General features: G+C 42.2%; 2 protein-coding genes and 4 long non-coding RNA genes across 11 annotated transcripts; 1 reads left to right on the forward strand and 5 right to left on the reverse strand.

The window, feature by feature from the left end:
• Positions 1-3,727: 3,727 nt before the first annotated feature.
• On the reverse strand, positions 3,728-27,211 carry ZNF326 (zinc finger protein 326). Of its 2 annotated transcripts, XM_068199868.1 has the most exons (13): positions 27,055-27,211; positions 26,473-26,547; positions 20,779-20,905; positions 18,311-18,716; positions 15,443-15,641; positions 13,660-13,694; positions 12,694-12,781; positions 10,395-10,509; positions 9,201-9,348; positions 8,773-8,872; positions 7,424-7,554; positions 6,423-6,518; positions 3,728-4,444 (listed from the first exon to the last, which is right to left on the reverse strand). In XM_068199868.1, exons 1-13 carry the CDS (start codon positions 27,068-27,070, stop codon positions 4,283-4,285), a joined length of 1,698 nt encoding a protein of 565 aa, XP_068055969.1. In that variant the 5' UTR covers positions 27,071-27,211; the 3' UTR covers positions 3,728-4,282. The 2 variants fall into 2 exon arrangements, with proteins under 2 accessions (XP_068055969.1, XP_068055970.1); XM_068199869.1 differs by lacking the exon at positions 26,473-26,547 and having other exon boundaries at positions 27,055-27,206.
• A 2,550-nt stretch (positions 27,212-29,761) lies between these two features.
• Positions 29,762-33,593, forward strand: LOC137479418 (uncharacterized). The gene is made up of 2 exons (XR_011002225.1): positions 29,762-30,607; positions 33,270-33,593. It is a non-coding gene; the product is annotated as an uncharacterized lncRNA (long non-coding RNA).
• Positions 33,594-36,455: 2,862 nt separating this feature from the next.
• On the reverse strand, positions 36,456-41,892 carry LOC137479417 (uncharacterized). Its single transcript, XR_011002224.1, has 2 exons — positions 39,630-41,892; positions 36,456-38,315 (listed from the first exon to the last, which is right to left on the reverse strand). It is a non-coding gene; the product is annotated as an uncharacterized lncRNA (long non-coding RNA).
• Positions 41,893-46,650: 4,758 nt separating this feature from the next.
• Positions 46,651-98,720, reverse strand: LRRC8D (leucine rich repeat containing 8 VRAC subunit D). Of its 3 annotated transcripts, XM_068199870.1 has the most exons (3): positions 98,488-98,720; positions 86,953-87,092; positions 46,651-52,305 (listed from the first exon to the last, which is right to left on the reverse strand). In XM_068199870.1, the coding sequence occupies exon 3, from the start codon at positions 52,301-52,303 to the stop codon at positions 49,742-49,744; it is 2,562 nt and encodes an 853-aa protein (XP_068055971.1). In that variant the 5' UTR covers positions 52,304-52,305; positions 86,953-87,092; positions 98,488-98,720; the 3' UTR covers positions 46,651-49,741. The 3 variants fall into 3 exon arrangements, with proteins under 3 accessions (XP_068055971.1, XP_068055972.1, XP_068055973.1); XM_068199871.1 differs by lacking the exon at positions 86,953-87,092; XM_068199872.1 differs by lacking the exons at positions 86,953-87,092; positions 98,488-98,720 and adding an exon at positions 54,052-54,196.
• A 670-nt stretch (positions 98,721-99,390) lies between these two features.
• Positions 99,391-103,567, reverse strand: LOC137479421 (uncharacterized). The gene is made up of 2 exons (XR_011002231.1): positions 101,112-103,567; positions 99,391-100,517 (listed from the first exon to the last, which is right to left on the reverse strand). It is a non-coding gene; the product is annotated as an uncharacterized lncRNA (long non-coding RNA).
• A 5,158-nt stretch (positions 103,568-108,725) lies between these two features.
• Positions 108,726-112,822, reverse strand: LOC137479420 (uncharacterized). 3 transcript variants are annotated; one of them, XR_011002228.1, is made up of 4 exons: positions 112,506-112,822; positions 111,345-112,072; positions 109,028-109,097; positions 108,726-108,913 (listed from the first exon to the last, which is right to left on the reverse strand). It is a non-coding gene; the product is annotated as an uncharacterized lncRNA (long non-coding RNA). The 3 variants fall into 3 exon arrangements; XR_011002227.1 differs by having other exon boundaries at positions 108,726-109,097; XR_011002229.1 differs by lacking the exon at positions 109,028-109,097 and having other exon boundaries at positions 108,727-108,913.
• Positions 112,823-121,935: the final 9,113 nt, after the last annotated feature.

Below are 121,935 nucleotides of genomic sequence, written 5' to 3' on the forward strand. Positions count from 1 at the left end.
AGCAGATTTTGATACTCAAATTTACCCTCTGGGTATTTACTCCTTTCCCTCTTGGCATCAGCTTTGAAGTACCAAAGAATGGGATGAGGAAAGCTTAGATTTGGAGAGTAAGATCAGAAGCTCTTTTGTATTAGATGTTGGACTTCAGTTTATACTCCTTTTTATTTCTATAGAAAGGCTTATTATTAATCAGCTAACTGTACTTTAAACCAGACAAATCTCTTTGAATTGAGGTGCAGGACTTAACTTTAAAGAGAAGTCGCTATTGTAAACCTAAAAATGTGACACAGTTTTAGAAATTAACTTTAAGAAATTAAGCAGATGGTATGTTACTCAATTTTACACTTAACTCAGAACAGACTTCACTGCTAACAAACTCAATGTAACATTCTAATCCCCTCACATGATTTGAGGGACTTCACTGCAGGCTTTTGACTCAAGGATGTGGGATTTAGCAAGGCTAGGAGAGATCCAACTCCCTGCTTGCTAGGGGCATTCCTTACAATAAAGTTTCTCCCTACAATCTTAAATCTGAATGGGTGAGGACTTCAGTTAGTAGGACAATCAATTGAAGAAAAGCTCTGGATCCTCTATTTTAGGGCTACTTAGAGCAGAAGACATTCTAGAAGCTGAAAAATACATTTAAAGAAAGGTTTCATTTTTTTGTAAAAGTTTGATAAACAGCAAGAAAATGTAAAGCTTCTATTCAGCAAACTGAAAACTGATTTCACTCTACAAACACAGCAACAGTTTGGAACACATGTTCTTGAGTCCACAAGGAAGATGTCCAGGGTAAACAGGAACGAAGATAGTAAGTCTCCACATCTTTCACTCTAAGAAAAACAGGAAAAATCAAAGGAAGAGAATCTACAGGCTTGTTTCAAGATTTCAATCCTTCACACAGCATGAAATCAAGCCAAGTATTACACAAGTAGGGTACTAATCATCCTACAGTTATACTGTGTAGCAATAAATAATTGTAGGTAAAAAGCCTAGTGCATTTTGGCTGCAATACACCCAAGAGCTTACATATATGGCAATTATTCCCTGTGTGTAAATTGCAAGGATTAGAGCCAGTATTTCTTACAACTCTACTGGCCACCTTGCAAGTTCAGCCCTAAACAAAACAAAAACACAAACAAAACTCCACATAGTATTTATCGACATTTCTCAGAGCAAAAAGATTGAAGTTCTAGCTCCTGAGGTAGGTAGAATGTGAGATAAGTTGTATTTCTTCTTCAGCACAACTATAAACCAAGAACACCCTTCAGTCCCATGAAAGATAAAAAATGCATCAGGATGTTTCCAGCAGAAATAAAAATAGCATTAGTATCATTGTGCAAGTCAAAAACTTGCCACTCTTGTAATGTACATCACTACTTGAAATATTCCATACCATTCTGACTACTCAGATAAGAAGCACCAAACCTTCTCTATTGATTCCACTCAAGACCCTAAAAAGTTATACAGCTCATGCACTGAAAGAGGATTAGAGAAAGATCTTGCCTATCATGTAGGACAGCCTTTATTCCCAAGAGATGTTTTTAAGCACTCTGAAATACTTGTCACCTGATGTCGCTTTACCATCTCCAAAGCTTTTTTGAACTTCTCAATATTAGTTTCAGAACAGAACCTATCTGCCTAAACTCCGCCTGCTTTCCCTTAATCAACTGACTCTCCAAGAAACACCGTAAGTAACCAGTTATCACGTGTAATTGCAAAACATCAACTGCATTTCAAGTCCAGTCCTTCACTGATCTTTCATCTGAAGTGATTTTTAGGGATGGAGGATACAAAAACGCACCCAAATTTTTGTCTTTTTATAAATTTTATCAATCACTATAGTCAACATTTCAAGGTTCTTAGAAATAGGGAAAGGCATACCCTACTGCAATCAAATACTTCTGACCACTATGCATTGCTGGTGAATGTAAAGGAAATATAAAGGTCTCTGAGCAGAGCTGTGTAAATCAGGAGGCATTTTTCTCCACAACTGCCTAAAGCCATGGTCTTCGTTTCTGAGATTCTGAAACAACGAAATGCAATCTCCACTCCATTTGGAATGAGGCTGTGTGTGTGTATGTATGTCTTACCAATGGTGTCGCCTGGCATAGGCAGCCATCAGTCCCTCTGAAGTTATTTCCATACTTCACGACCTAGGAAGATTAATTTGATAAACATTAGCTACAAAAGAGACCTAAAGACTCCATCTGAAGTTCCTCCTAAGCCTAAGGAATAGACTAATTTTGTCCATTATAATCAGCTGTTGTGCCCCCACTCCCTCAAATCTGTCATCTAAGTTTACAGTATCACTTAACACACTTTACAGTTGAGAACTGTTAGCATAAGTAGCAAATTATGTATTTTAGGTATCAGTCAAATCATGAATGCTTTGAATTCAAAGATCCTGAACTCATCATGGATGAAATCAGTGCAGCAATGGAAATAAAAGTATTGAGATCCTAAGTGGAAGGGCTTCTTAGCTGACTAGAAGCAACTTAATTCTCTTCACTAAAGGAGCCATAGACAAAAAGAAAAAAACTCACCACTTGCTGAAATTTGGGCAGCATCTCAATTATTTTAACTGTTCAAATTCTCATGCTAAAACTCTCACCTGTCCTAGAACACTGGTACATTTCCTGTTACATTGTCTGGGAAGAGATAAGATGCATCTTTCCCTTGCAAGGCAAGAGACCTTCAAGTAGAACAGAAATAGCCGAATGACCAGCTTGTAAGGGGAGATTACACCTTAAAAGCAATGCAAATTTGAATCTTGAATCTAGCCTTCACATGAAGAATAGGAGTATTTAGAGATCTAGAACAGCTGCAAGCTTAACACATCTTCCAACCAAACCATGCTAACTTCTGGCTCCAAGCTGATACTTACAGGTTTAACAATCTAGTTTACATCATGCTGATTTTTAAAATATAAAATAAAAATTGTAAAGCCATGAACAAGAGGTCAAGACACCAAGCTCAGTTTCCTCTTTCTGTCATATTTTCTACTCTCCAAGCTACACAACAGCACTACACAGTGCTCTTCAAAGTTGACTGCTATTAGGATTTCAGATGGCCTGATACCTGAATCAAGTATTCCTCCACAACACTTGCACACCTTCCCCAGTTCAAAAATGTATCACTGAAAAAGCAAACTGGCTTGAAGGTAAGGTTTTAAGTATTTATATATATATAAGTATTATAAATATTTGCCACCTCTACACAGCAATGACTACTTGTTATCACAACGGCTCTCCAAAATAAATGTACATCACATTACAAGATTTTGGAAACAAAAAAATCCTGTAACCACCACAGATTGTAGTTACTTGTGTCAAGTAACCTTATTTAGGGAAAAAAGGTGCAAGTTGCTTCACTTCACTTAGAAACAGTCAAATCAGACATTTTCAGTTCTTATTAGTCAAAAGGTACATCAGCAGGAACCATAGAAAAACACAGGTGTACTTGTAAGTCCTAAGATAGACAAGAGTACACCACATGTAAACACACACAAAGCACACTTCCCCCAGGCACACTATGAGGGCCCAAGTACTTACCTGTCCTGGCAAGTAGAGTCTGAATACATAAAAACTCAGCAATAAATGAGTCATTTAAGATGCAACTACAAACTTCAATGATAGTATCAATCAAGATTTAATTTGAAACCAGTTTAGTAGTCAGCATGGGGAAATTTTTGAAATACTTAAACTACAGACATTTAAAACAGTAATATTTCTTACGTATTTTATTGCTACAAACTGGTACATCTTATCACAAAAAGCTACAAGGCATATTATAAACACATACTCTATTATACAGAGTGCAATGCAGTCCCCCAAACAGCCACACTCAACAGCATAATTTTTGAAGTTACTCATCCTGTACTATGAGGTAAATATTTATAAGCTTACACCATAAAGCTTTTAAAATATTTACCGCAAAGACACAACTTCCTTTTCAACTGATTAGACCAGAAGTTATTATATCCAACTTTCAGTACACACACCAAAAAAATAGGATGCTTAAAAAAATATACAACACAATGTTTTGATCAGCTTTAACAGTCAGTTTTCTATAAAAAGCTCAACTAAAATAGTCTTAATTTCATTTTAAACAAAATCAGAAACACAGAGGAATTATATAAACAAGTTCTCCATGGAATGGAATGCATGCATATGGTGGGGAACCTTCAGATCCACTTGAGACTATTAAAAAGTCCGAACCACTTGAGAGCAGAAATAAAAAGCTGGTTTGTCCCCACTAATTTATTTTCATTTTCTTGCACTTAGTTATCTTCAGTGTGGTCTAAAGTGAAGTCAGTTTGTTCTTCAGTTTCTTCCTCCTCTTCTTCTTCCTCTTCCTCACCCTCAGCTGGCTCATCAGCTTTGTCTTCTTCCTCCGTTTGCTGCTCCTGAGCCTGATCATTAATTTCAAAAGGATTTTCACCCTGAATGAGAAGATTGAAAACAAACACCTTTATATTTATTTAAAATATAAAATCATACTCCTCATTTCAGTGAATGAAAGGGGCAGCCACTAAGAAATGCTACATTATTTTATACAGCTTTTTAGTTGTGGGTTTTTTTGCAAGAAAATTAAAACACATTGGATTTAAAACTAGCAACACCACATCTTTAGGCACATGGGAAACTGAGATCCCAATAAACTTGATCAAGGAAAGTGGAAATGGCACTGAGAAAAAGCCAAGTATGCTAAACACAGATTTCACTTCAACATTCAGAAATCAAAATTACATGCTTAAGTTTCAACGTGTTTTAATTAAGACCTACATCTGCTTCCTTTTTCTCCCCAATTAAAACCAAATTGGAACAGAACAGTTGTGTTCTGCTTTTCCTTATTTACCGTCTTCATGCACTCTGAATATTTCTATGAAAAAAGCATACACATCAAAAAATGAAAAAAAAATCTAGAATTTATTACACTGACTAGCCTGAAATTAATTCCATTGTCAACCTAGAAAAATTATCAGTTTTCTCAGTACTTTAAACACACTGGCATTCTGGTTTCATATTTTCTCCATTTCATACAATTGTTTAGCATGACAAATGTCAGCTTTCCCCTGTTCATATACTTTTTAGATTTAACCCAAAGAAAGCAGTCTTGAGACCATGTTATAACAAAGATTTCCCACTCTCCTGGAAGACTGCAGGTCCTGAATGCATGAGTGCTCTGCTCCATCACATGCTGTATAAGAAAACTGAACTACTTCAGTCTCAGTTAATTATACACTTGAATAAGGATGAAAGGGATTTGCATAACCAGGAGCCAGATACATCTTATTGAGCAGGTCCTGGTGAAACTGTATTAAGGTCAGTCCACCACAGAAAACATCAGTGCTAGTCATTGTGAAAACGTCAGTGGTCTCCTTGTGAAGACAATCTTGCAAGTTTTTCTCTCCTCAGTTTTTGAACTGATGAATGGCAAATTTCCATTCTCCCTTTTACCAGTCTCCCGCTAGGGGGCTGTACTGGACAACACATACCAGGCATAAGGAGCTGGGAAGAGGTGGCTGGGAACACCAGTAGATATTCCAGGCTCTGCTACCTGGCCATTTGCAACCTTTCCTTAACAGATACACAACAGTTGTCTGAAACTGATTCCCATACCCGTCTATACATAATTTTTCAGGACAAGACTAATTTGACATTTTAAATCACAATTAACTTGGCTACTGGCTCATACCTTGCCATATTTCCAAAAGACAGCATTGTTTTGTCTGAAAGAGTCTTATTTTTATGGCACAGGCAGAATCATAAATCAATTAAAGGTAATCCAGAAATAGCTAACAGTATTACAGAGTCACTTAGCAAAGTAAGTGGCCCAGCAGGAAAAAACTCTCCACTTTGCTAAAATAAATTCACCACATATCTACAACACAGGCCATATCAGGCCACCTATCTACAACACAGGTTTCCATGTCTTTTAAATGCTCTGATCCCATCAACTACTCTTGTAAGCTTTTGTATTTGTCATGAACCCTAAAAACTGTACAGAATAAAAAGCAGCTGAGTAGTGTGCACACTATACTTCAGTACAAACCCACACGCTGGAGCTTTTGCTTCTAAATGTAAATATGGGAGTATTTTGTGTTTTGTGCTCTGCAGTTAACATTACATATAAAGACACTGCTGATGTATGCATGAAGTTTGTTTTAGGTTTTTTTTATTAGAGAATCCAATTAAAAATTGCCTAAATACAAGTTTTAAATGATGACCAAAAGCTGCTGAATCTGAAGGTGGTAATTTTTGCTGCAAAACAATTTATCTGAGACAATGATTTTTGAATGGCAAAATACATTAAAAGTATATTCAATCTGTGAGATATCTAAAAGAGAAGACTGAGGTTAAACTCTATCAACATGGAGAAAAGGGCAAACAATTATTTTCTTTCCATTTGCATCTTACCTTCACATACAGCTCATATCGTGCCTTGACTATAGGATTATTCAATATGCTGGTGGCAGTAAGAACACTCTCCCTTTTTATTTGTTCTCTGTAGGCCTAGGAAACAAATTTGACAGTGTTAATTATCATGTTCCTATAACAACTATCACATGAATTTGAATTCAACGTCAGTTTCTGTAAATAAAATAATGAATATACTACAGTGTGAACTGCTTGTTCTCAGTACCTAAGTCCAAACCACATAAACCTAACCAATTAGGTTTAGTAGTGTTTATAGCTCATTGCTTTAGCTTGATCAAAAGATGTGTCTTGCTTATATAATGGACTATAACCAGTTACTGTTCTCATCTACAGACAACATCCAGGCTTCTCCACCACAGTCTAACATATTGTTGAAGGTGATCCTGCTCATTTTCAGGGTCCTTTCCAACTCAAAACATAATAAAACATTCCACAATCACAGAAGCTCATATGAAAAAAACCGTTAACTGTGGCAATCTTGCTTACTATCACGCTCATGATACTCTTTCAACCCTTCTACCAGCCATAAAGTTTGTCCCTGTTACAATTTATAATGATAAATACAACATGACTGCTAATTCTAACCTGCTCTCAGTTGTCTTCAAATTAAAAAGATAATCACCAAGAAAGGAGACAGTATGTTTACCTTGCTAGAAACACATGTGTTTTGCTTTTCAATCTGAATAACAAAATGTTTCCAATACTTAAACTCTGTAAAGCAAATCCTCATCAAATGAAGAAGTGATTTCTAGTAACTTTGTCATGATTTTCTACTAGCAGCTATTAAGCACAGCAATATTTCATTAGCTGGGGTGCTTAAGTGCTGGCTACTTCCTGAGGTGTTAAACTTACAAAGTGCAAGTAAGGACATTACAGCTTTCTAGAGAACAAGCCACATCAACAAGAACTTAGAAATTACTTACACCAAGAACTGTAACACTTTTCATCTACCTATTTTTTAATAATAGGTCATATCTTACTTGTTTTCCTTTTGTGTGATCAGGAGATTTTAAGTGTTGCTGAACAGAACTGTGCAATGCAGGAACATAGACACTGCAAGCACTGCAGTGAACAGTCTCAACTTTCATCATATGGTCATCAGCCGTAACCCCTGCCAAAGAAGATGCAATAAATCATTAGCACAAAATGTGTTACTTTAGGCAACTGGAAAAGTAGCTTGTTTGTTTCTTACCCAAAAATTAAGAGCTCTCACTCGTTAACATGTCAAACTGAATCACTGAGGAATAGTCACCTAAATTCAGGCATCAAAATTAGGCTCTCTGAGGGCAATATTGAAAGAGGAAGTTTTTCACTTCAATACTCCAACTTCACCTCTTCACAGACTACACGAGACCCAGGCAAAGTAAAAAAATGCATCTATTTTCAATCAACAATAATCAATATCCTTAAAAATACACACTTTGAAACAGCAAACAAAGCTTGACTGAAGTAATTGCACTTACTTTACCCCTTATAAAACCTAATTTACTTCCTTGCCCTCCCTCACCGTCAGGAAGAAGCACATGAATCCAATTCCTCTTGCAGTTTTAAATATTAGCTTGGTAACAGAACATTCTCATCACAAAGGAAAACAGGCCCTCCAGTACTTAAGTAAAGTACAAAAGAATTTGTGGGATTGTTAAGATGTTGCCTGTATCAATTTTTAAGTAGCTTTTAGTATTTAAATTCAAATTAGGTAATACTGAATAGTTATAGCCTAAAATATAGTCAAAGATGTCTTGTCTGGTTGTAGCCCATATTCTGAAATCCCTCAAGCAAAGAAGGGGAGGATATGGCACAGCAAGGCAGGGACACATGAACTGCTCCAGAAAACTGCCTGTAGGGCAAGCCAAGGGGAAAAACATTCCAGACAGAGATGCATCTTGGGTAACCAAAAAATGCTCCAACTCTTCCTTTTGACACTGTCCCTCCAAACCACAGCAAATCTCATATTTACACTTTTCCAAATCCTTGCCATTGTATTTGACCACTATCACCTTACTGCTTTATTACACTCTCTCTCAATCTACTGCATCCACCTGTTACCACTCCTCATGCTTTATACTGAATGGGACTGTGACAAAGCCCACAGAATTGTTTGTCAGGTACCTAGCATGATGTTCTCACCTTCTGACAAGGCTACTTGGATACCCAACAAACAAGGTTTGCCATTTCCTGCTGCACTTCCATTCCACATTGTATCAGAAATGAAGCAAGGAACCTCAACCAGGCCCAGAAAAGATGTGAAAACTAACTGGTTTTATGCATTTTATCAAATCCAAAGAAGAATGAAAGGCGAAAAGGACCAGGAGAGCTCCAGATTACTCACCTTCCATGATATCTTTTTCAGCAGCTTGGGAATTCTCCGTTTGGTTACTTGTCTGCTGCTTACGCATTGCTGTCTTCTTGAATTTATTCACCATACATTCCTACAAAGGGAAAAAAATTGTAAATACCTATGATGTACAATTATTTACATTCAAATATTATCCCAGATTTTAAAAATTCAATATAGTTTATAATAAACAGTAAATACTTGCTATTACTTCTTAAGGCACTACTTTCAACTGTAAAAGTAACAGTACTTTACAGACTTTTAATTTGCTTCATTTGTTTGAACTTCTAGTAGTATGTGCTGCACCAAAAGTCATCTACAAAATGATTAATGGTAAATAAAGCATATTTTGGAAATAAATGGTAAACTGTAACTATAGTCTCATGTAAAAGTATTACACAGATCAAAAACAGCTGTCTTACATGAAGAAATTCCATCACTACTTTGTCAAATTTTGTTTGCTTCTGGATATGATCCAATGTCTCCTGGTGAGCTGCACTCTCCAGATGTGACTCAATTTCTTTTTCTTCAAATGTTCGAAACTTGCAAAATGAGCAAGTAAATGCCATTCTATCAAGAGAAACACATTAAATATTGCTATTAAAATTCCTCAAAATGATGGCACTTGACAAACCCAATCAGAAAGGGAACAGGAAAACCATTCTTTGAAGAATCCTAAGTGAAAAAGAAATGAAAAAAAACCTAGAGATTTTCCATTACAAAGGGTAAGTGCTACATGAATCAAATATAATCCAGGCCAGTATCAGAGTAACAAATCTATTCTGGAGACAAAAACTGCTGAAATCAGAAGCCAGGCATTTAAAAGCCACATTATTGTGTGACTTCATCTACTGCAGCTCTCTACTTCCTGTCACATTTTGTAGCATGTCTCGTAGGCACAGAATCATAATCCAGCCAGGCCATGAATTCCTAATTACAAGTAATTAGAAGAAATCATTTAAAGCTCATTTTCCATACAAAAGCTATATAATCTTTATAAGTAAATGTAAACTCCTCAGTACGATGAGGAAAAGTCACTAATCACTAGCTAGGATCATATACTGCACTGACATTGAACAGTTTTGGACAGTGCAGCCACTGGGCAAGACTAACAAAGTTACAAACCTATTTTTGTACCTATTTTTACTATGAAACAGTTGACCACAGATATGTACGTATATACACACACATATACAAACCGGAATAAAATCAATTTCTAACAGCTTTTTAAGTCAACATGAACACAGACTTCAAAAGCAGTACAATTATAATCTGCTTCACAAGTATGCACTGATGCACTTGTGGGGCAAAAGGAGTTAGTAAATTGTGTATTTGCTGATACAATTGTGGCCCAGTGAAACACCCAGTCTTCTAAGACATTGAATTTGGGTGTCAGGATTTGGCTTGAGGTTTTTTTTCTTTATTTGGGTTAGCTTTTTGCTTTTGCTGGGGAGCAGGGGAAGTTGAGGGGTGTGGAAGGAGATGGGTTTTTTCCACCATTTCTTTCTTGCATTTTATTTTCCTAAAATCAGTCCAAAGGAAAAAAACATGTGTTCTTAGAGAAGCATTAAGGACAAAAAAACCACTGTACATAACACAGAAGTTACAGCACAAACCTGTATCCATCACCGTATTTTTCACTGTTTTTTTCTCTTCTACGCCTTTGCTTCTCTCTTCTGGCCTCAATCCGCCGCTTTTCTTCTTCCTCACTTTTAGCTTCTCCTTTGCCATCTTAACATACAATTGAAGGATTAAAAACCAAATTCAAAACAAACAGCAGCAGAAGTACCTGTCTTCCCTGTCTCCTCCACAAACACTTCAAAGTGCAGAGGAAGTCCCTGTAACAACATGGTTCCATGGCTTTCTTAAATGTTCTGAAAGTTTTGCTCTGTTTTCCTCCTCTAGAGACAACCAATTTAAACACTTGCTTTCAACTTTGCAGCTAAGGTTTTACACTCTAGTTTACAGTCATAAAAAAAAAATCTGAGTTAAAGCAACTCCTTCCCTGTTGTGCTTAGCTATTAAAGGCCTCTTCAAGTAAGTGACCAGAAAAAGGTAACTGGAAACGCATAGAGAAAAACACATTGTTTAAAATTCTCCCATGTTTTTAGAACACCACTGCTACAGTCCCCTTACAAAAAGCGAAACCATCTAAAGGCTGTCTCTTCTACTGAGAAGGCAGGTCCCAGAAGTGAAATCAAAGGTTCTCATAAATGAGACAAGACAGTGTTGCTTCAAGGTATGGTACACGAATTGAAATTCAACAACTTTATTATTTTTACCCACTAGATTTCACTTGGTTTCACAGAAAAATATTCCAAAGATTTTCAGCCAAAGAAATAAACCAGTTAATGGGGGCGGGGGAGGGAAAGACAATGATGGACAGATTCACCACACAACAAGGTAGCCAAGCAGACCTTCAGAGAAGATCTTGATTAAATTACCACCTGGCATACAAGTAAAAGTGTCAATAAGTAAATGTATATAATTTAGTTCTACAACATTTAAGACTTCCAAGGACACTAACTTTTTGCATAAGTGCACTTATGTTTGTCCTTCCTATGTCTGCTTTAGCAGTCTGTGGACAAAGGGAAACCATTAGATTATTATTCAGTGGGTAGTTTTAGACCAGAAAAAGAGTATCACTTCGTTCTCTTTTACAGTTCAACCTTAGAAGAGAAGTCAGCCTCCAGGAAATCTACCTCCATCCAAACAGCAACAGAATGGAACATAAAACAGCATCATGCACAAAGACCAAGACTGTGAAACACCCTGTGGATCGAGAAGTTGTCACTGAATACCGAAAACATCTTCATTACTAACAGCTCCTGATTATCCCAAGGTTTATCATTTTTTAGCAAAGAGTTTCAAAATTTACTGTGATCCACAGAGGAGAAAAACTCCTGTCCATGAGACTATTTAAAAAAAAAATCAAATTGAAAACAAAAAACCACCTACCTACCCACAGAGACAATTCCCATACTGATCCCAGGATTTAAATTTCATTCAGTGCATTTCTGCTAACTCTGGAAATATTCAAAGGATCACTTGTTTTACTGCCATAAAAACTATCTGGTATGATATTCTGCGGCATGAAATGGCCTCTATTTTGACCCTCAAGCTCATAAATTGAAGTGCCTATCCTGTGAGAAGCTGGGGAATGGAGACCTGAATCTATATATAAATTAAAAACTCCCTCTTTCCCCTTCAGTGCACTTATGCAAACTTTTAAAACAAAAAGAAACTCACGCCATTTAAAAATAAACTCAAAATATTTACTATTACTTCAAGAAAAGAAACACTCATTTGGCTGCAAATTTCCAGCCCGCCTTGCCATCAAATGAGAATGCCATATGCAAATAGGGCAGCATACAAGGAAAGGGGGACTAAAATTTCAGCCTTATCACTGCATTTCTTTTTCTATGTGTCTGGAATCACTACAGTTAATACACACTTGAACTGATTTTATGAAAACTAAAAATAAACCTGTTTCATTAAGACTATACATGAAACAGACCCCGCATTCCTGACAGCAGTTCTCCAAGGTAACTGAATCCGCTTCATTAAAAGTGACTCATCTAGGGTTTAAGGGTAAGGTTGATCAGCTAGTGGGATAAATAATAGGATATGGGTGAGGAACCAGTGGGATGAGCAACATTCAAGCAATGGAATGGTAGCAGGTATAGAAGACCACAGAGAGCAGAGACACAGTAAGCATGAAATAACCAACCAAGTAATGGATGGATGTTACAAACAACCGTATTTCCACAGCTCAAATTTTTAACCTCTTTAAACAAAAAACAGGCAGCCATGCTACCAAATAACAACTAGAGGTCAAAAATACAGGCTTACAAAATGTATTCTTATAAAGTCTCACAAATAGAACACCTTACCTGACAAAGCAAACTGACTTACCTCCAAAAGTCTGATATCCAAGATCATAAGCATCTCTTGTGAAGTCTTCATATATAACAACTGCACCACTTGTATCAACTTCAATTTCCTAATAAAGTCAAATCCATAAATTAAAAAAGCCATTCTACATCCAGAAAGGCAGCGTAATTTACATTATTTCCAATGATCTGTTACTTGCTATTTTTTAAATATGACAATGAAAGAAAGTGAATTATGTTGTGGAACTCCATGTACAAACACTTCTAGCTCTGCATTTCTCTGTAATGCCTTACTAAATTATTTTCACAATCAAAATTGTTTTCTATATAAACATTTTGACTTCCAATCCAGACTTTTACTTAGTTGAGGTGTTAATATCCTCACTCAAAAAGAAGGGTATTGTCTTGTATTGTTACCGTCTTGTAACATTAAATCAGGATATATATATACACACGCTCAGCTTACTAGTAACATTCTCACATCGTGTTGCAACTGATCTGTCTGAAGGAAGGGACTAATCTTCCTACCCTATCAGACACCACCTTTTAACACTGACCCTTTTTATTTACCCTCTCTCCTTGATGTGTCTTACGCCTTAGCCATTCCTCCTCACTTCTGTTTAGTGATCTCCTTTGTACCCACCCAAGCAGGTCATAGATGCATGAGCTCAAGCTGTCTACCTGCGGCAACAGGAGAAGTGTTCATATGAGAGCTCTCTTGTGCATTACATGAACAGGTAGGGTCTACAAATACACCTTAAAATTCACTTTCCAGGCTATCTGCACAAGCTACATCTTTCACTCAAAATCAACTGTCACCAAAATAAGATTGTTTTAGATAAAGTGAAAATAAAAACAAAATCACGTTCAGAAAAACTTATCTAGTTTAATGTTCAATTTGGTAACTAGCTTAAGAATTATGTGTCTTCAGGTATACTATGTGAACTTCTCAAGAATCAAAACATTTTCCAGTTCTGGGAATCTTTACCTCTATAGTAGAATCCTGGTAAGATGTCTTCGTGTCTATTAACATAAAATGAGAAACAATGCAAAAACGCTGTCACTAACAATTCGATTTAAGACAATAAGATATTTAGGAAAAAATCAGCTTGTTATGCAGGGAAAACTGTCTACATTTACAATTTATCATAGTTTAGTAATACTGTTAAATGTAAAATCAGTTACTCTTAGAAATACAAACTAAACACTTTTAGAAGCAATCACTTATATCTAAATCCAAAACAAGAATTTCATGATTGAAAAGGACAATACAATTTTGATATATATTTTCAGTCATACAACAGATACCAAATGCATTGAAGTTTCTCTTAGCTGTTACCCACTTTTTAGTTGTCAACTACATGATACTGCTTAGGTCTTTCAGTTCAGGTTTCAGAAACTGTGTTAAACTACTCAGCATTTTCTTCCCCCTAATCTCAGAGGCACAGGACAGGCTGCATTCTTGCAGGCACTATCTATTCCACTTCCTAAAGTAACACCAATGTTATGTATTGGTCTTTGGATTGTGGAAATCAGTGAAGTGGATGCAGTAGTAAATTAGAAGCATTCTGCCTGAACATAGCTTAGAAAGGAGAATGTGCAAGAGTACTGAAAGAACTTGGGTGTGCATTTTAGAGACCCTTTTCATAACAACAAAGCTGATGAGACCACCATTAAAGTTCCCTATACAAAAGACACAGGAGCATGTTCTGCACAGCCAGTTCCTGGAATCTGTACAGTACTCTTGACATTACAGTTAAGGAAACAGTTATGTAATACATAATAATGTAAAATATAGAATAACAAAATCAAAACGAGAATTTATGCCTCAAAGTCTCTGCCAAGTCTGTGCATTTACCTTGCAAGCTATGAGCTACAGCAACTTTAAACTATTTTTATGGGTGATTTAAAACCAAACTACATAAAACACTGCAGATCAAAATTACTAGGAAATCACAAGCATAAAAACTAAAATTTGATTGCTGTACACACTGTTCACAATATGTAATACTCGAGTTTACATTCCCTCAAAGCGAGTACTTTATTCAAACCTCACTAGTGACTTTTTTCTCCAACTTTGATTGCAATATAAAAATTTAATATTAGAGTTGTAAAATATCTTTATGGAAGTTAAAGGAACCAAGCATCACTAATACAATTTGCAGTTTGTATTTAGTTTAATCTATCTCATTTATAGTTCTTCTTGTCATTAGAGCATTTTATTTACAAGTGGGAGAAATTTTTTTCTGCCTCTCATAAATTATTATGTAACAGTTTTTGCCATTTTTGCAGTTTCCTTCCTTTTCCCTCTCCTCTTCACCCACGCCTTATATCTTTATTTTAACTGCATCGTAGCTGATGCACTACTTTTTATAGCCAAAGAATTTTGAAAGCAGGGCCCAGGCTCATGCAAGAGCACGTTTTAGTATGTGTCAGGCATTGTCTCTTCAGACAACCTGAGCTCTGACATTATTTTTAGTGGTGAAAATTTGACTTCAGGAAGTATCATCATGAAGTCTCAAGGAGATAGTCTTCAATGGTACATATCTGAACACATCAAAATATTCAGGATCATTTAGCAAATTATCTTTGCAGTAGAAAAGTTAGACATGTAAATTCCCAAAATCCACTGTGGACTATTTGAAAGGGAGAAAATGAAGAATTACAAAACAGCATATGCAACCCTCTTTTTGAATATTAAAACTAAGTCATTACTAATTAATAAAAAAATCTGTAATTTTAACTTAAAAACTTTGACACTTGCTACTTACTAGGTGATTTTTTCTGGCTCAGCTTCAAAATAGGCTTTGTCATTTTGGGTTTCTTGATAAATGTCCCACCAGGTTTGTTATATGGCTGTGGTATCATTTTTCTTTTTATTCCTCTTGCAGCAACTGCTGCAGGGCTGGGTTTGTTATGATAGTCAACGACAATTCCAGGTCTGTGCATTCCGCCAAAGTCTCCCATGTGCTGAAAATGTGTGAAATCAAGAGGAAGGCATTAGTATATGAAAGCAATGTTAATAAAACAACTACTTGGTCCAGTATGACTGTGACCTTAACTAAAATCTGTGTTCTAGAGCAAAATCCAGGATGAAACTTAAGCTCCTGGTCTGATGTCCATTTGTGCAATGGCTTTGTGGGTGTTTGTCCAGTAGAACTAATACTTATGCATAAACTCTGTTTCTGCTTATTCAGAACCATTGTCCAGGCAATGAACATATCTGTCATATCTCAGCCTAACATCTTGGATCCTCTCTTCAGATTCTCTAGATAATGAATTTCATCTGCCTCTGGGAAAAAAAAAAAAGAGCCTAACAACTCAGTTTCCAACGCTAATTAAAAGAAAGAAGCTTTAAAAAAAGCTTCCTTGCTTTGCGTCTTATGCAAAATTATATAGTAGTGATCTGAAAACTGAGTAAAGAATGTTGCCCAGTATGAAATACTGATTAACTGAAGGAAGCCCATTCTTTATCTATCTTTCTACTCAATTCAATAAAATCAGAATTTTTAAGTTGGGCCTGGAGAAAGTGATATAAAAACAGTGCAGCAATAGGAATGAAAATTCCATTGAAAGACTACACCTTTACACTATTTCTAAAATTATGTAAGTCATGTAAATCAAACTGTAAGTCGTTTGAGGATACTTGTGTATGAAAGTTACCTCTCTGAAGACACGGAATAAACAAGTAACCTGAAGAGGGGAATTTAGGTAGCTGGAATATTCTCAGAAGTGCTAACATACTTCTTAATATTAACTCAATTAGTTGATTAATAAGGGGCAGAAGAGAGCCCACAGACTGGATGAGTAACTTGGATAAGCAGAAATATATCTCTTTCCATGAGAAGAGAATTAATATTACACTGTCAAAAGAATATAAAAATAACTTCAAAATCCTTAAGAAAAGTATGACTTTTTAAAAGCAGATTTTAAATGACAGACAGAATGTACCAAAACAGGCACTTTCCATAATCAGAAGTCCATGCACAAGATCTCCATGTTAATTGATTTAGCTGAAATAGCTATAGACTCCCTAGCACGTACATTTACATCAGACAAATTTGACACGAAGTACGCACTCGGTAATTTCAAATTCGGATTTTTTAAACAGACAATCTACCTATTAAAGGTGCAATGCATTTTACATATGTTAAGTAGTCTAGCCTTTACATTCTCCTTCATTACATAAGAGACTAAAAGGATAAATTTCAAAAGCAAATTAAAAAAAACTCAATTGTAACTCTGCACAAAGCTTTCAGATCTAAATGAGTTCTGAAAGAACAGCATAAAGGCTTAAGAATGTAACATTTTCAGCTTCACAAGCAGAGAAATGAAGATTAGAATCTTTTTCTCATACCATGCTACATGCTAGCTAACAGCCATGTGCAAATCTGAGCTAAAATCTGAATATGGCAACTACAATACTCAAGAATGCAGCAAAGTAGACTTTCTGGAACAAAACCACCACGCATGTTAAGCATATAAAAGACCCATTAAAAAATAATTTGCCTCTACACTTCAAGCTGTATAGTTTAAAGAATCACTTCCCAAAGAAATACAGCATGCTCAGGAATTTTAAAAGGTAGGTTACACCTAGAGGCACGGGCAGAAAGGTGTTCACTGAATATTTTGTGCTTAAAAAAAAATAATCAAAATTGGGATTATAAAACCAAGACAAAGGGACACCATCAACCTAAAGTTAGTATTTCTGTCAGGTTTGGGGTTTTTTAATTCTCTTCTGCTGTATTTTTTTCCCCTAGCTCTTTTAACATCAAGCATTAACTTCCTCAAACCAATCCACTATTTTGCATACAGTTAAATAATGCTGGTTCTAGGACATACAATTTTACATCCCATACTGGAAAGGAATCCACTGAGAAGCACTTAGAACTTAAGTCTTCAAAACAAATTCAAGTAAGAGGACTAGGCACACTGTGTGGAAATTAATTTCAGTTCTGAGAAAGGACCTGATTTCAAGTTGATGATGCCCCTTTAACCATCCTTTAATTCTGAGAAAGAATCACTGTAACTGCTAACCATTCCCCTTTGCAATTTCCTCCCCATCACCCTTCCAGTAAACAAGTCAGAGTAAGAATTAAGTTTAAAAGAAGACTTGATGTTTGATAAAACGTGTATTCAACATATTAAAGAATTAGCTCAACTTTTCCCTTTACCTGAACCAAAAACTGCTCTAGCATTCACAACCTGGGTTTTATTTTTTGCTTATACATTGCACCTTTAACCTACTCAAAACTTCAGAAGACTTTGAATTCAACTTTCATAATATTCAAAAATTTCCCCAGCAGCAGCAGAGATGCTAGTGTTTACAAGGAAAAATGAAAGTCCTTTTAATCCCTTTTAGACCAAACCTAGTACTTTTATCTTCACCTTTCAAACAAAAGGAGAGATTGTTAACAAACCTTATCATCTAGTCTATTACTCATTACTTTCAGGAGAAAAAGGGACTGGGTTCTACTTGAAGAGAGCTTCAAAGGGATAAACAACATTGCCAACCATGATCGTTTGCTTGGACAAAACCCCCACACTGTACTGAACAGTGCATTCATTTTAAAGCAGTGGTCTTGAAAGGGTTTAAAAGAGTGTCTAGTGAAAAGAATCTGAAAAGATTCTGTACTTACTCCTCGGCCTCGGCCTCTGCCTGTTGATGGTCCTCCAAAAGCATCATAGTTTCTGCTTCCAAATCCACTTTCAGGATAAGCAGGCGTTCCTCTCCCCCGAGAGCCTACAGGTGCAGGCTTCATATGGGGTGAAGAAAAACTGCTGTAGGAAGAGTAACTCTCTCTTCCTCTGTCCTCCATAAACCCAGGCCTCAATTTTGAACGGGAGTAAGGTGCTTCCCAGCTAGACCCGCCCTGGTTTCTACCTCCGAAAGAGTCAAGGCTATTCCGGTAGGAGTTGTCAAATCGACCACCATAACTACCTCCGAAGCGGCTTTGTTCGGGTTCATTATAACCATAGCCAGATCTGTACAGATCTCGCCCACCCAGAGAAGACCCGGAGTCGTAAGACTCATAAGGTCCAAACCTGGAAAAGTTGCACAGTGAGGAGAAAAAAAAGTAAGCTTACTAATGTTATACATTTCAAAAGACAAGTTATCAGTTGACATTTATCAACTAAAATAAATTTATTACTATACTGATCTGTACAGTTGTGTTATTGTTTAATCTTGATTAGGGCTGGGCAATTCACACTATGACCAGACAGAAAGCTATCTGAGCCATTTTTGCTACAAACAATTCTAAAGTTCAGTATACCTGAACTTTGTTTACTTAAATTTTCAGCAACATTTATTTACTAAAACATTATTGGAGCCCAGCCCTAGTCTCACAAAAATAATGACCTGCAGACATTCAAAGCCTAGTCAAACTCCCCTTTCTTCAAAATCATACCCTCACAGTCTAACAGTTAAACAGAGGTTAAGAGGCAGTTTAGTTCTGAACTGAGCACAAAAAAAAAAAAAAAAAAAAAAAAAAAATTGGCTTTTTTAGTGATACAGTTGTGAGTTCAAGTACTCCACAGTTCTCATTTTAAAGGAAAAATACATATGCTCTTCTGTTCACATTTGTTCTTTCTGGATTTTTTTCCCTGTAAAATTCAGTCTCACAATCAAAAAAGTTCACGGTCTTCAGTGTATCCAGCTTTCACTTGCAGACCATTAGGTCTAGCAACTCAAGATTTTGAAAGTCTCCCCAACACATGCACAGTGGACACAAAAAGAGTCCTTGGAATTTCAGAGTAAAGCAACAAGGAGCTACAATCTTCAGCTATTTATCAAGACTTTGCTTTGCCAGGACATGGGCAGTGTCAGGCTAGAAATCAATTATCTGTAACTGCTTGGAAGGGAAACACATTAGTGTCCCTGCAGGGTTATAACAGGGTGATTAAGCAGCTGGGAAAGACAATCCCTTCCTTAACTGGTACAATACAACCTACAAGAGACTCAACTTACTAACTGCACTACAGTAAACTGAATGCCTTAATTTTAAAATCTGTTCATCTCAGAAGACTCAAAGATACACAGAAAATGACACTAGAAAAGGTCCATGCATAACATTAGGTTACAAGGCAAGCGACATTTTGGTGTTCAAATAGTCATTCAACCTCCATCATATGCAGATTACTATATGGTAGGTACAGCTCATTCCTGATCTCTGCTCAGACTTGTAAATCAATATTAATGTTCATTATTAAACAAGTTATACTTAACTAAAATGCTTAATAGAACCGAGCAGCAAGACACAACACTTCTCCAGCCTCCCTCTTTAGTATTGTCCTTCCCCAGTGGCACCACAGTGACTACAGACAGGAACCACACAGTAATCTGGCAACAGCCAGACAAAACTTCAAGGACGCACACAAGAAAACCGTCAGATTATGTTTTCTTCACAATTTATGTCCTCCAAGATAGAATCACTACTTTGAAAAGCATGCTTCTTTGAATGCAATTTTAAGACCTAAATCAAATCAGCTGCTCCCTATTGTTTTCATCTGAAAGAGCAAATAGTACCCTAGCATTAAATACACAATTTTCAGACCACTGCATCAGAATTTTTAGTTTTAGACTATTCCATCTTACAAATCAGCCCAGAACATGCACACAGTTTCAAGTGTAATCAGTACCTTCCAATGAAATAATCTGGACATGACTTTCAGATTCAATACCAAGATCACTTGACCACTGCACATTTAAACCAAAGAACACATACCCTAAATGTTCCTTGAAAACGGAATGTTGATAGATTCAGTCTAAGACACTAAACCATTTAGGTCTAGTCTGCTATGTCAGATATGGTGTGTCAGGCCAATCAGCTACAAATTGCTAGACAATACTGAAAAAACAAAACTTTTGCTATTTTCATTCAGACGCACTGTTCCGCTGTGAAACTTTTCCACAAAAATGCTGATTATTACAAGAATCTAGCACTTACAGTTTAGTATTTGCCAGTATTTATCAACATGAAGACTCAGAATGAAAACGTTCATACAAAATCCTAACAACATGCCTCAGGAACACTTAAGTTAGAAGAATGATTTAAACTTAAATTGGATTTGTTCGATTCTTGGGACAACTGAAGGATTATTTTACCTGTTACCACCACCACCACCTCCTCCGCCTCCACCTCCATGACTCTCCATCCCATAGGATTGGTTAAGGTAAGAGTCCATGGATCGTGGGCCACCATAGCCTCCATGCCCATAATCCCGGTCCATGTCTAAAAAAAGAGCAGAAAAATGTTTATAAAGAAAGCAAGTAAGAATTCTTATTAAGTAATCTAGTTTAAATTCTTAATTTCCATCTTAATTTCCATCAGCTGGAATCATCATAAATTAAATTAAGATAATTAAATGAAGATACCTGATGTAGAATGTGTCTGAAGTTGCAGAGAATTAAGACCACTTCCAACCCTTTAAGAATACAAAGAGCTCTCTCTATCCAATGCCCCAAGAAACCTTCATTCATATTGAGAGACCCTAGGTCAAGGTTACAAGCTGTCATGCTGCAGTGCAGGCTCTGTATATAGGCTACAGTCAAACAAAAGCATTTTCTGCCATCTAGCACAAACAAAAATCCACCCAAATCAGCACTGAGCTGCAGCTCACTAACTGTGCTACGGAGCCGGTATTTCACAGTCGAACTGATGTCACTTCATGACATCTCAGCATCTTGTAGTGAAGCATGGCAAAAGAACCAACTTCCCCCTCAGCACTGGAAGGTCTATGTAAAAATTCTGGGCAAACAATCAGTCAAATTTAAAGCACTAGAACAAAGCTGCATATCTGCATAAGGAGTATGATCCACTATTTTCCTGTAATGTACACAATCTGCACTTCACTGGCATTCTGGAGACCAAAACTGCTTCCCAGTACCAACCAACACCGAGGTTTGGGTAATACCAAGAAAACCTGGCAAGTCAAGATTCACAGAAAAAGTAAGACAGAGAAGGAATACACAATGAACACAGGAAGGATAAAAATAAAACCAAGCAGCTGTTTACTCTGACAAGAGAGAGTATTTTATACATTTCAGTATCTCCATATGTAAACCACTGACTTTTCCAGGACAATTAGCTCTCTTGAAGTCATAACAAGTTGTCCTATTTAAATAAATACAGTAACTCTCTGCACATATCATTTAATGAAAATAACTGCAGTGCTGAAAATACGTATATAAATTATATCCCATTTGTACCTAGTTCTTGTCAGCACCAAGGCATTGTAATTTACTTTTTTGTATCTGTCAACAATGAGAATCCCACAAATAATATTAATTTAAGTATATGACTGTATCACTTTTACATAGATATTCTTAGCATGCCTGAACAGAGACCCCCAACACATAATGACCTACTGCTAATTTTTATTCTAATGATCATAGGTACTTTCCAAAAAATTAGAGATTATACTTCTGGGAAAAGAAAAAACTTCTAACATAGAAGTCACACTGAACATTACAATATTATTCTGAACATACAATTATTATTATTCTGAACATACAATAAAGATTCAAAAACCAAAGTACAAAAAAACCTTTTCAAAATACTAATTATGTAGCACCACCCATCACCAACTTAAATTGCAAAGAGTTACTGCAAAAAGAAATGGATGAGGCTTCTAATAAAAACATCTAATGTTCCTCTCTGGTGTTTCTGAATGATCTGCCACTTAATCCAGCACATCACCCTCAAGACTGTATACATAAAGATGCAGACCAGCAAAAGAGAAGACAGCCAAGAAAAGAAACTCAGTTTCACAGAAATTAAGACTGACCATAGGATCATCTAACCTCAGATCCAGGTTGTTAGGTTTTTTAATACAGGACAACTAAAACTGACATACCTGACAGCACCTAATAATTTATCTTAGTTTCACCTGTTCCCTATTCTCTACAGGCTCTAAGATGCCACGAAATCAGTGAGGTTAAGAGTTGAGAACTGAATCAACCATCCACAGATGGCAGAACACAACATACTGTCAAGATCCCTGCCACTGCAATGCAATTCTAATACAGCACATGAAGTAGGGACCACTGTTATACATATGCCAGCAGTTCAGCATTGGAAAAACACAAAAACATTCATGTGCAAAGAAGTCTTCCAAAAAATGGTTTAAAAAGCATCATTTTGAAAAATATTTTTAGTCCAAAATTTTTAGCATGAAAGCAAACACTAAAATACTATTTACAATCACAGGATAACTCAACATCCACACTTGCTCAACACTCCTTAGTTCATGTTACATAACATCAGCAGTCTTGCTATAGAGCTATGCCAGTCCCTGAATCCTCAAACCCCTGCTTTCAGGACATCACCACCATCTCCTCCCTAACAGTGAGCAATTTATTCATCCCTTTCCAGACTCACTGCCCTGCATTTACCTACATTATAATACAGTCACATTTGAAAATGGTTAACACGGGATACAAAAAGTACAAAGACATGAAGAGGGATGATGAATGATTTACTGCAAGGAACTGGAGGGAGCAAATGAAATTTACAAATAACAAGCTAAAGAAGGATCCAAGTCACTTTTCACAAAACAGACATACAAGTCCCAAAACTGTGTTACAAGTACTAAGTTACTAATGAATAACAGGGGTTTAAGACAGAAACTGAATAAATTAACTGACAAGAAATTCAAAGCGTGTCAAACCCAGACTATGACTGCGAAAGCCCTCAAGCTGCAAACCAGTGAAGGCATACAAATACACCAAAGAAGTACTTGTACTACTTGTTCCATGCCTCCAAACAGAGTGACATACAGGATATTGGTGAGGTAGGATAGACACTTTTGAGCTGATCTACTGAAGGTGACCTTATAATCTCCTTCCAACTATTTCATTAACTGTTCCACACTGCTGATCAGTTAACCTATCATTCCAACCACTGCCCTCCTGGTTCAACCATCAGCTGCAAACTTTACCAAAGATTTCTACATTTTAAACTTCATGCCCAGAGCATGACCAAAAAACTGCATTCAACTTAACAAGTACAGTATTTCTTCAGGTATTAAATTTTACTCTGAAAGTACATTCTTCAGAAAAGCTTTATCCTAAAAAGGGGGAAACATACAAGACAACAGTAAAAATTCATTTAGATAAATGAAAATAGAAAGGACTTTAGTGTAGTAAATTATTAATAATCAATGTCACCACCAGTAGAGATATAGAAAAGTTCCCTGTCTGTGCAGACTAAATGTGAAATTGTTTCACATGCTGAGAGAACATTTAAGCACTAGAGAAAAAACACCAGGAATGTATTCCAGCGTCTCAAACTGAAAATTCAAAACAGTAGTAGTTCATTTAAGTTTAAATACTGACTGCTTATCAAAGAAACTTTTGAAGAAATATTGTATCTGTGTATCTATGAAAACAACAGAACTAAAAAAATTAAAAACAGTGGTCTATATTTGCTCTTTAAGCTTAAAAATTAAGAGAGTGAACCTCTGAGATGAAGGCATTATCAAAGCATCTGAAACAAAGATTTTATTAACAGAATAAATCAGGTTTTGGCATCTGCAGCTTCTTGCATAAATACCCTGTGGATGAATGAGCCGTTGAACTTAAGTATGGAAATACAAGAACCTGCAAAGAACTGTCTGGTTTTTAATTTCTAGATTGTATTGAACTTGTATTGAAAAGAGGGCAGAAGAGCTACATCAAAGGTGAAAATAATATATTACCTCTAAAATAAAAAAGAATGGGATACTAAAACATAAGTTTAATTTAAAAACTAAAATACTAATATATATGTATTTCTTCAAATTAAAAAGAAGTCATATTTGAGGGAGAGACTGTTTAAAATAGCTGCAAAATAAATCTTAATAGCCAGTAAAGAAAAATCAAATTTTCCAAAGGAAAAGAACTACAAAGTAAACAAACAGTAGGTAAGACTCAGAATCTCCTGGTACAAAGAACTCCAATCAAAAGAAAAAGCTTTAGTGCAGAGAACATTGAAATCATATTCACAGCACAAAGACAAGAAATCATTTTAAGCAGTGTGCTCCATGTGAAGCAGATGAAAAGGCTAAGAAAATGGGAAATGAGAAAGATCTTGCAAAATAAATTATAAATAAAAAAGCTAAATTTTGATTACCAGAACTTAAGGGTTCGTTGTGCAATAGGAAGCAGTATTTTTTCCAGGCACATTACATTTTCATAAAACCATGCCTAGGTTGTTCGGATCACAACCTTGTCATTAAGCCCCTCCTAGATTAAAAGGACAATAGTTCCAGTAACTAAAATATTAGCATTAATATTTCTACTAACCATGCTAACAATTCATTCCAAAGAGAATATCAACTCTGGGCTCAAACTGAGCCGTCAGGAAGGGACAATGGTGCAATTACAGGAGTCAGACATACAACTGACAGTGCTTCCCACTGGCTGAAAGTTTCCAATAGGAAGAACCTTGCCAAGAGCTCAAATGGAAACTAGGCAAAGATGGGAATTCCCAACATCTACCCTCTGTTGCCCGTCTTCTGAACCTCACAAAAGAGCCTTCAGTTCCCTGTACAGAATCTGGGTAAAACAATTATTATGCATGCCTTGCTCATGCACATACAATGTATAAAGTGTCATGGTAAAAGTTTCAAGCTGCATACATCGTAATTAAACTTTTGTAATAACTACAAATAACAGAAAGTTTAATTAACACAATGAAAACTATTATTACAGAGGTACATGAAAGGAACACTTTAATTGTACAACACACATTTGATTAGTTACTTCCCCTACAATGAGCCTGGATTCACTTCGTGTCATCAGACCTCAGACAAGCAAGTTCTAGTTAACAGTTAAAGTGAATATTACAATAAGATACTTAAACTGGCACTTCAAAACAACCTTTCATTCTAAAAATCAAGTGGACATTTAATTAGGACTCAACGCAGAAGATGAAAACACAGGGCAATATTTTTATTTATTTACTACTGATTAATTTTACTATGCAAAAATAAATGCAAAATAATATCATTTGGAAAAAAAAGCTAAGACTCGAGAAATGCATCACAAAAATTATTATAATGCAATCAAAGATGCATCTGTAATACAACGTGTTATTTCCATATAACAGCCAGCAAGAGTGCCAAGAGATCCAACAGCAAGCACTTATTTGACAAGATCTGTAAGCGCAGCTTGGATACAGTATCAGTAAAGCTTTTATATTAAGATCCTTTTAACACTTGCTCACATGCTGGCAAGAGATGTCAAAACATTTCTTGAGTCTTTTCTAAACTCATAACCTTAATCATCTTACCAAAGTATGTGCATTCCTTTTTGTTTTATCTACACAGCATTTTTGATAGTGCAAAAAAAGAGGCAGCTTTTGGTCTTGGCTTTATATTTTTTTTCTGTACTCCTTTCCAAACTGTTAGTTAAAGTAAACTACAGGGGGGAAAAAAGTAAATAAAACCCAAGCAGTTACAGGTTCTGGTTTTTATAAAAAAGGAAAATATCCTTTCTTTTCAACAGAAACAGTACTCTGTAAGAATATACTGGTTTATGCAAAAAAAACCATAATCTTAAGAAAAGTCTTTCTACCCCACCCCCCCATCCCCACTCCATTTTCTCACAGTTTTTCATTTGGAACGTGCAGTTCACGTTGACATGCCCAAGATGAAAACCAAGTCTCACTCCCAGACAGTTACAACTCCTCCAGAAAACAACACGAGCACTCAAACCATGTTACGCACTTTCAAAAACCCGTTTCCTTTTTCGTTTTTGTTAACACTGATCGTTCAGCCCCAACTCTTTTTACAGGTTAGACGTATTTATAGCTCATACCTGAGACTGACCCACTGGGCATGTTCACACCACAATGCATGGGGGTATCTGGGAATCTCCAATCTCTGTCTTCAGCTGGAGAGGATGGGTCAGTGAGAATGACTTAGTGCTTAGCAAGAGCTGGAGGGGAGAGACAGGGAGCCGCAACAAGAGGCGGCTCTCTCTCCTGTCGGATCTCCAGGCTCCTGACACGACCCCCTCAAAGAGCTCGCCCCGAGCTCCCCCCGGCTCTGCCCGCGCCCCCCACCCGCCGCCGCCCCCTCGCCCCCCGCTCGCCCCGCGCCCCCAGGGCGCCTCGCCCCGCGGAGCGCCACCCCCGCCCGCGCTGCCCGCCCGCCCGCCCGCGCCACCCCCGGGGAGGGCCCTCCTCCCGCGCAGCCCTCCCGCCGCCGGCCGCCGCCGCGGCTCCCCCAGCCCGGCAGTGGCGGCAGGGTTGGAGAACGAGGACGTGGGTGAGGGGGGGGCTCCGTCCTGCGCGTAACAAAGCGGCCGCTGCCATTTTGAGTCACAGCCGGGCCCCACGGCGGCAGCGGTGGCGGCGGCCGGGCCCTGCCCTTGCGGGGGGGGGGGGAGCGCCCTCACCTTCCCCGTAGTCCATGGCGGCGGCGGCGGGCGCTGCTGGCGGGAAGGCGGCGGCGGCTCCGGCGGCTCCCAATGGCGCCTTCCACCACAACGAGGCGAGGCGGGACCCGCGCGCTGCACGCACTGCCACGGCGCGCGGCGATTGGCTCGGCCGGCGCGTCACGTGACCGGGCCGGCCTGCAGGGAGCGCGAGCCCGGGCCCTCCGCGCACAGCGCCGCGCGCGGGGCCCGGCTCGGCTGGGTCACGAGGGAGGCTGCGCGGCGGCCATTTTGAGCCCTGGCAGCCGCCATTTTGTGTTCTGGCGTCGGGCCCTGTCATGCTTGAAGTCGCTGCAGGACGAGGAGTGGCGAGATATCCACGCCATCACCCTGCCACACACGCCCAGCGGGCCCTGGTGAAGTGGCTCAGAATACGCTCCGCTGAAGTCAGGCAGTGCCTGGCGGGACTGAGCCTTCACTGGCATCCCTGCAGCTGCACAACCGTGGGCGTGAGGTGCCCCGTCCATGGACCTGCCAGTTCCCAGTGAGGGCTGCTGCTGCGTTAAGCAAACCAAGCGGCTTTGCGAAATAAACAGTTTGTTTAAGAAATGCCCTCTGTGATGCCCCCCTTTGAGGAACCTAACACCACTAGTTCACCTGTGGAAGAGATTCTTTACTGCATGGGTTATGAGACACTGTCTAGAGGGAGGTGTTCCTGCCCTTGGCGAGGTGGGGGAGGGTTTCGGATTGGGACTAGATGATCTTTTAAGATCCTCTCCAACCCCTTAACATTCTATGATTCAGTGATTCTGTGATGCATCAGTCCCCAGGCGAAGTATTTGGTGTCGGTAACAGGCTGCATTGAAACTTAAAATGGCTGATGTTAAACACAGACTTCATTTGATGTTAGTTGTAACACTGTGCTCCTCTATGCAGCCAAAAGATTTGAAGAAACAGACTTCGCCCAGACACATGATCATGTAAAAAATCCTCAACGGACCTATGTGAAGTTCACATGAGGAGTATGCCACTTCCTTAGAGTTTCTTAATGTTTTATACAACCCTGAAAGAAACAAAAAGAAAGGGGGTCAAACCAAAAAAAGAAGAAGAAAAAATATATGAGAGGGTAATGAACAGATCTGGCACAGAAAACCTGGGAAAATGTCTCTGAGGACAGGCTGTGGGTGAACTTCCAGGCTGTAAAAGCGAGCAAAGCCACTCTCTCATGGGCTTTGATTTTGCCGGGGAATCAGGGCTTCCTTCCGCCTCGGGTGGCTGTAACAGTTTCTCGCCATGCACTGCAGGCAAGGATGATTTGAGTCACCGAGGTGAAGAGTCAAGATCAGGTTAATGCCGAGCCTGCACAGTTCCGCCCGGCGGGCTCTGGAGGGCAGCAGAGGCGAGCGCATGTGCCCCGCGCCGGGGAGCGCCATGGTCCAAGGGGATCCCTGCCGTCGGCTTTACCTCCGGCTTCTCCAAACACACCGTGTGCTTGGGCACAGCGGTGACTCCAAGGGGCAAATACCCCTCACACAGCCCTCTCTGTGCCCCCGTCCCTCTACACGTGCAGACCAGACAGAGTTTCTTCCACTGAACGTGAGGTTCATATAGTAGACGTTTTCCTAAATGTCCGGGGCTGTACATCTCGCGTTTGCCACACAGCAGCCTCTTTTCTGCAGCCTTTTGTGATGGTCCAGCCTGATCCTTAGACTCGTGTTTGTGAACAGACACATGGACCAGCATCCTGCTGCCCTAAAGCTCCGAAGGGAAGAAATCAGGCAGAATAGATAGATTTGTGATCAGTGTAGATAATTGTTATTCAAAATAAACACAAAAAAATCAGGAAACCTGATTTATCTGAATCAATTGCCTACAAGTCTGTCATAGGTGAATGTTTTAGCTGTTTCCCTGGCACAAAACCTATTGAGAGACTCAAAAATTGAAAGTCTCTGATTGGCTATTCAACTGTATGGAAAATCACGCTATGAAAAGCCAGTGTCCATAAAGGAGACAGAGGAGTCTTGCTTTATTTGAATAAAGGGAGAGAGTCCACTGGAGCACATGCCCACAGGTTTTCTCTCTTGAGACTTCAGAGGGTGCAGCCTCCTTTTATCCTGAAGTCCCAGACGCACGTTGCCCTCTTCCTTTCCACATTGCTGAGGTACCAGAAAGGTACAGCCTTCCCAAACTGCCTTCCACATATCCCCCCTTGAACCTGTTATTTTATACCAAACTTCAGGAAATCAAGCTTGTGCAGACCCACTTGTCTGCTTCAGAAGCCAAGCCCTCTGGGCTCTGTAGCAAACCTGCTGCTTGAAGTTAATAGAGACATTAAGACCTATTTCAAAGATGTAAACACCCATACCTTCACCCATCAAATTGTTTATAAAGACATTAGCACACATCTTCCCTATCACAATCTAAGGGGACTACTGTTTAAAGGAGAGGAGAATTTATACTGAAGTTTCTGAGAGGGAAACTCAGAACAGGAGACTGTTAAAATGATAAACATTATTACGAGCTGTTTAGGCAAAAGGCCACGGACAAAGAAGGGACAACCAATGGTAGGCCAGGGAAAACTAAAAAGAATGAGATGCATTGGAAAAGGGAAATAAAAAGGACTATTTGGAGGGAAGCAGGCTGCTGGTCAGTATGTTTGTGTGACTGAGCCCCATGGCTAATTGCCACTGTCTGTCCGATCTTTTCAAATTCTCTTTTTATTTATTTTTCATGTGATTGATTGTGTCCTCTGTTCTGGGTCCATGCATATGAGCTGATAATGAACTCTGAGTCAGTCAACTTGCTGAGTCACATGAGCAGTCTGGGAGAGAATTGCTGGGAGACATTTGAAGGATTTTCCCCTGTGCACACATCCTTAGAAGCAGGATCAGACTATGCATGCTGTCTGCCTGCATGTTGGGAGTCTCTAAAGACCAAGACTGAGAATGGGCAGAAACAGGTCCATGGCACCTAACACTCCTCATTCGTAGGAAATTATGCCAAAATTTGGCATAATTTTGTGAATCTCACATATTTTTGTGAATCTCTCCACTATTCTCCTAAAGCACATCTATTCTGTGATAATCATCAGCAAATTTACTCATTAGAGTATACTAGACTACCAAGAGTCATGGAGTTAAGCCTCTATAGTTTGTCATGTTAAAAATCTGAATTCGAAAGGTCAGAAGCAGCCCCTGAAGACATGAGTGATCATTGAAATCAGCAGTTTCATATGGACTTCAGGAGGCTCTGAATTGGGTCCATCCACATCATGTCAAGATTACTTAAAATTCGTATGCAATTCTCCAGTGTTCCTGTGAAAACTACTGCTGTCCTGTGTGTCCTTTCATGGTCTGAAGAAGTTATTGACAACAGAGGTGGTTGTTACGAGGACAGGCATCTGTCAAAGAAATGAAGTTATGTGCCAGAGAACACCTGATTATGAAAAATTCGGTTTCATACAGAAGAGGAAGTATAGCCCTGAAAACACAGAGGTTTACTTGGGCTTACTGTCCCACAACCAGAAGCTCAAGGAGAAGAAACTGAATCTAGGGGCAGATCAAGACTACAGCAGGTATAACATACAATTTTTTGGATTCAATACAAACAGGTCAGCAAAAGCGTATTATTTTAGACTTAATTATGATCAATGGGCCACTGTTGGTTTCAGACTTTTTAAAACAAAGACTCCTTCTTTCCTCCCTGCAGGCCTCCAAAAAGGAAAAAAAAATCTAAGCTAAGCAAAGTAAAACAAAATGGAGACATAAGAAGAGAAGGGGAACAGACCAGCATTGTACTTAATTTGTTCTCAATGATCAAAACATGAATGTTTCAGTTCAGTGTAGAATCTCCCTGTGCAGTCACATTCTGCTCTTGAATTCATGTTCTACTGCTTCATTTGGTTTGTTTTCTCAGGTTTTTTGGGGTTTTTTTGTAGATTCTTCAGAGCAGTAGAGGGATAAGAGAACAATGAGTGATTTTTTCCAAGAACAAACAGCAGCACGGTTACTGTGAAATACAGTTCTTCTGCAGTTCAGTACTGTGACTACCCACACCCTCTCCTCCTCTTCCCAAGCACTGTGTTTTCCTCTGCCCTTCCGTTTAAAGCATTGTCTAAAACCTGAAGAAATTCTGTCAAATAACTATCAATTGCTGCTAACAGTGGTTAGCAACCAGGTACCAACAATTGTGGAGACCTAACACAAACACAGTTTAATTGCAGCAGAGTTGATTTACATCTCACTGAAAATAAGAGAGAGGGTTCTTCCGGCAGTTTAATTGCACTGGAGTTGATTTACATCTCACTGAAAATAAGAGAGAGGGTTCTTCTGGCCTTTGATGGAATCTGTCCATTAACCCTGTTCAGAGCAGGTGTGACAGACATAATATTTAAACCTAGAGGAGTACATCTCTCCAACAGCACCTCTCTCCAGTACCATTAAAGCAGTGTTCACAGCAGGGCTATATGTGTGTGTGTGTGTGTGTGTATAGATATAGATATTTAACATGGATGTCTACTGACACTTGACATTATCAGGAAGTAACCTTCTTTGCATTTCAGGATGATGTGGAGTAGGGCAGAAATATGAAAATTACATTGATTCTTTCTAGAACATGAAATCTAATCCCCTTTGTTTCTTTTTAGATATTAACATAAAAGCAGATCCTTCCATCCCAGCTTCACAGAAGAACCATGGTAACCATCCAGAGCCACACTTATTTCAGGGCTCCTATGTCTGTCATCACAGCATAAATCAGAGCCATAATATGGATTTCCAAAGCTCAAATATGCTATCTGAATGCATATATTGAGAATACAAGCATAAAAGATGCCCTAAAATTCAACAGGCGGGAGTGGAAACATCCTAATACAGAAACTAATCATGTTCTCCTTTCCTCTAAGGAAAAAAACCCACTTAGAATATAGATTAAAAATCAACCAAACTTAACAAACTTCTTTATGTAACTCCTTTAGAGGAAAGACTAGAAGCCTTCAAATGTGCTGGACACAGACCTGCTGGAGCTTGCTCGCTGGGTGGCCCTGCTGGAGCCTCATCAGCATCCCACCAGCAGCACTGGGTATTTGCCAGAGATAGTCATTCCTGTGACTCTTGGGCCACAGTAGAACACTTAAGTTAGGGTAACAAAACCCATCTCAGGTTTTGGGTTGGTTTTTGGCATGCTTGCCAACAGCTGGTTATTTGGGAATAGAGACAGGCTATCAGCTTCATTATGGCACAGCCCGAGAGGAGAAAGGATCTTTCTAGTAATTGTCAAATTATTAGTGAACTGCATTACTTTTCTTAAATGCAAATACAAAAAAACAAAAAAAAAAAAAAAAAAAAAGCGCAATTATGCTTATTGCTTTTTATATTTACAACTTGCTTTTACTTTGCACTCCTTGCCGTCCAGCTCTAGTTATTATCTAAGCATGCAGAAAAGTGCTGCAAGAGGTGCGTGTGACTCTGGTCGGGCTCTTTGCCCTAGAGCCCCCACACTGGGAGGCAGAGCTGCGTAGGTGCCCTGAGTGGGACAGAACTGGAATTGTCATTGCTCTTTCTCTCTCAGTCAGCCACTTATGCCCTGCAGCATTTCTTTCAGTTGCTTATTACATGCCCATTTGCTCCCATGTTAGAGATGCCTGTGCCATACCCCTTCCTAACTTTCTGTTTCCTTAAAAAGAAAAAAAGCCAAACAAGACAATAAACTAACACAAACATACATATTCATTGCCAGGATTTTTCAAACCTTCTGTATAGGTAATTCTATGTCAGAAAGAGCACAAACCCAATTCCTTTTCTTTCCTGCTGCAGTAGGCTTGGATGTGGGTTTCCTACAGGAACTGTTCACAGAGGTACAAGACTGCCCATGCGCCTGTGTTTCCTTCCTCAAAACTGCCTTGAAGTCACAGAGACTTTAAAAATACATTAAAAAATAGGGGGGTGGGAACAAAAAAAGGTTGAGTGTGTATATATATTTACACTTGCAGGCCAATTCTGAGCCTTTGCTCTTGAGTTTTATTCTTGGACTTTTCAGTGTGACTGAGCAGTCACATTTTTTCTCATTTTAAATTTATAGTTTTTATTGTTACTTAAAGCTCAAGTTTTCATGCTCTCTTGAGTCAGACTGCAGAGGTGTACAGCAAACACTGTTACAAGACTTGTGATAGAATCACCAGAATGTCAGCATATGATTTGACATAACATTTCACATATTTTTTTTCTGTGTTTCCAAAGTAGTTCATGCCAGGAACAATTTCCACATGGCCCAATACATCCTGCTATGAGAGTGCTCAGCATTTTTTCCCTTAACTTGTGTTATGTTGGTGAGTATTATTGAAGGACTAGAAGAATTTTTTCATATAGTGCAGGAAGGGAAAATTGTCCTGTGTTTTTGCTGGGTCTATGATACAGTGTGTACCTCACAGAACACAGTCAAACTTTCATGTAACAGTTTATTTCCAGGTTAGTGACACTTTATAGGGAACTGCTGCATAGTTTTATGAAAACAAGGTACATTTGCAAAACCCTTTAAAAAATGTAAGAGAAGAAAATAGCTACCGCTTCTTTCTCACACTGCATTCATGCTTACTTCCCATGCACTTCAAGGATGACAGAAGTTTCAGCAAACCCTTTACTGCTCAACGCTCATAAAACTTACATATGCTGCACATGTTTCTGAATCAGATTTTTGTATGTAGTGCAACATGAAAATTTAATGCTGAAAATAATGATTCTCTGTGCTTCCCTTTTGTTTTGCTTTGACTTAATCTACAGTGAAGAGCCTCGCATAAAAATATTGCAGTTTCTGTGAAATGTCTGATGATTACACACTCTGTTAGCTCAATAATTGTGCTGGTAAACTCACTTTGAAGTCTTGGTCTGGAGACAGGATAGGTTTATTCACTGCAAATGTGGCTGCTGTGCCACCCTCCACGTGTCAGCAGCCAGGGCAGCAGCTCTCAGGGTGTCTTGGGTATTAATGCCTTGGCACCAATGGAGGTTTCGCATCCCCTCAGCTCATCCCTGGGAAAGAAACTTCTCTTTATGGTCTGAAAATGACTTGTGCCCTGGTAACTCTGCCTGCTCCGCTCTGCAGTGCAGCTCTCTCTGCCAGGAGACAGCTGCTTCTGCTGAGGCCAAAGCAGCTCATCCAGAAAATGATAGAAAGCATCTGCTCATTAGCAGCTTTTCCTTCCTCCTCCTCTTGCACTGCACTTGCTACTCTGGGTCTCGAGTCCTGGCATGAATGTAGAGATACTCTACAGAGCCTGAGCATATTCATCAGTATGAGTATTGCAGGATCTGTCAACATTACCTCCACAATATTTGAGAGCACTTTGAAAACAGTGCTGGCTGTTGCTCAAAAATCATTGTGCAACATGGATTTCACTCAGCTTTGTGCTCTAGGGTCATATATTTGTTGGGCACGTGGTTCCAGCAAGATTCATCATCTGTGGTCCCAATCCAGAAACACTTTAAGAGCAGATAACCACAACTATATCATAATGTGGGTGCACAACATGGTTTTTCTGCACAGGTGTGCAACTTCCCCTTTTTGAGGGCTTTTGAAAATCTCATTCTTTCATCCAGTTTATGTGCAGTCATGCAAATAGCTGAATCAGCACTCCTGAAGGGAATTTCTGAGGGAGGACAGGAGTGAGTATTGTGGTGTTGGGAGATTCAAAGGCAGTTTTTCTCACCTAATTTTGCTACCAAGGGACATGTAGTGCTAGGTTAATGGATTCACCCCCTTCACTGCTGAGATTCCCCTGCACAAATCCCAGAAGTATTTTAGGTAGCTCTGGGAGGGAACTGTGAAGATTTGTATTTTAACTTTCTGAGTGGTGTACATTAAGTATTCTGTGACAGAAAGGTCAAATCAGGATTAAAAAAAAAAAAAAAGAAAAAAAGGAATACATACACTCTTCCCTCCTGTCAACAATTCTCACCCAGCTCAGTTGTCCCCAGACAGGGGCACTGGTTATCTGGTTTTGTTATGGGCTCCAAACCAGATCTAACCTGTGGCTGAGATACACCTCTCTTCTGTTGCCGCGATCTTCCTTTTTCTTTCTCCCTTCACAGTAATGACTCCAGCAACTACAGGCAAACTAACAGAGAGCTACAGGGTGAGGGATATCTGTTTATGTATTTTTCTGTGAGAGGCAATAATCAAATGCAAACATATACATCTAACACAAAGTTAGGCCCAGAGACCCAGAACACCAGGGTTAGTGCTCCACGAAGCAATGGGCTTGCCTTGCCTCCTGCAGCATTCCTGCACACAAAATACCAGGTTTTGGAAATGTATATACCGTGGGCAAAGCCTCACACTGGCCCAAGCACTCTGGTTGCTCAGCCCACACCTACAAGCAAAAGCCAGTTCAGGCTCCATGTGGGTCAGAGTCCATGTGGGAGTTGGCTGCCCCAGGAACTGATGCGGGCTAGACTGGCCGTAGCTTTATCCTTGTGTTACATTCAAGAAATTTTTCCTGCATTGTTCAGTGGAATTTGTATGCAGAGCCAAAGATTGCTCCACAACTACCCCAGAAAGGTGTGATTCATTAGATGGCATTTGAAAGGGACCATCCCAGTTTCTGTCCCCTGGAAAACCCCTGGATGTACCAGCAGAATTTTCTGGTGGCAGTGCTTCTGGAGGTGGAATCCTGTTCCGGCAGGTATTCCTAACAGACACCCATACACTTATAGTGCCTTTTCAGTGTATTACTAACAAACACTTTTAATTTACTCAGCTAGAACAGGCTTTCAGTATTACAGAAAAAAAAAAAAAAAAAAAAAAAGAGATTTCTGTGTTATTTCTGGAAGCTTATATAATTTTTCCCACTTTCTCTTTTCCTCTGGACACCACCTCCCTTTGCATAATTTCATTAAGATGTATAAACTCTCCAAGATATATACCAGGGGAAGGAGAGCAAAATCAGCAATAACAGTAAAAACAACAAAATATCACCTTCCATCCAAGTTACACAAAAAAAATTGCAAAATTCCTTGGCACCAGAAGCATGGGAAATCAGAGCCACCTACTAGCCAGTGAAGGTGGAGTTCCTGTGTGCACAGTCAGGGCTGTGCCAGCAACAGTAGGAGAGGTATTTTTACAGACATTTGAAGTAGACAGTCTCAAGACCCTTTGCTGACATCCATGCCACTGCTGGTCTAGCCAGTAAAAGGCAGCAGCACTGGAACTGTGCAGTGATCATACCCTGCCTTATCATGTAAGTTCAGCTCAAGCGAGGTCAGAGATCTCCATGTATATTTTAAAACACAGAAGCCAAATCAATCTGTTGCTAAATGTGGGACACCTAAGAGATCAACTGTAGGATGTGAGGTTTTTAATTAAAACTTCATGTCTTCTTTGCCTGAGGATCTAAGTAAGAATAGGGAAAAAGAAAATTGAAGTGTGTGAAGTCCTATAGCCCTGTCAGGTATGATTCCTTCAGCAAATTAAAGAAGTTTGTAAGCTGACCAAAACCAAGGTGGGTCCCAATCTGCTCAGGATTCCTCCAGCCTAATGAGGGCTGTGCCAGAGCAACTGTCTCTCCATGAACTTTCACCAGTTCCCTCCTGAAAGAAGACACACAAGCTATTAGTTTAAAACTACTTTCCAGATGCTCTAAATCACAAGAAAAGCAAAGCTGTATATCAACAACCATGGATATGGCATTGTCAACTCCAGCTTTTGGATTAAATCGATACACTCGCCATTCATGGGAAATGAATTGATGGGCTTGGATCTTTTCCCAGCAGGCTAGTGTCCACTGCTCCGTGCCCCAGAATGAATACACCCTCTGGCTCTCCTCTTCAGCTAAACACACAGAGCAGAGCAAAGCAGTGACCTCCCTTCTCACCTCCCTGAGAAGCTTTGGGTCTGGGTGTCAGGCCAGGGCTGACCAGCCAGGTGCTCACTGCTATTTCCCTGGCTGAGCCAGATCAGCAGAGACAGGGGGACATAAGGATTGGACTTTCTTTTCAGCCACAAGCATGTTTCTTTACCTGTAACTCATGTCTTTGTAAATATTTATCCCCAAATGGCATCGGAAGATCCACATGGTATACGGTATTTGTATTTTCTCTTGGTATGCCTGGAACAGTGGAAAATCAATAAAACAAAGTTTCACTTGCAGGAGTTTGAAGCAATGGTGTTTCCCCAATAAACACCCCACACACAGTGCTTTATTACTTAAGAGAACTGCACCAAAGCAAAAACATTTTAGGTATGAATCCTGATCCTAGAGCTTGTAAAAAGATACTTACAGAAGCTGAAGGACTGAGTTGTACAACCCTTGCAGGACTGAGCACTTACCTGAGCACAACCAGCCCATTGAGAAGGCCTGGCACAGGAATGCTCCCCACATTTCTGTGGTTTCAGTAAAACAGCAAATTAGTTAATGAAGGATAGCAGCATCTCCAGAACGGCCCTGAATTTTAGAGAGTGGGTTTTTTTCTGATAAAGTTAGCATAAATGTACAGTAACATCCTTTCAGGAAGAAAATGTTCCCCACATACTAACAGGACAATACAGTAGAATAGTTCCTTCAGATGAGAAGTTTTGCACTAGATTTTATTAGGGAGGAAGAATTTAGCCAGAATTTTTCCTGTTCCAAATCAGCAGCAAAAAAGAAGAAACCAAAACAAAACCCACAGGGAAGAGAAAATAAAAACTGTAGATATTGTTGTCAAACTTTTAGCAGGTTGAAATCAGAGCTACCATGCACAATGGCTCAAGTCTGCAGTTTTCAAAAGAGGCATCTGGAAAAAAACAAGTTTCAATTAATTTTAAATGTGAAGCCAAAGGAATTCAGAACAAACATTTTGGTAAAAGTCCTTTAATTAAGAGGGGTTAGAGCAGAAACAGTTCACCTCTACCCCAGTTAGCGATGGAGCTCTGAGAAGCAACCCAGGTTTTTTAGAGGATTGTTTCACTGGAGCTCATTCAACCATATGCTTTGTATGACAGAGCTTCAGGAGGTGAGTAGTGAAGAGGCAGAACAGCCCTGGGAACAGTCAGCACATTGAACTGCAGGACTTATTTGCTTTCTGTGATGTGTTAGGACCAGTTCCAAACTCCTCATAATCATTGCATTAATCTCACAAGCTGTGCCTCACTCAACCCTGCAACATTAGAAACAGGAAATTTCCATCCCCCTGGCCTTTGACAGCCACTTTGCCACTGCCTTTGTGCAAAAGCTCATAGAAGGAAACAAGAGCTGCATCTCCAATGTTGTGCCTGCTCTAGGAGACAGTAAGAGTCTCTGTCTGCTTAGTCTGAAAAAACCTTTGCATTTTTAAGTCAGCTTGAAAGAGCTCCGAAACGGTTGGCTCATTCTGCCCCAAAATCAGCACACCCCTCAGCACCCCCCAGCATGCAGGTGAGGAGGAGGAGCCCCATCCAGGCCTTTTTGTGGACAGGGCTCTGGAGAGACAAAATCAGCAAAAGCCAGGCACCAGCCATCCATCCCTTCCTCTCCATGTGTCAGACCAGAGGGACATGCCTGTCTTCAGTACAAATCAGGGAGGATGGGGGTATCTGGCAGTTCCTTCTCCCGCTCTGTGAGCAGGAGTAGCACTCAAATATCCTCTGCCAGCAGTGACTCAAGTCCCATCCTTGTCTCCTGCACAGGAGCCCACGATGGAGCCAGTCCTGGAAGGCCATACAAGCTCAGAACACTCAGGAACCAGCAAATGATGGAGCATCCTGCAAGCAGCAGGGAGGAGATGGGTCCTGCCAGGGAGAAGCCCCCAAACAGGGAGCACACTTGAGTCTGTATGTGAGACAAAATTAAAGAAGTATCTATCAAAGGCTGTGGCTTACACCAAGGAGTAAAGCTTCTCCCCTCTGAGCAGATGGTGCCTGTGTGCCCAGATGACACTGCTGGCTGGTCTGGAAAAAGCAAAATATGTATGTGCTCTGAAGGATGGACAAAACTGAGAAGGACAGGGAATTTAGCTTTCCTGTCACAGAAAGTTATCCCAAGCAGCCTGTTACAAAGGTGTCATGATGCAGGAATTGAAGCCATGCCTGAGGCTGGTGGCCATCCTGTGTGCTCTGCAGCATGAGCACGTTGTACTTGTGGTGCCTCCTGATGGGAAGATGCTTTCCACCAGGGCATTTTGTGGGAGAACCTCCCTTCCTGATAGGAGGTGCTGCAGATCATAGAGAAATCAGGGCAAAAGCCAGGGTCATGCCACAGCAGAGGTAGTTTCCATGTATTTGTTAATCTTCCCTGGAGTTATCTCCCATTAATTTCCTTTGCATCCTCTTGAAACTAAGAAAACTCGTATCTCGTATTCCCAATATCCTGTAGCAAGGCATTGCACATTAACCCTCCTAAACAGCACCACAGCAAAACACTTTTGTACTAAACTGAGTGTTTAGAGAGTTGTTTTTCTTCCCCAAAATGTATAATTCACAGTTACTGACAGGAAGAGACACCCCTGCAGGCAGTGGGGCTGCTGAGGGCCAATGATCTGGGGCTCAGGGCATTTTTAACCCAAGTCCTTGTAAATGGCCCAGCCCCACTAGACATCACAGCATGAGAAATCCATCCCAGACACCCCACCTGTTCCACTCCCATACACTGAGGAGCAGCAGCTCACACTGAGGCCCATTTGCTGTTAAGCACTGGAAATGCTGTGGCCAGCAGGATAACAAGTGGAGAACCAGCATCTACACACTTTTTTCCACATCACACGGGACTGATATAGTTTTATAATATCCAATGCCTAGTCCAGTTTGTATCTGTCCATCCTTTAAGCTTCTTTAACTCGGGTCTTGCACAGAGCTAATCACATCACCACCACCATTTTGCTAATAATAGCAGCAGCCCTTCAGGCTGTCAGGAGCACTGAATGCTGCCTAACAAAACCACTGTGATGCCACATCTCTGAGGTCTCCTCCATTACCAGCCCCTTCTCACTCTGGTGAGGAGAGAGCAGCAGAATGTAAAGCTAAAATGCTCATTTTTGGACCCTCAGAGCCCCAACAAGGCTGTTCAGTGTTTCACAACTCATGCTGTCTGCTGCCAGCTCCTCTGGGGCACTCAGCAGTCAGAAGCCCTGTTAAAGAATGTTAAAAGCCTGGAATTAAACAAATCTTTTCAGAGTTAAAGATGTTGCTAAGGTTAATCACTGAAAGAAGAAACACAAACAAAGCTCCACAGGCACAAGGACCCGTACATAGGGCAACAACCCTGCCTGCCTTCCTCTGAAATTACCTTTCACAGTGGGTGTAATTCTTCTGTGGGGCAACTCCTTCAGAGACACCCTGGCTGGGAGCATACCTGCTGTTCTGGGATAGACATGGCCAAGATTTACTTGACTTCCTGGCAGGGAGGAGAAAGGCAGGTTTCAAACTATGCTGTAGCTGCTGTCTACATGATTATTTTACAGTCTTTTAATTACTTCAGAAAAATGTTTTAATTAAGACCCCTTCTGCAGAGTTCTAGTTCAAAACTGCAGCCTGTCAGCTCTACTGGTCCTAAACTGAAAGAGGAGGAGGTCCCTGAGAGAGGACATGCTAAAGCTCCTTTGTGCAATGCCTGTGTGGACTCCTGGAGCTTGCAGACAATGACACTGAATCACTGGGGTTTCAGATCAGCAGCACCTGGGGAAAACACCCCTGCTGTGGGTGAAGGCTGAAATCTGTGGTGAGAGGAACATGCACTCAGCCACAGACAGCTCGGCAGGTTTGAGGAACATTCCCAAGTACTATTATTCATCCACACGAGTGCTGACTCGCAGGGACAGCGCCACCGCACACACACTCAATTTTAAAGCCAATTTACTTAACGAGATTTTAGTACAAAGACAGCTAGGAACCTATCTCATTCTCCTGGGTCACATCATGCTGGCATTTTCTTAGGTCTCAAATACACAAACTGATACTGACAGCGATTTACAACCCAGCTGGCCTTTGCTTTTTGTTAAGAACATTTCACAATTCACAATAAAAGCTGAGGCCCTGAAAGGCACCTGGTTTCCAGCTCTGCTGTGCATTACAGCCCTACAGACCTGGGTACATACTCAGTCTCCACTTGCCAGCATTTTACATCCACAGGATTTTCTTGTAGCTACGGCGTGGGAAGAACTCCACAATAAAACTCTCATTATAGGTAATAGCCTGGAGAGCTTGGAGACCAACCACTGCCTTCAGATGTATCCCCTGGACCTCAGAGAAGCCAAACAGCAAACGAGGGCAGCAGACCCTGTGCAACATCCTGCCCCTGCCCTGACCAGCCACCAGACCAAAGATACCTTGCGAAACGGCCTCGGAATTCCCTCTCTGTGGAGGGCACCAGGAGGTCACGACCAGATGGAGGGCTGGGTAAACCAGACATTGGGCGACGCTGTCGTTCCTGGGGAATCTCTTTCTGGCTGTGTGTCCATCCTCAGGGTCAGGGCTGTACACTGGAGGCCTCAGCCCATGTGCCACATCCCATTACACACAACACTACTTTTATCCATCTTGGTAAACTGATAGGATTGAGAGGAGAGAAATAGGAGTCACAAACTACTGAAAGAAGAGGTTTAACCCAGGGCAGAGAAAAATAAGAAGGGTGGAGGAGAAGTACTCGCTGCAGAACTGGCTGTGACAATCATCAGGTGTTGACTGCAGCCTCCCTGAAGAGGGTTAGAAACACACAACCCAATTTCCAACAAGATACGGGAGGCTCTTGAGACACAAAACTGTAGGTGCCGTGGGGATGCCTATGGAAATGGCAATTTAAAGATGTTATGGCAACGCTTTCCTCGGAGGGCTGCAGGAAGAACACGGTTCGAACCCAGCTGCGTGAGCTGGAAGCGGACAGGACCCCGCCCGCCCCAGCACTGCCATGCAGCAGCCCTGCAGTGGGAGGCGGGCAGCTGGGGGAGCTTCAAGCCCTGCTGTGCCGGCAGAGCTCTACCCCACCCGGGTACCGCCTGCCAGCCAGAGGAGGGACAATCCCTTCCCGGGGGAAGCTGCAGCTCCCAGATTAGGCTCTGGGCCTCGATAGTGCCGGGGGTCCCCGGCAGGGCGCTGCCGAGCAGCAGCAGGGCAGGGCTGCGGCTCCGGGTAGGGCCCTGCTGGGGTACGTGCCAAGATGAGCTTATCTCGGACACTTGCAGGGCAGCAGGAGGGGAAGGAGGGCATGTAAGCAGCCACATGGGCACCCTGAGGGCCTGCTCTGAGAGGCAGAGGGGACAGATATCAAGAAACAAAATAGAAAAAAAAAGGCGAAGTCATACAGTGCTCTGAGAATTTGAACTTGGCTCTAGGCAGGAGCACTTGTAACTTGCATTCCAGATTTTACACTATTTAAAAGTTCTGACATTTCAAGCCAGAGGTGGGGTCTCTACCTCCTCTCAGGACCATTTATTCCCACTCATTCTGCATTTCCTCCTATTATCACAATCCCCATTTTTCAGAAACATTGCATGTTTCGTTCACCAGTATTCCCTTTGATTTGTAGTTAATGGCACACTCTTTCTTGTTTGGCATCTCCCATAGATGCCTCGGGAGGAGTGAGGTAAATCTGGCTTCCCGAGAAGAGTCAACCCTCCACGGGGTGCTGGCAAGAGCCACAACACCCAGACCTTCTCCCACCTCAGCTCTGCCAGAGCACCTCCACAACACCCTCAGGGGTAAGCCTGCTTTCCCCAGGCCAGCAACATTGGCTCCAGAGTTGCTGCAGCATGGTGTTAGGGAAAAAGGTTTTAAAATCCATTTTTACAAACCACGTAAAGCAGCAAAAATACCCAGAACTGGTTAGCAGAACAGCAACATGTCCATGCATTTATTCCTAATGGTCTACACAACCCAGTCCTAACTTGAAATTTTATTGTTTATGGGCACAGCATGTTCATTTTGTGGGAACAGACCTGCTCTGTGTTGGAAGACTTCCTGCAAGCAACTGTGGTGTTAATTTAGAAGATGGCTTTCTTCCCAAGCAGTCATCATTAAACCAACAACCCTGTGTTACCTCCAGCATCAAGGGGCTATGTGCTGTTGGAGGCAAGACAGAACAAAGGTCCCAGTGATAGTAATTGCAAAAGGGCTTAGGGGCTGTTCTCTTCAGGGAAGGGAGAGAGATGCAGCCTGGCCAAATTCCAGGGTGTGTGGTTTTAAAGATCCTCACTTGAGTTGTATTGTGTTGATGTGCAGCATTATAGAGCTGCCACTTCTGCACCCATGCCTGGCTGAGTTACAGGAACTATTTTCAGCATCTCAGCCAGAAATGACATCTCTCATGACTTTTATCATGGAATGAGTGTGTGTTTGTAATCAGCTTGGAAAATCTGTTTCTGAGCTTAATTCTAAAGCCTCATCTTTGCTACAGAAACAACTGTACTCAGTGACACAGCGTACCCTCCCTTGAGCAGCATGGGGAATGATTTGCTGTCCTGGGAAATTGGTAACAGCATAAACCCACAGGGTTTTGCAACCTCAATGTTTGATGCCTTTGGTTTAAGTGCTGAACACGCTGTATAAGCACAAGCAGACAGCCTGAACTGGGAACTCTTCTGTAGTGCTGAAATGCCAACCATTTGGGTAACGCTGTAAGCTAATCATTAGTTTGTGCAGTAATTTCATCAATTCACAGAGGGAGGCAAGGGATTAATGCCAGGGCCAAAATCACTACAGAATTAGTCTCAAATCTTTCAAATTTGGTAATCTTAAGGATCAACTTGCATGTTCCTACAGCAAACTTGCTTAAGAAACTTTATTTAAATGCCTTCATAAAATGTCTTTCTGAAGAAACAAAGCACCCAGGCTTTGCAAGGGCAAGGATATCAGTCTAGCCTAAGACAAGGCAGACCAGTCATGGATGCACTGCACTGTGGTTGGCCCTGCTGTCACTGGAGAACACAAGTGTTTGCACTGTATCTGTAACTGAACTGATGAAAGCTGCACCACAGGGCTCTTTTCAAAGGAATCCTAAACTTCAGTCTGCCCAAACTGCTTGGGATGCAACATATCCACACAGCATATCCACACAGTCTGTCTGTACTTCTGAAAGCTAATAGGTCAATATATTTCTAACCATTTGGTTTGGCTTAAACAGAGAATTAGCAGTTTTCTTGCTGTGCTTCTTCAACACAGAGATGATTAAGTAAACTGCTTGCCTAGAGAGGGTGGAATTTCCATTGCTGTCTAACCCATGCTAATACTGACAAACATCTGGCAGTAATGAATTAGGGAACCTTATTTCTGCATGAGGCAGGGTGGCAGGCTTAAAGACATCTTGAGGTATCTTCTAGTCCTGCCCAGACTGATGATGATTTGCTGTCTACATCAAATTGTGCTGGGATCACACATTAGAAACATATTGACATAGCTCTGCCATGCAGCTAATGATGAGACTGCCTCTGCCTCTTGAATCTTTCTACATGACATAATTTCTGCACGATTTGTGTTTTTTTTTACCTCCCTTAGCGAATCCACAGCTTACAGACTTAGGAAATGTGTTTTCAATACCCTTTACCCCAGGTGAGGAGAAGGCTGTACCAAACTGTAAAGTAGGTCTCAAGTCACAGGCTTAGCCTCCCTCCTTGCTTTGGACTGAAAAGCAGTGCCATGGTCCGTCATAGTTTGAGGCCAGCTGTTGCATAGAACACAAGTCCATCACACTGGTGACAGCGGCCCAGATGAGCTCTCCTCAGCCCAGTGCCACTGTGCCCCATGGCTCTGCTCCCCTCAGCCCAATGCCACTGTGCCCCATGGCTCTGCTCCCCTCAGCCCACTGTGCCCCATGGCTCTGCTCCCCTCAGCCCAATGCCACTGTGCCCCATGGCTCTGCTCCCCTCAGCCCAGTGCCACCGTGCCCCATGGCTCTGCTCCCCTCAGCCCAGTGCCACCGTGCCCCATGGCTCTGCTCCCCTCAGCCCACTGTGCCCCATGGCTCTGCTCCCCTCAGCCCACTGTGCCCATGGCTCTGCTCCCCTCAGCCCACTGTGCCCCATGGCTCTGCTCCCCTCAGCCCACTGTGCCCATGGCTCTGCTCCCCTCAGCCCAGTGCCACCTTGCCCATGGCTCTGCTCCCCTCAGCCCAGTGCCACTGTGCCCATGGCTCTGCTCCCCTCAGCCCACTGTGCCCCATGGTTCTGCTCCCCTCAGCCCAGTGACACTGTGCCCCATGGCTCTGCTCCCCTCAGCCCACTGTGCCCCATGGCTCTGCTCCCCTCAGCCCAGTGCCACTGTGCCCCATGGCTCTGCTCCCCTCAGCCCACTGTGCCCATGGCTCTGCTCCCCTCAGCCCAGTGCCACCTTGCCCATGGCTCTGCTCCCCTCAGCCCAGTGCCACTGTGCCCATGGCTCTGCTCCCCTCAGCCCAGTGCCACCTTGCCCATGGCTCTGCTCCCCTCAGCCCAGTGCCACTGTGCCCATGGCTCTGCTCCCCTCAGCCCAGTGCCACTGTACCCCATGGCTCTGCTCCCCTCAAGCCCAGTGACACTGTGCCCCATGGCTCTGCTCCCCTCAGCCCAGTGCCACTGTGCCCATGGCTCTGCTCCCCTCAGCCCAGTGCCACTGTGCCCATGGCTCTGCTCCCCTCAGCCCAGTGCCACTGTGCCCCATGGCTCTGCTCCCCTCAGCCCAGTGCCACTGTGCCCCATGGCTCTGCTCCCCTCAGCCCACTGTGCCCCATGGCTCTGCTGTCCATACTAAGGTCCCTCAGCAAATCTGAGACTTCAGTTCTCATGTTTAGCACCCTCACAGGGTCGCAACCCAAAGACTCAACAGAAGCCCCATTTTTCATGTTCACAACAAGCTGCAGAAGTTACACGTGGGACTGTCAGGTTTTCCTGCTCAACTCCCTGTCTTGAGAACTGAGAAGTCTGAAAGCCAGATCGTGTAAGAAATGAGAATGACAGTAAACACCATCGCTATAGAAGCACCTGCTTTGTTTAACTTGACTTTAACTAAAGGAATCACACTCTAATGCACTGCCTTCATATAACCATACACCACTAATTTCTCTGCACATCCATGGAAACACAATATACAGCTATTTCTGGAAGAGTTTTATTAAAAATGCAGCCCACAAAGCAGAACCCCCATAGTCAGACATGATGTACAGTATCTGGGCATCCTGCTTTGCTACCAGAGAGGGCAGCTCAGGACTGCAAAGGCATTAATGTAGCAGCAGAGAGCCTTTCGCGACTGTCAGCATCTTCCCTTACACCAAGAAGCTTGATGCCTGCCCAGAAATGCCATCATTCAGTTTGCATCATTGGAAGTAGTTTCCAAAAGGTCAATTTATTGGAAAACTAAAGGATCTTCACCAAAATGAGTTACAGTGGCAGAAGCAAACAGAATGGGCAATTTCCTACTTCCTCTCATGTGAACAAACACAGGTTTTTCTTCCAGAGCCATACATGTGTTCTGCAGAATCTGATTATCCAAATAAAAACAGTGATAGGTCATATAGACTGTGTACATGAAAAAAAAATCTGAAGTACTGTATTCTAGATAGAAACATACCTACAGGATTTACTGGGAGCAGCAACCCATACCTCTTCATACTTCTTAGAGTACAGGCACCACAGAACAAGTTCAGCATGAGGTACTTGAAATCAGAGCTTTTACTATGCAAACACACTTTTCACCCATTAAAAAAATAGATTAGAGGAAGATATAAACATCTTATTTATTAAATCAAATAGAAATGCAAAATATATGTCACATGCCTTACATGGAAAAGAGATGAACTTCCAAGACTTTAAAGCAAAACTGTGTCAGTTGACACGCAGGAAACAGGAACATTATAAACAGTCACAAAGAGGAGGAAGGACTGGGGGGAGGTGACACAGGGGGTGCTGGGAAGTTCCTCCCCACTCTGAGACAGATCTCCTAAAAACAAGAATGGAGTTTATGCTAAGCAAGCATTAGAAGTATGTTAATTTTAACATACACTTATTTTGGAGGAAATAGTCTAAAGACGTACAGTTGGCTACTAACTAGTCAAAACAGTTATGTATACCATACTCATTAAGTGGACATGGGTTTAATTTTTGAGTATACCATAGTCATATGAATTAGACATGGGTTTATTTTTTGAACAGTAGGGCCAGCAGGAGAATCAGAAACACCAAAAACACCTCTTAAAAACTAGATCAATACACAGCCACATTCTGTGCGACTCTGCTATTAAAAAAGGGGGAAAAAGATTAAAAAGAGAACTATTTTTCTAAATATTTAATCATTTTGTCATCCTCCAACCCTTCCTCCCTCCTACACACAATTTCTTGGAAACTGAAATGACACTCAACAGCAAATACAAGCATACACCAATAGTATAGTCCACAGTTTTTCTAAAGAGTCAATAGTCCAGCAATTTTAAAGTGATCTATGTGCAAAAAATAAACAAATGAAAGAGTTTCTTAAAAAAAAAAAAAGAAGTCCGCTGCAGCCTTAACTTCTACTAAAAAAAAAAAGAATCTGAGGATTTACACTAAGTTTCCCAATGGAGAACAGATCAGTAACTACAAGTACTCTGCCTAACCTGTGACTTGGTGTTGCAACACTGTCAACATCCCAAGTTTACTACCTGCTGGCAAGTGGAAAACAGACTGTATCCCCATGAGAAACAGGAAAACCACTGTTCATAAACTGGTCTTCTGAGATACATAAACATTTGGTGCAGGTATGTATTCAGAGACTGCTACCTACAGCTGAGAACAGTCCTCCCAGCATGACTAACAGTAAATTATTAACAATACAATATGCAAGACTTCTAAGAGCAGTATTTGAAATGTTCCTGCCTGCTCAATGCCTCTAGGCCTGAAATATCTGCTCGTTAATAGTGGTGTAAGTCAGGGCAGCTCTGGTGAAGTTACAGTAGAAATCACTGTGCATGAGGATTTCTGTGTGAGAAGAACAGTCCCTTGAACTACAGACTAGTTCAGTCCTGACCACACTACAATAGGGAATTGTGTTTAAACCATGAGTAATCATGCAATCATCTCCCAGCATAGTACTTCTTTTCTGCACACATGGAATGTAAATGACTGAGATTTACAACTGATGATTTTGCAGATTTAATGGATTATATTTCTCTAATGGTTCTGGCAATGCAAACTCAGTTAAAAAAACACCACCAAAATGGAAAAAAAAAACCAAAAAACACAAAAAAAACCCCAAACCAAACCCAAGCTCACTGCTGTCTGCTTTTCTTTTTATTGGATGACTTATCTGGCACACAGTTAGGATTTCTAACAGTGAGTAAGTCTTCAAAGACATTAGATTCGTTGGGCTGGGGTGTGGTTAAGTTCAGGTGTGGAAGACACCACAGTAGATGATAAAGCTTAATCATGGTTGAATGAAAAAGCAGATCTTATGTCTGTTATTAGTCTAGTAAATTGAGATGATGCCCCACATCCTAAGCAAGGGCTGTGAAACACAACAATCACCAACTCATAAAACACCTTGAGTTTTCCAGATAAAAACTCAGACGAGCAAAACATGAGCAGTAAAAACACTTGGTGTTTAATGGCTTTCAAAGTCACCTTCCAAAAGAGCTCAAATATCAAAACTATCTCCAACTTGAAAGCCATGTGGCAATATTCTCCCTTTTGTCTCCCACTGCTGCATGGGACCAAGGAGCATTATGGAGGCTGAGGGGGAGACCAGCGACAAGAAGGTGACCGGCCTCTGCCAGGGTCAAGGACTAGCCACTGGACCACAGAAGGAATCTCACCCAAAAACATGAGGCCTTGAGTGGAGAAGAATGAAGGCAAACACACTTGGTCTGATGTAAAACACTGAAGTATTGCAGTGTCCAGAAAAGGGCAGTGGAGCTGGTGAAGGGTTTGGAACACAAGTCCTGTTAGGACTGGCTGAGGGAGCTGGGGTGTTGAGCCTGGAGAAAACAAGGCTCAGGAGGGACCCTTATCGCTCCCTACAACTACCTGAAAGGATTGGGTCGGTCTTTTCTCCCAGGTAACAAGTAATAGCACAAAAAGACACAAGTTGTGCTAGGATAGAACATTAGGAAATTTTTTTTCATTGAAAGAGTGGTCAAACATTGGAATAGACTGCCCAGGGAAGTGGTGGAATCACCATCCCCAGAGGCATTCAACAAAAGCGCAGACATGGTGATTAGGGACATGGAGGACCTGGCAGTGTTAGGTTAATGGTTGGACTTGATGATCTTACAGGTCTTTGCCAACCTAAATGATTCTATGAAACCTCATACCTTAATGCAGGAAAATGGTGGTTCTGGTGCAGTTCAAATCACAGCCAAACTGGTTTTATTCGCCGAGGACAGCTAAATACTAACAACACAATTCAACCTGTTTCAAGTGCTGTTAGGCCCATACCACATACAACATTTAGCCTTGGTTTGTCTCCCCATAATGCACTAAAGTAAAACCAGACCTTAAGGAATAACTTGCATAGTAAGAAAAGGTCATCAATTTAATCATTTACTTTAAGCAGGCAAGCAAATTTGTAAACATTCAAAAGCGGCAGCATCCAAGTTACAAACATTTTAAGGAAAAAATAATTGAGATTATTAAGGTTCTTTATCCTCTCAAAAATTTTGGAAATTAACTTTTAAAACACTGCAAACATTGAACACTCAGTTGCACTTCTAATCCTGCTAGTAATTCTGCCTTCCAAGGAATTCTGCCTTCTAAAACACATGATCTCACAGTTGCCATACTTTTTATCATTTGCCATTTGGAAGTCAGCTACCAGAGCACTTCACCTCAGTCTAAATCCCATTAGCAAAGGGAATGCCTGTGTCTTGATTCAACACCTCTTTAACTTCTGAGGGTAAAGTGTCAAAGAGGTGATCTTCCACTACAAGCCCACTTTTCCTGAGAAGCTGACACTGCCCCAGCGTAGCTGGCAGACGGTCCAAGCAGTTTCCCTTCAGTTCCAGGTAAGTCAGCTGCAACAGCTGACTTACTTTATCTGGGATTGAGGTAATACAGTTTTGTCCCAGACTCAAAGTCCTCAATTTAACACATTTAAACAACTGTTTTGGCAAAACGTCGACTTTGTTTCCTGTGATGTGAAAATGCTGAAGATTTTGAAGCAAACCTATTTCCACTGGAATCACCGCAATTGAGTTGTAGCTTACATCCAAACACCGAAGTTTCTGTAAACTGAACACTGCGGCAGGTAAGGTTTCAAGTTTGTTATTGGAGAGATAAAGAGACTCCAAATTCTTTATGTGAGTAATGGATGAAGGAATGCTGACTATTTTATTGTGCCACAGCTTTAAACAAGTCAATCTTTTTAAATGCTGGAAACTGATAATTTCTTCAATTGTGCGTATGCTATTTGACTTTAAATCCAGTTCCTGTAAGTTAGAGAGACTGAAGATAGCATGGGGAATTCTCTCCAGTTCACAGTTCTGCAGTTCCAACTCTGCAACATTTGTCATTTTCTTAAGGCTATTGAGTACCACAAGCTTAGTGCCATCATTATGAATGACTAGTTTTGTCAGATGCGGTGCTACATCTGTGATATTGGGGGGAATTTTGGTCAAATTGCTCTTCACGTGGAGAATTTTAAGGTGTCTCAACTCTCTAAGAGATTCAAGCCCTATCATTTTATTATTTTCAGAGTTCAAGTTGCCTATCAAATACAATTCACGGAGGGTTTTGAGCAAATACACCCACGCAGGAATTTCTGCAACATCTGTGAATTTCACATGAAGGCATCTCAAGTGGTCCCGGAGGAAGCTGAAGGCAGTCTGCTCGACCTTCGCAGGGCAGTGGTACAGATGAAGCTCCTGAAGATTTGTCATCTGGGAAATTTTGGCTGTAATTTTTGCTTCAGGAATCAGCTCCAGTTTCAACACATCCAGATCCGTCAGATCAAACACTGCATCGGGGACTCCCGACAGCATGAAGAGATGCAACTCCTGCTTGTCCTGGGCATTGCGGGAGACGTGCTGCCGAAGCTTTTCATAAGTCCATTCGTGGTTTAAACTAATCCCACGCAGTTTGTTCTCGCTTACCTCTGACAAAAAGACACCAAATCGCTTTGAATACAGCTGGTCATACTGATCTACCATGTGCAAGAGAAATGCAAAATCGTTTTTGACATCTGGGATATCGCTGAAGCTACTCTCTTCTCTGACCTTTTCAAAAGAGTATTCTTTTAAAGGTATCCGGAACAGCCAGAAAAGCGTGTAGAGGCAGATAAAACCATAGACACAGATGAGGGAAATATAGCTGATAAGCAGCTTCTTCAACATATAAGCCATATTGTGTGTACATTCAAACTGTGTGTAGCCAATCAGGTGTTCCACTTTCGGGTTGCAGATGTGTTCAAAACTGATGGTGTTGACAAAGTTTGCAGTATAGCAGAGAATAAATATGAACTTGACAGTCTTGATGACAGTCTGGCCAACATAGAGCTTGTAAATCAGATCGCTGTCTTCTACGTGAGCCCGGAATTTACGGACTTTCTCAAACAGCGCCTTGGCTTGCTCTCCATCTTTCTTATCTAAAATCGTGACACTGGGAATCTCGATCATTGGCTTGTCGGCTGAAAATTTGAAGCCCGATTTGGTTATCATGGGAGTGCTAGCACTTGGGCTTCCTTCATCACTGCTAGTGGAAACATACTTGGGCAGGGACTGGGCACCAGTTAACCTCTGTTTATTCTCCTCAGAGTCCTCACATGCCGTTTCAGACAACGCTTTTGTAGTCCAAGGAGACTCAAAGCACTTCCCCAGTATAGAGACAAAATGCTCTATTTTTGAGCAGGTCTTGGGATACTTGAACCAAAAATTACTACTGACTATTAAAATTATAGTATGGATGAGAACAAGATAGGGAAAATACTTTGAGTACCAAGGAAGAGCCAAATGATAGCACATCTGGTTAATAAATACATACTGCTGAAAATCCAAATTTGTTTTACGGCCTGAGGAATCTTTCTGCTCCTTCTTCAGCTCCTGGTCTGATTCAGTGGGTTGATACTGAGAAGAGGTAGCTCTGCTCTGAAGAATGTCAGGTGTTACAGTAGGGGCAAAGGAAACAGTTCTCATTGACGCTTCTTCTTGACCAGTGGTTGTTTCAACAGTGGTGAAGTCAGCCTTCCCTGCTGTATCAGGCTGCACTTTTGAATTTACAGTAGACTGCAAAACTGGCAAGCAGACCACCTGGTCTTTTGTCAGCTGCATGGTTCCAGCAAAAATGGCAACCATTAACATAACAACAGCGAGATAATCCATAAATACATCCCACCATGGTTTCAAGATACGGTAAGTTGGCTGGATGTCACTGAGCGATGCAACTTCTGCAAGGGTAAACATTCCTACAAGAGAACAAAGACAAAAATCACTGTTGTTGACTGGGGACATTAATTTTACCATTTAAAAACAATCCCAGCATGACGTACACAACCTCAGAAGGTTTTTCTTATGTTTTGTTGCCTGTCACATATTGTCCATCATGCCACTTAACAGTTTTTCCAAAGGATCTGACAAAAACAATGAAGTATTTTAGCAAAACAGAAGGCTTCTCACTTCAGACCACATCATGTTTATGTATCTTTGCCACTTCACAGTACTGAAGCCTGCTCTATGCAAGTTAAATATCTGAAAGGTATAATACTGTAGCTGATATATATTAATAAAAGGAAAGAGCAACAATAGACTACAGAGCACAAAATCCAATTCTGTAAAAATGATTGCTTGAGTCTGAGCACAAAAAATCCACTACTAACAGTATTTTGTAGTACTTTGCATTTAAACAAAATAGCATTTTTCTAAATACTTTGTGCTCTGCTCATGACTTGGACAGCACATTTTAGGTCTTGTTTCATCATCAGCAAGGTCCCTCATTTCTTTTTATCTAGCACAACAGAGTATCTTCCACTCCTTCCTACTGAGCATCCACATGTCTTATCAAATTGATTGGCTCCTTTCCCTTTTAAGTATCACTGCAGCACAAGTGAAAGCCTTGCAGCCACTATGTGAACATTTGGCACAATCCTTTTTAATATACTTGGATGTTTTAAAGTAAAAAACAGTTGGATGGGGACTTGAGCAACCTGATCTAGTGAGTGGCATCCCTGCCCATGGCAGGAGTGATGGAACTAGATGCTATTTTTAGGAACCTTCCAATCCAAACCATTTCCTCTATGATTGGACCAAATATTGGTACTGTATACATTTTTCTCCCCAAATTATTTAACCCAGCTAACCAAGAACAAACACCACAAATCTTTCTTAATATAATAGGGAAAACATTTTTTCAGATTATCATCACATCCTAGTGATCACAGGAAGCCAGTTAGTACAGGTAGGACAAGAGCTTACTGGAAGGCTTTCACTTTGTCTTAAACTTATGCACGTGAGACAAAGCAGCAAACTGACCATGGGAGAATCCAAACCTCTCTGCAGCTTTAAATAACTTGCTTTGCTTTTTGTTTTGACAAAATATGGAGGAATCAACTTATCGGCTTTAAAAAAAAATAAGTTTCCTGCACAAGCAGGATGTGGTAAAATCATCATTTTGACTGCTGAACGTGTGACCCAAAGTTGCCATTTCTAAAGAAAAATATCTAGCTTGTGTGCACACACGCAGCTGGGAAGGAGATAGTATGTACAGTATCCCACAGAGTCTGTCTCCCTTTATTGGGGACAACAACAGCTTATCAGAGCCCAAGGTGGTCAAAGCAGGCAGTAACAAGATGCAATAGATTTATTATTTTTAACTTGTAGCATAACAGTTCATACAGACCTGCACCTTACACATCGTAAAGGAGATGTCAGAGGCAACATATATACAGCGTGATCATTTAATTATTTCTGGATAACAGACTCTTCTACACACACAATTCAAAGAGCAGCAATTGCCTATATAGTGAAAGTCATGCACTAGCACCGCTCCTTTCCCACACCAGTACAAGCAGCTCCCACATCTCAGTTGGTGGGAAAGGCCAGCACTTGTCTTTACTACCATGGAGCTCATGATCAAAGTGTCTCCTCCAACACAGGGAAATACCCAGCCCCTGCCCTCCCACACTCCTCCCAGAAGCTTTACCAGTCTTGCATACCAAGCCTGTGATCTGGTGGAGGCAGCCAGAGAGGAAAGGACTTTATCTCACAGCAGCACTCATCTCAGTGCTCTTGGCACAGTTGTCAAAACTTAAAAGTTAGGGCTGAGTTTCTCAGGGAACCAGCAGAAGGAGCTTGCAGTTCTCACTTTCTTTATTTTCCAGTGGGCAAATAAATGTCAAATACTCCTCCCTCATCAGAAGTTTCTGAGGTCTTACAGTCCTCCCAGCTCCACAAGGACTTCCTTCCTGAGAGGTTCCTGAGCCTGCCCCCACACACTCCCCAGGGCTGCAGCTGCTGTACAAAGTGCTGAAGGACACCGACCAGTAACACACCCCAGCTATCAAAGCTTCACAGTGCCTTACCTGGAAGTTAGCTACAAACTCCCATCTTTAATGTCTCCCAGGGCTTTTCCTACACCGAGTCACAGCATGACTGCTTGCCCTGGAATTGCTACCTTTGACATTTAACAATAACTGTGCACATGAACAGCATCAGCCATTTGTGCTAATGTGAACAGATTGATAAAAAAGGACCCTCCTAACTCCTAGGGCCCAACTGCCTGTCACCTGCCCAGAACAGGACAACCACAAAGCAACAGCAGAGGTGATTTTTTTTTCCCCCAAATGGATTATTTTTCTTTCTAGGAAGCTCTCTGGAAGGCATACTCTCCATCTCCACGCTGTTTTCACAGTGGTCTCACCTACCTTGGCTGCCACAAGAACTTCTGGCCCAGCAGGCGAGTTCAGCAGGAGAGCACAAAGCCAAAGGCAGAGCAAGGACGAGTCCTGTGGGCACAGGCCAGCCGTGCCCAGGCAGCCAGGCAGCAGGGCAGCGGGGTGGGAGGGAGGAACGAGCTCGCTGCAGGAACAAACACAGCTAGCCGCTACTGCTTCTTCCTCTGGGGCTAGCCTTTCTCTCAACTTTGCACTAGCTAATTACGTGGGAAGTTACTTCACTGAGGTTTGGGGCATGGCCTCCAGAATTCCTTTCACAGAAAGAAGGTGATTTTTTTGCTTCTTCCGTGAGAACACGTGGATAAAGCATGGAAACCCAGGCACTGCAGACATGACTGCTCTAAACAACTGAAATAATGGAAAAGAAATGACGGAGTACAAAGTGGTTCCAGCTGAAGACTTAGAAAAAACAGCAATAAAATCAAAAGTTAAAAATCACCTCTACCAGACCTCTGTCTTGCATACACAAAATCATTGCCAAAAAGGTTAGGAGACACAACAGAGCCTAAGTAATCCTCTTTGTGAGGCTGTAGGCAGCATGGTGTAACAGGAGCTTTACACCAAGAAGTACCACATTCAGTGTTCTGAACTCATCTTTTATTTCAAGTTACTGATACTCAGAGAAGAGCTCTTGTTTTGGCAGAGATTAGCAGTTATAAAACACAAAAAACTCCTCTGTGGCATTACTGTCTCATAAAACACAGACCTTTTTCTAGCTAGCAAAAATCAGTTCCAAGAGCTGAAAACAGATTTGTCTCCCTACATATCCAAAATGTTTAATGTTCTGAGTCTTAAGAACCAAAATGAAAAACTATAAACCTAGACACAGTATAAGACACATTCTGACAGGCTGCAAATAAATTTGATATTTTCTCTCTTAAATCCATCATAACATGTATTGGTGTTTGATTTTATTAAACTAATAACCACAGAAGTTAACTTTTATTCTATTTCTGCACACACTTAGAAATCAAACAATTAAGAGGCACTCAGAACGAGTCTGTACAGTATGTAATGGGTTTGGATTTTCTTTATTCCATTTGAATTTAAACTATTCAAATCTTTTGAAACCTACTGTCGGGAATATTCCTTAGAGTAGGTGGAGAGTATTTTCACTGCTAATTTTCAACTCCTTTTAAGAGTGACAAATTGGGCTTTGAGTTTCATTCTAAGTTACAGTGATAACACTGTAAGTAAGTAAGGAAAAAACAAAGATGCAAATGCCAGTCAGTGTGTGGCAGGCAGAGCCTGCAACACCTTGCCATAGGTGGTCTCCCCTCAAAACTAGTCATGGCATGCTCTACTCACAACCCCAAAGCAGAAAACATCTGCGAGCAGGTGGGTCAAACTGAAGAACAAAGTCCTGTGCAGCTGAAATGTTAAAATACCTGATTTCTCATGGTGAAAACACGCACTTCTTTCAGCCCTTTTCAGGGCTTACAAGGCACCAAACGAACCTTGAGGGTCAGCAGAACATGGGCCTTTGACATACCCAAGATCCAAAGAGAGCCACACTAGAAAAGTGAGGTTCCTAAAGAGAAATTTTCTCATTCCCAATATGGAATGTCAGGACAGATTCATTTTTTTAAATAGCACATTTTTGTTTAGTTTTAATAAGCATAGATTTTAATTCAAAGATATCGCAGTATGATCCTTAGGGCTGCACAGCTACATAAAGGCTTTAATTTTAACAAATAACCTTTTTCCCTCCCAAACCCTGTCTCCAGTTCTGTAACATGGATGACATTCTATCCGAAACTGATACAATTTCTTTCAGCTCCATCTATCACTTCTAGCTATCTACTGGGTGTATTCTTTCTCCTAAAACAAACAAAACATTTTTAGCCTAAATAAATGCAACTGTTCTAAGCACAGCTGTTTCTTGCTACCTTCTAAGATTTTAGGTGGAAAAACTTCAAGTTCTGAAAGTAGTGCAGTAGTGCGATTTGGAGCTCTAGAATTAAACCTACTTAGTTTGTTTTGCAGTTATACTAGTTACAGTGAAACTGGAATATAAAGAAAAAAATAACAATTACAATAGAATTGTCATAGGTCCACATTAAATCAGCAAGGGTAGCAACTAATTCTATTAAATCATTCTTCTTAACAATTACAATAATTTAATTAGTCTTAAACAAAAGCTGTAATGGAAAGAGGTCAGAATGTGATTAGCCTGATGAATTTGTGACACATTTCAGACTATAAATGCTGAAATACAAAATGGACATATTTGGGATATTGCCTAAGAAACTGTTCTAGCTTAAATACAGAAGTTAGCAGAAAAGGAAGCAGCAGATTGGTATGTCACTAATGTTTATTTACATCCTACTTCTTCCTGTACTTACAGATAAAAACTATCTGTTCTGTAACTCACTGGCCCTCCTGTCTTAAAAGCATATTTAAAGTTAAAGCAAATTCAAAACAAACAAATAAAAGGAGAATTGTAGTACATGATACACTCATTTACTCTCAGGTTCCCAAGACTCCAAACAAGTCCACTTTGTTTCAGGAAACAAAAAGATTCTTGAATCCGCCTTGTTACTGCATCTGGTAAAGAATTTCCTAAAAAAAGCCTCAACATTTCTAGCTAAAAAGTGCTACCATGAACAAAATTGTTTTCTCCCTTCCCACAGGAAATTAAGGAGATGAAAAGTTTTCCCATAACTAAAAGGCTTTGCTAGCTTGTTTTTGATCAAGTGACAGTAAGTTTAAATTTAATTTCCACTGTATATTTTGTTGTCTCTTTCCACCAACCATTTCTACTTCTGCAGTATCCTATAAAAGCAGACTATCAGGCCTTAATGTGATAAGAATGGATTATGAGATTCCTGTTAGTCAGGACCCTGCCAATATCAATTGTTCCATAGACAATCTGCAAAGGACAAAAAGATGGCACTATCCTTTTTTTTTTCCCTCCCTCCTTTTCTTCTCCACAGAACCAAGTATAAGGAGCCCCAGGACCCTTGTGAAGTAATGCACAAAGACATACAGCAAAGTCTACAAATCAGGTTAGGCATTCTGAGCATACAGACACATCCATACCCGCATTGTTTATTCAGTTTCTGAGATGAGGAGTCTAAAACAAACTGAAGGTTTAACCACCAGTAGGCTTTGTGATCAAGTAATAGAGGGAAAGTGCCCTGCTAAAGTAGGTGGGAATATTACAACTTTCCCTAGCCTGGTTTGCAGCTCCGAATATGTTGGCTAAGAGGGCTTAGCTCTCTGCTGCTTTATTTCACAGGGGATTATTGTGCTGAGCCCACTCAACCAACAAAACCAGCTGAAGGTACAACTAACTGCTACTACAGCTCCTCCTCTCAACCATCCTGCAAACGAACCCCCAAAATTCAGCTAGGCACAGATTTGTGCACCGAGTGTCTCTATTGCCTGAAAAGTCCAGGAAACATTTCACAGGAAAACAAAACATGGGTGTTTTTATAGTATTACTCTATTACAGGAAATGTTTTGGTGCTACTTCAGTGATGGAAGGCATTGCAGAACATTAACACCAGGATGGGGCTTATGTGATCACATACTTCCTGATCAGTGCTTTTATCTCTGGAAAATCAAAACCAGATTTAATATAAAAAACTGCATAGAAAAAGATTTCCATTATTTCTTTCCACCCATCAGAATGACAGTAATTCCCACTTGCTGTTTCCTCCCTAAACACCTGACAGCAACCAAATCTACCAATTTGAAACTACCCTGTAATGGATGATGACTGGATAAGGAAAAGCAATGAACACAAAGCTGAAAGGATATTTCCTATAGAGAAAAACATTTCAACTAAGGAACAAGAGTTCTATAACGGCTTTTAATTAGATAATAACTCATACACCGATTGTTTGAGAAACAAAAGCAACCAAACAAAATCCCCCACATCTAACCCATGTCCCCAGTTGCCCCATCCCACTGCCCAAACTGCACAGCTCTAACTTTGGACTTTCCCTTAAGGCGGATATATAATGCCTCTCTCTATATATGTCTATATATTTATATACATAATATATATAATCTCTGGTATAGTCTGCAAATACATTCTCCACTTAAGGAAGCATCACCTTTATGAACAACATGAACCTCACTGACAGTAACTTGCAAAACAAAAAAATTATCAAACCTTATTTCTCTTAGACTGCGTAAAGAAATATTAGACTTCAGTAAGCTGGAGACAAAAATTAGATTCTTTACATAATCAAAGACAAATTAATACCATTTACAAAAATGAAATCTATAAAAACCACTTTTTTCTTTTTTTAAAGTCTTCAAAAATTATGTCCTTCAAAGTGGGGCTTTTTTCAGGTTGTGTAACACTCTAACCTACTTCTGGATGCTGCTATTTAAGTGTTTACATTGAATCTTCCTTGTTTACCAGTTCTTTGAAGGTCTAGTGCCATACACCACTCCTACACAAATGGTTTTGTAATCAATGTGATATTTAAAAAGCAGTATTAGCAGCCATTATTTCCCTAACAATAAACTGTCAAATCTTACCTCATTCTTGCCTTGCTATAAATGACTGGAAAGGTCTGTTTAAAGACGACTTTCAAAAGGAGCCCATTTTTACATTTGAGTAGTTCCCCAAAGCACCCAAGGATTATTAACACAATTAAACCTCCCAAAAAACCCCCAAAATTATTAACACAATTAGCTCTGTATTTGCTGCATGCAAATTCTGTGTCTACAGAGCACAGAAAATGAGTAACTTCTCACTTTGCCTAGTGCAGTACTCCTGAGCATGCTCTTATGAAAGAGCTGCTTTGACAAAAAGTGCTAGCTTCAGGTTTTATTGACATTTATCCCCAGGCTTCAGAGTGCAGAGCTGGTGCCCGGTATACTTCAGAAAGCTCAGGCAGACCCAGCGCTAGATGTTAAGCAACACTGCTCCATCCTTACTTCTCACAAGCTAACAGGGTCAGAGACCATGAAGGGCAGCAGAGAAGAGATGGGAGAAGCAAACAAGACTGGAGAGGGTGGTCCTCTCTGGTAAAGAGGTCAGGATCAGATATGTTCCAGTGGAAGTCAGTTAACCACATGTGAATTTACACTTACAAAACAAACCACCTAGCAAGGCAACATGCAAGAAACCAAAAGAGGTGGCTAATGAGACACCAGCAGGGTAAATACTCAATTTAAGATGCTCTTCATACCTGTAAGCAAAGGTTTATGAATGCACAGGCATTTCAGGGGCACAGCTGCCAGAACAGAAATCCTGCAGCAGAGTGGCAAGGACCTGGCACAGAAAGGCAGAGAATATGCCTTGGATGTACCCTAGCACATGCACTCCCACCCTTACACTGCTGCTACAGCCCCTCAATGCCAATTCATCCTTCCCTTATCTGAGGCAGCACATTCCCAGTGATCAAAGTCGCACTGCCACAGCCAAGTAACCAAACCTCCAACAGCATTTTCTGTTTTTTCTAGCCAGAGAGAAAAGACAGTGAGCAGACACTTTGTATCTCATTTCACAGAATTCTCAAAACAGCCAGACCAGTAATCTTGAAAAGAAAGCCCAATTTGTGTGTGCAGGACTCCCAGTTTGACACCAAGCACTTTTACTGAAGTGCAGACACAACTGAAAGCTACTGAAGTGCATTTAACCTGCGCTGGCATGGATGCACAATGCAATTAGAAATTACACCATACAATAATCTAACAGCTACTAACAGCTGCTTGCACTCAAGTGTAAATATTTGATCTTTTTGCCATTTCTAAATCTGCTGTTCCCCTATCTTTTAGGCCACAAGGTTTCTGCAGTGTTTTCATGACCACTATCAGAAGTAGAGGAACACACAGTAAACATCTGGCACTTCTACTAACCAGAGCACTTTGGGAATTTATCAAGTTGCAAAAGCAAGTTGCACCAAAATAAAAGCACATCTGGTAACTCTTGTCCCTAGAGGCTGCTTTTTATCACTAAAAACAACCCAGCAATACAATTTAAAATAAATTTAAAGGATTGGAAGAGAAAAAAAGTAAAAAAAATACAACAAACTTTCATTTCCTTTTTAGTTTAGAAATCTGAAAAACAGAACAGTTAAAATGGTTTACGTCCAAGTTATTTAAATTTCCTTTTACATAAATAAGTTCACATGGCTACAAAGTATGAAATTGCTTTATCTCAGATAGAGACAGCACTCAGAAACCCATGCAATTCCTCTGAAAAATAACTCTTGTCTGATGCACAGCCACACACACTGCCAGTCTGTCTCCTTCTTCCGAATTCACTTGGAACTAGGGCAACTTCAAACTATTAAGAAATTGAACCTGGCATACATGGAACTGATAATTTGATGATTTTAAGCCACAGAATGTAAAGATACAAATCTTATTACAAAATATATTAGTAGCTCTAACTACACACCCTAAATGTACCTAAAGAATACGGAGGAATGCCTACCAAAGAGAAAGAAATGTGTTACTAAAGTTCACTTTACTGCAGATTTTAATAGCCCCTCTTCAGGGCAAAATGAACTCTCCTTAGTACCTTAGCTCATGGTAACTAAAGTCTTATTTTACTTGATTTCTAAACTGCATTCCCATCCATATGGAAGCAGGTTTACTGAGTAACTGAAGTAAATGATTTTCAACTAATACTTTCTCCTTCCTTTTATTTTAATGGACATGTCAGCAACCTTGAACTGGAACATTTACAGCATCCTCGTGCAGATCTAGAGACAAGAACAGACAAAAAGTTCCTTTAACTAAAGAACAGGCTCCATTGTTCCCTATCGTAGCTGGTTCATCTCCTCAGCCTGCAAACACAGTGTCTCTCACTGGGTTACACGTTGAACAGAAGTTTCATAAAGATTTGTACATATACAAGCGACTGTATTTTCAAATATCTGCAGCGGCACTTTCATTATACCCATTAGCTAAAAGCAAACTAGGAAAGGTCACACTTAAATTAAAAACTTAAAATGACAAAAGCAAATGACACATATGCATACACACAAAAAAGTGCCCAGTGACACAGAAGCTACATGTAAACACAAGCATCCTACTCATACATCAGAGTTCCTCTGTTTCTGCCAAGACATTTCTGTGGCAAGAGCAGTAGGAAGGTGCATGAAATGCAGCTGAGAATCAGGATATGAAAAAACACAAAGTCCACCTTTCCTTTTATCCACTCTGCTGCTTTGATGAAAAGATTAAAATGCTAGTTTACAGCTCAATAAATAGGCTGCACCCTCAATTTTCAAATACACAGTCTCTCCACTCTTTATGGAACAACAGTCTAACTTTGTTCCTACTTAAATGTCACACAGCTTCTTTTATCCCCAGGGAGAAGGGGATACTTCCTCGCTCAAGCCGAGGTCCAGCTGTAAAGCCATGACACAGAAACTCCTCAAGGTACCAGCCAAGCAGCCCCTGATACCCCCAGCATGTTGTCTCCCCCAACCCAGGGCAGGCACCACACAACTGACAGCCTGCTGCCAACCCTACCTGCTCCTTATCAAGCACAGAGATCTCCTACACCTCAGACATCCTGCCAGATGGGTAACAACGATGACTTCTCACATAAAACTCTAATCAGCAGATGAAGGATGAGTTATTAATGTTACCACATTCCTGCCAAGCTTCCAATAGCTGAACCTCCAGTGGTTTCATGCCAAGGAAAAATGCCTGCAGCTGAAGCACTGATCCTTAAAGGGATTTATTTAAGTTTACTATAATTCTTTTTCCTCTTCTAAACTTAAGCTGCTTTCTGTAAGAGATAAGCTATTTGCTTAGTCCATCTAGTCCCTTAATTGTTTGGTTCAGGGTGTGTACTTCAGTACTTTGACATAAAAAGAAATTGCGCTGCAGCACATTTTTGGGGGCTCTTTTGAAATTTTGCTGATGAGTTCAGATCACCTCCTTCCTTTTTATGCTTTATTTTCTCAAAACCCCATTCAAAACATTGCCTTAAGAACAGAAAGAATGTTCCAAGACTTGCTGTCCTACCAGCTTTCAGCTCTGCAAAAAAGTTCAGTAAGGTTCTGTTGTATTGCTTGATGCCTGCCATTCACCAGCACTAACACATCCATACAACATCCAATTTAAATATTTACTATTGCTAAATTTATATTATGATTTGACTCAAATGCTCCAGCTGGAATTGTAACCTCTGCACTGAGGGCCCTCCAGCAGGGAGTGGGCAGACAACCCTTGCCCCTGAAGGCTCACAATCTAAAAGTGATTATTTGTTAGGCAATGATAAGCATGTTTGTGGCTCTAACATTCAAAGCAAAAAAACAAACTCCCTCAGGCTTCCAGAAAAAGATTAAAACAAAAAGTGGGATAACAGCCTGATTAAAGTATAATCAAATTTAACATTTTAATGCACTGCAATCTTTGAGACTGCTTAACATTACGTCCAGATAAATCCCTTTACAATTACAGCATTCCTATATACTTAGCCATACTCCTTCCCACTGGTTTGAGGATGATGCTATCTCAAAAATAAGGCACTAAATGTAATAGCTCTTGAATCCTACCTTTACAGTGAAATGGACAATGAAGCTTTCCTTTCCAGTCAAATTTGTTTTAAAACAGATAATGAACCTGAGTGTATACTTCACTTCAGGTAAAATAAAAACACAGACACTTTATTCAATCCTATTTACAGACATACCACTCCTGTTCCAGCACTTATGACTTTTCCATGATTACTCCAGGCTTCTACACACACTTGCAATAAAGTTTTTGGCAGCCACCTTCACAGACATGCACCCATGTACCATGTCACTGTCTGACTTTTACAGCCAACATCTGCTTGGATGGCCACATCAGAAAATCAGTGCAGAGGTAGCTTTTTTATTCTGCAGGCAGCTTCCCCTTATCCCAGGTGCTCTTCATTTGAACTCGTTTTAGCAAGTTTCACATCACTTAAGGGTAGCACAATAGCTGCTCCCTAGCTGCTACAGAAATAAAAGCAGAGTGCCTTCTAACTGGAGGAAAACAGAACAGGTTTTGTTGTTGCTGCTGTAAGCAATTTTCACATCCTTCAGCAGGCCCCAGTCAGGTCCCCAGGAGATTCTGTGCAAGCATGAATAAGCAGCAGGACAAGTTCGGGACACAGCACTACATCATACTGACCTGGCAGAAGGAAGGTCCTTACCTTCTAAATCACCTTTCACCATCGTGCCAAGATTTCAGAAAAAAAGTGGAAATGGCAAGTCTGAACTTGTGCAAGTACATCAGTGATTTCAGCATCCTGGCTCTCATCATGACTTCCATCAAGCATAATGCATGGCTTTCAGAAAGAGGTGCAATCCAGCCCTCTAACTGCCCTGGTGTCCTGAGCAGAACAAGAACTTGTCCTAAGGCAAACTCTTAACATCACATGCAGCAGCATTTCCACAGGCATTTGTGATGGACTAGGCATCGATCAAAGCAGGACCAGTGGAGCAAATGAGTTTCTGTCTTGTAGCAACACCAGCAAACACCAGTTTGGTGCAGTGGTGGTGGTGAGAGAGTGAACAGGGTTCTCCTCCCAGGCATGCAGAGATCTCCCGGCACTCACAGTGATCAGGTGGCAGGGACCTAAGAACACCCCTTCTCAGAACAGGGTAGCCTGGAGACATCCTGCAGCTAGCAGGGACAGCAGGGATTATTTGAGCTCTTGGTTTGCATTTCAGGTTGTTGACTCAACACAAAATAAAACACAAAATGGCCACAGTTTACCACATAGTGACCTGTATCACGTCATAGCTGAACACAAGTCATCTTCCATACAGATCTATTTGTAAGTCTGACTGGCATTATTTTCACGAGGATCTACTCAAGAACATTAGGACAACTAGCCAATTGCTTTATTTACATTTTCCTGTTATCTCATCACACACTTCGACAACTGCCTGTGCATGTGGGTGTACAGCTATAATATACATAAGACATACCCATCAGTCAAGAGTTTAGGATTTGTCAAGGCCAGACTGAAACCATCCATTTAAGATAAAGTTTTGTTAACAGCCTTTGACCAAGAGTTCTGCCTGCCAAATCGTGCCTGAAGTACATTTTTTTAAATAACAAAAATTGTATCAAGGCCCAGAACTCTATTATAGTTTTTGTTCCCTCTTAGACTAAACAGCAATTCTAATCTCAGTTTCAAGTTCCTCAAAGGCTAAAAGAAAAATCCTTTCTCTTAGATATAAAACCACCAAGCAACTTTGGATCAATGAAAATTTAAGTAAATTATTCCTTTAAGCCTGCACTGGTTTCAATTTCCCAAGAACAGATTTGCTTTAGGAAGCCAGATGAGGTACTGTTCTCTCATCACAACGCCTGGGACATCCACACATAGCATCAACTGACCTAGGAGGCAAGATCCAAAATGGTGACGCTAAAAAGGCAGATGATGTGCTACTGCTGTGAGCTCTAAATTCTTACATATGGACATAGCCACATCCACGTTCACTGTGACGAAGCCCGGGATCACAATACCAAAGTTGGATCCTGGCTCACCACACATCAGCAGGCACTGTTGTTGCAGCCTAGTCTTGAAACATGGCTAATAGCTGCTTAGGTTCAACACCCTTATCTATATCAAAGCTTTACTGCATTATACAGTGTGTCATCTTGTTTCAAAAGAATTATGGCCCAAAAATTCAGTTGAATTGCATCAGATTTCATGCTGTATAACACAGCAGAGTGTTTGAGGAAGGCAGAGTTTCAAGACTGACCAGTTATGAAAAGGAAGAACCTTCAATTTTCTGCCATGGGCTAGAAATTGGAATAAATCTTTTATTCTCTACATTAGCAACATGTTGATCTCAAGAGTAATCACAAAGTAAAGTCATCCTAAAAAAGTTTTCAAGTATTGGCAGTGTGTTGGAATTATTCCTTACCATGCAACTCTACTATTAAAAGTGACTGAACAAAGGTATCATTGAAAGATACAAAGTAGCAGGAAATCTTGGTATTTCTATGCAGGTGTACAATTCACAAATAAAACCATTTCTCTCCAGTTACTGAAACTCTTCCTTTGGGAGTGTAGCCAAGTTTTCCACACATAGTTGGTCTGGGTATAGTGCTTCTTAGAGCTCTGCAAAGAGTTACTTGCTGAAGCTGGCCATATTCACCGATCTCTTTTCTTTGTCAAATTACAAGAAGCAAGTTGTAAATAAAGTTTTAGTTCTACCCCTAAAGGGGGGAGAAACAACTGACTGTAGGAATTGAGTAATCATGAAGTGGTTTAAAACAAACAAAATCCCCGTCAAAAATTAAAACAGTCATGGAGGTAAAGGCCAACAGGATTAGACTACAAGATCTCAAGTTATATAAATAAGAACAATAATGCTATTATGACTCATTTATTAGAGAATCTTTATTGCCTTCAGTTAACAAAAAAGAAGTGCCAATAGCACCACTTAAAATCAAGTTACATAAAATGATTTCTTGCCTCTGAGTTGCTGTTTGTGAATAGATGCAATTTGAACAGAGATCTCAATATATCTTCACTATAACACAGACTCAAAATTTGAAGTCTTTTAGCAATGAGCAAAAGCATAATCATATTAACATAAAATATTCAACTTTTCCCAATGAGACTTGCACTTGAGCTTTTTAATTACAAGGTCTACACCTCTACCATCCAAGGCAAGGATCAGCAAGGAACAATCAACCACATCACAACACCACAGCTAGCTACTATAGTTTTCTCCAGTATTCCTCTGTGACCTCAGTCACTGTCAAAGCCACAACACACTACAGGGTCTGATCCTCCAACTCCTAGAGAAGGTCTCCCTGCCAACTGTAAAACCATCTCACCAACCACTTCAGGGCAAGCTACTTCTTCTTAGTAATTTTAAGTCACTGAAAACCCACAGGACATAAAATTATAAATTACCATAACTGTGCCAAAACCCAACATGGCCAAAACACAGCAGCAAAGTATAGCTATTTCTCTGTAGATGAAAGCCAAGGGATTTCTAGTGTTTTATTTCCTCTAATGCACAAAATCTAAATGCCAGCAGCATGCTCCTTGGTAGAAGCCCAAAGACCACTTAAAAGTCTCCCTTTTCAAGATGACTTAGACTACATAACTTATTTCATTACCTTCCCCCCCTTAAAGTACAAAAGCAGCTTCAGTTTCCTCTGTGATCCCCTCTGACTCTTGGAACTCCTGTGGGTAGACAAGAACAGCAAGAGTTATGAATACAGCTCGTATTTGGCATTAACTGAACATCTTTAATTTATGATTACAATTACATTACAAAATGCACATATACACAAATGCGTCTTGCAGATCAAGCCATCTTTCCACAGTCAGCAAATGATGCAATTTATTCAGTCATCACAGTCCAGATCAGACCAGTGACACTGTAAGACATCACACAAACAATACAATAGCATGTACTGAAGAACTACTGAAAACTCATTTAACAAATAAAAGCCATCTCGTAAAAACATCCCATGAGAGTCTTTTGCTGCAGTATATCATCTGTGTTTCAGACTCAGCATTCAAAAATATTTAGCTTTTCTACAACAAAGAATTTAACTTGCGTTGGAATGATTGCATGCAGGGAAAAATATGGCAGTCATACAAAAGCCACAAAATATCACAATTCACTGTGTTTCTTGATGCAGCCCTTAAGAGCCAATTCATAGTATCTATGGCTTCAACATCGTGTTCTCCTCTGTTCACAGTCCACTATCCTTACTGGATTCTTTGCCAGATTAGTGCTACATTAAGCTAGAAAGGTGGTCTGTAGAGGTAGGACTGATGTGTTTCTTTTATCCTGGCAAAGAACTTCAAAGAAAATCTATTCATTGGTCCCCATCCTTGAGCGACAAATGGCATGACAACAAAATAATGTTCCCATCTACAAGGACAGCAATGCTAAAATGCTTCATCTTTTGAACCTGCTCAAGTTTTAAAACTAACTACATATTTTTTCTCATGTTCTTGTTCTATAATCCTACAGATTGCTTTCCACCAAGACTTGGGTGGTGGACAGACATGAGTTGCAGGATCCATGCAGAGCTGACCTGTTTTCTTTGATCACGTACATATGTTACTGTGTGGACACAGTGGCAAACACAGAGGTGCTCTCTGCTCTTCAGGTGACATCTCAAGAGCACACTGAGGCATACACTGTTAACGGTGCTGAGCAGCTGTCCTGGGGCTTGGAAACCATGAAGGGAAGCAACAGTGAAACAACCCTCACAGTCATCATGCCTGTACCTGCACCTTCCCAATACAATGCTTCCCAAAAATCAACACTTTCTGTCCACTTGTATTTACCAGATGCAACTGTCACACCAAATAAAGTTGTGTGTGTGCCTGTCTCACCCACATGTAACCTTGGGAAGGAAAAAAAGGGAAAAGAAAAATGTAATGATAATTACAGCATTTGTAACTATTCATTTAAGAACAGAGAGAAGCTTTCTCCAAAACAAGTATCAAGAGGTAATTACAAAGGAAATGGAAGACTTTTGCCTGACAAAAACACAGCTAAACCTCCTTCCTTCCATGACTTAAGTCTCCTTGCTCTTTTTCTCTATCCACTTCTGATGGTATCAATCCTCAAAGATGCTTCATTTTCCCTGCAGATCAATTACTTTAATACAACAGAGATATACTGTACAAGTATCATCACTGAAAAGCTGAGTGTTCGAAGAGCAGTTTGCTACTCTGATCCATGCATATTCTGTTTGCATATCAGCATGCATGCCCTGCAATCAGAGGCATAATGACACATTTTAGCACACAGGGTGCTTTCTCCCTTTATCACCACCTCCCCTTCATACACACACCCTCAGTGTTCCTTCAGCCCAAATTACGCTCCTTCTCATATTAAATTTAGAAACAGAACTCTGAATCACCAGTTCCTGTTGTGAAAGTAGCTAGAAACAGATACAGCAAAATAAGTTTCCTAGTAAACAGCTATGCAATAATAATCAGTCCACCACATTAGACCCCACTGTTATCAACTGTTTTATAAGTGCAGAACAGAATCATATAGATTTATGTGAAACTAAATAAATAATTTCCTGGGTGTCTAATCCTTCCTGGAATCCTGTCAATTCTTACTCATAATGGTATAGTGTAGCAGTGAGCTCTGAAATTAACTGTCCACTTTAAAAAAGAAAAAAAAAAAAAAAAAAAACCCACTCAACCCCACCACCCAAATATTACTCATAAACTCATTGCTTGTGAGCCTGCTGCCGCACTTAGTCCATTCCATTCTACTTTGCCTCAACACTCCTTTAGATGCACCTTCAAGAAGGGGAACAGAAAGATCTAAGCTGCTGCTTTGCAAGAGAAGAGCAGCACAAAGATTCCAAAACTGGTTATATGCAAGAAAAGTCAGTTCCAGAGAGAAGAGTTCAGACAGCATTACAAACAAGTTTCCCAGTTTGATTCCATGGAGAACCATATGCATGGTTAGGAAACTCTTGGTCACCACTTTTGGATTCCAGTTTCTTCAGTTGCTCTTGAAATATTTAACAAAGGAGCTACGTATCTCATGCCAAGAAGCACCACCCATCTATATGCCTCTCCTGAAGTATACACACACACACATATGCTATATGTATATTTATATATATACACACACTCCCTAGCAGAGAGGCCAGCTGATGCTCAGCTATGCAGCACATGTGAAGAACATTTTGGTTTGCAGGCTTGTATAGTCCCATCTAGGACTTACTGAAGTCATTTGACATCACATACCACTACTCTCAAGAATTCTTGTATTTAGCACAGAGGACATTTCCAGAGAATCTTTCAGCCCTGAGAACATTTTGGGTGGACTCCACCACTTTCCTCTGTTATTTATTTGTTCTAGCACTTATGCTCTCTCACCATTACAAATGCACTTATTTCCAACTGCCTGATTGCAATGGCTTCCAGCCATCAGTTCTGCGTCACGCCTGTTTCTGTTTGCGTTTCAGCCTCCAGTGTGCTCTCCCTCAGAAGGTGTTTCCCACCAATTATCAAGTTCCTCCACTTATCTATCAAGAAACAACAAACCCAGCAACAGAATGAGCTTTTCAGGCTCGCCTTGTGGAACACCAGTCAGCCTTCAAATATCTCCTCTGACTTACGTGAACTCCCATTTTCAACAGGCTCCTCCTGATCTCAGAATTGCAGATGATTCACCTTCCTTCACCCACTGCCCCTCCTACACCCAAACTTATACCCCTTTGCTGCCCTGCAAGACAGCAGTCACATCCAGTTGTTGATTCACAGTACCTCCAAGTAGTCTTCTCCCCAAGCTCCTATTCTGTCACTACCCTGAAGTGTAACACCTGCAGGCCCCATTATATTACAGATTACATTCAATTGCACCTTTGATTGTTACTGTTCACCAGGCTGTGCGAATTCCGGTGTCCAAGCTGCTTTGTCCTTGTTTACCACACTGCCTAGTGTGATATGGCCTGCCAATTCTGCCCTTGTCTCCAGCTACTTGATGAAAAAGTTCAATGGAATATGCCCTCACTTCAATCCTTAAAACAAGATTTCTAGAAGCATTCTCGTTTGACAATGATTCACCACAAGTGACTAACTTTCAAACATCAGTTAGTCAGTTCTTAATCCATTTACTTTTGCAATATCACAGAGCAGTAACATGTCAGGACAGGAGCCCCCAGGAGGCACAGCAGCCCTCACTGACTACCTCTGCTGCTGCTGTGAGAGGGAACGAGAGACAGGACTTGGAAGGAGCGAGGGAGTAGCAGAGTACCATAATGGGTTGAACTGTCTCCAGCCCCCTTGCATCAGATGCCTTTGAAGACATAGCTTTACTACATCTCAGAGTCCTGGTTGCTTTAATTTTGTTCAGTATTTTGGCGACTATTAATGTCAAGCTATCTGGATTATGATTAAGTCAGTCTCCCACTCTTTCCTTGTCAATTCTGGCACAGTTGGTTTTAAGACCCCCAATACCAACAGTTATTAAAAATTGTCTGCATGCCTACAGACTTTTCACCAAGGTCTTTAGAACAATCAAGTCACATCACTGCTGATTTGTATATGGGCATCCCTAGAAGAAATCTTAATTTATTAAATCAGACTTAATTCTCTGTTGGAATTGCACTGATGGTATCACATTTTACACTTTCCCAAATATGGAAGAGTATTAACAAATATTTCTACTTTTTTGCATGAGCTACTTTATTATCTCTGTATAGTAATTTGAATTATTTCTAACATAGTAACTGTAGAAAATATTCAGTTAATTCTTTAACTTACTTCCTTAACTTCTAACTTGCATTCTCATATATCCACTTTCCCCTTATTTACTGGCTTTTCTTTTAAACTTCTAGATGTGTCCTGAAACCAGAGGGTTGTTAGTGTAGATGTCTCCTTTCTTTAAACCAGAATTTCAGCTTTTGGACTATTTAGTATCTTCTTACAAGGATCTGTTTTCTGTTCACTTTTCTTTTTTCCTACAATGACATTGAGTTCTCTGTGATGACAAATATGCTCTTTTGAAGCATTAAGTGTAATTTCTTTGGGGCTGTTTGCTGTTCGCCTATCCTTTACATAAATGGGTCACACTCGATGGTCCCATGGCAACCAACCAACTTCTAGCTGTGTGATAACAAAGTCCACAGTAGCTTTGTCAGCTGAAGACCTGAAACAAGAATTGACCTGCAGTGGGCTAAATTTCCATGGCACTGAACATCTTTCCATGATGCCACCAGGATGTTCAACACTCCGGAGGCAACCAAAACAAAACTAAACAGAGTGTACAAAGGGAAACAAACCTAACATTTCCTGATCAGCCATTTCAGACATCTTTAAAAAGCACCTCAAAATCTAGTCCTTGACTGTAAAGATGAGATATTTACCAAGTAACCAATCTGGTAACTCAACCAGACTGGACAACATACAAATTCAGCCTCCTACCATCAGCCTGACCCTCACTCAGGTTAACAACTTCTGCACAGCCCAGCCATCTGCTGCTTGTTTGATGAACAAGGCAAAATGAACTGACCTCAGGCTGATCCCAGTGGGACACTGCCACAGAAACTGCACTGCTCCTCAGCCAAGAAAGGCAGTGCAAAGCACACGCACTCAGAGCATAGATACAACATCTCTCATCTGCCCAAGGTGAAGGCATCTGTGCTCTACCTGGATTTGCCCATCCTGTCAATTAAACCTTCGGGCAGAATCAGTCCTTAGTCTCTAGAACCAAGTCTTTCACAGGGCAATAAAAGTATTCAGCAAGAATATGACAATATTTGACTTTATAGTTGCCTCAACAGTAAGAAAAACATTCAGAACCTTCAATTTTCACAACTTTATTTAAATAATATGCTAACTATCCACACACAGTGATCTCTTATGTGCTCTAGAAGCATGGCAGTAGCAGTCTACAGATGGTATTCTGCAGTTCAACATACACAATGGACCTTTCCACTTAATCTCACACGGCTGCTGAAACACATACTTGCATGAATTTAGTTAAATTAGAAATTCCTTCCTGTGTTTCACAAGTCTAAATTCAGTAACTGAAAAGGCAATAATCTGTGTTCTTGCTGTACATCAGCCACTGCAACGTATTTTGCACAACTGAAAATGACTAAGGAAAAATACCTACAGTAATTCAGACATTCCTCTTCTTATTAAAAAGGAAGGGAAGTAAGGAAGAAAAAAAGACTGCAGCAATACATTAAAATGCAAAATGGAGAGCTCTGTCCATAACTTCTCCAGCAAATTCCTCCTGAATTAGGCAGCAAATATTCAAAACTGCCAGTCTGCACAGACAGTTCAGTCCGAAGTGCACAATCCCTTTGCCAGACTCCTCTGTCTCTTCCTCTCAGTCTTGAGGTAAACCTAACTACGTAGGTTGCCAAAAGCCTCAGATAACAGAACATTCAACCTTTTTCTACTACCCAGATTTTGCTAAAGGTCCCTGTTTCATACACACACCTGAAAAAAAAACTTTGTATGGGATAGGAAGAATTTCAGTTTGGGGTGGAAGTCCAAGATTTGCTCAGAGGGCTTGTACTCCTCTAATTTCCTTCACCTTCCTCCCATCAGCTTAGAAAATCTCAGAACAAATCAGCAGCTTTATCCACTAAAGTGCATTCCATTCACTATAAAAGATTAAATATGTGAACTAGACGTTTCTACTGAAATTTGCAGTCATTACAGGGCTAGTGATAGCTTTAAGGAGGCCATCAGCAGCATTTTAAAGGTCTATTGTAGAGACTAAAGTCAGTTCACATCCTCTCATAATTTCTGCTTAAGGTTAGCAGAGTCAGAAGGTTGAAAAATGAATTCAGATGAAAGTACAAGGTGACTTTAAAATGCAAGTGCTATTCCTGACTAGTAATACATCTACCTCCACATAAACCCATCCAAATCCTTAAGAGGAATCATTCCTATATAATATAATCCACTTGGAGGCTTTGCCTACATAAGGCACTTTGGATTAATTCTTAAGACAAAAACCATGCAAATTAAAAAAACTGATTTGATTAAACTCTTTGAGACCTTCTTCAGATGCTCTTCTTCAGAATCAGAGTGACTTTCAATTATTCTGCCTCAAAGATGTAGAACAGTTGAAAGAACTCACTTTAAATTCACATCTTCAGCTGACTTGAATGATTTCCTAATGGCATGTGAAGACAAGCCCTTAACTCCAGAATGACACACAATTTACTTGGGAGTAACTGTCCAAAATATCTCCCTTAGGAGACAGGCCCAGACAACACAACTTATCAGGATACTGGTTCAACACCAAACCATTCTAAGAAGAATGCAAGAAGCCACACAATCAGAAAAGCTTGTTTTCTGGTAAATGGAATTCCTGATTGTGTATTTGCCAGGTCTTAGAGAAGCATTTCTAGCAGGCACCTAGCCTTGGCTTGAACAGCCTTTTATTCTGACACAATTATGCATAATTCCTCTCCAGCCCTTCCCTCCCTATCCCAACCCTTTCTCCCCAGGCTGCATTCCCCAGCTGCTCTTCCAAACCCCAGCCTGTTGCCCTAACAGCTTGACACATGGGACATAATCTAAGACAAAATGTGATAGCCCCTTCTTGACAAATTTTAAGTATCACCTGCCTACAGTGCAAAGCATCTTGGAACAGAAACTGCAGGTGCAGAACCAGCAGAGAAGCACTTTGCCTTCGGATGCTCCCTCCCCCACAGCTAAGCTCTCACTGTTTTTTCCTGGGGATACATCTTCAGATCAGAGCCACAGCCTGCTGCAGATATAGATCAGCTTTGCTCATCCCACCGTTCTCTGTCACTGGCAAAAAATAGCTCTGGAGGGAGAGGAGGAGGTTTTCAGCTGTTTTCTTCTCCACTCCTCTCTCCTCCCTTGCAAAAGGGAGAAGCCATTTTCTCATGTTCATGGCTTGATGTCAGAGTAACTGTTTTCTTACTCTGTAGAGCAGCAAATCCCCAGATGTGCCTGTAAAAGAAATTTAATAGTAGCCACAATTTTCCAGCAGCATCCTCAGCAACACGATCACCAGGCTTTTCATGCAAGAGCTGAAAGAAGCTGGCTGGCATATTACTTGTTTCCTTACCAAAGGCAGCCAAAGGAGTGGCTGGAGCCAAAAGGAGAGGTCTGCACAGATGCTTCTCCTAGGCATCACTGATACTCTTACAGGGTTCAGGAGAACCACAGGAGAAGGACATTTTCCTAGACAGGGTCAAAAATAGATGGAGGAAAAGCATGTAATATACTATTCTTTAATTTTTCTCATAAACAGTAACTTTATTCTTCTCGAAACATTGATTGACATTTGATCCTGTTATGAACAATTCTGAGGCCTCCCCCACAGAGCATCTAAGCTGCATCACATTAAAGCTGTTCCTTTCTCCTTGCCTCTAGCATATTCCTAACATGTAAACAACTCCGCTGTGCACACAAGCAAAGGCACAGCTAGCTAGTGAAAGCTGCAGCACTAAGGGCACCACAGGAGCCCATCCAACCCTAATAACCCATTAATTTCACAGGGCACTGTATTTATTAACTAGAAGCCAACTGCTATTAATGCAAATGTACATGTGAAAAATTATCCCAGTGGAAAAGCTGCAGGAACATTACAGACTTATTTTTCACAGACTGTCATGTTTCACAAGCTTCGTTACCCCTGTAACCCAAACATACAAGAAACGCCAGTCTGAATGGTGGAAGAATTATGACAGACTAGGAGAAAGGCAAGTGTCGGGAAATCCAGCAGCCTTACTGTCTGAGGATTTCAGCTGATGCGACACCACATGATAAATAATGTTCTTGTGTCCAAGCCTCAAAACCCACGGGGACTATTTCTAGTTCAGCTTAATAGAAAGAAAAAAACCCCAGTCTTACTTTTCACATATTCAACAGCGAGGTGATTAACAGGAGATACCTTACACAAGTTACCAAAGTTAATGCACAAGCCACATACTTTGTGTATGTTAACTCCCACTTCACAGGCTCTGGACCAAGACACTCAGGCAAGCTGCCCCGTTGAGTCTGGCTCCTTAGGGCAAGTTCCAGTAGCCAGATTCACCCGCTCTGCCTTGGAATCCTCTTACAGCACCATTGCTCAACTCTCTCCACAGGCAACTCTGATAAGGCCTGGAGGAAACACCGATCCATCTCTGACCCCTGTCTCATCCATCCAGGGGTCTCGCAGTGATCCCAGAGAAAAAGCTAATGTAACTGCAACTACTCTTCAGGGACTTCTCTGCCTTAAGATGTTCCCAATGGCAGTAATCCAGAGCAAAGTGGCTCTCAAGTTGTAAACTGAAAACAGCTGCACTGCCAAGCTCCAACATCAGGACCTAGAGCAGGCCAGGGTGCCTTGGCTGACCATTCCATTGGCAGTTTTTTGCCTCTTCAGTTAAAACAAAACCTGGTGATTTTTTGCTGTCCTTCTGATTTCTCCTGTCCACACCTACTTTGTGAACTGGAGCAAATCAGTCATGTCCCAACACCCACTAGCTTCCTTTGGCTTCTTTCCAACATTCAAAAATGTCAAACTATGAATTCCAGACCCTGCTTCTTCCTTCCAGAAGGCAAAGTACCACCCTAGTCACACACACTTCTCCCCTCCCACTTCTTGTCAAATTCCACTGCCCATACTGACACCAGAGCAAGTTTTATACACTTCAAGCTGTGAAATCATCCACTTCTTCCCAACACCCCTCAAGAGCAAACTGCTTTCCTGTCCTCCTCTCTTGACAAACCAGCAGGTGAACACCCACTCAATCCTGCACATGACGTTTACCAAAGGAGGTTTTGCTGGAGTAAAACAAGCATTCAAGAAGGTTTTATAGTTTTATAAATCAGATTACATATCCTTCCTTGCAGCTAAAATCTCGTCTCCACATTTCCTATTTTCAGTGCTTTTAACACAAATTAAAGAGGTAGTGGGAGGCAGAGCTTTCTCCTTCCATATTCTGTGCACAGGCAAATGGTGGTTTTATCAAAGGTCAAGAAACAACCTATTTTCACAAAACTTCCTGAAGTCTAACTCCTATTCGCTATCCTTGCAAATGGCAAAATCCCTACTCATAATAACTCTGCAGTATCCAATAACTATTATACAGCATTTATAAAGTAGTGCAACTGAATCTTAACTTTTGATTACAGTAAAATAATGTTCACAGTTAAAGGAGGCCAAAGTATTTCATTACCTGCAGGCTGGAAAATTTAGACAAATCTTCAAAGATTGAGACTTTGCAAAGTGCAAGATGTCAGCTGCTGTACCTTATACATCTGACAACACACAATGTCACAAACACCAACACCAGAAGGTTGTAGCTACATCTTGGTACCAAATATCTGGCAGCCTTTTACTTTTTTCAGAAGGCTACAGCCAAGTCAGAGTTCAGAATTTAATGGTTAATGGGACCATTACACTGAAAATGTGAAGCATTTTAGGTTTAAATTATGAATGCTAGCAACAGCTCAAGGTAAGATTATTACACATTTTCATTCACCTTTCACTCTTATTTATAAGTAAAAATGAAAGTTTGAACAGTGGCTTTTTGTACACTGTCAGCAAACAGATGTCTAGATGTACATTCACCATGCACTAAATATTCAAGATTCAGTACCTAAATTGCCTAGGATTGTAAATAGCCTGCTTTTAATTAACCAAAAAGACAAAACACAGGTTATTACCACTTCTAACAGCACAGTCACAAGACCTATCTCGTATCAAAGATCTGCCCCAGACAGGAACAGTAAAGAGGGTATCAATTTCTCTTAAAGGATTCCAAAAGGTTGCTGAAGCTTCTGTGCCTTTCACAGATTGGTTTTGATTGACCCCGCATCTTTGACCTACTGCCGTTGAACCCACCTCAACAGATATTATTTATGCTAATTTAACTGAATTCAAAGGGCCCATTTTGAGTTATCCTTTCAGGGTTACACTGCAGTCAGCAGGATTCTTCACTTTTACCACTATCCCAGCATAAGGGCAGAAAGCACCCTAGACCCAGGGTTTCCCATTAGACACCCAGCTCAAATGCAAACCTGTAGAAATACAAATCCTTGACTGACAAATGTCTACTGAAGAAAAGCAAAGAACCTGTATGCAAGATTTCCTGGAAATCAGAAATGCCATTATCCATTAAGCACCTGGTATATCAGTGCATCTCAAAAAGGTCATGAGGCAAGTATATCCCTAGCACACCAAATGGGAACATCTGGCTCCTTCTAAGCGCAGTAACCTCATCAGAACACTTGAGTCAAATTTGACATTTATATCTCTATAAATAATGTGTGAGCAAAAGCAAAGACAAAGCAACATTTGCCGTTCAGGGAAAGACATCAAAGTAAACACATCCTTAGTAGTCAAATGTTAAACTACATGTGGGAATCTGATGATCTTTTGAATGGCTGAAAGCTAGGACACAGAGGAAAGGGCATCTTGTTTTTAAATTAATTATTAATCAATCTTTTCAGCCATCAAATCCCTGCAATGACTCATCCACTTGCTTTACCAAAGTCTAAACTGTTATGGGGAGACTGCAATTCCACTGGAACATTACCCTCCTGAGTGCGGTACTTAACCCTGTACATATGAGAAAGGATTTTAGTAGAGTCATTCCTCTCCCACAAGATCATCAAGCCCTCATTATACCTGGAAAGAAAAATTACCACAAAGAAAAAAGAGAAAAGGTAAAACAGTACTTAGAATTTTACACAGAGAGAAACAAGAGAAGATGAAGTCCACCTCAGTTATTCATGGCAAAGCCAGTTCTTCCAGCAACAGTATATGCTGTAAATAATAAGAGGATTCACATAATCAGAAATCCTCAATTATCATGTCAATGAACTATACAATTCTTCTACACTCATTCAGACAATTTCTACTGTCTGTAAAGGAATTTAGAGAACTGTGGATTGATAGAAGCTACTTTTAAAGTTTACAGAGTTACAAACTTGATCCTATACCCCTCATCCATGCAAATCTCTTTTCAAAGTTTGACAGCTCTACTAAACAAACTGAGCTGCAAGACTACAGCTCAGTTAGTGATACCTATGTACAGAGCTCGCTCTTTTCCTGTGCTAAAATTATATCAGAACACTACAATACATTTGCATATCTCCCACACATGTAACTTTTTGCCAGCAGTAACAAGACGACATCAAGGTTTAGAAAACCTACCAGAAAGAGATAGAAGGAGAGGGTGGAGTTTCCCGCAGGAACAGCCAGGCTGAAGTCCAGCAGCTCCCAGGGAAGGTGCTGCCGTTCTACCCACCCAATGCCTTCAGACCAGGCTCCCACTCAGCAGTGTCAAATGTGAAACTCCACCCAGGAAACAAAAAGCTTCCTATTGTTCCTCTCCTCTCTGCAGCCTCCTGGCTACTACCAGGAAAACCAGTATTACTTCACCCTTTTTCCCAAAGAATGATTTACATCTTTCCCTTTTACTATGCTCAGCCTTGGAGCTGCCACAAAATATGAGGAATAGGGGAAAAAAAGCCTCTGCTGTGTTATTTCCCCTAGTCTGTCCTGTATGGTTTTTCTGGAAATATTTCTAGTAGTAGCCCAGAGTGCTGCTGTTGATTTTAATCATGCAGAAGTAATACGAAATTCACATGACTACTGTCAGTTTTCCAGTCACACAAGTTTTGCAAAAACATCAATTAAAACAATCTGATCTTCCAACTTTTACCTAGGAAAGCTATAAAAAAATTACAAAGGTAGCAGTACTTTGGGAAAAGTTTGATTTACACATTGGTATCCAGTTATTTTCAGAAAAGCTTTTCATTAAAAAAGAAAAATCATGACAGCACCGAAGATTTCTGGCACTTTACTTCCTCCGAATGTGCCAGCGTGGAAAAAAATAATCTAACTGAGCCAAGTAAAAGCAGGTAGTAAAAAGTCACAAGAAAATATCTGACTTGCCATGAATAAAGTGTTACTAAGGTGTGAAAGTGAGTTTAAGTGATTTTGGAAGTCAATAACGGAATCCACTGTTACCCAAGTTATGCTACACACTAGAAATTCTAACTTGAATGCTCAAGTTACAGGGAGCCATCGTCTTCCTTCTGTATCTTTCCAGTGGCCCATTTTTACCACTCCCACCCTACCATGACATCCCAACAGCAAAGCTCAGTTACAATACAAGTAGAACAAGACAATCTGAAACTCAAGGAAGTCAAATATTGTGCAGGAAAATTTGAAAACAAGCCCCTTCAAGTGCAGCAGTGTAACAATAACTAAGAGATCAAATACAATTCCCTCCAAATCATTAATACTTGTTTGTTAATGAACATGCGTGTTAGCTGCAGGGAAAGTGTCTTTGTAATATAACATGATTAGGACCCAACTAGAAAAAAGTGAAATAATCAAAAGTTACTTTTGTTAGTATCAAATTAAGCCAAGTACACACCACATACACGGAGATAAGATCTACTCCAGGAAGCAGGCTTTTTAACACCAGCACACTTAAGATCTAAATTACCATGGACTGTGGAATGGAAAAAGGCAGAACCGAATAAAAGGCAGGCAAGCCCTGCTTACAAAATAGCAGTGAGTCAGCTCCTGAGGACTGGTCTGTGACTGCTATGAAAGCAAGATGCACATTCCTTATGCAATGAAACAAACCCATCCCCTAAATAAGCTGTTAATAGGGTAGATGACACTGCAGAAAAGGTGTCAAGAAACATCAGTAACACTGTATACCCATACAAACTTCAGAAAACTTTTAGCCAGTGCTGATCCACAGAGCTTTTTAATTATACACACATCTACTCACGTTTAGGGCATTTAATAATCAAGAAACACTCATATCCGTGGCCTCAGATCAGTAACAGCTTATCTTGGGGACTCCTCTAACTCTAAAAGGTCCTTGAGATACTAATTTAGAGGATCTCTTTCTAAAATGCCATGACCCTTTAGCCTGTCTAGTTCCATCATCTGTAATCAGACTATCTAGAAAACCAAGAATAAAGACCAAGGCCTTTTGTGACATGCTGTGAAACTGTTAATATTAACAAGTCATTTAATACCATAAGGAACAATACATAACATAACTACTGCACTCATTTATTTAGAGAACACAATTACATTTTCCCTCACTCAAAATCCAAGATAAATGGTGGGCTTTCATCATCTGTCTCCCTCTCAACAAGTGCCCTTGGCAACAAGCAGCTCTCCCCCTGACCACATTATAGATCATTTTGTTGTTGCTATTTAGGGATACCTGGGGGCTTTCTGGTCTTCTGCTCTTTTACTGTTTTCAGATGTTATTGGTGAACAGCGCTTTTCCTGGTATATTGATTACTTATGAGAAAAAAATACATTCAAAGAATTAGTGCGACACACATGCAGAGAAAAAGAAGTCCAGTAAATCAGTTCTATCAATATTACTCTGCTGATAACTATTAAAACAAGATGCTGAGCACTGAATATCATGCCAGCACACATTGAATGGAAGCACCCTGTCCAACCTCTCTGAAAAAACAGAAACCTGGAAACCAGCTCATTTCAGGGAAAGGATTAAAGGTTGTTTTTTCAGGTGTCCTTGCACACCAAGTCCCTCTGCCAGACATTGCAGTTTATCACTGCTAAACACTTACACTGCCAAAGTACCTAGAGACCTCAAGTAGGTCAAGACCTCAGCATGCAAAGTACAAAATTGATGCATAATACTTGACAGCCCTTGCCTCATCATATTTTTCAATTTTAAGTGTTTGTCTTCCCAGTAGCACAGCTATATGAACAGCCCACACAAGGAAAAGAAACTCAATGGCACTGCAAAAAACCCATCCAAGTTCCACAACCAATGTACGAAAGTGCTATCCAACACACAAGGAAAACAGAAGTAGCTCTGCCCCTTCCTAGGACATGACACAAAGACCTAGGTGAAAGTTAAATCAAAGCAGGTTTGGGGCTTTTTAGGTTGGCATACCTCCAACTATTCTAACAAAGACAGAAGAGGCTGTTGAAATAAGCTTTGTTTAATGTTTCTGGACGAGATCTCAAATTCTCATTTTCCCATCTCCTACAACCTAGACATACCCTTTCAGTGAAGGGAATAGTTTCTCAGTTGCTGCCTTCAGATTGAACCCTGGTTGAGAAAGAACAGGGGTGTAGAAGCAAATGAAAAGAAAATTTAAATGGACTGCAGGGAGTGAACTAGTGTGCTAAACCTCATGTTTACATCCCCTGGATTAGTTGTGTTAAAGGTGAAAAAATATGCAATAAATCTGAAATGAAGCTTAACAAAATGATAGAGTTCTTGGCAACCTGATTATTTTAACAAGTTGACAGCCAGTAATTTCAGATTGTCTCAGTTTAAATACACATACCAGGACAGCACAATCCAGAGGAGTGGGCCAATACACTCCTGCAAGATTGGCTGTGCTTTATGTTCCATGTTCTCCTTTCTGATACCTCCCAGCTCCATCACCACCCACATCTGCCTTTACAAATTCTCACCCAGATCCTGCAGAGGCTACCTGCAGCTCCCCATCCTGTTCCCTGAACTGACAAGGAAAAGCTGGTATTGCTGTGAACTTGACTGCAGGTTACCACCATTCAGTGACTGCCCAAGGACTACAGAGCACACAGACTTAAGAAAAAACAGCCATCAGTCATCAGCCAAAAGGTGGTGACTTGACAGGCAGCTGTCTTGTTCTGTCACAGCTCACCACTTCTTGCATCTAAAGAAAAACCCATGCAGCATCCCTATTTCCAGTCCTTCCCATCTGACCCATGGCACAGGAACGTCTGCTGCTCCCAGCCTTCAGCAGCACTACCAGCATCTCAGCCTGGTGTCATGGGAGGCAGCAAGTCCCCAGAACACATGACCTGCCAAGAAGGCAAAGCATGTGGGGACTGCCAGATCCAGCTGCAAACCAGACAGCTGGACACCAGAGTGCAGCTCTGGTACAAGCAACAATCTGGTGGGGTTTTGGGGGGAAATAGTGGAGTGGCACTTGAGCTCTGCCTCTAAAGCCTTAAACTACAATGCTTCCTCCGTAGTAAAGATTGGAAAAAACAAACCAAACCCAAACCTGTGCAGTGCTCCCCTTAACTACCACAGAACTTCAAAGCAGCACATGGCAGGGTCGGGGGAAGGGGCTGTATGGTGTTTTCCTTTCCCAAAAATTTCTTTTCATGAAATTGTTTTTCCCCCAATGTTACAAATATCAGTAATGTTAACAATCATTTTATTCCTTAAGTAATTACTTAATTACTTGAACTGCCCATGAAAACTGTTTGCAGTCTGCCTGGAAAAATATTTTACCTCAAAAGGTATTAGATTCAACTTATGAGCAGAAAAAAAAAAAAATCACTTTTTTTGCCCAGCTCCTGCAGAATGTAAGAGTTAATGGAATGAAAAAGAGACTGATGCTTTATTGATCAAAACAATTCTAATTCCACATAAAAGACTTTTTCATGTTTACAGTAATACACCGGGCAAAACCTAATTCATGAAATGCAGTCAGATAAGCAGAAAGTTTGGGAGCTCATTGCTCAGCAACAAAGGCCAGATTTTATATATCCAATCACCAAAGGCAGTGGAATGTTATAATTGCAAGCATATTCTAGCCCTTGAAATAATAAACAGAACTAGAGAAACGTATTATTTATGTAAATTTAAAATTTTTCTAAAAGAGGTCCATAAAAAGCTGTGGACAGAGTAACACAATATAACAGCTAAACCACAGAAGCACTAAAATAATTGAGCAACAAAGAGCTGTTTGTTCATTTTTTCCCCTACAAATCTCTCTCTCTTCCCCCATCTTTACTATCTGAGGTGCAAGGCAATAATGTCACCAACACCCTATGGTATGTCCTTTTTACCATCATGTGCAAACACAGCATTACAAGTTGTATTGTGCCCATCTAGACAAGGAAAACCTAGTGTTGAAAAGGTCAGCTTTTCCCCAGTCCAATCTCTCCTGTGGTTTCTCAATTGCTGGAAGTGTTTTGTCTCTTCTGAAAGCAAATTGGGTATGGACAAGGACAGGCAGACCTTACTCTTTGATGCTGCACCCCACCACACCGATTTAGTGCTCCAGTGCTCACCCAACCTCTGAGAGAACAAGAACTGTGATGGGGCTGCCTTCTTCAAAACAGCATCACCTACCAAAGACAACAGATGAAGCCTGAGGGAGCGACATATTGAGAATCACTTCCCATCTATCCAAAAGGCACCTCCTGAGATTCCAGTCGAGAACTGAGAGCAGGTAGGTATTTCAAAACATCATCATAATATGTCAAAACACATAGCTAAGAATACTGCAGCCCACTGAATTTGATACACATCCAGTACAAAACACATCTGTGAATACAAAACCATGCAACAAGCCATTACTCCAGGGAAGGTTGAAAGAGAGCAGTGCTGCATTTTGACCCTGCTCAGATTTTATTCTGCTATAGCAAGCTGGTGACAAGCCCTGCCAGGGCCATCCCCTTCCTCCCCCGTGCTGTGTCGGTGCCACCGCCCGCAGCCAGGCTGGGTTCAGGCTCCAGAAAGACAAGCTGGAAGCAGCTCAGCTCACTGACCCGTCACTGTGAGGACTGGCATTTGCTATCAGTAATGGACAAGTCTCCTGTCTAGGCAAAGAAATAGGAGAGCAGAAACAGTGAAAAAAAACACCTAAGTGGGGCTGTTTTCCAGCTATTTTCCAGTTTCTGTCTCTAACGATAACATTGAAAATTCTGCTGGAAGGACAGGAAGAAAGAAAAGATAAACCAACATGAAAATTGTAACATTGGAGTGAGATACGCAGAAGTTCTTTTCATTGCAAAGAATTACTCAAAATGTCGTCTATATTTGCACTAAGGAAAACATTGCTTCTGCCTTGAGGTAGCCTTGGCAATAACACAAATGCAAGCAAAAACCAGTTTATCATTTTGGAGGAAATTTCAATCAATTTAATTTATCTGTCAGTTAATAAGCTTCTAATTACAGCTGCTGGTATTGAAACACACACAAGGGAAACAGCCCTTGCTCTCCAATCCCCTCACCATACCTGCTCCTGGCATTGGGGCAGCAGGACCAGCAGTCATTCTGGTTTCCAGTCAAAGATCAGCATTGCTGCTTATTATGTGCGTATAGTAAACAAACAGCTTATACAGACAAGTTGTTCTTAAAACAACTCAAAAGCACATCAAGTGAAATGTGATCTAAAATAAGCCAGCAATGTTTCAGAATATCACTATTTTCCCTGGCACTTCAGGATGCTGCAGTTGCAGAAATTCCTCTAAAACAATTCAAGACTTAAAGCTTATGCTGCCACAAAAAAGAGGTTTCCAGACAGAAATATTTTATAAATACACACACACTCCATCACAGTAACCAGACCAGAACACTTGCACAGCAAAGCCCCTAGCCACACTTTAACATTTTGTTCATTGAACTGCATCAGCCAATATTTTTCTTCTTGCTTCCCAACTATGCCAGCAAAAATTTTACCGCCAAAGCCGTTCTAGTGATTGCAAAATTTTTCTGCCTGCATAAACTGTTCCTTTCACAGGACACGGTATAAGCAGTACTAGCAAAAAAAATTCCTCTCATACCAGTAGAGGAACCTGAGAAGGAAGCAGTGATACCAGGTAACAAAAGTGTGCAAGCAGGAAGGGTGAAAGCAAAGGAGAGCATTGCATCAGTCTAGTTTGTGTGTACAGAAAAAGGCAGGAAGCAGTAACTGCCCTCACACCACATCTGTGCCAGCAGAAACTAAACTGCAAAGTCACAATACTACTACAAGAAGTAACAGCACAAAAACACTGCACGCAGGTCAGACTGACCAACTGGACTGTGATCGACCTGGCATTTGTTTTCTATTTGGATTTTTGTGTCATGTTTTGTGTAACGTATAATCTTGGAAACAAACATCGCCTAGAAACTCAAGCATAAGCCATTCCATTTATGTCAAGGGGATACTAATCCTATTTTCCCAAAGAGTTCAAGTGTCAGTTGTGTTAACTGTTTCACTACTGCTAAGATACTTAGCACAATTTCTTTGCTAAAACCTATCACAGAACTCCAAGCCTCTTATGAGCAAAACCATCCACGTATTCCCCATCCAGGAGTAAACAACATCTCCACTTTTCCTAACGAGCATCCTTCTAATACAGACCCATCCTGGCTATGTGAAAATTACTCAATACTAAGAACAGAGAAGTGTTGGTTAGAAAACAACAAAAAAATTAAAACCGATTCAGTACACTTTTAAAGACTTGCCTGTCTGTGTTTCCACTCAAATACAAATCTTCTCTGTACTCCCTCTGCTTTTTTTTTTTTTTTTTTTTAACCCCAGATCTGCTGCAGGTTATCCAGCCTGCCACATCACATCAACACAGAAACCAGTAAGGCCTGGCTGCAGAATTTAGGTCAGCTTGTCTGTGGAGTACATATGGTTTTCCACACAGCCACAGCCATGAATTTCCTAGTAATGCTTCAATAATCCCTCTTCATCCTGCTATGCAGCTATTTCACTAGGAACTGCTAGCTTTCCTCTAACTCCCCAACAAAGACTCTCCACAGGAGGGATGTTTGCAAGCAAATAAGTCACTATCTCTTCCTTGGGAAGCAGGAAACTGGTTGTTGAATCAAATAAATGCAGATTCTTATTTCCCAAGACAAAAAAAAAAAAAAAGTGAAGTATTCACAATGGATGCTAGAAAAAGAGTCTCTATCTTTTAACCACACCAAGAAAGATATAATCAGAGCTGGAAATTACCTCTAGAAGATTAGGAATCATTTTCTTAACAGATTTTAAACAAATCCTCATTGCTTCCACCTGGGTCAATAAATTAAAAAAATAACAAAAATGTGACTAATAAATTCAGACATTCTAAGCTACAGAGGCTGGTATTTCTGGAGAGAAAGCATCACTTGAGTGCAAAAACACTGTGCCTCTTCATAGAATGCTCCCTCTAACAGTGAACTGCACACCACTGCCACCCCAACCATCGTACAAGCCCACATAAGTACTACCCCTGTTCTTAAAGGATTTCTAATGGTATGTAAAAATATGCAAAGTCTTTTCAAAAGATGGTCCTCAGAGCAGGAGTTCCACATAAACTGGAAGGTACAGTTACATAAGACAAAAAGCCCAAATTGAATACAATAAATCAAAATCTTTAACTTCTCTGTCTTCATACAAGATGAATCTAACTAAATCTTCTCAAGTATGGCAATCTGAAAGATGTGAATGCAAGAATAAATACTAGTTTCCAGGAATGGTTATGGACATCTCAGCAAATAAAAACATAACAAGCAAACTGACAGTTGGTTTTGTCTTAAAACCCATCAGTCTGCTACCTCTCTGTGCTCTACAGTTTCCACATAACATACTGCTCATCGAAAGCTAGCACTGAAGTCGCACTACTAGAACAAATAATAAAGCTGAGGAAAAACCTTCTCTCAAGACAACAAACTGCTTTTCAACATTCAAACATTTGTTAAGAGCATTCCTAGCCCATTCTTTACCACTTACGTGAAGCCTGAAAACAGTATTTGCAAACACGTGCTGAGCTGTACTGCACATTAGATGTGCAAATCAAATACCCCAGAAAACATGTTGCATTTCTTTACGTTCACCTGAGCTCTGTTACAGAACTCAGACACATACCATGCACCCATGCCAGGTCCATGGATGTGGCTGTCTTTACTGGGCCTCCATTGCATCACACATGTTAACAAGACCTTCTAAAGAATGTAACTTTTTATAACTAATGATCATCCACAACTAAACTCTGCATCAGACAACTGCTCTCATTACTGGCTCAGTACCTGATCAGGGTGTGCTTCTCCACCCTCCTCCTCTGGCTTCAGCAGGGCTGAGCGCTGGCTCCTGGAGGCTCCAGCAGCAGGAATACCAAGCCACACTCTGATGATCACTTTCTCATTTTGACAAGCGCCACAGACTCCTCCTAAATAAAAACAAACTCCTGTGAATCAAACTGGCCAAATAAAGTGGTCATGGTAGCGGGGGTCAGAGGAATGCCACTCTGCAACACAGAAGACAAAGGTTACTCATCCTTGTGCTGACTGTGCTTCATCTCTAGGGAAGACTGAGCACATTCTTATTTTAATAACTTTGGAACTACTCTAAATGAGTTGTCCTATTCTCGAAGAGCATAGATCCCAAATGAGCAATTTGTCATTTCCCACACATTTTCTTAAACATATTGGCTCATCCTAACTTAACCAAGAGCACTGCTATTTCTACATCATCACCTCCCTACAGCACCACAAAAGCCAGACCAGATCCCAATGATGTAGTAGCTGTACAGTGCACGTGTTCCACACAAACACTTTGATGACACTTCAACTACTGCATTACAGCTCTACGCCAGGCAAGCAGACCACTTTGAGTCAAATGAGCTGCTTGGGAAAATCTCAGGAAAACATCTCTATCCTGTGGGATGAACAAAATAGAGAAAAAGTGGGATTGTCCTCTTCATTCTTCAGCCCAAAACTTCCACCAGCTAAGATCCAACATGGCTGCCTTCACCTCCAGAGACGCAGAGGCTCCAGGGCTGTGCAGAGCACACAGATGGAAAGCAACAACTCAGCAAAAAGAACAGCCAGACTCCAGCAGGTAATTCATGAATATTTATTTTAGTTTGCTGCTTATTAAGTATGCCTTGTTATAAATCAAGTATTTTACAGTAATTGCCTCCAATCAACAAACACAGGGAAAGCTGCTATGTAAACCAGTGCTGTTCTATATGCAAACGGAGTCCCTTAGCAACAGGCAGGATTCTACATGACTCTCGGTGTGCAGCCGGCTGGCTACCACTGCCTTGCTGCCCCCCAAGCAGCACTGCTGTGTGCCCAAGGCATTCCTAGCACTGCCAACCACAGCACACTGTGCCAGGGTGCCAACACCAGTGCAAGCTGGTGCTCACTGCAAGGGTAGCAAGCCCCCGGTACACATTAGAGGGACAGCCCTCCAGAGCAGAGGATGCTCCACAGGCAGGGACAACCAGCTGCACCCCCTGCTTCAGCCCCAGCCCACTGCCTCCACCCCAGCAGTGCCTGCAGCAGAGCTGATCTGCCATAAGGGTCTGCACCCAGCACCAAGAGCAGTGCACTCACTCACCTGAGCTGCTCCCAAACCACTGCAGAAAAAAACTGCAAACAAGCTTCCCCGCCCACAATCTCCCTCTAATTTTTTTCTGAGGCTTTTTCAGGGGTGCCACCCACCGGTACTCCAAAGCACACAGGAACAAGCCCTGTGTCAGGCCTTCCACTGAGATAATTTTAAAGGTCAGCAGGAACCTGCTGTTCCATGTTTCTTTTTAGCAGTAGGGACCAGGATAAGGAGATGGGGAAAACACTGTCAAATCCTCAAATAAAATATGCCTCATCGACTTTCTTCTTGAAAGGGCTTGGGGTAGTCAAGTGGTCTCAGGAGAAGCAAATCTTTTTTATGCAGAACTGGAGTTTTCAGAGACTCTAGGTTTTTAAATATATGGAGGAAAAAAAATGTGACTAGATACTTTACAAGGATCTAGAACAAGCAGGCTTCAGAACAGACCTTTGGATCATACTTGAGGTCTAACAGAAAGTGCTCATAGCCGTGAGGCCATTCACCTTGGCTGCTTCTGTAACCCTTGTTTTTCACGAGGTCAGGGAGCCATGTAAGAAGGGCCCGAACAGAGTTCACCATGCACTCCAATCCCTCCTCAGCAGCACTCCCAAAGGCAAAAAGCCACTTCTGAAAACAGCAGGCAAAGGCAGCTCCCACCTTCAAAGTAGGAGGACTGTGTTTTGAGAGCGTATGAGCATTTAAGGAAAGCGGCCAGGAGAGGCTGAGCAGTACCATCACCACACTTGGTAAGGCATGGGAAGAACAGGAGAACTTGTCTTCACAAGCTGAATCACAATCTGAAAGGCTGCTGAGGTCCATCACCACCACCCTCCCCTTCCCAGAACAGGCTGAGCACATAGATTGGATCACACCTGGAGGAAATGTGAAGGATAACAAATGACAAAACACTTACAAAATTTTGGTTTAAAACAAACAAAAGAAAACAAAAAAACAAACCAAAAACCAATCTAAAAGCAGAAATTCTTATATAAATCACAGCAATGCATAAGTAGATGTTTGGACAATGCCAAGACCAGCGAAGGATTCTTCCCTGCAGTTCCTACCACAAAAATTCTCATGGATTTTGTTCCAAATCCCATTTGACAAATTCTCACTTTATGCTACTTCCTTCACCTCCCTCCCCCCTTTTGAAGTGTCAACCTCAATTTATTAAAACAAAGCAACATCTTTCTCACAGAAACATCTGCTTTGATACAAGAATACACACCCACTGGTATAGTCAGTATGCGGTACTGTGGCTACAAAGGAGATTAAATAAGGAGCACATGCACCACTTCTCTTTTAACCTCGTCCCCTCTGGCACTCATTCACTTCAATACTTTTCTTTCAGGGCCCTACAGCAGAGGGAAAGACACCACATTTACATTGGGGTGTTGGCATCAGCCAGTGCCAATTTCATCTGAATCACAGCCAAGCACTTGGCACTTCAGGCATAAAACATGCAACCTCCACATGCCACGTCCTATATACAGTGGCTGCCTCCATTTGTACAGTCACTTGATCAAACATCTTTTCCATTAAGGAAAACAATACTTCTGATGCTTTTAACAGGGAAATAATCATTGTTAACAGACTGAAAAAACCCCGAACAATTCACTTAGAACAAAGAAATGAAAAGGAGGGAAGTCACAGTATTTTGAGGAAGAAGTAGGTATTTTGGAAAAAAACCCCAAAACCCCAGCTAATTAAGTAAGTAAGCAGTTCTAGTCATTAGAGGTTTAATTTCAGCACAGCTGAATAATTATCAGTTCTACATATATCTCAAAGTACCCAGACAACAGCAGACATTTGACAATCTCTTGAGTTAAAATGCCATCTTCCTCACTTGCTGCTGCAAAAGAAAAACAACAAACCAGCACACAGGAAAAGTGTTGTGCCATCAAGAGAGAAGAAAAATCCCCAGCACAGATACGACCTGTAAAAATACTGTCAAATGTAGCATGTAACCTAACCAGATAAACACCAGATTCTGTTGCTATCTCTGAGTAAGTTTTGCAATTAGCTGAAGCTCATTTGTGGCCACCCTGCTACTTAACATTCCTGCTCTCTCCATGGTTTGTGCCTTTCAACAGCAGTGCAAGTTCAAATTTGCTCCAGCTGGTCTTGAAACCACACTCCCCTTGGATAGCACCTTAGGCACTGCTCCTGCTACATGGGAGCCTACAGAATCCCACTGCCACTCCCTGCAGAGCTCATTGTCCATTCTAGGCCTTGCTTTTCACATGACACCCAACACCCAGTTTAATTTGGGAGCTCCCTGTAATTCCTCCCTTCTCTGGGTGGCCACCTCCTCTTCCCCCATCCATGAGCTGGAGGCTGTGTGCAAACTCCTCCCCACTTCCTCTCTTCTGCTGCAGACAGCAGGAATAGAGCAAAGACATCAACAAATCAAACCTTGCTGGTCAAACAGGCAAACCTCCTCACTGCTACAGCTAACTCATTGTTAGACCACAGGCAGTACAAGAGGGAGCTGCTGCTGGTAGCTCAGGTATTACACTCTTCAGCAGAGAGCAAACCAGATCCAAGATTTTACAAGATTTTACAAGTTCAAACAGCAAACAGGTAAATCATCAGACACTGAAGAAGTATTAACATGAATGAGGTGACAGAAATCAGCAGCTATGAGTGTGGAGGGCCACCATCCTCTCTTCACACACAAAAGAAACAGCAGAGAAGAGGCACTCTGCTCCTCACACTGACCAGCTGCACACAGGTTGTTTCCAGGCTGCCCTGGGCCAGTGTGCACATGGACAGATTACAATCTTAAAATACTAATGGTTTGCACGTGCCTCATTTGCCCAAACCAGGCTTGTACTAATTCAACCCGTAAGCTTCAGGAACCCATTACATTTCATGCAATGAATTTTTTCAAATATTTTGCTTTCAAGCTAACTCCAAACAGGGAAAACTTGGCCATTTCACTGTGAGCACAAAAGCCTTGTTTCTGGAATGAGGCACCCTCAAACAAACAGAATTCATACACCTTCCACTTGCAGAAAAGCATATATAACCTCATGCTTTATAATTTTGTTATATTTACACACACTTCTCTCCACAGTTTTGTTATCTCCTTTTCTTTCCTCAATATTACTATTTTCTTTTGTATTTTTTAAATGTTTCTCATGTTTTTATTTTCAGGCTTTACTATCTTTTTTCTCCTGTAACTTGGGCCTCAGTGGTTTCTTTCTTTAAATTTTGTTTGGGTTAAATTGATCAATGCTAATAAAGACATTCTTAAATTCACCTTTCAATCTAATTACATATTAAGTCAACTTTCACTGAAAATAAACATAGCATAAATACAAGTTTTAAACACTGGAAAAATATTCTTGTCCAAACCTGTGCATCTTTCACTTTTTTGAATGATTATTAGCACAATTTTGTTTCCCTCAGTCCACTTCTTTTTCTAAGAACACTTTTCTTCTATTAGACATTCTCCTACCCACTTTTCATTGGGACACCTACACTGGTTAAACTCACAATTTCTGCAGCACCAACAAGCCTTTATGCATCTGCATTCCTCCACTTCCCTGTTTCCAGAGCCAATACATTTGTTGTCAGAAGGACAGAAAAGGAGAGGAGCAAAATCATCAAACCAGTTTTTCCTTTCTCTCTATTATCAAGACCAACAAGGCAAAACTGTGAAGAAATTTAGTATGGGTTATAAACCATCAAATATTACTTAAAAAAACTCAAGCGCATGAGAAGTTTCATTTCCCTTTTGTCAGTTCCTCCGCTAAGCTAGGTAGGTTAGGCTTTGTTTCGTAATTTAATTAGTCAGAAAGAAAGTACATAAAAGTTTCTGCATGGCAGCCATTGAGAGGAACCCTGTATGTGGACTTTCAGTTTGTGTTTTGAAACGCCAGTCAGATTAACCGTCAAGTCTGGTTGCTCCGTGCATCCTTGATGAAGGCAATTGCTAATGCATGTGGAAAGCATGTGTAACCACAGTGGTGCCTGGAAACAAGGCAAGCCAGTGCACTACCTCTAACACTGCTCCCTCAAGTTTTAATGCAGAGACTATCAGACCAAAGCAGTTCCTATCCTCCCTTTCCATGATCTGTACACAAACCACCATTTACAAATATGCAACACGGACTTTTTTTTACCCCTTATTCATTGATATTTGCATTGGTTTAGTGGACAAATTCATACAGAACAATCCAAACTACATCAGCTTAACACCATGTTCCTCTCTGCAGGACTGCAAAGGCAACAAAATGTCTATTGCATAACACTTCTGTATAAAATATTAATTCTCACAGAGGAAGCTCTTGAACCGAAAGGTTATTTTCAATGATTAACAAATCAGTGTTGTATAAGCTAGGTTATTTAATCAGTGTATTTGAGACAGACAACAAACCATACATTTTACTGACATAACATGAAAAAAATCAACTTTTTATGTGCACACATCAAAATATATCCATCCCTAGCACACACAGATTCAGCAAGCCTGCACTGGGGTAATTGCAGGCATCCAAATTTTTTATACAAGTTCTCACACCAGCTGATAACATGTAAGCTTTTTTTCTTTCCTATCCTGCAATGGATGAAGAACAGGTAAATATTAAGACATCATATTCATATACATACCCCGTGCACTAATTCTCTACTTAAAGCTATAATCTCAGGTTGGAAAATCACTGCAGCAAGAGTAAAGTGCTTCAAATTTTTTTTCCGTACAAAAAAATCCCTGGTTTTAACAGGCATGTTGGAATCTGTGCAGTTGGCCAGACTTGAAAACATGATAGGTGTGGCTGCCTGGCTTCTGTAGGACCCAAGGGCAACCAGGAATACTTTTATAAAGAAACTATCTCAATGCTGACTCCCAAAGAATGAAGTTCAAGAGAGGAAAAAAGACAAACCTGTATCTTGGCTGTGACTTTGTAGCCATTAGGTTGCATGAGGACAGGCAGGAGCCTGTCTCACTGCTTCATCAGGACTATAAAGAACCTTCATGTATGGGGTTTTTCCTTTCTCTATATATCTTTACATAATGAATGCAGGGAGGGGGCTCATCTTGAGCATCACTGTCTCCAGCAGATGGTCTCATCATATCTACCAGCTCCATATGAGTGTCACAGGTAAGACATCTAAAACAGTAACAGATACTTTAGTCTGCCTTATCCATGGTCTAGCCATGCATGGGAAATCATCAGGAGATATGACTCAAAAATCCTGGGCAAATGAATAGAGAGCTTTTGAAACTCCAGTTTGAGAACTGTGCAATTTTCTTCCAAATTTATAAGCACAGCAAACAGTTTGAAGAGATATCTGATAGAAAAAGGTAACAACAGCATTTACTTATCTGTAGCGGCCACCCCTCAGGTCTGAGAAATCTTCCACTGCAATTTTCTGGTCTTCAAAGTAGACCACCATAAGATAGAACACCTGAGATGCCTAACTTTTGACAAGAAGACCATATACAGAGGGTTTTTGAGTTTTTTTTTTAACACTAACAAGGAGCAAGGCAGATCACAAGAATCAAGACTATTTCTTCTTTTACTGATCACACAGTACAAAAAGTAAGACCATGATAAATAAACACAAATGCTATCCTCACTCACTGCTGGATGCCACAGGCTTTCAGCCTTGTTATTTCTTTCTACATCTTAATCAGAGTTACTTTTAACAAAAAAGGGCCTCCAAAGAGAAAAAATATCTGAGTAACAACTATCCTTCCTCCTCCCTAAGGGTGGCTGTATTTTACACCACGATTGCTTCTCAAGTCTTGAATGCTGCAATTACTTCGATCGGAACAAATCACTTCTGAGGAAAGAGCTCAAGTGGAAAGAAGGAAAATTAGTTTTGAGGCTACATGAACAATATGGTTTTGCATCCAGATTTATACTTGAAGAGGGAGAAGAAGAAAAACTAAGGCATTACTTTTAAAACAGCTCTAACAAATGAGTCCTTGGTGCAGCCATACTCACTTCCCATGCTACTGCTTGCCTCCAAGTGTTGGGCAAAAGTGGCATTTTGCTGGCTTGATTTCAAGAAAACAAATTTTCTCCTTCCACGGATATCTCCCTCAACATTCTGGCAGCTGCTCCATTAATGTCTTTTAACTTCTCTTCCTATCCATTTCCTGAAAGGGGACAAGAACCTGTTCTCGCTACAGCTGAAGAGAATAGAGAAATAAATTAAAAGAGTTTCAATTTCTTAAATGAAATAAATTTGTGGTAAGAGAAAGATTGAAGCAGTGTCAGTTAAAATTTATGATGTGGAAATTAGTATTACTGACAGTATTAGGTGCCAACTTGACTTGACGCACTTTTCTTTTTAACATGCCAAAACCAAGATGATTCTCAAGAAGTTAAACACTAGAAATCCTGGCTTTGTTCTTTCCTAAATTTGTTTGTAATCTCTGAGGGGAGAAATTGTTTGGCAAGCAATTGGTACCTGTTCTTTGTTATATGGTTAAAAGAAAATTGTACTCAATTTGCTCCGACCAAAAGATCTTGAGCCAAACCCATCCCCAACACAAGCAAGTCAAACTTAAAAAATGTAGCTCAAAGTGTTCTCAAGGTTAGAAGCACAGGATAGCCTTGAAACACTAATTACAATTGCTTTCACAAAATATAATGCTAGTAACTGCTAGAAAACTGCATTTTACAAACACCTTTCTTCACATTTCAGCCCCATGTGGATCACAGCACCTCATCATCATAGTCAAGAATAACCACTTCCAAGATCAAGCAGCACTAGTGTGACCCCAGAGATCCTCATGCATGCATGCAGACACAGGAAACTATACATACATGGAAAATTAATCAAGGACACAAGTCCTTGCATGGTGAAGTCCACACACTTTTCACTGCTTGTTAAAAAAACATGTTTAAAACATCAATTATGAAAAAGCACAGGCAAGTCTTTACCTAAATGTAAAGTTTCTGGGGAAAAATATTTCCATTTTTCTTAACACAGCAATACCTTTTTCTTTTTATGTTGGTTAGGGTATAACCTCCCCACCACCAAGAGACAAATAAATAAAACAGAAAAAAACAAAAAAAAAACCACAAAAGGAGAACTGTGCAGCCCTATTTCAATGCTAGCAAGAAATGGAAGAATTTAAATAGCAAAAACTGAAAAAAACGGGTTTTGTTCTTTCCACTTAATGTTACTGTGCTATTATATGTAACATCCAAGTATATTAAAAATTGCTAATTGTGCTTTGTAATATTTAGGGATCTACAGCAACTTTGTGAATTGGAAGATAAAGACTGCTTTTTTGAAAGGAAATGAAAACTTTCAGAGTTCATTATTTCGTAAAATACTTACACTGGAACTCCAGGTTTTTGGTGGGTTTTTTTTAAATCCAGTTGAGAAACTTGTTTACTGAGTTCCCTCATGTTCCCCCATTTGTGACTCAAGCTACTTCTCCGCAAAACAGCCTTCAGCAGCCCCCCACAGATGAAGTGCTTTAAGCCCCAGGACACTAACTCAGGGTTCACAGTGTCCATGTACCTGTAGCAAAACTCCCCTCTGGCTCTCAGAGGAGCGGGAGAAAGCCACGGGAGACCCTGGGCTGAGGTGCTGAGTCAGCAGTCTGCCTGCACGGCAGCCCAAGCCAGCCCTGGAGAACACCACACAAGCAGCACCTGACGCAGCCGCTGCTGCCATCAGAGAGCACGCAGCAGGTAACACACTCAGCCTGCGTACGCGGCCCGATTCAAAATCCACGTACTGCCACTGGCTTTAACAGACTTTGAATGGGACCTCAACACACAGAAGAAATGGGAAGACCTAAAGAACTTAAAAGAACCAACTTCAACCCAGGAAACTTCAGGACAGTCCCTTATAAAATTGTGCCAAGCCACAACACACATAGCTGCAAGTGCTTTTGACCACAGGGATGGACATACCCTTTTCTCCACTAGCCTTTATTCTCTTATCCTTCTGTCACTGGTAGGACTTCCTGCAAGCCTAGCACAAACAGCATCAGCTTTTTTCATCCCTACCCAGGCATGTAGTCAAAAAACTGTCCATAAACAGGAGGCAGAGCTGTGGTATCTCTGTACCACCACTTATGTATTGCTACACAAAACAGAAGGAGACAACAGGCACAAAGGGCTAAGAAAGAACTGGAATACAAGAGCTACATTTCAGGTGTACAGCTATTTGTTAGTACAATGTTCACTAGCTAATCTTTCCAGGGCAAGCACCCAGGTGCTTTCACTCTTTCTGCATTGTTATTATAGAGGCTGGCTCCTATTAATAATTACCTTCCTCTGACTGCAGCACACAGTCTTTCTTCATTGCTGGTAGTGCTGGTTAGAATTCCTTTTCCAAATCTCAACACACCGGACAGATTACCATCCCCTCAACAATGTCAAGACTGGTAGAGATTTCTATTGGGCATACCTGGATCTTACAAAACAAATGACAGCTTAATGCTGCTCCCTTCCCTGCATAACCTTACATAGCCGTTGTAAAGTTTTAGTATTTTGTGTTGAAGTCATCACAATTACAAATAACAGCATCTATTTAATATTCCCTGCTATTATGTGCAAGAAAACAGACACAGCAAACAGACAAGTGTTTTTGACACTAAGCAAGATATAGGCAAAGCACCAAATGAGTTTACTATAAAGGCAATGCCTGCCTAGAGACACAGGAGAAAACTGCATAAAAAAATATAGCCACAGAAGCATATTCCTAGGTCAGGACCTCATAAATCAGTTTCAACTACCAATAAAAGGTTTATAGGGCATTTGTAAGGCACAAAGAATGAATCGGATCCTGGCCCCAAGTAAGGCTTGGTGAATTAATTTAAGATGGTAATCAAGAGCAAATAACACAACACTAAGCTTACCCTAAGTTTGAAGAAAGATGGTTTCCTTTGTCTCCAGGAAGAGGTAAGGGAAAAAAACAAAACACCACCATGAAAAACAAGAAACAAGTCAGAAATAAAAAAAAAAAAAAAAAAACCACAGAGAAAGAGACTTAGCTACCCATCTGGCATGAGAGGGCTTTTTTGATAGCTCAGAGCTGTGGGCTTAAAATCTTAGCCCTGTTCATACAAATTTCTCCCATGCTAAAGCCCTCTCTCCCAAACAAGCGGGCATTGTCACTCCCCACCTTCAGTTTTACAGGCAGAAAATACTATCCTTTCGTATCACGGTGACAGACATAATGCTGAAAAAACACCAAATACTTCCGTGTAGTGTTTGGGGATTTTTTTTAAAGCTGTAACTGGCAAAGCTTACAAGTAGCAGGTACCCGAAAGTGCTCTCTGCACCAGCAGCTAAGTCAAGTAAAACATCACTTTCAGCACCACCATTACAGGAAGTACTGCTAAGACTTATCCACCAAACAACACCACCACCACTACCGTCCTCCATTTTCAAGTCTGAGTAACCTATCTCATGGCTCTTTACACACTGGGAATCTCCAGTGGAGAAAGTACCACGGGCTGCAGGCGTGCTGAAAACGCAGAGCCTGAATCCCCCCAGTGACCACAGATCAGCTCCCCTAAAGGATGCTGGGCAAGCCACAAGCCTTCTGCGCCTGAATTCGTATTTGTTTAAGAGCAGTGGCAGCACTTGTGACGGGGAGGGGGGGAAATGCAGGTTGTAAGACAGGAGCTGCTGTGCCAAGCTCAGGGATCCTGAAGGAGCTGGAGTCGGTATTGCCACGTACTGGGGAGCAGGGGGAAGGGAGGAGACGCGCCTCGAAAAAACAGAGATGGTTATCTGACAAAGGCGAGTTCTGCCCTGAAGATGTGCTTTATTGACTGGCTCGGGCCGCTTTAATCTGCGTGTGCTGCAACACGACGCACAGCTGACCCCATACAAAAGCCGCACAGCTGGCAGCCCCCAGTGGGGCCGGATCCAACCCCACTGGCCTCGAAAGGGGCTCGCAGTTCCAGCCGCATTCCCCAGCACCACGCCGTACTCCCAGGCCCGCTCTCGCCGCTGGCCCCCCGCTCATGCGGGCACGTCCTGCGTGGATGCGCATCCCGCGGGAGAACAGCGCGACGAGCGCAGCCGCCCCCGGGGTCCCGCCGAGGCGCACCGGCGCTGGCAGCAGCACCAGCGAACCGGCCCAGGCCGGTCTGCACGCAGAAAAAGATAAAGAGAAGCGCGAGGGAAAGCGCGGGGAGGGAGCGGCGGGGGTGCCGGTGGAGATGCCGCCCCCTCCCCGCGGCCCCTCCGCCTCCTCCTCGACCGCCTCCCGCCGGCCCCGCGCACGCCTCACCTCACCTCAGGGACGGCTCTGCGGGCTGCGGACCCCGAGAGCCGCCCGGCCGAGCCGAGCCGAGCCGAGCCGTGCGTGCGGCGGGGGCGCAGAGCTTCTCGGCGGCGGTCAGTCCCACGGCGCTGCCATGCGGGCGGGCAGAGGCGAGGCGGGGCGGGCTCGGCTCCTAGCAGCCTCCTGCAGCGCGCACCCGCATGGCTCGGCGTGCGGACAGTACCGGCTGCCGGCGGCGGCCAATGGCTCCCGCGGCGCCGCGCATGTGAGGGCCGGGCCGGGCCGGCCCCGCCCGCTCGCCCCCCGCGCAGCCGCCGCGCTCAGGTGCCGCGGGCCGGGGGCGGAGGCGGGAGCCGCGGGGGCTGCGCTGGGGCGCTGGGACGTGTCCGCGGGGCGCGGCGGGAGCGAAGCGGCGGGCGGCAAAGCCCGTGGGGTGTTCTCGGTGCGCAGGTAGATGGAACGCAGTGCGTGAGCCAAATAAAGCAGCGACAAGTTCAAATCGCATGGTTAATTATTGAAATATTATCATGGGGAAGGAGGAAAGTTATTTTATTTGTCTGTCTTGAGCCCCTGAGGGAGCCAGAAGGTCGAAGGCAGCTTTAGCTTGGGCGCGGGGCGGCACCGCTGGGACCGCAGGGATGGATTCCTCCACGGCGGCTACACAGGCTGAACACGGGACTCTGAGGAAGAAGCCGAACTGACCCCGATCCTCACCCCGAAATCCACTAGAAAAAAATGTTTCGTCCTTTAACTGAAAAGCCACCGATAGCCTTAAAGATTTCTTAAACACTGGGCCGTCACGTGACCAGAGCTGCGGGTCTTTTTAACTGGATGTAATCTATGACTTTTGAAAGTATATTGGTCTTGACGAAAAATTGAATTTTTAAAAAAATACGAGCATATCTTTTCTATATTTTTATTTCCTCCCCATGTTTTCAATAACTGGAAGAGATGGGAAGTGATTTTTGGTGCTTGTTCAGAATAGCTTTAGGGCCCTTTAAAGATTGAGAATTTCCCCTTTATATTTTTAGATGCATTTTTAATCAGACCTTCTGCTCTAAATGACTGTATGATGTATCTAAGGTTGCGAATGAAGGCACTTCTTAGCAACAATTCACTCTGAGACCAGAAAAAATCAGGCCAGCTTGTCCTGCTCTCAGCTGTTCGGCACTATTTTCATACCAGAGTTTTCATCTGGTGGGGAATTTTAGCAGAGCTCAGATTTAGTCTAATGAGCTAATGAGTCAATTATTTTAAGCTTTGATTTTTAATACCTTCATTTGGCCTTCTAGCTATTTTCTTCCCTGAGATCATCATCAGTTGTGTTATTTTTGGCCAATATTTTAGACCTCAATGTTTTCTCAATAAGGTGATTTTATTATCTATTTACTTATTTCTGCTCTGACCCAGTGGCCAAGGCACATAGGGTGTGTAATACTGGGGCTCCACAGTGAGGGAGGGTTAATAGAGATAAAAGCAGTCCAATCCGGTAAACATCAAGGCAAGTGAAAGCAGATAATAACAAGAGCTGCTGGCTGGGAAATCCTGACTCGAAGGCAGCTGGCAGAGAAATTCAAGCGGAAGAAAAAAGGATTTTTTTTTTTTTTTAGATGCCAGAGCTGGTCAGAGCTGGCTGAATCCACATTTGCTTAGCAATCAAGATACTTTGCCAAGCTGAGGCACACCAGCAAAACAAACAAATAGCTCTGGGGACCTGAGAGAGAAGACACCTGGAACTGGACAGATCCGGATCCAATTAAGATTCCCTTTCTGACAGGGCAAATACAAGTGTGAAGGACTTACCTCCTACAGAACATATGCTGGCTTGCTGGTTTGTTTTTTTTTCTTTTACTTGTTTTGGTATGTATTTAAAGGTAACCCAAATGGGTTTTAATTTAAACCTCTCCATACCCTCTTTCAAGCTTTTCCAGTAAAGACTTCTCCCACTGTTTCAGGTTTGTTCTTCCCCAGGCTCAAGTCTGAGTACTTTTGGGCAGTTCTTCGTAGATTGCTGTTTCTGGTTCTGACCACCTAGAACATGCTGAGGTGGGACAGAAAAGAGAGGAGGGAAATTGCAAATCTAAAAGAGCTCAGTTTGGGGCAAATAAAAATCCCAGCTCTTCTGTTATCCTGCTACAGTCTGTACGCAAAAGTTCAAGTCAGCCCACTCCAAGTTACTCCATGTGATAAAAAAGATGCAAGAAAACTGAGGCTGTGGGGGGAAAATGGCTCTTTTCCACTTGTACAGTTTTGACATTGGCCCTCTACAATTAAATAAACTAATATTGTTATTTTGATTTGAGGCTCAGAGAACTGAGTTAGTGATTACATTAACAAGCAATAGCAGTGCAGCCATATGCCTTACAGGATAAACCAATCTTATTTGGTTTTACAACTGCATTTTAGTTTCAATTTTTCAAATTCCATAACCTTGAGTAGCCAAATATGTCATATTTTTCAACCTTATTGTTATCCTCATTCTTATATCATTAACATTTTTAGAAAATACCAGACTGTTGTAGCTCCAACAGAGTTATGGTTTTGGCCAGGTTGAAAGCTGACCATTTATTCTGAGATGATTTCCAGTACTTTCCTTCTTTCATTCAAACAGCCATACTGTGCATCTCATATATACCTGCATGACATTGTCCAGCAGGTGTCTAAGTTCAGTCCAAGGAAGCCAGCTGCAAAAGAAACACCAGCAGAAGGTAGAGATGGTGTCAAAAATACAGTGCACCAGTGGTTCCTCAGAAAATGGTAAGGAAATGCCTTACTGAGAAATACTTCGGTCCTGGCTTTGAGTGGGCTGACAAATTTTTCTTCCAAGCAAATTTAAGATGAAGGGGAATTTTGATATTGTGGATTAGACAAGATAACCTTTAAAGATGCCTTCCAACCCAAACTATTCTATGAAGTATTCTAAGAAGTAGCTGAGGTAGCAGTTACTCAGGAAGAAGTGTGGACAGCTACATAGAAGAGGCACAGGCAGGGAATTGGCTTTCCCATCTCCAGAAATGGCAATTTGGCTTCATGGAATGGGCAAAGCATGAAGGGGAAGACTCTAGTTTAAATAAGGTGGAGGATGCATATGAGTCACTTCTCTTGGCTACTGGCCACCTGTTTTCAAGAAAAAGTGTTTCTAAGTGCTGAACAGCTCAGCCCGTGGTGTTCACCCAAGATACATGGGCAGGAGGATGGGGCTGCAGCTCAGTCTGCCCCATCACCAGGGCAAACTGCCAAAGCTTTCAGAAAGTCTAATCAAATTATCAGACAATCCTCCTTTTGATACATTTTTACTGACAATCCCAAAGATATTGAAGGAAAGAAAAAAGCATGTTTTTCTAATATAAAAAGCACTGCAAAACCCTGTCCCTACTAGGTTCATTTATAATAACATCATTTTTTAAAATTCTTGCTAACCAACTTTATTTGCCATTATATAACTCCACTATAAACAATTATCCAGACCCGTGTTACCACTTTTTCTGAAGATACTTTGTTATTATGCTTGTCTTCAAACACCTGGCACAGCAGCTTCTGTATTAAAAACACAGTGATTCTTAAATGCCTTGAGAGCCAGCCTACTCTGGCTGGGATTCTCTCAGCTTCTGAACTTCCTGGGTGGAAAAAATCACTGCTTACCTTGTCTTTGTGCTGAAAAAAGGAATGAATGACTGTTTTACATGAACAGCAGTTTCTACTTACATCCAGAACTCCACAATGTTCTCACCAGTTCTTTTGTTTCATTTGTGATAATATGTCAGCCACCCAAAGCACAGTTCCATTTCTAAAAATTTGGGGGATGAAGCCTCGTTCTTAGCAAATACCTTTGTATTTTGAAATGAGCAGCAGCCACGATGGTGTGCATTGCAAGCAGCGTGTGTTATCACACTGCAGCTCAGGAAAGTTTTTCAAATGATGGCAGGAACACATGCTGGCTACTTCTGATTACACAGAAGACCTAGTTCTGATGAGTTCTCAAATTTCATCCAGTGGATATACAAACAGATGGCCAATCTGTTTCATTCTGTACTTATCAATAAAGGACTATAAAGTCACAAAACACACAGCATCATGTGAGGTGGGAGGCATGGCAGAAAGGCCATAAACTGAGCTGCAGGCAAACCTGCCCTTCACCCTGGCAGCTTGCCAGGGCAGGACTTTACTTTAGCAGAAGCAAGAATATGGTTGTGCATTGCTTGGCCTGCCCAAGATAGAGCCTGTGTCAGTCAAATGTACTGGCTGGTAACATGGATCTGTATACTCAGTGCCCAGGCAGGAATCACTGCTGAGATGTTGAGTACCTTCAGATTTTAAAGCCAGTGGGCTGGGAGAAGGGGTTAGTCTGTGCCAGTCCACTTAATCTACTTAGCTCTTCCTATTTTCTTAATTTTGCACTTTACTGCTTCTATGATCTCTGCCTCTTCTGCTCAACACCATTTCCACAATTACTAAATGCTAAACATGGAGACTGAACAGGAATTAAAAATTAAAAAGCTGTCATAATCAGAATTAGTAGGGTAAGACCAAAAGAAGTTTTCAGGTGTCACACTTTGTCCAGCCCTGCTCTCTGGAACAGTTTCCCTGCTTTCCCCGGGACATTTCAGTCTGTTATTTCTTTCTTCAAATCATGTCTGAAAGCCCTTCTTTCCCCTTCAGATTTCAATTGGCTTTCTCAGTGAAATGGCTGTGGCTCCATGTGAAAACGGAGTGACACAAAACCTAAGTGCCCTACCTAGATCTAGGACAATGGTGGCCTTTAAAGAAATGGCAAGCCAGTTTTCTTCAGAGTGCTGAGCTGTACCTGTGCTAGCACTTAACCTTTACTTCCCCAATCACACAGGTACAATAGTTAGACCTTGCTGATTTTGTTATTCCTTTGGAATAAGTTTCCTTAAAATAGCCTAGCCACAAGGGCATAATGAGGTGCACAGCTGGGCAAAGCTTTTTGAGCAGCAGGAGGAAAAAGAAAGAACATATGTGGGACCAAAATGCTCTGAGCCTGCAAATGACTGATCTCCAGTCATTCAAATGGCTAGAGATTAAGGACTCACCCAACCAGATCAGGAAAAAATCCAGTCATACAACCCACCCCCCCAGCCCCCCCCCCCCCCCAAAAAAAAAACAACCCAAACCGAAAAAAAAAACCCAACAACAAAAAAACCCACAACCACAAAAATACTACCAAATTTGAGGAATACCAGGCAAAAAACAGCAGAGGGAAAAAAAGGGATAAGGGAATAATATTTATATCTTACATGCTGCATTTTCTCTCTGCCTTCCTATTCTACCAGTGAGCAAAGAAACCACTAGTCATTCTGTAGAAGGAGACTACAGAACTCTTATTTTAAAATGGAGCTCCTTAATCAGAGACCCAGAGGTACTCAGAGCTCTTTTCCCACCTCAAGAACTGCAAAAGGGCTGCTTTCTTTTTTTTTGTGCCTGGAAGCCTACAGAACTCAGACTTGCCAACACAGCACTAAAATAAGTTGATTTTGCTTGAAATGGGCTATATTAATCTTCTTACCTTAAATGCAGCACATTCTGCTAGTTATGTGTACATATTATAGATCAAACAAAATCAATTGCTCCATTCTATCAGTTCTACCCAAGGGAAAACATAGCAACAACATTATATAAATTCACCTCTGAAATCCTCTTCCCAACACTTTTGTAAATACAGTAAGAGTAAACCAAAGTATTCCAGTCACTAAAGCTTCTACAATTAGATATCCACTGTCAGTCTAGCATCACACTATCCACTCTAACATAAACACACCTTAAAGATTCCAAGTACTCCTGTGATTCCTGTGCACAGCCACCATGGCATTCAACATGCTAATTTAAAACCTACTTCATCTCCTGTTCCAAAGACTGATACAAAGGAGGAGTGTGCACACACATGCAATGACAGAAAAGAAGGTTACTCTGATATCCAAATAATTTGTTTTCTCTGCATTTAACTCAAATATAAATTAACTGGAGAAAGCACTGGTTATATTTTTATATATTAGAGGGCATAAGAACAGCAAATTCACTGCCAACACTGTATAGCCACCACAAAACATATACCTCCCCCAGCCTCAAACACCTTCAACTTATTACCATTTAGAAATAGGTAGAGGGAGAAGGAAGGTCTGATCATGCCTTAACCTAAAATAACGTTTTGCTTTGTCAGGTTAATTATATGTTCTGACATCAGAAACTGAAATTAGCAGGCGATTTTCCCTTGGGTTGCCCAGACACCGTAGAATGAATCATGCCCGCTCTTGTGCTGCACCCGGGACCACGGGGAACAAGGGATGGAAAGACCAACATATTTATTTCCTTGCTCTGATCCCTGTGGCTAAAGAGTCATAGCCATGATCTGGCTTCGCAGGGGCTGTGATGTGGCTGGCTGGTATTGCTGGTATCCCGAGTGTGGCAGAAATGGCCATCAACCACCAATGGGTGCATTTCCACTGCCACAGAGGCATATTCACGGCTTTCCTTTGATCCTAGTGTGAACCCATGGCACTAGAGTTTCTCAAAATGTCACTGAAACTTTCTGAAATTCATTTGACATGACAGCAGTGTTCAACACAGGGCATTCTGTTCGGAAAAAAATACAGCCAGACGTTTTAGCACTTAAATACACAAAAAACACTCTCCAAGTAACTAAGATACCCTCCTCCTCCTTACAGCTATTTAGCACAAGATACCCTGAAGTTAGCCTAAATCTTAGAAAGAGCACCCAGACACATCTTTTGCTTGTCTCGTTCTTGTTTTTTTTATACCTAAAGTTCTCCTCGCATTTTGTTTCCATGGCGGCTGCTTTTCAGCTGCTCCAGCTCTCAGGCCCCTTTTCCCCTCATCCATTCCCGCTGTTAAAAGCTCCCTACCTGGTGCAGCAGAGCAGCCTGCGGCCACCTCCGTCCACCCCTGCCCTCCTCCCTCCTTCCTGGGGCTGCCCCCGCCAAGCTTCGCCTGCTCCTCTTCCTCTCCCGGAGCTCCCTCTGCTGTTGGACGCAGCTGCGAGCCCGCGGAAAGCCCGAGCGCTGCTGCCGGGGCAGGATGGCTCTCCGGCGGGGGCAGGATAAACGGAGCAGCATCCTTGCTGGTCAGCCCGCAGGGTTGTTCTTTCTATCCAAGTGTCAGAGCAATAGGGACATTTGTCTTTATGTTCTGTCTCCAGCTGTTTAGAGTAGGACATGAGCGCAATGGTGTGGAGTAGCTGCAGACCCAAACTGCTGATTAATTACAAGAGATACTATAGGAAAGGAAGGGAAGACTCTGCCAAAATTTATGAGTGAAAAAAAGGCCCTAGCCTGTGAAAGCCATGTGCTTTTTCTGCCTGCTGTAGGCAGACTGGCCTCACACTATGACAGCCTTGCTGGAGGACACCTACACACTGCAGGTGCCTGGAGGTATGTGCCAGGCCATGCTGAGCCAGGGCATGGGAGATTTAAGCCCCCAGCCCATGGCACATGGGAGCCAGGAGGGGTGATGCTCACTCTCCCATCACTCCCTGCAGAGCTATCCCCTCGCCGTGTGACACACAGGTGTCTCACTGCTGGCAAGATGCTCAGAGCTCTCACTCTGCTGTGCTTGGGGATTCCTAGGATTGGAGAAAGAGAGCACAAGACACTCATTTAGCAGCAGTAAGGGGGCCAGGCCTCAAAACCTGCCAGTAACTTGTGCTGGTTTCTGCAGGGGCAGAGCCATGCTGCCCTGGTGCCCAGGCATGGTGCACGGCTCCACTCCCACCCTGAGGAGTGTGACATGGAAAGGCACCAAGCTGTCCCCTGCTAACACTGCCACGTTGGCACACTTGTTGTGTTTGCCTTGGTATGTTGCCATAGGAACTACAGCCCCAGCATCTGATCCTGCTGCTCCCTGCCACGCTACCTCTGCACCCCACTGGGCTCAGCCCACTTCTGCTTCTCTGCCAGCCTGATCATGCCTCCCCCTCACTCACGAACTCCCTCCCTCATCCTCTTTTTTGGGTGACAATCAGATTACTGCTGTAGCAGTTAATTATTGCATTAGTTATAATTTGCCTATTCATTTGTCTTTCTTCTTCCCTCCCACCTTGGAATAATTCCATCTCTCCATCCTTTCCACCTTCACACTACCTCTGCTGTTTGACTCCCATCCCCTTTTCTCTTGCACTCCTCAGGCACACAAAGCTTTGCTGCACTGCTCTACCCTTTCCTTCCTCTTTATCTCCCTACTACTCACATCTTCTGTGCTCTCTCCTAACACCTCTTGCTCCATCCTCTCTCCCAGTCCTCCTACAGTTTCCTTCACTTTAGACCCCCTGCATACCATCTCAGGTTACTGCTTCACACATGTCTTCTCTTTCTTCTACCCCTGGGCAAGGGTACTGCCAGCTTCTCCCAGGTCTGAGCCAGCATTTTTCCTCTTCTGTACTCTCCCTGGCTCTTATACAGTCAATGGCATTACTCTGCTCCTACTTATCCAAATACCCAAGAAACTGTATCTTCTGCCACCTCCTTTAGCCTTACTCAATCCTTCACAGCTCCTAATCCGCACTGTCCTCCAGGCTCCTTTATCAAGACTTCCAAGGTAAGCATCTTATAATTCCCCCTTGTTCCTAAATGCCACCCTTACATACCTTTCTTCTTCCTTGTTCTCTGAATGGGAGAATCCAGACAGCAGCACAGCTAACTCTACCCTCAGCCTAACAACCCTGATCTATACCTTCATTCCAGTGCTTGCACCATTAAGTTTAACAGCCTTTCACTCCTCTATCTCTATCCTCATCCCTCTGGTTGTGTCACTGCTTCTGGTGCTATTAATTACAAGTTCCCTTTGAAGCTGTATTCCTTTCTATCTTATGGAATTGCTTTTCTTCTCTGCTGCCTTCTTTCTTTCCACAAAGACCCTTGGACCAGGACCCCAGTGTCCTCCTTCTATTCCCACCCCAGGCACATTATTCATCCTTCCTTGCTCTCATCTGTTCCCTGCCCTCTCCACATGGGAGTCTCCAGCAAGCCTATCTACTGTTTCCTCCCTTGTGAAGGACAAAATATCTCCTAGGTGACCTTCTGGAGACCATCTCATCTGCCTGGAGGGCTTCAGCTAACATCTACAGCTCTGCTGGTCCCCACTCCTGATGGGTGTCTCTCCACCTTGCATCTCAGCCAACCCCTATCCTTTCCTGGATGAACTGAGTGCTGCTCACATCACCTCCTCTGATTCTTTCACTTTTCCTTGCAAGTCCCTTGCATTTACACACTCTGTTTTCCTACTAGAAACATCACTCTTTCTTGCTTTGTTTCTTTTGCTTCCACTCCTCCAGCTTCATTTCACCACCACAAAACCACCAGTGGTCATGAAATTGTAACATTTAAACTATTTCTGCAGGACATGCAGGAGGTGCATATGAGAGAGCACATAAGGATGCTCTGAAGGCAAGTAATTTTCCACTTGTATTATATTTTCATACATACTTCAGACCATCTGTGGAAAGCTGTAAAATGACTAGTTGGAAACATATTATAAAATTATGTTATTGTAATTAAAACATTAATTTAGCAGACTCAGATCTGAAAACTCAGCAAAACATTAACAGTTTTCTTGCATTTCCCAATTTTGCTCATCTTTTAACAACAACAAGGTCTCATAGTTTAATGTGACCCCGTCTTCCCCTACCATCTGTGACTCTTGAACCCACATTCAGCTGCTAGCTTGGCATGTGTTACATTTTTCTGTAGTCTCAGGTACACATGTGCTTGTTAATGCAGCCTGCAGTAATTTGCATGTGTGTTCTCAAGTAAGGAAAAGTGAGGCCACACTTCATTATTTTGTAATGACACCTCTGGACCCTGAGATCAGTACATTACCAAGTCTTTTTTTTTTTTTTTTGGCTTGTTTGCAGTGTTCCTTTAGGTGATTTTTGCACACTGTGTTGTCCTCCTATCTATATATTTGGACTCCAATTTCCAGCTTTGAACACTCCCTGTCCATTGGAACAGCATCCTGGATACACCTGAAGTTAGCTTTGTGACCATCTCTTTCCTGCTTCCCAGTATTTGAGAAAGCTTCTTATATCTATGTAGTTTCGAAATGCCATTTTGTGGCAATTCTGGCCTGGAGGAGACTGGCAGCTTTATGTTCCTGGTTTCCCCTATATGAAATTTCTGTACTACTCCCTGTATGAAATTTCTATACTTTAGTTCCAAACTTCTGAAAAAAGAGACTGTCTGTGCTGTTAGATGTCAACCACCTTTTTTTTCCTTCCCTATATAGAACAGCTTGTCTTACCTGTGCTTACTGCAGAATTTCTTCTTCACGTCTGAATACCAGTTGCTGAACGTGTCTTTAAACACTTCTTGCACACCCTCTGTGTGCCTTTTCCCTTGTGCTATCAATAAGTTCTTTTGCCTTTCTACTTCAAAACCAGCCATTCCTATCTTTCCTGTATGAGTTCCACTGCAAAACAAATTCAAGTTAGTGCAATAGAGGGTGAGGAGTGGGTCCCCAAACTTTCAAATTACACAACCCTATGCTTGATACTGCTGTGGCATGAGCTCTACTGGTACTCACATACATTGTCCCCCTGATCTGCAGTTGCTTCCATTGCAAACCCCTTTGCTTGGATGGCTAATCAGTAAATCTGAATATTTATAAAATGACAAATAAATGTTAATAAATCCACAGTAAATTTACTGAACAGCCTAACTTTTCCAATTTATGCCCACTTACTATGCCACTTTTTCAAGGTTTCCTGCAGTGACAGTGGTCCATCACAATACCTCCAGAGACACAACCTTCACATATGTTGAGTTCCTACACATTAATTGTGGTGGGAGTAGCTGGCTCCAGCAGGCAAAGTTTTTCATTCAGAGCTTGTTTGTGGAACCAGAAATTAATCTTCAGGGGTTTAAGACACTCCCACAGCCTCATGCCCAGCCAGAGGGAATCCACATTTTCCCCTTCTTTTATAACTAGGTTCTGTTTCACTCATAAACCTCTTGATAACAAGCAGCAGCTGCACAAAGCAGCTTGTGAGTGAACCAGGATATTTCTTGTGCAAGAGGGAAGAGCCAAAATGCACCTAAGGAAGAGCTCCAGGAAGGACTGGACAGTCAGTGTCTTGTGATTAAATAAGGACTCCACATCAGGACTACTCAGATGGGAAGCACTGTCTAAATTTGGAAGTCTGGAAATTGGGATTGGGAATCGAAAACAGGGAATGACTAGGGGAGATGCTGTGACTAGTACCTGCTAGGAAAGGACGGGCAATTTGAGTACATTTCAGGGAACAGATAAGCCATTTGAAGCACAGGTTCTATTCTTGCAATATTCCCCATTAAATTTTCCATCATAAGTCCAATATTTCTATGTGCACTGGCCAGCTCTTTGTGGTAACATCAGATATCAGGCAAATGTTTCCTTCTATTGTCTTTGCATCTCCCAAAGGACCTTTGGTTTGAGTTTCTTTGCCAGCAAATAAGCAGCAAAAGGAGTTGACAGATCAAGATCAGTGATGATGGTAGGAATGAGCTGACCATGTTAGTGGTTGCTGTTTATTCTTTAAACAAAGTACAACCAGTTTTCCCAGAGCTGCATGAACAGGAAGGAAGAGCTGATCTCTGCTTTAAGCATGTAATGAACAGGGATGAACTCCCAACTTGAGAAATTGGGGCTGGGGGTAGCTGAAGATCCCTTAAATTAAGACCCATTTCACTCTTTTTGTGTTACTTACTCCGTGTGGATTTCCTAAATCTAGGTGAGCAGAATGTGTCTCAGAAATAGTAGCTGGTTTGCTTGGTTTGCCAGGGGGAAGGACAAGGTGAGCTCCACACTGCTGGTGTCCAGGCTGTTAGAGACACAAGCAAAGGAAGGTGCTCTCCTCCCCTTTTGCTTGCCTGCACACAGCAGGTAGGCTGTGTCCTTACCTCCTCCTTTTGGGCTTGGAAAGAACAGGAGGAGCAGAGGAGAGATGCTCTTTCCACTGAATTCAATTAGCAGAGCCACTACATACAGCAAAATTCCCAGATCATTGAGCTCACAATATAAGATCCTTATATTTTCCTTTCCCAGAGCTGGATCATTTGGAAAAGAAGCAAGTCAGTATAGCCATGGACAAGCTTGCTGTGTTCTCTGTAGCAAATCCATGGCTGGATTGGAGTTTGCAGTTTGTCTCAAAGAAAATACAAAATCTGCCTTTCAAGTGCAGTAGGCATTACAGGGGAGTGGTACATGCACCTCTGGGATGCCAACCTGCCAGATCTCACCTGGTTTGGACACCACAACTCAATGAGGTATGAGAATTTTTAGAACACAGAAAAGCAAGAATTGATCAGACACACACAGTTACTGGATATCCATTTCACTTTTTCAAGATTTTTCCTCAGTCCATTCACTTGAGTTTTGTGGATGTTTTCTTTCTGTTCCAATTCAAGTGTGTACAGGCTTGAAAAATGCTGATAGAGGTCTCTGAAAACCCTGAATGCAGCCAATGGAGAGGACTGAAGTCTCCCACCTGGACAGACACAATTGTGCGTTGACACCTGCAGACCAAAGCTTATGAATTCACTTTCTGTCTCTAGGAATTTGAAGGTAGGAAGCAGTATTTTACTGCATCTCTGGTAAATCAGTGCCTGGCACAGCTTCACAAAGGACATGGGTCAGCAGCCAGAAGGGCTTGCAGATATGACACAGGACCATGAGAGACCTCTCTTCTGCTGGAATAAGAACTCGAGGTAAAGCAGGATATTGTCAAGAGCAAGACTTTCATGACCTCTGTGGAAGTCGAGCAAACCTTGAGTAGCTCTGAAAACATCCCATGACACTGTTTATGAACTGCACTTTCAGAAGCTCTACCTTTATGAAACACAATGATACTTTTATTACAAACCTGGAAAACCCCATGCTTTGAAAGAATGGCTCCTTTTAGTTCAAGAAAGCTTCTTTTACTTCACTTGGGGTATGCAAAGGAACCACAGAAAACTGCATGGGTACACGATCCAGAGAGATCACATGGAGAGCACTGAAGGGAAATACAGGCCTCCCTTTCTTCCCATCATTGTGTTTGGAATATGTTTCCAATTGCATTAGTCACAAAGCAATCAAAGAAACTTGTCTACAGTGGCAAACTGAAGATGCCCTATCAGACCACATTACAGGGTGCTACACAGTATTGAATCCTTAGTCACAACAGAAAAAACATCCACATGACTGTAGGCCACAATGCACTCAATTTCCATATGTCTTAACAGAAAAGAGAGCACAGATCTTCAAAGAAAATGAAATCTGTCTTTGGAGGATGCCCACTAACATGTTTCTTCCCCCTCTCAGATCCTTACCCAGCATCCCACCTTCCATTGCATGAAATGGGGAAGAAGGGAGGCCACCCCCTGCAGCACTCAAGCGGCAAAGAGCTCATCAGCCAGACACCCTTGGTCCTTCCCAGGCTCCCAACAACCTCCAGTTCCTGCAGCCCACCCTTCATCATCCGTCACCTGTGTTAGTCGGCTGTTCCCTAGGCTTGAGAGCAAACACTTTGCTCATATGGTTTTGAGCGTGCAACGTTTAGCATTCCCAGTCTTGGTCTGCTTGCCTGAATGTCTGCTGGTTTTAACAGTTCTGCAAAGGAAAACAAAAGCAAAATTATTAAACAATGCAGCCATGGCCTCATGGTAACACAACAGCTGGAGCTGGCCATCACCACAAGGAGGAGCCTGGCCTCAGCGGGCTCAGGACCTGCCGTGGGAGCCCTGGCTATGAATAACTTATCTGCAAGAACAAAGAGAACCAGTAACAGACTTTCTGTCGTGCTCCAAAATCCATCAGAGATGACTGAAGCCTGTTACTGCTGTCTTCCAGTACTTGTGATAAAATGACTGCTGTATCTAGCACTAAGAAACACTCTTTTTTTTCATGAGGTCACTCTTGCAGCATGAGTAGAGTAAGTAAAAACTGCAAAGGAAAAATGTTTCATTTTTATTACTGCAAAGACACTTTGAAGATAGTCTGGCTAGGGAAGTAAATTCTCCTCAAGCTACAGCTGTTGTCTGACCTGAATGAGGGCTCCACACAGACCACCCCAGTGAGTGCTGCACAGCCGTCTGCTGAGCCTCTGGGAAGGTGTCTGCAGAAATCGGTCCCTTTGCTTAACGGGCCAGGTGCTCAGGCAGGCAGAACGACCGCTGGAAGGGTTCGCAATCCAGCCGAAATCCCATCAGAGGGTGGCGGGCAGAGTGTGCTAAACGGTCCCGAAACGCTGCCAAATGGCCTTCAGAGCCCGGCGCTACCCGGCCCCTACTGCAGGTGCCACTGCGGGCCGCTGCCCGGCCCCGCGCACCCCGGGTCCCGCACACCCCGGGTCCCGCACACCCCGGGTCCCGCGCACCCCCGGGTCCCGCACACCCCCGGGTCCCGCACACCCCGGTCCCGCGCACCCCCGGTTCCTCGCACCCCCGGTCCCGCGCACCCCGGGTCCCGCACACCCCGGGTCCCGCACACCCCGGGTCCCGTGCACCCCGGGTCCCGTACACCCCGGTCCCGCACACCCCGGGTCCCGTGCACCCCGGGTCCCGTGCACCCCGGGTCCCGTACACCCCGGTCCCGCACACCCCGGGTCCCGTGCACCCCGGGTCCCGTACACCCCGGGTCCCGCACACCCCGGTCCCGCGCACCCCGGTCCCGTGCACCCCGGGTCCCGCGCACCCCCGGTCCCGAGCACCCCGGGTCCCGCACACCCCGGGTCCCGCACACCCCGGGTCCCGTACACCCCCGGGTCCCGCGCACCCCGGGTCCCGTACACCCCGGGTCCCGCACATCCCGGGTCCCGCACATCCCGGGCCCCGCGCCTCAGCCCCGCGCACCCCAGGCTCCGCGCACCCCGGGTCCCGCGCACCCCGGGCCCCACCGCAGGGTATGACCCGTGCGGGCGCCGGGAGGCCGCGCCAGCAGCTCTGGCGTGGCGCTGCCGCCCGGGTCGGGGCCTGGGAGCGGCCGGTCGGCAGGAGGCACCGGGGAGCCGTGCGAGGGCAGCGACACGGGCACAGGGCAGCGCTGGCGCTCCGCCACCCCGCGCCCAGCCCCGGCAAGCCCGCGCCGCTCACGGCCCCGCTCACGGCCCCGCTGCCCCGGGGCTGCCCCCGGGCGGGGGGCGCAGAGCCCGCACCGGGCCGGGCCGTGCGCCGCCCGCGGGCAGGAGCCAGGCACCGCCTCGGTGCCTGCCATCGCCGCAGCTCAGAGTGCAGCTCCTTTCCTGGAGGGCACGCAAGGCTTTACACCTTAAAGATCACCTTGGCACTGCACTCCATGTCCGTCATTGCTACTCATAAGGATTCATGATGACGCTCTGGAAAAAGCCAATATTCTCCTCTTTCCATGACCAGTAAGAGAGGCAGCCACGGGAGAAAGTGTGCCATGTTGTTAAAGCCGAGTCTGTTTACACCCACATCATGAATGAACTTCAGACTGGTGACATGTTTTCAACTTCTCTTTCCTTTCTTACTGACATTTTTGGCCAGGAAGGAATTACACACTGGAATATTTAAAAAGACTAGCAGAAAGAGAAGGAAAAGCAAAGGCATGGAGGGGAAACCCCACCAAAACCAACAAAAAACCCAAACAAAATTAGGGATGGAAAGAAGTTGCAAGGACTTCTCAGTTCATGGAATTCCTTCCCTCATGGGAGGTCCTCTACTGGACCTAACCTGATAAGACCCTTGGCCTCACTCACCTGGTGGGGCTGGATAAGCAGTGGAATCAAAGAAGTGACACTATGCTGTGCGCCTACCTGCCAAGGCTAATGAAAATTGCTTGTGCCAGGCAGCTGAACCCATAAACACAAGATTCCTTCCCCCACAAACATACTTTTCTAGTTGATCATTTTCCTTCCAGCTCTTTCAAGGAGAGGAAGAAAACGGTCTCTCGATGTCTCAGTGAGCTATGCAGTTCTCAGACCCAGCACCCAGCCCTCTGCTCGCTTCACTGCTGCAGTAGTTGTTGGCTTTAATGTGAACTCTCCTCAGTCACAACTCTAGCAAAATGCTTGAAATTTTGGAGATTATTTTCAACTTCTTGATATGTCTCTGATGCCAGGATGGAAGCCAAAGTGGAAGACAGGAAGGGCCTCCAGGAAATGGAGGAGGTACTGGCAGTAGGGCAGCTAAGCAGTTGCCCACCAGCCACTTCAGACACACCAAGGAACCTCAGACTGCACAGAGCTTCCAGACAGTGTAGAGCCTCAGCAGACAGGTCCATGCAGAAGCAACCGCCAGAGTGAGAGGGGCATGTAAGGATGTACTGGAGACCTTAAGTCTCAGAGGTGGGAATAGAGGACCAGAGATGCTGAATTCAGAGATCCATAAGGAAGGAAATGAAAAAAAAAGTATAAGCAAGTGTTGTGGTTCTCTAGATTCCCTTTTTTGTCTCTTTAGAATCTCTCTGTACTTGCAAAGTGACAGATGAAAACTGGGTGCTACTCCTTGCTATCAAAGGCAGATGTGCTGTGACTGAACAGGGCAGCGTTACCCCCTCTAGTGCTGTGTGAGGGATCTCTGACAACACCTGCCTGCTTAGCCAGAGCATTTCATGAAGTGATGCTTACCTATGTCCTTTCACTGTCTTGCCAACAGCACTCTCTGCTGCTGGCCAGGTTTCTGCAAGTGCATTATTCTGCCTGTGCTGTCACCTACCTCAGCTACGTCTTTTTCCTGATGATAGCTGGTGGATCCCTCAGTACTTCTGACATCTTCCTTGGGGTCACACAGTGCTCAGGCTTCAGTGTCTCCTGATGCTTTCTGTAAAGTGAACAGCACAAGCAGCCTCGTCTGCACACACATAACCAAGAGCCCCCTTCACCTTTCCCCAGCACTGCTGCCTGCTTCTCTGACACCCAGCCTGGGGAATGAGCTCTCCCTGCCAATTCCCATCTGTGCATAGGCAGAGGTGAAAGGGCCTGTGCTGAGCAAGGATGGGGCAGGAAGGTGCCCATCACACACAGGGGGAGCTGGCTGCAATTTGCAAGGACAGTCTGCCCTCAGCACATGACAAGGTAACAGGAATTACTTCCCTGCCAGAAGTGAGGGTGGCAGAAAGAAGGCAGCTTGTAGGTTAAGCCACAGAGGGACTGGTGGCAGCATGGCTACCTGAAAGGACTTTGCTCTGAACACTGCTGGAGATCTGGCCTCAGGGTTCTGCTTTAAACCAGCTGACTCTGATGTGTATCAAATCCAGATAATAATAAACAGGTTTAACTTGCTCTTTATGCCCATAAACACAAACTAGACAGAAGTCTCTCTAGTCACTCTAATGCAAGGGCATCCACATGAGGGTTTGCATCAGTAGATTTCTGATGGTGTGCTACAGCCTGTGCCTTCCAGTCATCCAGACTCCTTCTTTCAAGACCTTTAATGAACACAATATCCAGAGGAGGAATGTTTTTCCTTTGTGGAACTCTATTCTGATCTCTACACATTGTTGCCAGAAATCTATGTATCTCCCTATATTAATGACTTAATTTCAAACTACTTCCTTTTTAGCAGCAAAGAAAATCAATAGAAGATGCCCATATTATATGATTATAGGTAAAAATGACATATAATTATTGAATGACCCAGTTCCCACTTACTGAGGCTGCACACAGCTGTCCATAGTGTTAGGGCACAGCTGATCTTAAGGCGCCTTCCAATCCAAATCATTCTATGATTTCCAGAGCAATGTAACTGTCTCCACCTGCCTTGGCCACATGATGAGGTTTGCCTACTGGGACTGTTTCTGTGTATTATCCATCTGAGAAACTTTCTGCTTGTTCAACTGAATTATTTTCCCAGTGTTTTGGAAAGCCTCAGCTGTTGTCCAGCTTGACCTCAAAGTTGCTTTCTCAGACAAGTGTCATCCTTTATCTCCTTCCAGAAAGCTTTGGTGTTGTATGAAGGATCTCCAATTTCTCCTCAGTCTCTAATGTGAGTTTCTACTCAGGGTTTTTTTTGTTGTTTCAGGTTTGGGGATTTTTTAAATGGCTGCTCAGTTAGACTCCTAGCCTTTCTGCAATTCATTGATCTGAGAATCCAGGTCACTGTTTCCATCAGAACTGCTTCCTCCTCCTTCTTCACTGAGGTGCTCACAGCTCTTCCTTCCTGGGCAGATCCCCGTACTCCCAGGCTGTGCTTGCAGATCCAGTACCTCCCTCCTGCTCTGGGCATCCTGTCTCCAGCTCCTGACATGGTTTTCCTCCCTGAATTACAGACAACATTCTTGACCTGAGGTTCAGTCATACAATTCTTACTGGATTTTTTTCTTTTCTGCCTGCAGTTCATGAGACTGTATTTTCCATGGGTCCCTAGGTCATTGGGACCCTAGGCTATCTGGGAGGTGGGAGCCATGTGGGCTCCCTGGGGCAGCAGAACAGGACCCAGCAAGCAGGACCTGTCCATCATCCCGGCCAGGAGGCACCAGGGACAGCCCTAGTCCCGGTCATCAGTCACTTCCTTGGGAATGGGACTGGGCCAGGACATCAGCCCACAACTGGGCAGTCGATGTGACCATAAGTGGAGGCTTTGTAGACCAGTGGGACCACCCCCCATCCTCTATCCTCCACCATGGGAGGAAGTCTTCAGCAACCTCAACACTCTTCCTAGATCCTTCAAGTGACAGCAGCTGCTGCCACTGCAGGTGGGGCCACATCCAGCCCCAGCTGGTCCCATCTTGCTGGTCTGGGACAAGGACTGACTGTCCAGGATGGGCAGAGCCTGCTGCTGCCAAGAGCCCCATGCCTGTTGCCAGCCTGGCTGCACTCTGCCAGTGTCATGGCATCCTCAGCCCGGCTTGCCCTCCTGCCTGTGGCTCCACAGCCACTTGCAAGGCCCCTGTGTTTCATTCCATAGATCTCTCCAGTTCCTCAGCTGTGACAGCTCATCCTAGCACATCCTTTCTCCAGGTATCCTGGGCATATGGTGTGGAGGAAGCACTGGAAGGGCTACAGCCAAACCCACAGCTTCTGGGTGCTTTGTCAGTCCCTAACATACTGTTCCTCAGGGTCATGCCCTCCACCCCATGACAGCTTCAGATATTCCCAGTAGTCCTCACACTGGTGGTGCCCATGGAGGGCTGTGCAAGCTCCTGCCTCTGTCAGCACAAGAGCAGTGTCCCATTGCAGCATCTCTGCTGCACCGGTGCAGCTGCTGGCTGCTACAGGTGAACCTTTGCATTTTTAACCTCCCCACTTTTCCAAGGGAAGGAAGCACTTCACCTCTTGCAATTAATCTATTGACTGTGTGATAAAAGCCATTTCCTACAGAAGTTTGTTCCTCATGCCTCTCCTCTCTGAATTTTCCATTAATAATTACTCATTCTGTCAATCAGGTTTGTGGGTGTTTTTTGGTTTTTTGTATTTTACCTACAAGACGATTCTGTGTCTTTCTTGCTTCTCTCTGGTTTTAATGTGATAGCACACACAGACTGCACTGTGAACAAGTGAAACTGCATGTTCAAACTTCTATGGAAACCACTGACAGGCTCTATATTTTATGATTTGAAGGTATTCATAATTCAACAGGAAACTTTCAAAGTGCATACATATGTACATACATTCTCATTTTTCTTTGATTTAATATTTTGCCTGCTTTTCAGAGAAAGTAGCTGCTCATCACATACCGGAACCATTACAAAGAACTGGAAACCTGAAATTATTTGCATTTGTTTTCTTTTTTTTTTTACTCACCTGTTTTTCAAGTTACATTCCAATGAGTCTGTTTTAAATTCCTTTTCCTATTGTTTAAAGACTCATGGACACCTGTTCTGCTCCTGCTGTGCTATCTGTATCCCTGTATCAATGACTGGAATCAAAATATCCCTCTCTCTGAATAGTCCAAAGTCACTGTGAGATGGGCCTGACCTCTGTTCTGTAATCACATTCAAAGCATTTGACCTAATTTTACAGCTGCAGATAACTGCACAGTGCTGGCAATGCTAGCAACCCCTTTGCTGTACCATCAGCAAACCCAGTACAAGGGTGAGGGAAAGGTGAGGACAGTGGTAGATGGTAAAAACCTCTGTAGCTTCCTATATTCTGGTTCCCAGTGTGAGACAGAGCAACTGGTATGTTCTGGGATTGCCTGGGACACTTGGGGCAATTAAACAGCTTCTGACTGATCCCTAGTTACCTCTGTACTTACCATTGCCCCCAGACTCTTGTCCCAAACCTGCAGGGAGAGGAGGGAATGGCAGGGCTGTCCTGGACCATGCTGACACCATGGAAATGCCCTGTGGGCTATGGGGATGGTGGCTCTACATCCCAGCTCTGGAGGCCAGCTGGTTTCCAGGAGCTGTAATCCTCATGCCACCATGGCTTCCATGCCAGGACTCCTGTTTCAGTGCATCAGGCAGGAAGACTTGCTCAGGAAAGAAGTTTTCCCCATGCTTAGCCCCCACTGTCTCACCTCCTGGCTAGTCTGTCACATACAGTGGAGTTCATCATGCTGGACTTGACCAGCTGAGCTGGGCAAGTGCCCCAGGAGAAGGGAATAGGAAAAAAAAAACAGAAGAGATTTCATTTTGTGGACAAGGACACACACTTATTTCCACAGTGCCTGCAGAACACTGGTTCATTTTTTTTTCTTCTTCTTTTTTTTTCCTTTTTCTTTTCCTAAGACAGCAAAGCAAATACAACACACCAAGAAAAAATTTGCTGTTGCCATTATAATCAGCAAGATAAAAAGAACAATTCATAGTGGCCTTACAGCAGAGGGCTACTGTAAGAATTGCTGATCTAGGGCTAATTTCAGCCATGCTATTTAAGGAGTCTCTTTACCTCATGCTGACAGCATTTTGTACAGTGGTTCTGGGCACTGGAACCACATCCCAGTAGCCTGTGGGTACCTGTTTTTCCATTTTGTCCAAATGCAAACTCTGGTTGAAGAGAGCAGCATTTCTCACGGCTGAAACACTCTCCCCATTATGGACAGAGCTGCAGCACAGAACCTGTAACCTTAAACTGGCTTTCTGTGTGCTGGCTGTTGTCACTTGTACTGTGCCTAGCATCCCTCTGTGGCATTTTCCCAGTCCATCTCCTGGCCTGAGGGCAGGCGGGGAGACCCAGCTGATCGAACCAGCTACCAGCAAGGGGCAGGAAGTCTGTGTGAGCACAGTTCTCTTAGGAAACTGCCCTAAACACTGAGGGGAGACAAGTTCAGTCTTATAAAAATACATGTGGCTCCCCAGTGCTAGGGAATATTTATGTCACTTGACTCAAAACCAAATAAAACCCTGCCAAAAAAAAAAAAAAAAAAAAAAAAAAAAAAAAAAAAGGCAGTGGGGAGCCTCAGCTGTAACACAACATGTGCAATGTCCCCAGCCCCACAGTGCCCCAGGGCTGGGGTGGACTCTTAGAAACCGGGGGGCATCACAGGTCTTCTAGGGGAAGTGTCTCTGTTTTAATCCTGACATCAACCACTGAAATCTGTAATTTTCAGACTGCTTTTTCAGAGCTGTCTCTATATCTGTAGTAAGGCTGCTCGAAGTGTGTAATTACTCAGACCCAACCGTCCCACAGGTGCCAAGCAAAGGACAGCCCTGGCAAACTCCTCACAGCCATATTCCTGCTCCACAGGACAGACAGGTAGGGAATGCAAGCACCCAGAATGCAGCCTCAGGTGCTCCCAGGGATTTGGGACATTGCTGCCACCATGCCCTGAGTCCGGATGGCAGCTCCCATGGCACTGTGAGCAAGTGTGATGTACTTTGCCACTGCACTACTGAGGATTTTGCCCACTGTGCCTGCTCTGCAAGGTGCCTGTTCTGCAAGGTGCCTTACTGTGTTCTGAGTACATCTACAGCCTTGAGAGGAGCAAGGAAAATGCCACTTCACAGATATTTTTTCCTCTGACTCCTTTCCATTTTCTTGGATCCTCTCTTTGTTTTCAGACTCACATGTGCTGAAGCAATTTGCAGTCATGTCTAGGTATTACATTGCCACTAAATCCATTAGTTCATAGATTTCTCCCATGGAGTTTCTGCAGCTGCTGCTGTCTTGCCAGTTAATTTATTATGTATTTCCTTTCAAATCTGAATTTAATTAGTGAGCATGCATAATGAGGCACAGTAGGAAGAAAAAAGGCAGATAAAAGCTGACACAGAGCAGATGCCTCTTCCAGCCACTGCCGCACCAATAGGAAGTGTGGGTAAATGTCAGGTGAATGAGAAAAACGAGGATATAGACAGATAACTTGCAAGGATTTTATCATCAGCTACTTATATAGGGGTTTTGAAAATTCCCTGCCCTCAGAGCATCACTGTTTCTCTGAACTTCCCAAGTATTGTGCAGTTCAAGGGAGACTTTGAGAAGGAGCTCATTTACATTAGAAAAATGTTGAATACTGTGGGAACCAATGGTTGAAAGAGTTCAGCAGAAAAGACCATCCTAAGGGAGCACAGCATATGAACAACAGAAAAAAATAACCAAAAACCCAGACACACAGTCTCCCTCCACCTCCCCAGCAGGATCACCTGCCCATCCTTGAGACTTCTCAGCCTCAGTTACATGCACCTTTATTAGTCAGTGCCTGCCAGCACTGCAGCACACACACACAGAGCACTCAGTGCCCAGGAGACATCAACTCTCCCCATCAGCAGCACCACAAGCTTATAACTATTTCCTCCATTTTCTGCTCTAGCTTCCTATAGAAGGTCAAAACCCTTTACACTGGAGATAGCCAGCAGCAGGGACTCAGGAGCTGCAGGGCTCCTGTGAGTGAGAGGTGGGATCCACAGGTGGGGGAAGAGAGTGCCCAGCAGCAGGAATATAGAACACATTACTCTAGAATTGGATGGGGATCCAGAGCTTATCCCGAGAGCATATCTACATCCTCCACAAAAACACTCACCAGGCACAAAGGGTCCTGTTGCATGGACTGCGTACGCCATGCAGGGCAGAGAGCTTGGTACCCAGCTCCAGGGAAGCACAGCACTGATCCTAGGCCAGTGTCCTACATCTGCCAATTTGGCTTTCTGATTTCATCTGTACCAACACAGCTGGTTCTACAGCCCTCTCCAGTAAGCAACACCATGACCCTCAGCTCCTTTAGTGCAAAGGCACTCATTCTTTATAAGCCTTATTGTGAGGTATACATGAAGGAAGATATGCGCACAACTCACAAGCAGGACAGAAACACAACTCTTTAAATCCTTCGCACCCTCTTTCTTGCTTCTAAGGCTCAAGGTCCTGCATGTATTCAAAATATACACAAATAAATAAATGCATGTATTTTTCTCCCAGGAGTCATTTTCCCTGAGCTGAGAACTGCAGCAAGCACTCGGGTGGGCACAGCTGCCTTAGTGTTACCCCTGTGCTGCCTGGAGGGGAACCCGTGGCTGCCAAAGCCAGGCAGGTAACAGCAGCCAACTCACTGCCCACCTGCTGCCTCCAAACCAAACCCCTGGCCTGCGCTGCCTGGCCACCAGCCTTCCTGGACCTCTTAGATAGCCTCAACTGCACT

Source organism: Anomalospiza imberbis, chromosome 9, assembly GCF_031753505.1.
Source record: "Anomalospiza imberbis isolate Cuckoo-Finch-1a 21T00152 chromosome 9, ASM3175350v1, whole genome shotgun sequence".
Taxonomy (NCBI): Eukaryota; Metazoa; Chordata; class Aves; order Passeriformes; family Viduidae; genus Anomalospiza; species Anomalospiza imberbis.

What these genes read in the sequence shown, in the direction of transcription:
- LRRC8D (XM_068199871.1), bottom strand. Translation starts at nt 52,303, where the DNA reads ATGTTTACCCTTGCAGAAGTTGCATCGCTCAGTGACATCCAGCCAACT.
- ZNF326 (XM_068199868.1), bottom strand. An exon ending in TGGATATCAGACTTTTGGAG is followed by an intron (nt 10,510 to 12,693) that starts GTAAGTCAGTTT and finishes TTGTATGTTAAG; the next exon opens with ATGGCAAAGGAGAAGCTAAA. An exon ending in GATATGAGCTGTATGTGAAG is followed by an intron (nt 4,445 to 6,422) that starts GTAAGATGCAAA and finishes CTTCTCATTCAG; the next exon opens with GGTGAAAATCCTTTTGAAAT.